This window comes from Euwallacea similis, chromosome 28 (genome assembly GCF_039881205.1).
Source record: "Euwallacea similis isolate ESF13 chromosome 28, ESF131.1, whole genome shotgun sequence".
Lineage (NCBI taxonomy): Eukaryota > Metazoa > Arthropoda > Insecta > Coleoptera > Curculionidae > Euwallacea > Euwallacea similis.
Window position 1 is genome coordinate 2,407,707 of NC_089636.1, and position 127,213 is coordinate 2,534,919.

Here is a 127,213-nt window from a genome sequence, read left to right on the forward strand (position 1 = left end):
GATTATATAACTCATGTACTATTGAGGTACTAGTCAATCTGTTTACTGCGTATTCCAATGCCTTATCACTTCACCCGCAACGTGGGTGAGTGACCCTCATAAGGGCCATAAAAAACAACCATAACAGAAACAAACTTCTCTTCCTCAGTCACGTTCAGTGCGGCGTTGTCACTTACGTTTTTTTTTACCGCTTAAGTTATTAATTAAGTTTTCAATTGCTTTTAGCAATGTCATTGTTGAATCATTTTAAGTTTTCTTGTTACATGTCAAACAAAAATGTGTCAAGTACATTTTTCCACATTTTATTCAAATTTTAAACCTTATCATAGCTTTCTAGTTACCAACTTTGACATTTTTTTTTTTTGAAAAAACTATTAAGTTTTTGACCCCTATTGTAAGGAACTTTACTGTTCAAAATGATGTTCTTAATCACTGGTTAAATTTACGAAAGTTATTTCACCAACACCCGTATACGGACGTCCCTAAACAAATAATACTTTTTGGGGCATATTAAAAGAACATTTCGTTGAGTAGCTAACTGGCCTCTATCACTTGCCTCATGCACCCGCTCTCAGCAGCAATTTTATTTACTCATTAGTGACGGAATTGTAAATACAGATTTTTTCAAGTTCTATAGGCCTTGATCTGAACAGACCAAAGTTCTGATGCCGGCTGAACTTTTTGTGATAAATATTTGTTCGGCATTACAGGCGCAAAAAAACACTATTGAAGTTACAATATTTTTTATTTTTTGCTATGTCTCTATAGGGCCTTAGAGCTAAAAATTACCAATACATGCGTATAATATGTTCTGATTAATATGAAATTATACTTAAATCATAATTAATATTCGTATTTAAACGAAATCATATTGCGAAATAAAATTACTACAATGAACGAATAATATTACCATGATATTTACAATAGTTTAAATTGACAGCTGCTGTTAATATTGATAACTATTGAACTCACAACTGTTTCTTTATGCATACTCACCTGCTGTCCTTAACTATTAGTATTAGTTAATTATAATGAATTTTTGTAAGGTTAAAATTTCCTTTTGATAATCGTTAATCTGCCCTCACCAAAAATAATTGCGAGTTATCAATTGACTAGTACAGAAAATCAAGTTAATGACTGGAAATTATTGTATTTAGGACCTCTTTTATATGAGGTATTTTGAGATGAATTAAAAAATTAAAGCAGCTATGATAACATGCTATTATATGTCAAAAGCAGTGTTTTGAAAGAATTCTAAATTGTTTGTATAGTAGGTAAGCTTTATCATATTGCTTGTCAAACATCTATTACTCACAGGCTATCACAATACTAAAATTACTGAACGAGTTAGTTTTTTTTGTGTCCAGAAAAACATTCTGGGCACACTCATATTTCCAAAATCACTTATACCTACCAAAATACAGAAAACAAGATGAAACATATTGCACTAGAAACTTGTTTTTGTAGAAGATGGCCATTAGTATTCCTCAAAATTTATTATACAGTATTCTCGCGAACAAGCAGTTCGTGAGAAACCCGAACTAACCTGAAGTAGCTCTCTGCATTACAATAAAAATTGAAAACGAGGAAATAACCAAATTCTACCAAAGAAGTGGAGAACAAAAAATATACAGCTTTCGATGACAAAACCCTAGTAGTAAGTTTCTATATCTAAAAATAAACATACAATCTAATTATTATATGTAGTCTTTAGCTTACGACTTAGCACGTGAAAAGAAAACGCCTGCGTGACTCGATTGACTGACAACACTGATGAAGCCACCCGGACAAAACGTTGCTTTTAAGCGCGAATGTAACCCACTAAATAGTTGGGCCGCAATTTGGTTGTACGAACAATACGAGCTGAAATAAAGTTAAATAAAATTAAATAATATTTTGACACATTTTTATGAGTGCAAGAACATAGAGCAGTGAGCATAATATAAAAAAATAGCGTTTGAATCAATTTAGTGCAACAAATAAATATTGTGTGTAATAAACAAGTTGGAAAGAAAATCGTCTTGAGCTTAACTGACCAAAGGAAATCAACTTTCTGCCGTTAACACTGCAATTTTCTTTCATTAAAGCAACAATATAACAGTGATTGTTTCTGTTAAAACTATTTTTTTTCAAAATTGGGTCAGCCAACAATTTTTCAATTAATAAAAGTTTATATTTTTAACTAAATCATCGAAATTGGCGGACAAATTCAATATAATATTAAGAGTATTGCAACTTTGTGAAAATGACAAGAACTTTAGATTCTGAAAGAACACACTCTGCATATAATAAATGTTGATTTCAGATGCATAAGGTTGTTTAAGCGCAGCTATATGAAAGTCGGTTCATCTGAACCCGAACTACTACTTGAACTATGCCATAATAAGGGTCAAGCATAATAGCACTGCTGTAAAATTGTATACACTATAGTATACACTCATATAAAATTTTTCCTAGCGATCCGTTTAGCTCCCTGGAAAGACATCTCCAGTTTAATGGCCAATACTTAAAATTTGACATTTTAAAAATGGCTGGTACCTATAAACCCAAACTTTTCCGCCACTGGCTAATTACTTTTTGCTTCGTACTTTCCCCGACAAATAAAATAAATTACTTTTTAAAAGTGCGCCCAGATAAGCAGAAAAAACCGTTCTCGTTCCGGTCGTTTTGCGAGGGACAGCAAACGAGCAAAAGGTGTAATCCTGGCATTTATTATCGCTGTTTTTTCGGGGTTACATCGAATTTTTAAGGCAGTGTTTTGGACGGCCCAACGGCATTTTTTTTAATATTCTTGGAAGTAGATTGATCTGAATTAAAAGCATTTCAGGTCAAATAAAATTGTTTTAAATAATGTATATTCACAAGACTACGGAACCACTGTCATAATTTAAATATTCAAACCCCTTCATTCGAAATATAGAGAGTATACAACGCAGACCACGAAAATGAACATATTTAAAAGGTTGTGTTGGTCTAGATGATAAAGCATGTTAACTAAATCCGGGAAATTGCATTAAACTCTCTTTAAACATTTAAGCGGAAAGGAAAATGAAAGCACAATTAAAAAGTTCATAAGCCTGCTGAATAATGGAAAAGCTCCTAATGGAAAGCGGCCCAGCACCAGCGCCCTCAAGCCGACTTAATACTGAAAAATACATACTTTTCGTACTCATGTAGAGTCGTTGCTACTCACTGACTGGTTGATCCCAACCGAGACAGGCGACGTTCTGTGGAGAAAATCACATTAAACATATGAAACACTAGGAAACGTACACAAACACTAAAGAAACAAAGAAATGAATTAATTATTACTTATTAGACAGGTCACATAGAATTAAAGAACAAACGATTCAGAACAACATTTAGTTGCTGTTAATAAATTAGATTTTGTCCTGGTATTACCACGCATTAAAGCTTGTACACAGTAGTAAACAGAAAACATGGAAATTCTGGATAAGCCTGATGAAAACACGTCTATTTTTTGTCGATATATAACATATTTGCGCCATTTAACATGTAAACTCATAAAAAAATACCATAAATTGAATTAGACTTCCACATCCGAATATTCTAAATGCAGTAGAAATAAACTACTTTTAAATAGTAACTTTCCATTTTTAACAATATTATACGGTGTGTTTTACAACATCTACGAGCCGTAACAAGAAAATTGAGAAACCAAAATTTTCAAAATTCGGCCTTTTTCGAAAATTCATTTTTTAGCTAGACCCAGTAGACGCCTTATGACGTATTAACACACCCATAAGTGTTAATAATTATTGATTCGTAAATGCATTATTCAATAGATAAATGTATATAGATTAACGCTAATCAGAATTGCAAACTACAGCTCGATTTCGAGTTAATCTTCCGTCTTCTGCAGTTCCAAAGTCGCTACACGGGTTACACAGTTTCAAAGGGAATACAGTAATATATGCAAATCATAATATACGTTCGTAAGTTGCAGAGGGCACGGAAATTAATTTTCTCCATGTAGAAAGACTGAGAAGTTTCTTGTCTGATTTATTATGGAAAGGAATTCAACATTTGAAACACAGCTGAAGAAAAAGTTCAACTCTCAGACCACAAAGAAATATATGACAAATGCAAATTTATATGGTTATCAATAAAATGCTTGCATTTTATATATAAAATGCAAAGAAACTGAAATGTATGCGTGAGGTCACGAATCAGGGCATGAAGAGATGCTTCACATATACATTTCGATGTAAATTAAAACTAAACGTTCCGAATTCCCAATCCCCCATGAAGTGATATTAAAATAATATCAAATCCATTGAAATCCATTTTGAAGGTGGAATTATAAGCATTAGATTATAAGCACATAAGTAAATAAGAGATAATGAGGCAGTTAAATTTAGAAAGAAAGCACTCGAAAAAGAGGGAATTCATCATAACCTCAACTAGAGAGCAGCTTAGAGCCTGGGAGAGAGTAGCTAGAAGCTGAGGATGAATCGCAACCAGGAACAGTAAAGTTTGAAAAAGAAACATTGCAAATCTATATAAAGGAATATATCGTAATTAGCTTATTTACAAAAGAAGTTACGGCTGTTTAAGCTGAAGACGTATAACAACTAAACACAACAAAATTTGAAGAAGGAACAATGGAATAATAAGTAAAAGATCAAACTATAACTACCTCAAAGACATATAAATCTATAGCTGTTGAAGCTCAGGCTGTAGCTCAATTAGAAGCAACATAGTGTAGAGAGAACTTATTACAAATAAAACGAAATGAAAATATCGTATCTAACTCTGCCTATCCTGAGCAGTACAGAAGCGGGACCAATCTCCATTCCAAAAAGATATTATTAAGACTTTCATGAAGATAAACCACAAACTTCTCTTTTATACCCTCAAATAACCATTCTAAATGACAATGTTAATTTAACAAAATTTTTTTTAACCAATTTATTATTAGGTGAATATGTATCTAAAAAAGGGATGCTCCCTTTTGACTAATTTTTTGTCTTAAATTTATTTTGTGGAAATTTTCAAAGAAATGCATCGCCTTAAGTGCATTGAATAAAAATGTTAATTTTGACAGCAAAAATTACGTCTTCTTTCGTTTGCAACACTATTTCTAAACCTACTTGGCCTCGTGACTACCTTATCGGATGCTGAGATATCGAACTCCACGGAAGGATATTTAGCCACTTAACCGAACTTAATTAAAGTACACTCTAAACGAACACGCCCATTTAGACGTGTAGAGTGGCCACTCTCAAACAATGAAACGGTAAACGTTAATTTTTCTTTGGTGTACGAGCACACAACTCATACTGCACCGGCTTGGCTATGTATTTCTGGAATACGTATAAGCTCGTAAAGGCAATAACGTAAAGTTGTCACAGCAAAAAGATCTATTTCAATTTGTTTACAGTTTCATTTCTAAATTCCGGACAAAGGCTCTTTAGTTGGAATTTTCATTATACCCCAACAACAGTAGTAATACCTTGGCAGTATTAGTGTCTACAAATCAAACGACAATGTTAGTAGGCGGACACTTTTATAACACTAGATATGAATTTAGTTTTACCTAAAAGTACATTACACGACATTATAAAAATGTCCCTGAAAGCCAACAGACAAACTATTAAGTTAGAACGGTGCAGCTCTTATTCGTTCGTAGCGACACAAAACTCTAAGATACCTTTTCACTTGATAAGGTGTGTCTTCCTATGGTTAAAGAATCTGAACTGCAGTCGCATTTTTAAGTCTTTCCGTACTATTGGGAAATAAAAATAAAGGGTTACAGTCAAAGACGCAAGAAAATAAAATATAAAAATGCCAGGTTTCCTATTTGTATACTTACCTTTACGCTTTAGGGAACATTGCTAACCTGATATTCCGAGTTAAACATCGTTTCATAACAAAAACATAAACAACGTCAGAAAACAGTCTCAATTTGTAATGTAGATTTCTTGTGTGGCAAGACAGAACAAACGCAATTGTTAAGAAAACAAATTTCCCGGTTTCGGACAAAAATATCTCTAAACTGCGAAAAGCTTCTGTCTAAAGGGAAATAAATTGGAAGCCGTGGAACCCGGGTTAAAAGGATGAATTTTTCAACGATGTGCACAATTTATCCGTTTATGACACACACATATTTTCTTTCAGCGTCTTTACATTATTTTTATTTCTAGTTTTATGAAATATTGCCTTCGACATAAAAGAGGGGAAAGTTGCCTTTCAGCTAAAAAGTCCGTGTTTTTTGCTAAATAAATTATCATTTAATGGCGTTTTATTGATCGCAGGGATAAGGACAGGACCAAGGAAATTGCAAATTTCCAAAAATAATATTTATTTATTTCCTCTTATTTCTGAAACGGTAAAGTTTCCACACACATATACACAGTACTAAGTACAGAAGAATATATACATATATCTACTCACAGACGACGTTGTATTACACAGTCTTTTACACGGAATAAAATAATATAATCCATCAGAAGCAATGTAAAGTGAATAATAGTCTGAAAACAACAAACGAAGCGTTCAAAGAGCAGCCTGACAATACCCCATGCGAATTGGAAAAAAACTGAAAAATTTTTCTAATACAAAACGTGATCGGTATTACAATTTCTATGCCCTGCTTATACCGCGGAATTCGAATGCCCATAATAGAAACTTAAATTCACATTGTTGATTCAAAGCTGAGATTCTACAATTTTTAACAGACAAGCCAAAAATCTATTGCTAGTAATCGGATACAAGTTTCTTAATACGAGTAAGAGCACATGATATATGGATGTAAATTTGTATCTATAACCGTTTTCAAGGTTTCCGTATTTAGACAGAAATATATAGACTCTGTCTAAAAACAATATGTTGCTTTTGTTGTAAAAATTAGCATTTGCCACCAATATCGTTGAACGCTACTTATCGATTGTTTATATGAAGAAAGGCAGGTAACGCGACTTCCGACACTTATCCCACACCCCATATAACTGTCTTTGCTCATTACGAGCTTAAACGAAAACATTAAATGAGATTGATCCTGTAACTCTAAATAGGCAAGTAAGATCTAGATGCAGTTAACATGTACATACGTTGCATATTGTTTTTTCTGTCCTACTAACGAAGTATTTAACATTAACTTTGGTCGTCAATGAAATAAAAATGGTGAAGCTAGTAGAAATAAAGTCTGATCAACTGACAGATCTAACGAAATCCACGATTAACTCTAAAGATAGTAACTGCGCATGCGTCAATATCGAATAGAACTGTCATTTTTTCAAGTAGAACATGGTGCGCAGTAGATAAGTATAAGCACTACAAAACTTTCTAGGGTATCATCTACTGTGAATAGCGTGCTGGAAATCATAGTAAGAAGAACTGCCTAAAAGGTTAAAAGAGAGATAGTACAAGTACAAGGAAAATGTTTCAGGTATTACAAGGTTATAGAGAAATATCTGTAGACGTAATAATTAGGAATTATGGGTAAAGTAACCAAACAACACTAAGTTTTAATTCGCCATAGTAAGGGTGACTGTCGGCTATCAGTTAAATGTAATCAATATTGTAATAAAAAAACACCTGCATGTGGGAACTTGCAATACACAGCGACCTAAAATATGGATCTAGCGGTAAATTGCCTGTTGACTAGGTTAATCCAGAAATATTCTCAAATTTTGAATCTATACGGTTATTAAAAATCCTTGATACAAGTTGTTAATAATATACAAGCCGTTGCCAAATTATTTCGAAAAATATCTTGAAAAATAAATTATGATGGTGATCATAATCAGTATATTTCTGATCCATCGTAGATCAAATGAATAGAGGCGGCAAATTAGATTTTAAACACACAAAATAAAAGATTTTTCCTACATTTTTACTGTTTGATATCAAATGATTGCGTTGACAATTTTTACGTTTTTGGAAGTATTTCAATCAAATTTTTGTTGTCTTTAATTTTTAATCCAATTACTTCAGATTACTTTCAGTAATAGTTTTTCTAGTCACTAACAATTAATACTTCAATTCTGAGAGAAATTCAAGGGAAAAAATGAATATTTGGCAGAGAAAACGTCGAGAACATTTAAAATTTGAGTCAAATTACCAAGAGCTCTCCCTGCATACTAATGGAATGTCACAGGCATTCGAATACGGAATTTTAAAAAGTATTGAATTATTGGAAATATTCGAGTTCAAGATATCTGACTTTTAAAATTAGTGAAGTGTCTTTTCATCAGTTCAAGTCCTGACCAGAACATCCGGACATTGTGTGGGGGCTCAATTTAACATCTGAGAGGTACAAGAGTGCAAGATTTAAAAAATAAATTATTTAATAAATAAAATTTAACATTATATGTAGAGAAAAATAAAATTAAACAATATAGGATAAAACTTAAAAAATCAACAAAAACTGTCCAAATTAGTTCAAATTTTCGTGAAAAACTATACCACATCGTATTTGGAGATATGTAATACAACGTCGTAGTAATATTAAATTATCAGAAATTCCTCACCTCAATTCCTAATAGTAAAAACTGGGGAGTATAATTTTTCAGTGATGCAAATATCGATAGGCTTCAATCGAAATGCTAATTATTATTATATTTTTAAAGAAGGACTTCTAAAATAGAAAAAAATAGTGTTAATAACTTACACACCCTGAATTACCTACACACCTATGAAATACAGGATGTTTCATAAACATACCGACAATCTTTCAGGGGATGTGGAGCTCATAAAAACAAATATTTAGAACGAATAAAGTTAAGTGTGAAATCGCTTCGTTTCAAAATACAGTGTTTAATTTTTTATTTTATTTTAAATTTGTTAAATATTTAAAAAACGGTTTGAAATACGAACATGAAATTCAAGACATAGTATGGAAGGATAAATATGCATGTTCTGAAATAGGCAGAATATTTCCACCTACACCAGTGGCTTTTAATGCAGTCATTCAATTGGATATTTTTAATGAAAAAATGGTACGCTACAGACTTTTTTAATACGAATATTTTTTTCTTAATATTCCATCAATTTCTAATAAAAAAAGACCTCTTAGTGTTTTGTTGCTCAAGTAGCCGTTTTCGAAATTCAAAATAATTTCTCATTGATATGCCTACCAAAAAACCGGTAAAGGTTTCCAAGTACGATTTTTAAAATTTTTTAGGAGAAATTAATTTAATTTTCTTTTAGTAGAAGTAGAGGACAAATATATTTTGCCTAATAAAATATATCCACAAATTAAAAATAAATCGCACTTGGAAACCTATACCGATTTTTTGGTAGGTACAGAAATAAGAAATTATTTTTTATCTTGAAAATGGCTACTTAATCAACAAAACACTGAGAGACCTTTTTTAATAAGAATTTATGGACTATTAAAAAATATATATTCGTATTAAAATTAGTGGCGTACCATTTTTTTAATTAAAAGCATCCCATTGAATGGTCGTACAGACGCCAGTGGTGCAGGACGAAATATTCTGCATACTCCCGGATATGCACATTTATCCCACCATAGCATGTCCCGAATTTTATGTCCGTATCCCAAACCGTTTTTGAAAAATATTTATAAAAATAAGAAATTAAACACCCTGTATCTTGGAAACGAAGCGGTTTCGGACCTAACTGTATTAGTTCTAAATATTTATTTTCATGAGTTCCACATCCCCTGAAGATTTGTCGGTATGTTTATGTAACACCCTGTATATGTAAACAGGGTATTCAGGAAGCTTCAGCATGACGCCAAAAGGTAAAGATATCTCCAGTTATTAATAGTTTACATTCACTATCATTTGAATTTCATATTCTCTCATAGTTTTTGGTTTATATCTATTTAATAATATTGAAAATACCCAAAACTATTGCCTTAAGTAATAAGTTCTTATCAAAACCGAGAAACACGTCAAGACACTAGTTTCAGGTCAAGTGGTTGAATCATAGCTTATGCTTGGTTTATCTAAACCTGACGTTCGTAAGTTTTGACGTTCATAAGAAATACTTCATTGTCACAATAACAGCAATCTGACAGAAACAAATTCCTCATGTGTTTTCATAATATACGAAGATCAGTTTAGCAAAATCGAATTTAAATCATGACTTAACAACTCGGCCTTAATCGTACATTTTCTTGATATTCCCTTGAGTAATTATTGATATAAATGCAAAATTTTGTTGCCATGATACATTTTTCTAAATGGTAAGATACACTAATTGAGAAAACTAAGGAAACTTTCGATCTTGCTGTTTTTTAAATATTTCCGTTGAACAAACGTAGTTTTATAGACACGGTGAATCAACTGTTAGTAGCAAGACTTTAACAATCGATGGAGGACCTTCTTTTAAAGCGAAAAACGCGAGTAAACATATCTTTCAATGGTTTAGGTTTTGAGATACAGGGTGTTAAAGTTTTATTAAAAAGTTATACATTTGCTAATATTTCCTAAACGGTCAATATTTTAAAAATAAAATGTAATACGTTTTAACAGGTTACAATGACGCATTGTTTGATGTAAAAATATCGTTATTCAAGTTTTCCAGTAGCGTGCATACGAGTTCATTCCTCAATTTTTTTAAGAAAAAAATGGTACGGCACTGATTTTTATTTAAATAAAAATTATTTTGGAATTCCCTATTCAATTTAGAAGAAAAAAGGTCTGTTAAGTTTTTTTATCCGATGCACTGTTTTCGAGTGAGAGAATAAAAACCATTTGAACACAGAAATTAAACATCTATTACGTAAATGAAACCAGGCGCTGTGAAATGTTTATAACATTAGAAGGGAATAAGACATTTATTGACAAAATTGCTAAATCAACTTTGAAAATTTGTTGAATAGGTTTTACGTGTCTTACTGTTAGAAGTTTAATTAGTAAAATGCCATTTAATTTTTCTAATCGAGAATAAGCTGAAATACATTTTATTTATGGGTTTGCAAATGGAAACTCCGCGGAAGCAACCACAAAGTATCTGAGAAGATAGTTACTTTGATGACATGTCCATCCATTAGTATTTGTGAAGATTCACACTAGATTTGTAAACCAGAAATTAAAAGATACACATAATGATGAATATAAACAAAATAATAATGGACGAACTAGAAATTACCACTCAATTTTACATGAGTTTGATAGGGATTCGAAGATTAGTATTCGAAGAGTGGTCGTTGTTCTTGAAGTTTCCCAAACTAAAATTGTGCCTGTTTTAAAATGAGAGCAGAGGTAATCTTACCATTTCAGGTCAGTATATGGTTTGTAAGAAGGCGACAAAGAACGAAGAATAACATTTTGTCAGTGGGTTCTTAACGCGATTTAGAATAATAGAAATTTTTGTTCGATTTACTGTGAACCGATGTAACATATTTCACTTGTTAGAACGTTGTAAATTTTTACAATCAACACGTTTGATCATATGAAAACTCGCATACAATTTGTCCAAAAATTTTCGGAATGAATTTAGTGTAAATATTTGGCTTGGTTTTCAATATTCGTTTGTTTGGGCTATTTTTTTACCACTACGTGTAAACGAAGATAATTTCTTAGAGTTTTTGTAAAAAGAGCAAGCCAACGTGTGTGATGAAATTTCTCTTGACTTATGAAACAGAACCTGGTTTCAATTACATCGGTCAATTATTTACTAAAATAGTCACATGTTTTTAATACTAATTTATTTTTACCTAATCCAAAAAGTTTAATTTCATTTGATTAAATTTAATTTAATTAGAAACAAAAAGACATTATTGTTACACCCTGTAACGTGTTTAGATTAATATTAATAATTGAAAGTGAGTTTGAATTAAATTTACAGACATAACCAACCGATATTTCAAAAGAAAATTCAAACTAACGGTTGGAATAAAGTAAAATTTCGTCCAGCATTCAAATGCTTTTTATTTTTTACTCGAAAACAGTGCATCAGACAAAAAAGTTAAGAGACTTATTTCCTTCTAAGTTGAACAAGAAATTAAAAAATAATTTTTATTTAAAGAAAAATAAATGCTGTGCCATTTTTTCCTTAAAAAAGTTGATGTATGTGCCTTTACGCACGTCACTGGAAAACTTGAACAAAAATATTTTTTCAACAAAAAATGCACCATTGTAAACTATTAAAACTTGCAAAAATTTATTTTTAAAATATTAACCATTTAGAAAATATTAGCAAATTTATAATTTTTTAATAAAACTTTAAAATCTTGTATCGCCAAACCAAAGCCGTTTGAAAGATATGTTCACATGACGTTTTCGCCTTAAAATAAGGTCCTCCATCAATTGTTTAAGTCCTGCTACTAAAAGTTGACTCACTCTGTAAAATAATATACATAAACCAAGAAAAGAAGCATACTAATTATATTACATATGTATATTACATATAATTTGTATTACAAAGAAAACAGTAAGTTATTCTATGAAAAAATAGTTGGACTCAACCAAAAAAACTATGGAAAAACTGGCAACAAACAACAGTTGTCATAGAACAAAATTAACCAAATTCATAATGCGTAGCATAGCATTTATTCTTAATAATCTCTGCACACCTTCTGGGCATCGATTCAACAAGATTTATTTTCAATTTATTTTGGACGTATCCGTATTCCTCCACATGTTTTGAATGAATTGCTTTAGATCTTCTTTACTTGTGACATGTTGTTTTCTAATTTGCACTTTTAATTCATTCCATAAATTTTCAGTTGGATTCAAGTCTGAGCTTTGCGCTGGCTAATCCGAAACAACTGTTTTTGATTCCTTGAGCTAATTAGTAACGATTGTTATTTTATGTTTTGCATCGTTGTCATGCAGGAACATAGAATTAACTAGTAGATTGTCGTCTCAAAATAGTTCCATGATATTTTTCAAAGTCTTTAAATACATGAACTTGTCCGGTTTTCCTTCAATTAAATAAATTGGACCCATTTTGTAGGACAAAAAGCCTCCTCATAGAAGAATAGAACCTCGGCATGCTGTATTCTGGTTAAAGTATAGTTGAGGTAATATCGTTTACCAACTGGACGCCTTACCCATGTTATTCCATCGGATCCAAAAAGATTTATTTTGGTCTGGTCACTAAATAAGACTTTTTCCAAAATGTTAAATCACAATGTGAATATTTTAGGGTAAGAGCAAGCCAGGCTTTTCTATTTTTCGGAAAAATCAACGGTGTTTTTGCTGGTCTGCTTACAAGCCTTACCCCATGACAGCGCCTTTGTGCAGTATCATAACTCAAATCTTCATTTCCCAATTCGCGTAGGATACTTCTTGCACACAAATTCGGTTATGCCCCAGCAATAATTTTTATATGTCTATCTAGATGTTTGTACGTTTTTCTTAGCCTGCTATCACAACGTCTGTTATTTACATTTTTTCGTGTCCTGTATCTCTTAAATATTTTGGATACCACAAATTTGTGTAAAGAAAATTTTTTTTTGCAATGTCTTTTTGTCTCGTTCCGTTCTGAAACGGTTTCACAATTTTTTATTGTAAATTTTTCTCGTAATGCTATACACTAAATTCGTATGTACATTGTACACAAAACATGGAGTTAAACTAATAAAAATTGATGCAAACCAAAATTAGGGAAAAAAATATTGATAAAAACACTAAAAAAATTGTACTGTATAGAATGAACGAATACTTCTTTATAAATAAGATATGGTATATGTGAACGTTTCACAGGGTCGAATTCAATTTATTTTTTAAAATTTCAGAATTTTTTTTAAATTTTATCTATTAGTGTATATCATGTAATACTTTGGATGAAAGATCTTTCATGACGACTCAAGACTCGAAGACGCTGAAGATTTCACTGAATTTGATTAAACTCAACACATACGATAATGCATCAAGAATTCTGGATAATCGTATTAACATAAAATTCTTCTGCTTCCTTGTGCGTTAAAATTAAGTAAATTCACAGAAATTCTACAAGCGTATTCAAATTTGAAACACATTTCACTCACGATATCACACAACGATGTGACCTTCCAAAAAATTTATCGTGACGTGACAATTGATATGCGTCATAACCGTCAAGTACCATTAAAGACAAACCTAACGTGTTTCTAGATTTTGCCAAGTATCTATTATTTAAGGAACCATTCGGACATTTTCAGACTCTTTTCACATCCTTAACGGAATGAATCATTGGCACTAACCTGACCTGGCACCAGTGTTTTTGCATATGTCGCAATATAATTTGAATTTAAGGTAAACTGACACCAATAGTTCGTGCCAATGACAATATTTAGGAAAGTTTTGGCATGCCTCAAAACAATCCGCCTTTATATATCATCCACTAAGAACATGAACTTTTTTAACCAATAAATTATGAATGTCTAAATTCTGTTTTAGACCCATAAAGGAGGTTGTGACCTTTATTTTGCATCACGAAAAAAAAACACCCCCTAAATTGGCTTACCCAGTACACACTCACAACATACATTTTAGAGATTTTCTTCATTGTCTTCCTTTGAAACGGGCTGATACGGAGATAACTCCGGAAGCGATGTCCGACCGCAAAACCTAACAGAAATTTCCTCTTTGAAGTTGATGCACTTTAAAACGAGCTGCAAGGTACATCATAAAATGGCTACTCCTTTTAATATTTGCTTATGCATCAAGAAATTAATAATAGTGGTGCTTTTGACAATGGAGTTTTTATGTAGAGTTTAATTAACTAGCTGGAAGTTTGAAAATTCTGTGCCTGCCATGAGACGGGCAAAATAAAAAATTTATTTGAAGTCCATAGTGGAAAGCTGCATATTGTAACTCGGTTAAATCCCAGATTATTTCGTGATTCACGGTATTTACTAATACAATATTACTCATCAAAGAACTTTTAGCAAATAAACACATAAACTAGTCTACTAAACTGGTGGAAAACACCCCATTGTGGCATAAATTTGGCAATTTTCCTCTGGGCCAATTTATGTAGACATACTTGCATGTCGAATCCCCATCCAGTGATATGGTTTATTCGACTCTTGGGACAAAAATGTAAAATGTAAAATCCCCTCGAAACAAAAACAGAAACCAGCTCCCAACTTTAACATCCAATTTATGGTCAGCTTATTGCTGTTTCCATTTTGTGGCTTCAACGTTGCGTTTTTACGTTGAAATGTTTCAAATTGTGTTAACTAAAGACAAACATTTTATTTTTCATTGAGGCCAATCATAAAGGTAGTTTCGCATTATGCTGATTAAAAAATTTAACTTGCTAATAAACCTGAACGTATTCATATTCACCCTCGAAAAAAAATCAGAACACATACATGTAAAACAAGCTTCAGAATCAATATACCGCGGATTTGCTGAGCTCATGCTAATACAAAAAAGGAAAACAACCGAAAGTGGATGGGAAAATTCAAAAGATTCTTTGGTTTCTTATAATAAAAGAGAAAAATAACGGTCTTTTTGTTTGCGGAAAATACGATTTTAAAGTTAAATAAGATTTTCTGGGTGATTTCCGTTTTCTTTCCAGGTTTTCATAATAAAGCCGACGCAGATAATTTTTTATATTTGACGGTTGAATAATGCGTGGCTGCGTGAATGTGACCATACAATTAACTGGAACGAAATGGAATTGAGAAAGAAATTTGGAAACTTTATGATTGCTTACAGTGAGAAATTTGCATGGGTAAATCTACAACGAGATCAAAAAGATTGGAACAAATTGCTTTCAAATTCAGACTTCGAGAAATCGCTCGTACTCGTCAATTTTGATTTTTAGTTACAGATTTGTTCAACTAATTTTTATTTGCACAGGATGATCTAAGGTTAAGATAACTTTTTTTTTTAACGATAACACCTACTTTTTGTTTTAGCTTCAGATTTTATGAAAAATTCTGCTCTAAATTTCATATATCATTCATTTCAAATTATTTCTAAGTTGTGTATAGTTTTCGGAAAAAAAATCTACCATCATCGTAAAAATCACAACTTTCCGGCGTGTTTTCACATCGTAAGTCATTGTTTCAGGTAGGTCGAGGTTTTGCTCATATATACGGCCGGGAATGTCCGTTTCCGCAACCAGCGCAAACAACAGGCATAGAAAATATTCCCGTACACACATTAAAAATTTACATATTTGAAGTTAATCTTGAATTGAAAAAAAAAGAACGTGCACCTCGTAGGAAAATTATATTCTCAGCCTTTGATGCTTTCTAGTCTCAGCAGTGAATTTTACATCATTGACCGCCAATATGTTATTTTTTTGTTACCAGATATATGCTAAAGTATATAGGGTATCCCACGAATATGGGCCTCTATCTTGTATCTTGAAAACTATGACTAGAAAAAAGTTGAAATTTGGGCATGATACGAAAGTAGAGGTGATCTATTGATTAAAATATTTTGATGAAAATAGCACTTTCGATTATACCGGAAATGAATGTCAATTCGCTTAATTTAAATGGAACACCCTGTATGTTATATCAAATTTCGATTCTGCCGAACATTATGAACATTTTTCATATATAATGTTCTGTACTTAAATTTTACGGTTTTTGGAGATATTTAGAATTTTCCAAAAAATGACAGTTGCAACCATGAATGTATTTTCTAATAATTTGAAAATGGATAAGTATTTTGCAATGAAATTTTGGGCTGTTGTACAAAATACTTTGCTGCCCTTGGATCAGTAAGTTAAGTTATGCTTTTTAATACAGGATGTTCAAAAAGATAGCTCAAAATTGTCATCCAAAAATTGTAAAAGACTCTCATTTCTTAAATAGGAACCCCCTATTTTCACAACCAATACATATTGAACACCACCACTGCTTTCCATTCAATTGCCTATACCTAAACCTAGCCGTTTTCATTTCAATTTAAAAAAACACTTTTCAATGATTTGATTGAAAAACTGATTTATTTGAAATGATGTCAAAAATTACTAAGTTGATCCTGCTCTTCAGAATTTATTAAGTATTATTAAGTATGGCAACACCCGTAAATTATACAAACGAAGATTATCTCAATATGCTTATTATTTATGGTGAATGTAACAAAGTATTAACCAGTACATGTCATACATTTGGTATTCGACATCCAGAAAAACCGAAGCTATCACGAAAATTCCTCAAACACATAATAGATCATTTTACAACTAGCGGATCTGTTAAAACACCATACAGAAGGAACAAGCCTATTGTTGATGACGAAATAAGAGTGTAAAAAGCTTAATACTAAATAATTTTAAGTAATAATATTAAAACAGAGTTTAAACTATGAATACTATATAAGTCACTTCAATAAATGTTCAAAATTGTATCCTTGAATTGCTAAACACTTTTCACATTTTAGGATTAATTTAGGAACCCATTATTCATGGGTTGCTCTTCTTATTGATAAGAAATCTAAATTATCAAATACAGTTCTAACTCTTTTCATGCAGTTTTCCATAGTTGTTAAATGGAGTAATATAACCACTATTTTTAATTGTTCCTCAAATGAAATAGTCGAGAACTGAGAGATCGGGTGATTGGGGAGCCACAAATAAGGTCATTTATTTGATATCCATTGGTCATAAAACCAACTAAATAACCATTATGAAGTGGTGCTCCATCATGTTGATAAAATAATCGTCGATGTTCTGCTAATGACAAATTTTCAATGCAGGTTTGTTCAAAATTTTTAAAAATATTTAAATATCTTTCATTTACAAAAAACAACAATAATTGAAATAAAACATACTATTTACCATTTAAGTTTTCTTGATAAAAGTGCAATTTGACTTTTGTATTGTTTCTAACGACACAAAAAACATTGCCAAATTTCATGAAAATTGCGGCAGCGAAACATATTGGGATTGATATCACTCCAATAACGTGAATTATGCTTATTGAAAATGCTATTTTTGCTAAATTGTGCCTTGTCTGTCTACATAATATTGTCCAAAAATGTTGGATCTTCGTTAAAACGTGTTAAAAAAAATTCACAAAAAACTATTCGTTTTGGATAATTGGATAATTTTTTCAAATTTGTACCAAGCTAATTGAATATGGACGAAACTTATGTTCTTTAAGAATTCTTTGAATGGTGTTTTTTGATAAATTTAAAATAAATTAGTTCAGTACTGAACATTGAAAAGTGTTTTTTTTTAATAAAATGAAAACAGTTAGATTTAGGTATAGACAATTATATTGAAAGTAGTGTTTATTTTTTGGTGTTATAATAAATATACAAGGTATCCCATTTAAAGCTGTGATTGAAGATTACTCAAAAACGGTATGTTGTATGAAAAAAGTTTCAAACAAAAGTTGTCCGGTAAAGAGGGGGACATATTATGAAGAGAGATTTTTGGCCAAAATGTCGTTTTAATGTCATTTCAAGGGAAACTTTTTTTTTCAAATGACATCCCCGTATTTTTTTTTACAGATCCTCGTAGACCTTCAAAAAATGTATATCTTTTATTTCATCCATATTTTAATAGATGTTTTGCTGCAGAGTTATCCTTGATTTTTATCCAATTTTTGAGATAGTCGAAATTATTGCATTTTTTTTTCTAGAAAAGTTTTGCAATGCATATTCTGTTTAAAACTCATAACAATCCTTCTATCTAATCAAAAAATATATTTCTATAATTTTTTTAAATTAATAAATTCATTTAAAATCCTGATTTAAGAATCTTATGGAAGTAAATGTTCAAAAGAATGTCCTTCCTGCTCCAAACACGTCTCAACTGTTATTCGAAAAGAATTGTTTACTCTGCGCAACATCTCTCCGTTTATCAATTGACAAGCATTTTCAATTCTCCTTTTCATGTCATCTGCAGTTGTTGGTACTTTTGCATAAATTTTGTCCTTTAAAAAACCCCAGAGAAAAAATCTGGAAAGATCAGATAGACGACTTAAGAGGCCAGTTCACTGAACCGCCCCGTCCAATCCATCGATCTGAATACATTTCATCCAGAACCTCACAAGACATTCTAGAAAAATGGGCTGGACAGCCGTCATGCTGATACCACATCACCCGTCTAATCGCAAGTGGAACGTTTTCTAACAATTCCGGAAGATTATTTTGCAAGAAATTGTGGTACATTTCTCAATTCAAGTTTCCTTCAATGAAGAAAGGTCCAATTAAGTATTCCCCAATAATACCGCACATACATTCACTGATCACGGTCTTTGATGTTCAACTTCTCTTAGCCAATGTGAGTTTACAGCACTTCAAATATGCAGATTATGGCAATTCACTACACCATGGTTTATGAATGTAGATTAATCCGAAAACAAAACGTTGGAGAAAAAATCTGCATTTTGATTTAATTGCTGCCTTGCCCAATTATAAAAATTAACTCGCTTTTTAAAATCAGTTCCATGGAGTTTCTGACGTAAAGAAATGTGGTAAGGATTTACCTTCAAAATTGTTTAGACACTTGTCTTTGATATTCCTGACTCAGCAGCAATTTGTACACAACTTACATGGGGATCGAAGGCAACTGCTGCAAGAACTGCTATTTGATTGTCTTCATGTGTTGCACTTCAGGAGCGATTGCATTTTTTTGTTTCCCATGTTTTTGTTTCTTTGAAATTTTTAATGACACTGTTGAAAGTCGTCCAGCAGGGAACTCTTTCATCTGGATATCTTTCAGCATAAAGTTCTACTTCCCGACTAACATTTCTCCCAACATCTTCATAAATAAAAACCATTTCTAATTTTTCATTCAAAATCTAGCGATCCATTTCAATCATTGAATTTTGAAATGAAAATAATAATTTTTGAATAATTTCATATAAAACAATTATATTGATTTTCGAAAAAAAATATCGATTTCCTGTAAACTTTATTATAAAGTAGACTCCAACAAGAGGAAATTTAAGAAAATATTTTTTTCGTAGAAATATATATATATATATATAATTTTTATTAGATAGAAGGATTGTTATGAGTTTTAAACAGAATATGCATTGTAAAACTTTTTTAATAAAAAATACAATAATTTTGACTATCTGAAAAATAGGATAAAAATCAAAGATAACTCTGCAGCAAAACGTCTAATAAAAAATTGTTGAAATAAAAGATATTCATTTTTTGAAGATCTACAAGAATCTGTAAAAAAATACGGAGTTGTCATTTAAAAAAAAAGTTACCCTTGAAATGACGTTTTGGTTAAAAGTCACTACATTCATAACATGTTTCCCTATTTAACGGACAACTTTTATTTGAAACTTCTTTTCATACAACGTACCGTTTTTGAGTAATCTTTAATTACAGCTTTAAATGGGACACCCTGTATTTTGATTAAAAAAATAGGAGATTCCTATTTAAGAAATGAGAGTTTTACGACTTTTGAATGACAATTTTGAGCCATCTTTTTGGAAGGCCCTATATTAAAAAACAAATCAATGAGTTAACTCATTGATTTAAGAGCAGTAAAGTATTTTGTACAACGACCCAAAATTTCATTGCAAAATACTTGCCTCTTTTCGAATTATTAGAAAACACATTCATGGTTGCAACTGTTATTTTTTGGAAAATTCTAAATATCTTGAAAACCTTAAAATTTAGGTACAGAACATTACACATGAAAAATGTACATAATATTCGGCAAAATCGAAATTTAATATAAAATATAGGGTGTTCCATTTAAATTAAGCAAGTTGACATTCATTTCCGGTATAATCGAAAGTGCTATTAGGTGTACAACTTTGCTTCCGCCGTTTTTTTTCCGAATTTCGCGATTTTATTGTAAAAAACTAATTATACCTTTAGGATCCAAAGTATTGTCCATCGCTGGCCACTACTTTCTCCCATCTTTCGGGCAGCATACGAATCCCGTGTTGAAAAAATTGGACATCTTTTGAAGCGATCCACGATTCTATCCAATTTCTTACTTCTTCATAAGACCGGAAGTGTTGGTCAGCTAGCCCATGTGCCATGGATCGAAACAAGTGATAATCAGAAGGAGCTAGGTCAGGAGAATATGGCGGGTGGGGTAGGACTTCCCATTTCAATGTTTCCAAGTATTTCTTGACCACTTGCGCAACATGGGGTCGAGCATTATCGTGCTGCAAAATCACTTTATCATGTCTCTCGTTGTATTGCAGCCGTTTCTTTTTCAATGCTCGGCTCAAACGCATTAATTGGGTTCGATAAAGAGCACCTGTGATTGTTTCAGTTGGTTGTAACAGCTCATAATATATTACGCCGAGTTGATCCCACCAAATACAGAGCATGATTTTGGAACCATGAATAGACGGTTTGGCCGTCGACGTGGAAGCATGGCCGGGATATCCCCAAGTCTTTTTGCGTTTGGGATTATCGTAATGAACCCATTTCTCGTCCCCAGTCACAATACGATGCAGAAATCCCTTCCGTCTTTGCCTTGCAAGCAACTGTTCACAAGCGAACAGACGCCTGTCAATATCTCTTGGTTTCAACTCGTACGGCACCCAATATCCTTGCTTCTGAATCATTCCCATGTCTTTGAGGCGTTTTGAGATTGTTTGTTGAGTCACTCCCAATGATTGTGCCAATTCTTGTTGACTTTGACACGAGTCTTCGTCAAGTAATGCTTCCAAGTTCGCATCTTGGAAAACCTTCTTTCTTCCACCGCTATGTTGGTCTTCGACGTGAAAATCACCGTTCTTGAAGCGCTGAAACCACTCACGACATGTCCTTTCACTAATAGTGGCTTCCCCATAAGTATCTGAGAGCATTCGATGAGCCTCAGCAGCAGATTTCTTCATATTGAAGCAGAAAAGTAAAACCTCCCGCAAATGACGAGAATTTGGCTCGTACACTGACATTTTCAATTGCGAATAACTTTATGATGAAGACACAAATAGACTAATATTTTTATGAGGTTATGTTAACAGGTGCCCAAGGCTCCTGCATGCCCACATGGGGTTATTTATTTCGATCATTACTTACCGCTACATACATCTATTCAAAAACGGCGGAAGCAAAGTTGTACACCTAATATTTTCATGAAAATATTAGGTCGTGTAGTATGAAATGAGTAGAATTGAATTGAAAGTTTAGTAATTTTTTTTTCATATGAAATGTTTTTATTGTCAATCGAAATATGCACCACCATTATCAATACACTTGTGCCATTTAACGGGAAGTTCATTGATTCCCCTGCTGTAAAAGCCTGCAGGCCGGGAGTCGATAAACTCTTGGAAGGCAGCTTTGACAGCCTCGTCGGAGTTGAATGTTTTCCCTACATGGACCTATCCTTGGTTACACTGAATATTAACGATAATTCGCTTCCACCACGGCTTTCAGATAATCGTTATCCACTTGAGTTTCAGGTCGTCCACATGGTTCATTTGTTAGGTCAAAATTGCCAGAACGAAATTTCATGAACCAACGAGATACTGTTTGCTGTGAAGTGACTTCAGTACCAAACACATCATTAATATTGCGAGCCGTCTAAGCTGTTGTGGTTCCACGGTGGAACTCATATTTCATTAACACACGAATTTCACTATTTTGCATGGCTGCACAAAAATTTTACACTTTTATACTTTTATAAAAATAAAAGTTTTCAATAATTTTTAACACTTTAAACTCTGATCGAAAGAGGAAGAATGTGCCTTTTCCACATAGAAAAGTCAAGTCCAAATATAGATTTAGAGTGAAGTTATTCGCAGTTGAATGTGGCATTTCGAGAATCTACTCATTTCATACTACACGACCTAATATTTTAATCAATAGATCACCTCCACTTTCGTATCATACCCAAATTTCAACAATTTTCTAGTTATGGTTTTAAAGATACAGATAGAGGCCCATATTCGTGAGACACCCTGTATTGATGTTACTAGATACAGAATATACCTCTATTAAATAATTTTATGTTTCAACATACACTAAGCACCCAGTAAAGTGAGACAGTCAGAAAATTGCATAATCCAGTCTTAGCTTCGAAATTTCTTTACTTACGTTGTCATTGGCGACTGGTAATTTTTTGCAATTCCTTGTCATTGTACAAAATATGAATTTAGAGGTGAGAAATATTTAGTGTTTGATCCAATAATGTCTTTCGATGTTAAGTGAGTACAGCTATACATCGAAACTTTGAAATGCTGTTCAAGATGTTTATTATGCATTGCGTACCAATGGGAATATCCCTACATGATGAACTTCCGTTTTTCCTTTTAAAATATGCCATTTTTTAACAAGTAAACAGTAAAAGACATCATTTGCATTATTACATTTTTTGTTTAGACGACGCTGAAAATGTCACCCTAAAAACAAAATTTTGATTTGCATTTTAAGTTAACACAAATATTAATTGTTATTGTCCAAATTCCACGGCTTATCGGTGCAGATTTAATTAATTTCTAAATAACTATGCAGAAATAAAGCTTTTACAATTTCATTGTATTTTAAGTTGAAACTTCTGCTTACCGACTCTATCAGAAAGAGCTCACATGTTCAGCAATTAAAACCTCGTCAAGGAGATCCACTATTAACAAGTCGTTACTAAGCGAACAAAGAATAACGCTTAATAAAGTTAGTAAAAATGTTTTCATATGTTGGGATGGCAACGACATATCGATGTATCGAAAATATCGACTTTACCATATATGTATATCAATATAATTACACAGAATTTTTATTGTGATATATCAATAAATACAGGTATCGAAGCGATTTGTCGATATCAACTTAATTTAAAGATCTATTGTGGTCGAAATTGGCCAAGCATTTATTGGGATCTTAGAAACCGTAAGAGATATAAATATGGTAAAAACGAGTTAGAAAATCTTATCAGAAAATCATATATTTTTTTCACCTACAGAAATGACCCCGCACCAAACCGAAAACATGCTATAAAAGTAAATGGAACACCTACTACGACGACAAAAATATATTGACTTAGAGGATGAATACGTAGAGAAATCGATTTTTTTTAATACAATACTGCAGGTTAAATAAAAAATTACAAAAATTCTGAATTATATTGGAACATTCCTCGTATCACTTGATATAATATGAATTGATGCATTTTTAAATTTTTGCCATACTCTCGTCGTACTTTTGCTTGTTTCAGCGTAAGGATATACGATACAATATGATTTTTTGAAGTATCAACACTTTACCTTTCGATAAGTACTGGATATTATGAATTGACATATTCAGAGTAATACACTCAGCGTATGGATACAATTTGTTTTCTATCGATGCTTTCTTGTTCGGTAAAGTAAAAATTGCGATTTATTTATTTATCTAGAAATTACCAGCGAATGAAAAAATTTGATAAATACAGAAATAATTTCGCCTTCCGGGAAAAAAGTTAAACGAGTAAAGATGGACGTCTATGTAATCACATTGATTTTAGTTTTAGCGTATTTCTATGATCTGTTGTGAAATGTTAACCATTAAATGTAAACAATTTAGAGACGTTAATATGTATCAATATACAGCGTGTCCTACAGGGAACCGTCAGTAAACGTTTTGGAAAAATGATGAATAGCAAAGTTACGAAAATATAGTGGTTTGGTAAGAGTCTTGGGACGACCTCATTTATAATATTTTCAATGACACCACACTTCCGGTTGTAGCGCAAGTCGAAACTTGCTTGCTTATTTGATATGGAACACCCTATATATTATTACCTTTTTTGATTCTACGTTCAATTTTAATATAACTTTATTAATACATTGACTTTTTTAGAATTAATAGTTTTCAAGATATATGTAATTGAATGTTGAAAGTGACAGATGCAGATGTCTGCAGAATTGCAAATTATTAACAAATGGGAAGGTATTTTGTAACTCTTTTCTATATTTTATTTTATTATGTTGCAAAGCATTACCTAATGTTTTCTATAGAGTATCTATAAAAATAGAGTCAACTTGGACATCAAAAAATGATCAAAACGTAAAAATTTTAAACGAAATCCTATTATTTTTTCAATACATTATGAAACTACATCGAAAAAGAACCTATGTTTACATTTAATTACCTATAATAAAGTTGCACAGTTTTTGTGTAATTTCGTTTTATAGGTTGATATAGGTATAGTGCATCCCTAATACTAAGCTATATGTATATAGCCATACTTGTATTGATATACTTTCGTATAGGGTCTCTAGTCTCTATAGAATCGGATCAAAAAGGTATCAAATCCAAAAACGACTTTGGGTGCATTGATCTCACGACAAACAATTTTTCCTGAATATATTTTGGAAAACAGTTCAAATTGAATTTATCAACAACTGGCTTAAATCAATCGGTATAAACCTGTATAAATGAAAATCAGTTTAAAATTGGGCGACTAAATATAAAAAATGACTGCTCCAAGTTTTTCCAAAGTAATAATGTCTGAATATTCAATGAATTTATTCAAACCCCTTATCTCACTGTATAAATTGATTCGCCTCTTTGTACCAAACAGGTTTAGATTCAAAGAAAATGTATCTACCTACTTTTCTAAGTCATACTGGACCCAATTAACCGAAAAACTTCAAGTGAAAGAAAAAAACTAACTAAAAAACGGCTGTCTAATATTAAACTTCTTTTTAACCCAACCTATAAATATAATGATGTTTTAGAAGATAAATACTGGAAAAAAAATTGACTTGTGCGGGCAGTTTTCCCAATATCTACTGAGAGGGTTATAAATAAGAGTACAAATATTGTATTTTGCTGCCCTGTATAATTTAGAAAAATATGTGGTGAAAACTTAAATATTTAAATAAACTAGGGATATGACAACCTAAAACAAAGAGCATATTTGTCCCATTAAAACAATTATTTGCAATCTAACGTAAAAACTAACAAAAAGGGCAATATTATTTGCTCAAGAAGCGTTATACGGAACGTTTAAAAATGTCGATTATTAAAGTTAATAGGCAGCTACACCAAAACGTCTACTACTAAAGGTTATACACAAAACATTTAAATTACGTTATAATATTTAATATGCAGAAAGCTTGTATTGATCATGTAAAAAGAAAATGCTTTAATAATAAAAACTAGTAATTTTTCAAAAATACATACATACAAGTTCGAGGATATTTTCAAAATTTGGTTCATTCCAAATGAAAAGAAGCTAATGATGAGTATGTTGTGTATAGCAGTACGGCAGCAAAACAAAAAAGAAATCGATCAAACTACTCACAATGAGGATCAGACGACGGAGGACGAACGAATTATTTTTAAAAGAAGAAGACGACTATTCCGTTCTAATGATTTTTGCTTTTCCTTTCGCAGCCAAGTGGATTTGATATTTTGCTTTAATCTTTTGTCGCTCTATAATTGCAAATATCAAAGCATTATTATTAAGAACTCTTTAAATGGAAATATTTCAATATTATAATCATTGAAAAAGCTACGCTTTTTTATCAATTTAAATATCATACAATTTTTATTGTAATTTGATAGGAAAAAATAATTCTAAAAATAATATGCTTAACAAACCTATTATTTTTTCTGATAAAATGAGAAATAGGCAGAATAGGAATCAATTACATAAGTAAGAAAATTAGAGATTAATAACATAGGCAAAATAAAAATATGCATTTAAGCGTCAAACTTGGGAGGTTCAAATCATGAAATACATACAAAATTTAGTCACATAAATAATAATCCAAACTAGCGAAGGCTCAGATTGGTAAAATCAGCCTACACGTGCTTCATTCCCTGTAAATTCATCATAATTTTCCAATTTACCGATCGAAAAGATTAAACTACGCGATATACTGAACAAAAAAAAACAAAAGGTTTTATAATATTTCCTCTGTCTGTTCTGCCTTGTCCACACTATAATAATGGCAAACTAAACCTGGCATTTTTACTCAACCATAATATATAAAAGTTAGAAGAGACCAATATAAAAAATTAATAAAAAATTGTTAAAAAATTATAAATATAGAGAAAAAAATCAAGGACATCACAAACTTGCACATGATCAAACTGACATAACTTTACCTTGATGTCAGACCGAAATAAAATAAAATCCTGCATGTTGGAACTAAAAACGTTGTGAATAAATACGAGAAAAAGTTAAAAATAATAACAAAAAATTATGAAAAAATAGAAAAACAAAAGTAGTCGGTTACTTACTTGTGTCAATATTCCTTTGCAAATGTGTAGCGATTCGATGTCTCGCATCATTATATTCTAAATGCAGTCCCAACCTCAATATCGTCGGGTTCTTCTCGATCAGCTGCGTTATTTCCATTTCTATTTTGTTGCCCAATATTTGCGTCCTCTAAAAAATAAATATGCAATCAGTACAAATATGAATAATGGATAGCGTCGATTTATTAAAAGACGATAGCGGGTAATACAAAGAGAGCACTCCTGTGAAGATATTAAACTGACAGATAATATGAAAATACATAGGTGTAAGTCTCGTGTCAACAAATTTAAATATGATTGCAAGATAAGGATGAGTAAAACCAATTATAGATAGTTTATGCCGCGAAATGTACAGTGTTTCAAAAAATTTCGCTTAACGTTTTTTTAAACATGTCTGGAACTTAGGGTTTCCCCCCAGAGAGTTAAGTTTAAAGCCAATATTCATCCCCCTTGAAAATATTGTCCTGTCAATATTACTGATGTGACTATATTACATTTTACAAATCATTTCAGTTATTACTTCTACTTCCCTGAATCAAACTTACTAACCTGGTTAGTCCCTCGGAACTCCTCGACGCTCTTCTGCTTCAACAGGGACTTTATCAACCTGACAATGCCCAGCGGCGTTATATTGTTGCTCTCCACATTGACAACCCTCAAGTGACTGTTGTTTTCTAAAGCTTGAGCCAGTTTTTCCGCACATCGGTCCGTCAACCCCGTGTTTGTTAACGACAGTGTTTCGAGATGTGTGTTTTGTTCCAGACCCGCGAAGAGTGTGTTGAATTTCTCATCTGATATATTCTGTAAAAAAGTCATTTTATTTACCACTTCATTACTTTGTAATCAAGAAATGATAAACGATGTTTCATTGATACAGTGCCAGCAAAGACAAAATTTATTAAATTGCACACTATTTACCACCATTCTTAATAATAGAAAAATATGTGATATATAGCCACTTCTTTGAAGTAATATAGTTAAAATTTACTAATTACGCTAGACTATTGTCTATATATTGTGAATCACCACATAAGGCTGAAACTTACCTTAATATTATTCCAGTTGAGATCAATATATTTAGGATCGTCGTTCTGTACTCGTCGTATTGAATCGTCGACGTCTGTATTATTTGGTGGATCCATTGGAAATATTTTAGGTTTGGAGGCTTTCGTAATACCATCCCATCCAAGACCAACAGGCTGACCTTTGTTCAACAAAGAAGCATGGTACTGGTCCTGGTTCATCATTGAATGGAAACCCAAAATGGCTGAAAAAAAATTTTAAAATATGTAATATTATTAAACCACAATTTGCAACATTTTTTCTATAGATATTTGGTTCTATCAATTTTGATCACAACAATATCGGTAATAGGATTGACAAAAATATTTGATTAGCAAAAATACGTCCCATTCATTAGGAAACGACACATAATTATAACAGGAAGCACTGAAGCGATAGCTCATCAGCAAAGTTCTACATACATACAGCAAGGGATAGTCAAGAGAAATAACTATTCATTTAACACTATACAAAATAGAAAATAGTGAGGACGGTTAAATTAGAAAAAAGTTCCGCATTTTCATTCACTATGAGAATTCACCTTAAAAATTGATTTTTCATCTCTCATAGACTCTGACATATCCTGAAAAAAGTGAAAATATGACAATTTAAAAAATTGTTAATTATACCGCAAAAATTATCAATTCGATTTTTAGAAATCATGAGATATAAATCTGCTTTCAATATAAATTCTCAATGAGCAGTAAATTGCAGCTCAATGAGCAGTAAATCATTTTTTCCTAATTTAACCAGCATAGTAACTGTCATCCTTTCAGAGATTCCAATGGTGGTCAATTTTAATGATACATATAAGTGGATGTTTAATTGTTTTGAGTAACAATGTACAAAATTTCCACTTTTGTACGACATTTTCATGGAAAAACTTCAGAAAGGAAAATGCGAATTTTAAATCTTTTCAGTTATCAATTTCTATGAATCAAATTATTATGTATTTAATGATTCAAAAAGTTGTAAACATCAAAATACCTGTAGACTTATATAACTCGTTTAGCTAGCTACTAAATTGTGTTCGGATATGAAACCTCATAGTAGGCTCTCCCAGCATCCAATAAAAATATTAATTAAAAAATAAATTTAAAAATAAGAACTTATGTACTCGACAGAAATACGATTAGATCATTTCTATTAATATTCGAGTAGAACAAAACAAGACATTTCTCAAGCAAGTTTATCTTGGTACGATAGTGTGTGCGAAATCTACCCAAGAAATTACAATAATGAATAAGTTTTTCAATTTTGTAATAAACAATTAAGTACTTAATTAGAACAAAAATGGTGCAAGCGAAACATTAAGTAGTGGAAAGACATTCGACTACTTTCACGAAAATAGAAGAACGTGCAATATTAAAAATAATGTACTTATATAGAACACTTAAATTATAATAAAACACAATGCATTCAAGCCATGAAAACAACAACGTGCATTTAATTACCTTTTACTTTTCAATTAAACAATTTTACTATTACTAAGAATAACGGAAGACTGGTCATACTCCGTTATATTCACGAATGATTACTCCTTATCGAATTTTTCCACGATTGAAGGATTGTGCAAAACCACTGATCTTTAAATAGGTTCCAATAAGAATAAAAGTACGAATTTGAGCATTAAGGAGTTTCAAATTAGAGAAAATGGCACAGAAACATAAGAAATGATTATAACCGATGTGATCAATTGTGATAAACCACCAATATCATTTAGAAAAAAAATGAATTCATGCATAAATCAGTACTAATCGTAGATTAAATTGCAAACCTTACCTGCCAAGTCAATGATCTCATCTTGTGACGCATTTGTCAACGCGTGCTCATACTCATCTCCTAAATCTATTTGAATCTTTTCTTCTGCATCGATTTCCTTTTGAGGCGGAGGAGGTGGAGTCCACTAAAAAAAAAACATTTAAACACAGTTCCCCAGACATAATCAATAACTACATAATATTACGTCATTAATATACTATTTCGATAATAATATATGATCCTATCGGTGCAAAGGAATGTAACGAGTTATGAAAAATAGTAATAAATCTCTTAGCGCTATTTTTTCAGAAATGCAAAATTCGCAGATCTGCCCTCAATTATAACCAGAATAAAAGAAATAAGGGAAATTCTGCAATGCAATAACAAAGACAATTAATCCAGAATGCACGGAAATTGTAATTGAATATTTCGAAGAGTTGAATTGTAAATGTGTTTTTGCACAAATGGACGATCTATGCATTCTGGTTGCGTGCAAATTCACAAGGCTTCAAATTGCAACGAATTGTTTGAATTAAAAATAAAAGGAATGATTCCACAATAAAAACCAAAAGTGTGATCATTTTTTATCAATCTTGATGTGCAAAAGGTGCTCCATAAACCAACCGCAAATTTGGGTCGCATTTTATTGCCAATTATCCAAAAAATCACTGAAATACTGTAATTTTTTTTTAAGAACATCGCAGGAGCCAGTTTTGAGATATTAAAAAAAAAAGTATTACAGTAGATTCCGTCTATAACGTACATGGGATGTAACGTACTTCCGGTTATTAAGTACGTATTTTATTGGTCCCACCAAAATACTCTTGATTTTTTGCCGGTTATAACGTATCATGTATAATATTAACTCCGTTTATAGCGTCCTTTATTTTTTCTTTATTTCGTTGCTAACTCCGGGTGTAAAGTACATCTGTACGTTATAGCCGGATGGTGGTCCGGTGGTTTCCCTAAGGCGGCGGAGATTTTGCAATACTCGATCGTACGGAACAGATATGGGTAAAAGCGGTAGTTTTAGTCTGATGCTTTTATATTAGTGAATGCTTGGTCTTTTTTTGCTCAAAATGGCAGACAAACGTAAGTCTATAACTGTTAAAGAGAAGTTAGACATTATTAAAAGTATTGAGAGTGGCATTCGGAAATCAGAAATCGCCAAACGAAAAAGTCTGGCAAAAACAACGGTTTCTACAATTTGGAGCAATCGACAAAAAATTAAACTAGCCAGCGAAAATAAATCCCAGAAGATAAAAAAAATTAGAAATCCTGTACGTCAAGATGTAGATCAAGCTCTTCTACGATGGTTTGAAATTCGAAGATCCGAAAATACTGCAATAAGCGGTCCAGTTATGAAAGCAAAAGCCGAAGATTTGTCCAGGGGATTACAAGGTGACGATTTTAAGTGTTCTACAGGGTGGCTTGAACGTTTTAAAACTCGACACAACATAAATTTTGGTAAAGTTTCTGGTGAAGCAGGAGATGTAAATAGACAAGTTGTCCTAAAGTGGTTAGATGATAAGTGACCTGGAATATCGAAAAATTACAGCAGTGAAAATATTTTCAATGAGGACGAAACTGGGTTATTTTACAGGATGACTCCAGATCGTAGCCTTAATTTTAGGAGAGAAAAATGTGTGGGAGGTAAGCAATCAAAATTGAGGTACACTGTTTGGGTTTGCGCAAACATGACGGGTAGTGAAAAATGCAAACTTCTTGTTGTTGGTAAATATGAACGGCCAAGATGCATGAAAAATGTAAAAAGTCTGCCAGTAATTTATAAATCAAACACTCGAGCATGGATGACTTCAGTGATTTTTTAAAACTATTTAAAAGATTGGGATGAAAATTTGCGACGACAAAATAGAGAAATATTGCTGCTGGTTGACTATTGTGCAGCTCACCGAAAAACTCTACATCTAACAAATTTCAGATTAGAGTTTTTGCCACCAAATTGCACCTCCGTAGTACAACCAATGGATCAAGGCATAATGAAATGTCTTAAAGCATATTATCGTAGATCCTTTATGTGCCGTCTGATCAAATCATTAGATAATAAAGAGCCCTTCAACATAACCATCCTGGACTCGATAAAGTTGATCGCCCAATCTTGGAATGAAGTTACGCCAACAACTATTGCAAACTGCTTTCGATATGCAGGTCTCGTAAAATCGACTGAGGAGTTTGATTCAGACGATGAGTTGCCCCTGGCTCAGTGGTTTGAAAAGTACAAAAATTCTGATATGGACTGTAATGACTAGGATGTTCCCTTTAGTGACTGGCTGCGTCTTAACTATCAAGATCTAACAAATGCTGAAACATATGTTGCTGAGTATGACAGTCTTTCGGCAGTTGATGATAATGTAATAGCAACGGAAACCTTAACGGATGAAGATATTACTGCTGAAGTTTTAGGAACATTAAATGATCATCAAAATTCTGATGATGAAAACGACGATGCTCAACAGGATGAAGAAAAACTACCGAGTCATTCTGAGGCACTTTGTGCTATTAAAAGTGTTATACATTTTTTAGAAACTACTAATAATGTATCTGATGATATTCTTCAAGCGGCCCGGTAAAAGTTGAAAGGCATATCGAGAATACAAAATTGTTGAAAAGTAGTCGGCAAACAAAAATAACAAGTTTTTTAACAGAACAGAATAAATACAGTACTGTTTTTAGTTATTATTATGTTATGTTATGTTGTTATGTATGTATATGTTATGTTGTTACAATGTTTTTGTTAAAATTCATCATCCATTTTTTTAATACATACATACGTACATAGTATATACATATATACTATACACATGCGTAGATATGTACTATGTACATATGCATCAGCATTTTTTTGTATTCATGTACGTATGTATTACATTCAAAATTTATGTGTACCTAAGTTACTATGTGTTATTAGATTTGTTCGGACTTTTAGATAAATAAAGGCGTATGTGCGTAACATACGTAATATGTAAAATATATGAATTTTTTTTAATGCATTTTTTATAGCGTACCTCCGGTTATAGAGTATCCTATTTTTGTTCCCTAGAGAATACTTTATAAACGGAACCTACTGTATACTGTAGATAACGTAAGATGATACATGTGCCTTCTTGTACTAAGGAACTTTGTCCGCACACATAAATATGTATGACAAGTCTTTCGCATTTATCCTCATTAGAATAAGTAGCTTTTATACCTACACAACGTGACAGTTAACTCTGCATATTACGCTGAATACTCAATTCTAAATCGATGATGTGTTAAATTCAAATAAACGTAGGAAAATTTTAATTAGAAATAAAGAATGCGATGTGGTAACGCGAATCACAAGTGGAATAAATACCTACTTAGCTATTTTAATTAAAAAAAAACTATTATCACACAAAAATTACAAAACTTCCTACCAACGAGTTGGTCTTACAATGACTCAGTAAGTCATTATATGGCTTACTTAGTCATTTATATACATTTGTTATAATGTTAATTTAAAAACTTCCTGTGTTATTCCAACAAAATTGTAAATCATTTTACGGGCAAATATGTCAATGAAAGCGATTTACATTAGAAGGAAGTATGAGCGTCATTTTTCTTTGATCCAAAGAAGAAAAAAGACGAAACTGAAATATCTGCAAAGTGTACGTAAAACAAATTTACCTTCTGAAATTTACCTACATGAAAGAACTTATTATGTAGTCCTAATTTTATATTTATATTAAAATATGAAATGACTTATTGTTAAAAAAACATACTTATATTTGGATCTCCTATCCTATAATATCAATCATCAAGTAATTAAAAATTGGAGTATGATCCAAACCAAATACCGCACTTTTTACCGGCCTAATTTCCAAGTATATCCCGTATTCAATACACTTCATACTATCAAAGATGTCAAGGCTAATAATAGCTAATTATTTGAAGCCACAATAAAGCTATGAGATAAAAGTGAAGGTGTAAAAAAAACATTACTTACTTTTTTACCCCTCACAACACCCGCTACATAAGGTTGTGCTTCAGGCTTATCTGGCGTTTCTATCGCTTGCCTATTAATATGTTCAATTAATTGTTTCCTATTTAGAGGTCCTGTTGGTCTTTTATCACAATCATAACTATTCCTTTGGGAAGGGGGCAAAAATGAATCCTGAAAAAAAAATCTTAGTAACAACTAGAAAAAATAAAAGAATAGATAAATATAAGTGCAATGAATTCCTTACACGCTTGTAGAGAAACCTACTACTGACCCTTGAGTCGAAATACAATGATTCTATATAACTCGGCTTAGTCTAAAAATTTACGATTTGCCAAATACCGGACATGAAATTTAATTTTTTTAGATATTTTTTATATTAGGTGTACAACTTTGCTTCCGCCGTTTTTGAATAGATGTATGTAGCGGTAAGTAATGATCGAAATAAATAACCCCATGTGGGCATGCAGGAGCCTTGGGCACCTGTTAACATAACCTCATAAAAATATTAGTCTATTTGTGTCTTCATTATAAAGTTATTCGCAATTGAAAATGTCAGTGTACGAGCCAAATTCTCGTCATTTGCGGGAGGTTTTACTTTTCTGCTTCAATATGAAGAAATCTGCTGCTGAGGCTCATCGAATGCTCTCAGATACTTATGGGGAAGCCACTATTAGTGAAAGGACATGTCGTGAGTGGTTTCAGCGCTTCAAGAACGGTGATTTTCACGTCGAAGACCAACATAGCGGTGGAAGAAAGAAGGTTTTCCAAGATGCGAACTTGGAAGCATTACTTGACGAAGACTCGTGTCAAAGTCAACAAGAATTGGCACAATCATTGGGAGTGACTCAACAAACAATCTCAAAACGCCTCAAAGACATGGGAATGATTCAGAAGCAAGGATATTGGGTGCCGTACGAGTTGAAACCAAGAGATATTGACAGGCGTCTGTTCGCTTGTGAACAGTTGCTTGCAAGGCAAAGACGGAAGGGATTTCTGCATCGTATTGTGACTGGGGACGAGAAATGGGTTCATTACGATAATCCCAAACGCAAAAAGACTTGGGAATATCCCGGCCATGCTTCCACGTCGACGGCCAAACCGTCTATTCATGGTTCCAAAATCATGCTCTGTATTTGGTGGGATCAACTCGGCGTAATATATTATGAGCTGTTACAACCAACTGAAACAATCACAGGTGCTCTTTATCGAACCCAATTAATGCGTTTGAGCCGAGCATTGAAAAAGAAACGGCTGCAATACAACGAGAGACATGATAAAGTGATTTTGCAGCACGATAATGCTCGACCCCATGTTGCGCAAGTGGTCAAGAAATACTTGGAAACATTGAAATGGGAAGTCCTACCCCACCCGCCATATTCTCCTGACCTAGCTCCTTCTGATTATCACTTGTTTCGATCCATGGCACATGGGCTAGCTGACCAACACTTCCGGTCTTATGAAGAAGTAAGAAATTGGATAGAATCGTGGATCGCTTCAAAAGATGTCCAATTTTTTCAACACGGGATTCGTATGCTGCCCGAAAGATGGGAGAAAGTAGTGGCCAGCGATGGACAATACTTTGGATCCTAAAGGTATAATTAGTTTTTTACAATAAAATCGCGAAATTCGGAAAAAAAACGGCGGAAGCAAAGTTGTACACCTAATATTATTTCGTTTTTAACTACTGTAGTGTAATAAAACCTTGTATTGAGAGATTTTTTTGGGGCGGCAAATTGAATTCCGTTTCAATGTTTGATGTCCATTGTAAAAAGGGAAGTTAGCACTATATCAGATCTCTTTAAGTCACGCTCATATTATTTAAATTAAAAAAATATCGGAAAATGTTACAATGGGGGTACTATGTGCAATATTGAGCCTGATAAGTGTATTGGAGACATTTCTCCTGCATGTGGGTTGTGAGGGTGCTTGATGGTCGTTAGTGAATCAACGCCCCGACAACTCCAAAAGATAGTGGCGTTATTGCCGAAGACGGTAAATTTACCTGGAATAGATAGCGAAAAAATACCACTGATATCAGTCAAAAAGAGTAAAGGACCCAAAACGCTAAGAGACACCAGAGGGTACGAATAGTTCAACAAAGCCCTCGGTATCGACAAACTTCCTCTGCTGACCACCAGACAGAAAAGCTCAGAACCAAACCGGTGGAGGTTCCCGAGATCCGTAACCCCCCGTTTCCCCACTCGTTTCCAAAGCACAATCTGGTGGTCAATGCAGCCAAAAGCCTTCGACAGATCAAAAAATACCATCGCAGAAATTTCACCGAATTCGATAACAGAAGTTTTTCAGGAAGAAAAGTAGCATCTGTTGTGACCTTTTTCAGTGGAAAGCCAAACTGCATTAGATTGAAAAGTCATGATAATCCAAAAAGGACCCATCAGCCGCTGAACCAACTTTTCTAAATTAGCTAAGCTTCGTATAAACCTGAACATTCCGCTAAACAACAAGCAACACAACGAACCAATCGATAAATAGAATCGCAAGCAACCTGAACCTACTTCTTTATTTCAACGAACCTAACGAAAAACAAAACATTTGTGGAGTACTAATAGGGATTAAAGTATTTAATGCTTAAATTTCGTGGTGATTTTTGGTTCAAAATGACTGCCATTGTCGTTACTATATATAATGTTTATCAAATATGTGGCGAGGGATTCATCATACAACGCAATATTATCAGCAAAATAGTGCCAATCTCAGTAAATCATTTTGCAATTCTCAGAAATTCACCATAATCCGTAGAAATCCTTCGTATTCTATGTAAATCGTTTCCCAAATCCATGAAAAGCATTACGCATTCCATATGGACGCCACATATGGGTAAATTGGGTAAAAAACACGTACAGATAGGTGAAAAAGAGCTAAAAGCTAAGGCATTGGCAATATTAACAATTAACTATGTAAATTATTAGAAATATTTACATAAATTTACACAAAATAAACAACACCGCGGCTCGCGCAGGTGCTGCTAATACATGAACTCGATCTCATTTTAAAATGCTCTGGGAGTAAGAATGTATTTCATTTTCGTTTTAAAGCTAAAGAGGCCTGTCCCTTACTCTGGAAGTCTCATGTCGTGTAATGAACAGATGACCCCTCGAAAAAGAATTCAAATTTCAGGAGCTTAGCAGCTAGTGACGCGCCACAAAAAAGTTTGGAGTAACAAAAGGGATCTAGGCCCAAAAAACGGATCAATCTGTAGATTTTAACAATCCAGGAATGGAAAAGAACATTTATATCTAAGAAACCAAGCGTTTAGAGACTTATGTGTTATGGAATTTTCTTCACAAAATGGCCCAAATAATAAAGCTCTGAAATTTCGCAAAGGAATTTTTAGAAACCCTGTATAATGATATATTTCAGGAAAATTTCAATTCAACATTTTTTATACATTGTGAGTGTAATATGATTTTGAAACTTATTAACAGTTTTTAATAAAAGAAATCTATTATGGCAAAAAACTAAAATAAGGGCTAATCAAGTGAAAAAATGAGGAGATATTTACTTGCAACTATCAAAAACCCGAAAGGCAAAGTACTACAGAAGTTTGATGTAGAAACAATTGTAAATTGCAGGGAAAACTGGAAGTTTTAAAAAAATATAGAAATAAAAATTCAGAGCATAGATAAAATACAAATAAAGTCAGAAAAATCCAACGGAAATTTAAGAAAATATGGAGTTAGATACAGTTAAATAGTAATTGAAGGAAATATTCATTAAATTAGTGGTCAAAAGATGTAGTGGCAATATAATCATTAATCTATTTATGATTTTCTGTGCTCAGATTGATTTATACAAATGAAGCTCTTATTCCTTGCCCTTAGTTTAGAGTAAGGCAACACAACTCTACTAATTAACTAAAGCTAGAAGGTTTTCGCATGCATTTAAAACTTTCTTTTGTTCTGCAGGCTCCTCAAATTTGGCCACACATTTTCTAATTAACACACTAATAGCAAAATAAATAAATATATTAGTTGTTGACAATACAATTACCATGGTAACAGTCTTTAAGAAGAAGTCAAACAACTTTTATCATCATGCTGGTAGTTTATGCAGCACATAATGCAAAATAATTGAATAGAAAGTTAAGACAAGGAACTTTCTATGTCGTATGTTATGTATAAGATTGCAGTTTTTTTAGGTGCAATATAGCATTTCACAAATTAAAATTTTAGCCCCATGTTAGCCATTAAACTTTGTGCAAGTTGTTGACCTAATGTACTTATTGTCCTAAATTTAGTAGTGCCAAATTAACATTGGCTAATCTTATTAGCTTTAAATCTAGCAGAACATAGCTTAATATTGGTTGTCCACATCAACCACAAAACCAACTTTCTATCTTATTCATTATCTATAATATTATTACTATTTCTAAGAAATCATCAATTACTTACATCAGGATCCACTTCTTTAGCTAAAATATTTATTTCTTCTGCCGTTAACTTATCTAAGAGGGTGTCTACATCCACATCATCGTACACACTTGGATCTTTTCCATACAACTTGGCTGGGGTTGTCATTGTCGTCGTGGTAGTTGTTGAAGAGGTCTGAAAAATACAAACAATTTATTTAAGATTACGAATTTTAAAGTCAAATCATAAAGAGGCTCTTGACTGGACTCTTATCAAAGAATAAAAATCACATCTCCTATGATACCTTCAAGTAGGTTACAGCCTGGATCTCAATGGAAAATAATTTAAAACTTTGATTTGAAACTGAAAAAGGAAAAAATTTAATAAATTTTATTGTTGTTGTATTAAATATCGTGTTTGTCGTACTCAACGTTAGCCCGAGACTGGGGAAAACAGTTTTATTCGAACACTTGTAGGGCGTTGCTCCACATTAACCTATAGACAACACAATAGAACAATCGCCCATTATGTTTCTATTAGAATAAAAGAACATCCGCGGTTATTGTTTTGGAATGTTAGACGAACGAGATGTAATTTTCCATACCCAAAAATTTCAATTTAAACTCTAAATACGACTTACATGTTAACAAAACTGCTGAACACCAAACACAACTGTTTACAAATTTACAATTTTGTTCAAGAAAATTCTTAAAAAAAGTATTTGTCACTGTCACAACTGACAAGGTGACGCAATTATTGAAAATAAACATCTGCTTGCCTTGTCTAATTAAGGCGAACGCTTCATAAGTGCAAGAGAGATCGGAAATTCCGACCAAACAAGAATGTAAAATAATCAATAACTACAAGTGTTTTTCTTTTCTTATGCACATGATTTACATGAGTGAAAGAAGGACAGATATGGTTAGTGTTACCCAAACGCCCGTTTCACATTTGCACCTAGGAAATATCTTGTATCATCGATATGCTAAACTATAGACATTGGATAATCTACTTCTTCAACCTCCAATAGATTATAATTATTTTTAATGGTTTTTAAAACTCGTCGTAATGTTGTCAGCAAGATAATTTCTATATAAATGACGAAATTATAGCAGAGCAATGGTAAATTTTTCTATTTTCATAAGAACGGGGAAATCACAGCAAGGAGTTAGTCAATTTCTTGATTTCACTGGAAATTATCTTGCTGGCAAAATTACCAAAAGTTTGAAAAACAGAGCCTAAGGCCAACAAATCAAAATAGATGCTCATAGCTACTTTATCTAGAAGATAATTTCCATGCACACCATGAAACTGACTAATTATCTGCCTTTATTTCAATGTTACCATGGATATTATGTTCTTGGTAAATCTGCATGGATATTGATGTGTTGGTCTTTAAGCCAGTTTTTTAAACTCCCAGTAACTTCGCCAGAAAATATGATTTCTTTGGAAATAAATCAATTCATCAATGTTGTGCTCTGATTTTGTCGTTTCTATTATCTTACTGACAAAGAGTCCAGGGGTTTGAAGGACTGAGCCTTACGGAAATGATAGAAATTGAGTTTTTCACGATAATCTAAATGATGCAGATTTATTATTACAATAGCAGATATGAAGGTAACTCAGTTTTACTTGCATTGTGACGGGAAGTTTCGAAAAACTTCAGGTGAGAGAAAGAATGACTCGTTTCTTTGTTAGACTAAACAAGGCTCTGTTCGGCAACTCCAAATTTAAACTGGAAAATAAAAGGCCTAAGTGCGTTATTACTTTGTTTAGGATGCAAAGAAAACCAAAACAAACACTTGTCTGTTTTCCCGAAAAGTCTTATTTTTAGACTCAAGGTCAACACAAAAACGAAGGAGATTGGCGCGCTATCCAGAAAAATCACAATATATGTATGTATATCTGATTCTGTTGCCAAATTACCAAAAATGTTCAATTATTTTGATGAAAATTCTTGGTCGGCCTGTTTACAGCTACCAATTAAAACAATGTTATAACACATATATTTCGTTATTCAGACAGAATACCTATACTTAGCACCCGACAACTTGGTGGAAACCCGGAAAGCTATAAATACATATGTGAGAACCAAAGAGCCTTTCACTAATTAATGTAATTAAGTTTAGAGGAAAAACGTTTCCAAAAAAAAAAACCAATCCTCGTTTCTTCTTGTCAGATCTGGCAACCCTGATCTGATCAGAGTCTGGCTCACCTCCAACGCGCTATACTTGGACATTCTCTGGATGTACCGAATTATTTATAGAGCGGTGGGTCCGCTGGCCAATGGCCTTCCCACCATTTCTGCGATAAAATGGCGAGTGGCGCTGTAGTCTGGATGCGGCCCTGACCTAGGTTAGATACCTGGATCGGCGGCTCCATATGTTTTCCCACGATTGTGGAATGTCGTTAATTCTTTCATTCCGTTCTTATTTCCAGAAAATTGGAAACCTGTTGTTGATGACGTGATGTTTAATGGCCTCCTCTGACATTGAGGATTAAAATAATGCTCGATTCTCTCAGGGTTGAAAGTGTATTTTTAGCTCAAAGGAATATATCTTTTCAAGCTGTACAGGGTGTCCATTTCTGTTATTCAAAAACAATGAGGACCTTAGTAACCGTAAGAGATATGATACGATTTTCTCATTGGCGTCATATCGAATTAAAATTTTTTTTAATGTTGTTAATAACATAAACACACCCACACATCTCATGTCTCGATTTTTGCTAAATATCCTAAATCGATTAGTTTGAAACACTGATTCGTATATTAGAAATTAGAGCGACTTTTAAAATTAATTAAAAGATAACGTATACCTTTTTACGCAAAAAAAGATTTAAAAGATGATCTTATCGCCATATTTTCCCAAAAATAAGTTTTGTATAAGGGGAATACCGAAGGTGGCTTTGAAACACCATGATAGTTAAAAACAATTGAGTATTCGTTTGCGCGTTTACGCCATATCGAATATCTTACGCTGAACATGATAATTGAGTTACAATTTCCGAATTGACCGTGAAAAGTACAGTGACTCGAATCCAGATGAGTGGAGCAGGTGACGAACTAAGTTTTATGACGATATTGTAAAACACACTGAATTCTTTGCATAAAGAAAGTATTAAAATTCTTCCAGTGGACAAAGATAACGCTAAAGTCATATTGGACAGTGATATCTATTCAAACATGTAAATTAAGATATTGATTCATATTTAGGGTCATCTGGACCCGGTTTGCTATAAAACTAGGGCCGCTTAATTAGTGGAGAACATAGAGAACATTTTATTTTTCTGATTTTCGTGAAAAGTGCGGTTAAAACTTTCAACTAACCTGAACTAACCTCAAATTCCTTAGTCTCGATAAATTTTCTGGAATACACTTTCTAAGGAATTACTTCAATGGTGACTCAATCGATACTTTGTTGCGCATCCCCGTTTGATCCATTTTTTTGTTTGTCTTCACTTTAATATTTGTCTCGATGGTGTTGAATGGTCCACTAACATGCCCGTCTCTAGAGCTACTTTGCACTAGAGCTACTTTGACTTGAGAAATGAAGTTAACTAAATTTGTTCTTTCTGTAATGGCTAAATTTCCATGAAGTAATAGAAGATATTTTGGAACTAGTTTTTTCGGGATACTGTAGTAGATAGTTTCCGAAGTAATTACACATTTCGATGCAACTTATTTATCTTCATTTAAGGAAGGTATTATGTGAATAAATTTATACTGACTTTGTAACTGTAGGTGATATTGAGGAAAATTCAGTCTAACTGTCAAAAATGTTTCTATTAACCAAAAATGTGAATATTATTTCCAAGGCACTCTATGCAAAAACATCATTTTTGGTATGTCCACCAAAATACAAGACTGAACTTTAACATGTGACACATCATCCTAATAAAAAAAACAAAGCTGACTTCAAAAATTTGAAAATCCAAGATGAAGAATATCGCTACACTATAGAAGAGAAAAAATTGCAATGATAGTATAAATATTTATACTATCATTGCATATTATACTAGAATAATTTCAAATTACCTCGTTAAATAAAATAAGGGAAAAATGAAAACAATTTTTTCTAAAATTTCAGTTTTTTTCGAATACTTCCAAAAGTTATGGGATTTTTTAAATGTTTTGAAATGCAATTTCTTGAACTCCAAATTGCGCAACTTTTCCCCAATTTAACCGGCCTCACATCTTTTATGGTTACCGAAATCCCCACAGTTGACGTTAAGAAATTTACCCTCTATAACAGATTTAAGGAAGAGGAAATAATTATCCACACATAAAAGCTTTGCTTTTGAGTTGAATAGAGTTCATGAAGTAATATTTAAAAATGTATTTCAAGGATCCATAAAGAATAACTTCACATCGGTCGTTCACCTTCCATATAATAACTTTAATGGAAATATAAAAATAGACTGTAGTATAAGCAACATGACATAACTTCTGGGCTAAATGGATGCTTTAGCAATAGTTTTAGTGAAAAATCGATATTTTAGTTCGGTTTGGACTGATTTAAATTTGATCTAAACTAATCTTGAAAACAAACATTTTTCTTCTTGGATGTGGAGGGTGATCATGAACGTGTATCATATTGGTTCTTCTTTCATATATTTTAAGGTTTTTTCGAAAAATAATTTACTCTCTTGTACCCTGAATTTCGCCCATCATCATTAACGTCTAGACATATAGGTAAATTAGATTAAATTCTAATGATTTTATATAAAAGAATCTGTGATTCAGTTGTATATTGTTAATTAGCATGGGACACCTTGTATGCATATTAAATCACAACACAGAAGAATTTAGACTTATTCAAATCTATTCTTTTGTGAAATAGCGTTACACGTGTTTTCCCACAGCATTTCCGCCATAAATTTTAATGGGTGACATTGAAATTATCGCGACTCAGATTCCGTGGAAAGATCACCTGAAACTATGAAACTTTGCCAAAATTTATATTTGGGTATATTTAATTAAAATCATAATGATAGAAATGTGTAATATTTTAAGATTTCTGGATGTCCTGAGTTTTAATTAGATGGATATTTTAAGATTGACTAGGACTGATTCATCAAGTGACTAGATCAGGAGGTTTGTCATTTAAGTAACTTAAAATTTACGTTGTATCTTTTTAAGAATGTTGCTTAAAATGGTTTAACTTTTGTGGGCTTGATGGGTCTCCAACAGCTCATGGAAGTATTTCCGAATTCTAGAAGGTTGCAAAATAAATTTCATAAATGACATTTTACCTTTGCGCAGCCGTTGGCAATTTTCTAATATCTATTTAGTGCTATTTAAGCATTTTCAACACGTAATGGAAATATTCGAGAGTTCCAGTGCATTTCCAGGGAAAATTAAAATAATCCAGCTTCATACAATCTCCCTATACATGTGGGATTACATTTATTACTGATGAATCTTGTATCTACACTGAGTTTCTACTAACTCATACAATGTGATATATATATATATATATATATACATACTTTCTCACTTTTTCTTAACACAGAATCCTAATAAACACAATCCAATCCAAGATTTCTTGAATTGGGCCGCGGTTTATTGCCATATACAGGGATAGTCAAAAAAACTAGAACGATCATATATCTATCAAACTAATTAACTTAAAAAAATAAATATGCAGGGAGATTCGTGAGACGACTACTTATACTTGATCAAGTGTATAAATATAAAAATTTCTGAATCATATGATGATAACATTAGTAAATTCAAATTTTAAATAAGTCGTGCCATGAAACCCCCGACAAAAAATATCCCTTTTTTCGTTAATTCTTTTGACAGATACTTGACCATTTCAATTATTTGGAGAATTATGTTCATATATAATACACTCATATGCATAGACATAAATATAGAGAATAACGCTCATGGGACTACCTATTTTTACCTAATGAATTTTATTTATAGCTGGTTAGTTTTAGATTCAATTTATTTGAGAGTTTTCTTAATGCTCTATGACTACTTTTAATGTCTAGAAAAATTGAGCGTAAATATAACTCCATCCATGATGAGTGAAGTTATATCTGTTGATGCATCATCCTCATCCAGTTGACTATAAATTTTAAACGTCTTCAGTTTAAACTAAAAGTCATCAAATCATTCAAATTCTTTCTTGTTGTCTTTCTACTTCATGTTATTATTATGCATGCGAAATTATTCATGATAGTGTATGTATATCAGTGGCTCGTTATTAATAGGTTCTACATTTGAAACAAGATCTCTTCTTTGATCAATGTGTCTCACGCATATGGAAAGTATTACTATTTGACTTGATCAGATGACAAATCTATTTTTGAAGCAGTTGATACATCAACGTGTCGAAATAGAAAATAAAAGAAAATAACAAAGATTTGGAACCTATTTTAAAAGCTCTCAAACGATTTAAAAACTATTATCTTCGATGTCACTTCTGAAAATATCGTCTTTATTTCCAACAACAGATTCAGCCATTAAAGCTATAAAAAAAATTCACATGGATGTTATGGGATGACTGACTGCATCTTTAACTTTTATTAGGTGCTTTTTCGATTATTATATTGAAAAATACAATAAAAAGTTTAGATTAAGTCGCTTCATTTGCCCAAATTAGAAAAAAATCTTGCTAAATTTCGGAATCTTGTGTAATCGATCCATTTTACCTCACAGAACAGTTAGTTAAACTTGTGCTTCACACTTACCAGGATATCAGCAAAAGCCAAAGATATATAAATATATTTATGAACATGCCTCGTTGTTGAAAGTCAAATTTCATTCAAAATCCACAGGAAATCTCAAGCACTCTTCATGTTCTCCTAATCAAAAGGAACGATAGAAAACATGCCAATCATTGCAACAATTTAAAGCAGCATATTTCATTCACTACATTCCAGCCTCTTCTGGTTTCCGTATAAATTGTATGAATATATTAATGAACAGAGACTTAAAATTCTTTAAAAAATAATTTTAATTTCTTTGAAGAACTACAACCGTCTGGCATCAAAAATCTTCCGGTATCTCTCTACACCATTTAGTCTCTGCATTTTTGTTAAATCAGTGTACATTTAATTCTTTATAGTTCTTCTAATTCGTTCTTGCCTCTCTTTAGTCTTTTTGGTGACAGATATACGTATTCTCCCTATGTCTTCAGCACTCTGTAAGGTGCCTTTCAGACTATGAAAGACAGGCACAAGGAAACTCTATCTTTCGAAACACGTTTATAACTGTTTAAATTTGGCTGCTGATCCTTAATGATGATGATGAATATTCCCAATTTCTTTTGATTATAGAAAAAAATCGTTTCCCATTGGATGTAATTATTTTATGGAAAGCATTTTCATGGTAATATTTTAAGACACAATGGAAATATTTGTCGAGGCTTCGGACAAAGCAAACTGGTGGCATGACATAAAAACACCCCAAAATAACAAATATAAAAACATTTCCAACTCAATGCCAGCTGTCCGATGTGATTTAAATCAAATGATTCATTTGTAGAGAAAATAGATAACTTGAAATCCACAACCAGATGCCAGTTAATTATTTACTGTCCGTTTTGGCGGTAGAACTTTGTACGAAAATGTTGCTATAAATCCCGGACTTGGTAAACTTGAGATTTTTCTGAATGCACCTTGAATTTCAGCTGGATTTCGGGATTTTCAAAACAAGTTTCTGCAAAAAGCTATTGTGCAATAATAAACACCGGATTTTGCGCCAAGCAGCTATTTCGGTGATTTAGACGTAATAACTGTGACGCTTAACATTCCACGTATTTATTTATAAATCAAATATTTATCCTCTGGAAGATAGAGGTAAAGGTGAAACTCGTATAAATAGATCTCGAATATTGGATTGGATTCATCAAAGTAAGCTCACTTTGCACAGGACGGCAAAGTAGGCATTTATCGTGTTTGAAGCTAAAACACAATGTTCACTATTTATTTTCTCACACCTCTGGGTGCTGCTTTTATGCCAAAAGTTCTAATAATCATTTTTCGAGTGTCGACATTTTTAGAACTACAATGTATGTGTATTTGTTGTAACAGAAAAAGTAGATAAATTGGATGTTTTTTCTTTCAATGATTGATCATTTTGGTGATTTTGACAAATCACTTGCTAATCATTTAACAAACTTCTGCGGGCCAGCGTGGGTTTTATTTGTGGTGTTTAAACAATTTGAGGGGTTTCTGCCTTCACTCATTGTAAATCACTATTAATCACTACTTTCATACACGATTGTAAGTGGAGTTGAACTGGTACTCCTGATAGTAGGTATGTCGTGGACAGTTAGACTGATGATCTTAGGTTCTTTTATTCAGTTTTATATGAATTTGTAAATTTCAGTGAAATCCGTAGAAAAGGTATTCTTGCGTTCTATAGCACAAATAAAGCAAACGAAGCTAGCCTAAACAGATTTTTTAGGTCAGACTTTGTTTGCTTTACTGAACTCCTTGCATAGCCTTGATAATCAAACGAACATTGATATAACTTGGGGAAATCGGAGAATAAATGGAAATATTGTTACCGAATATATACAATGTGAGCAAGCTGATGACAGGTGTATTGGGATGGTTGCGATGGTATTATATTATTTTGCAAATTATAATTAATACATTAATAATATTTATAGTAAATGTTTAAAATAACTACCACCTTCCGCAAAACATGCATCAATTCGCCTTAATATTGATTGGTCAACTTTTTTTAATATATTTGAAGTATTTTTGAAAATTTGAAGTATGTTTTATAATCACACACGATTCATATATTTTGTTCCTTAGATCTTTTTTATTTTGGAATGCCGTTTTACACACTAGCGACTTCAAATGACCTCACAAAAAATTATCTAGAGGGCTTACATCGAGTGATCTGGGAGGCCATACATGCGATCTTGCTTTTTCGATCGAACGGTTAAGATAGTTCTTTACCTGAAATTGTTGACGCGCAATTGAACTAAAGTGTAGTGATGATGCACTATCATGCATTAACGTTGGCTGATCCTTAAATTAATACATTTTAAATATTTAGGATTAATGTAAGTTTCAAGAAATCTAAATGCAGCGTTTTTTAATGTTTCCTTACATTCATTGTTCTCTTATACAATGCTGCATATATTTTATTAATTTGATAATAGAAATTCAAGCTTCAAACTCATTTTTCTTACAAAATGACTGCTTTTAACAAGAAATGCCAAGAGTACCTTTTTTAAGTAAAAATAAGTGGTAAATAGACTTTTTTTATTCAAAAATAGCATACATGGAGTTACAAAAAAGTTATGGATATTTAAGAAGTTTTATTCACTACCCAACAATTGATTTAGTAGGATTTTATAGTTCCAAAACTCCAATACATACATCACTAATTTGGAACACAATATAAATATGCAACTGATAATATTTGATATTTAAGTTTTGTAAGCCCTAGAAGAAGTATACTTGCTTTTTGAATGTGAAACGTACGAGTTAGTAAGGAAAGATAGGAAATACGCAAAGGAAGTAGTATTGAATGTAAAGTTCTAAGATTAGAAACGAGTCAAAGAAGAAATTTACAGTGGCTAAGATCACTAATGAGAAACTGCAATACTTTTTAGGCTAATGTTCGGATGATTACAGAGAAGGTTAAATTAGTAAAGAAGAGTGATTTAGAGGATTCTATTGATTTAGAGGATTTAGAGGATTTAGAGTGATTTAGAGGATTCTATTGGAGGATATTCCTCCAATAGAAACGTCGGGATGAAGTTAGTTGAATCTGCCAGCAAAATTTTAATTTGCCACGACCTAGTCGTTTTGAATTGTGGTTGATCTGAGAATTATTTCGTCTGGTCAACTAATTGTTACGACAGAGACATACACGTTTTAGGATTATATTGATTCGCTATAAATAGCAGATTTGCTAGATGGTTCCTTCGTATTAAGGCATCATATCCCGAGACCTGGAACGCTTCATTGTTAGAGAATTCATGTCAGAACTAATAGTATAAAAAAGTATGAGACGAGGCTATTAGCAGCCTCAAATGTTATGTAAATCATATTGCAAATAATACAATCAGCTACAAAATTATAAGACACTATATTACTAGACAAGAATATAACTAGATTCTATTTTCCCCGGTAAACTTCCCGCAGTTCAGCTCATCACCTATTACTGTTGCCAATATTTTTTGAAAGAACGGTTTTTTATCATGTATTACAACATGAAAGAAAAAATGTGCCCATGATTCAAATGCGGAATTATCATCAGGCTTAACTTACAAACAAGCATGTTCTGTGCCTAGCAATGATTCACTATAGTGATTAATTGAAACAGTTCCCACACGAATTCAAAATGGAAAACATATTTCTCATTTCAGTGTTCAGAAATTTGGGGACATTTTTTTGGAACGTAAATATAAATAGACTTTTCTGATTGAAAGTTTATTGTGAATCACTGCCCCGAAAATTAGTCAGTTTTCCAAGTAAGAAGGTGTAGTGTGTGTGAATGGATACGTAATTACACCAATATGGATTTATATTTCTCATTTCCATATACATAAATGTTGAGATTCGAGACTAAGAATAGGTAAAGCGAACTGGAAATGTAGGGTCCATGAAATCAGTTACCGTTGTACGTGAGAGTACAAAAGAGAATATTAATATATTTTTTTGTAAATAGCTTTTAGTGGGTGCGATCCAAACATTACACCTGTCATTACCTGAAAATATAAACATCATTAAGCTACTGGTGCCAATATGCTTGTATAAAACAGGAACTGTGTGAGAAACGGTTTCGATAGACCGAGGGAACATATTTTCAGTTTCATTGTTGTCTGTCTGAGATCCCTGCAAAATTATCAGAAAACGAAATAAGCTGAAAGCGTATATTTAGTCTTAGGTTTGCTGAGCAATGAGCCGAGCGACTGAGGACACCAAATCCATGTTATGACGTTGAAAACAAATTAAACCATCCCTTGGGCTTTTAGAACTAACTTTCAGAAGTGGGTGATACTACTTGATAAAAACACCGACCTTTCTGACTTTCCTCGTTCTCTTGGTGGTAGTTTCGGTGGTTGTCTCCGTATCCTCCCATTCTTGGAAGTACTCCATTTTCCATATCACTCCGTAAAAGAACCGCACTAAACACACGCGCGAAAGTCCGCACAGAAAGTCAATCAAGTTTAGTTCAGTCGCAACCACCTTTATCACGAAGTCAAAGAAAACCCCTTTTAGGGGGTGAGTTTCTGCTCTTAATCGGGCACAAACCGTTAGTTACCGAACCATACCGCCCACGAAAACCGCGAATTAAATTCGAACGCTCGCGTCGCGACGACTCGACTAAAGTAGCATCGCTCTCCTTATTTCGGGAAACAGGGTACTTTTCGGATACTCACTGCAGCGAACGAGTCACGGGAGACTGAATCATTTTTGCAATTTTTGATTTGAGTGAGAATCGAAGGTTATTATGTGAGGAGTCTGGACATCTGATCACACTGAATAAGCACTTTGTAAGCACCATGAAGATGGATTACGGATAAATAATTGCTGTCTGGGGGCTGGAATTGGGCAATTCAAACTGGATAGGAGATTGAAGATTGTCATTTGAAAACAGCATGCCACTTGGAATAAGTTAACGAAACAACTAAACTCGTTTTTTTCTTCTATACTGTTTGGGAATAACACAAGGACCAGATAAACACTGGGAGCAGGAATTCTTAGGAGTTCATGAAGACTGATTCCTGAACTAGCTTCAAGCAAGAAGTCCAAGTAACTGATATCTAACATGATGTACTTCGTCTTTCCAGGAAAAGATTCCAGTTAAATCTCCAAGGAAAGACAATTATAACGACACCGTAGCGTTCAGATTGACGACTATGAGCTAGAAAAAATTACGTCCTAAACGAAGACTTTAGGTCAAAAGAGAGGTCGCAGTGAAAATACATTCCCTGGACATAAAGAGATATGCATAAGGATACCCACTAATCTCTAAGTTTTACTGATCAAGACGAACGTTGATGGTGAAGAAAGGTGTAATGGTGTTCGCAACATTCATGCAAGCAAAGAGTGTCATTGCAGCAAAGGTGAATATTAGCATCATTCAATCACCAGCTATTACGACAGGAGATCATAGTTACGGGTTGAATAGTCTAAAAAATAAAGAAGACTGCGTGTGTGGACCGCGCTATCAGCAGAATTGAGACGTTGTAGATAGAGAATATGCAAATTAAATGAATGCTAAGTAGAATGATTTCGTAAATTTCTAAGTCAGAAATTTTTAAAAAATGGTCCTGGGGCTTACACAAGACATGCATTCCTTTCTCCTTAGGGTAGATATCTTGAAGTCTCATATGTAAGTACATATAACCATGAGAACTAATGAAATACTCATTGTATACTATACTATATTATATTATACTATTGTATATACAGGGTGTAACATAAGTAGGGGTTTTCCTTTTAACACGGCATAGACCTCAAAAAACTAAGCAATATTTTTATATAACATTTTTTCGAAATCTCAAAAACAACCGAAATGTATCTATGAAAGTTTTAATAAGTACCATACTTTAGCTACTACTCACTACGGGATTGACTACAAAAGGTGTTCGAAATTGTCTCCATTGATTTCACTTGCATAAATTGTCGCTCGCCCTATCCACGACACTATGCATGCTGTTAGAGATGATTTTCCTCTAATATTAACAACATATCTATCAATTCGTGAATCGACTAATTATGGACCATTGTTAATTTAATAGAATCAATAGTGATAGTTTATCAAAATAACACCTGGAGCTAAACTTTACAACTGATTTTTACGCGGCATGGGTAAATTGCATAAAAACAGTAAACATTAAATGTTTTTTGCGTTTTTACAATAGCTGATCATTTTTTGTGGGAAGTTTTATTTCCTTTATATTGAATTTACTATTTTATGCAGGAATGAATTTAGATTTTATACAAAAATTTATTTAAACTCATATGCGCATATTTCGTTTCTTTTTTAGATTTCGAAAAAATGTTATATAAAAATTTTGCTTCATTTTTTGAGGTCTATGTCGTGTTAAAAGGAAAACCCCTACTTACGTTACATCCTGTATAATATATATTATGGGAGATACCCTAATTTCGTGGTTAATTTTATAATTCGTTTATACTGGTTTAATGGCAAATATACATGAGAACAAATATTTTGAGGCTTGAGACGAATGGACAAATTATTCATGCACGGAGGTACATATTCAAAACTTTCTGGAGAAACAATCTGAAATGTCATAACCAGACTCAATTATTACTCAACGTCACCCTTGAATAATTTATTGTTCTATTCTCGGAATGCTCAACCTAGTAATAAAGTTCAAAATGTTCTATTTGCATGATTTATTTGATTGTAAATCCCTATAAACTCCTTGAAACCTACTCGCTCCGCAGTTTCTGCATTCCGCAACTAAAATAGTGTGGAAAAGAGAAATTTCATACTTGAAGGCGCACGATACAAAAGATTAATTGAGACGGTAAGTAAACTTCATATTTATGGTCTTTGTGGATTATCCCTGTTGGTGCTTCGAAATGGATGATTCTTTCTTCTTAACTACACTTTTAAAATAGTCTTGGGGCATTGACATTATACAAACAGAACGTGTGTAGACTCCTTTATCGTAAAAAGCATCCAGAATTCTATTTCTGGACAAAACTTATTTCATCTTCCAGCATTCAATGTCGACTTTGAAGAGTATTTTTAGACCTTAAGCATATATGTTAAGAATAAGTGTGTGTACCTTTATCTCTTTCAGTTATCGCAGTTTTCTGAGTGGGTATTGTAACTAAACAATGGAAGGGAGAGTAGCATAAGTTCCATCTGAAGTTTTAGAACGATCGTAGCTAAAAGATAACTGAACATATGCTGAATTTTAATGACGAAACGCATAATAATGTCTCACCGGTTCTGTAAGCAATTATCAATCATAAAATGTAATTTAAAGTGGTTTTCGGCAAACGTCCTGGGTGAGCTATAAAACTTTAAACGTATTTTTAAAGGGAACCATTGCCAAAAATAGTTTTCTAAATTAGATTTTATCTTTTGCTGTGGGCTTGGCGAAATAAAATCATTAATTTCGGAAACACGTGGTAAAAGTGAAAAAATACGACAGAAGACACATTTATTACGTGAAAATTCTAAATTATTTGAGAAAAGCAATTGCTAAGTTATTTGGAAAAAGCAATGTTTTTGGTTACTGGTTGTCTGTTTAATATTTATTTAATTGAAACTTAAATAAGATTCAAAAACCAATTTTTCTTAATATTTTTTGTAATATTAGCCAAATAAAATTATAATTTACAGAAAAATAAGTTTGTGGAAAATTATCAAGCACGGTCGAATCTCAAAAAAACAAATTTTGAATTGAGATTTTTTTACATTTTACACGAGTCGTTTCACCTATCTGGAAAAATACTGAATGTTCAGTGATAGGACAACAATCAGTGGTGTATCGGGATATCCGCAGAGATTCAATTCTAAACCTACCATGTGGCTGGAAGTTTGATTAAATGATAACCTGGAAAGGTAGTATGTTCAAGAATATGAGAATGACCAGGTAAATCTGGCCCAAACGGTTCAGATTGGTTAGTTCAGGTTAGGTGAGGAGTAGCGAGAACATAGTTTGGGGAAGGTGTAGAGGGTGGTAGGGCATCAGTAAATAACGTTAGTGATTAATGAAGCCGGGTAACTGAGGGATAGAATATCACAAGACGAGAAAAAATATCCTCCTCATTAGTGGTTTCATGTATGTGATTTAAGACCATAATATGTATATAAAGGGACAATGTATGTGTATGCAAGTAGTAGGGGAGAAATTCTACATTCGGATAATGCTTGAAGTCCCAACGTTTCCTTGCTCCATGGAAAAAAAGTTCGAAGGTGAGGACAAGTGGAGTTGGAAGCACAGTTGAGGTCGAAACGATGGGGCTTATTTTGATCGTGAGTAACATAGGAGGAAGGAGATTTAAGGGTAGGATAAGAATTGTCTGTAATAATGAGGCGATGATATGAATCAGGGGGTTAAGTCGGCATGCAATAAGCTTTAGAATAGCAAGGAAATAATGTTAAAATAAGAGAAAAATTATGAAGTGATAGACAGACTGGGGTGGAGGTTAATGGGTAGGGGAGTATATGCGATTTGTAGGAGTATTGAACGCATTAGGATCTAGCTGAACTTTTAGGTAGGGCAATTGCTTTTGGAGCATGAATGGTTAGGCTAAGTTGTTTGGGAAACTGCGTGTAGGTGTTTGTTTGTATCTTTGCAGTTTTACATCGGTTATTTTTATTATATGTTTCGTACGTGCATTTTATTATCATATTTATTTCAGACTAGAGTTAATGTTGCATCACTTTGTGAATTTGTAAATAAGTTTGTTGGATTTGGAGGGATTGGCAGAAAAAGAATGGCATTAGAGAAGGAGATTGAAGGAGCTCGACTCGAAGAAGTTGAGGACTTGCTAATGTCTTCTGATAGAAAACAAGAAAATCTGTGTTTTTTATGTTCAACTCTTTTCGTTCACGTTATTTTGGATTCTCGATACTTATAATATTTATTTTATTAAAAACAAATTTTAGGAAGCACTATAAAAATTTTATAATTGTGCTTAAACCAAATATTTTCAAAATTCAATTAGATCGTTACCCACGTCTATCTCCATACAGTATTCTTTCTATACCAATGAAGATGGTCAGTGCCAAATTAAACAGAATTCATTTTCAAAAGAATGCTAATAATTGTTTTTTGCAAAAAAGAGTGAATGCCAAAAAATTTAACCGTACAGCTTTATTCACACTTACGATTTATTTTTATGAAACGATCAAGTTTATTTTTAATAAGAAATGGCGCCAGTATTTTAAATAGGAAGTACTTAGTGTTATTATTTTAATGGTTATTTACATAAAGTGGTCTCAAGTTTGCCCCATTGCACAAGACGTTTGGTCTTTTGAAACATAGATTATTCTAATGCACATAGTCTGAAACAGCAATATATTTGTATGTAGTGAATGAAAATGGGTCAATTGGTTTTAATTTGATCCGTCTAAATCTAAAATCAAAATGTAGTCACACATGCATTTTGAAAGTATTTTGGAGCAAAATTAGAGCTAATTAGGGCAAACTTTCCATTAAAAACACTAGAGCAAGAGCCAAACTGTTTATATAAAATCTCATTAGTTCCGGTCTAAAATTTCAACAAGCCCGTAATTTTCGTATCTTAGTGGTGTGTTCCAGCGACGGCCCATGGAAAACGCCGCCATTCCGTTTTAATTATTCACGGTGCGTAATTATAACGCGATTAAAATTTACTACACCATTATTACTCCGGTAAATCCTTTGTATCGTTAAATCTGGAATTGGTAAGATCCAGGCTTGGGATGACTATAAAATTTAATTGTAAAGCCATCTCCTGATATTTATTTTAGTTAAGTTTAACATTACCCAGAGAGCTAATTCTGGAAACATTTTAGTCCTTCTCAAGAGACTTCTACCCGAGGATATCCAGCACACTATAGGACATTGAATTTTGGCAGAACTTCACAGACAGTGTTTAATAATAATAGCTGGACTTTCAACACCTTTTTTCGAAAGTGAATTATGTCATAGGTTCAGATACAAAAAGCTCATTAAGGTTTTCACTTAATGTTTCTGACAACAGTCCAACTTTTATCATTGATTATGACCGAACGAAGCATAATGTTGATAACAGTGGATAGTTGCCTTAGTTTCTGGATTAACAAAAAAGCCTTTTCTAGGTTGACCATCTCATTATTGATACTTCAATTAATGGCTAAAAAGCAAATTGAAACTACAACTCGTCTATTTATGACCTTTCACAAAAGACGAATATTTAGACGAAATATGGATATGTACACATACGAGGTTTTTGTTTATTGGAAAGCCGCCAAAGAACAATAACCGAGACCGCATAGAGTGTACAAAATTGCACTGACTTATTGATTACAACCGATGTGTATAAATAGATTCAATAAAAAATCGTATTGTGGTGTTATTTATAACCTCTAAAACGATCAAAATAGAAATTTTCCAGTCTAGCATAATTTCCTTGGAAATACTATGTGATATTACCGGATTTATGCTTTTGTTATAGGCGCAATATCTGATGTTTAGTGACGGTTGATATTATTTTTGCGCGTAAACACATCTCTACAATAGACATTTTTGCTCACTTGCATTCATGTGAGTAGCGTTTAGGTTTTGGACTTTTATCCAGGGACCAGATCCAGACGCACTCTCGACATCTATCGGTTAACGTGCTAAATTTAGGAAGCAACATTGCAGAAAGCGATTTGGGAAAGTTTTATTTGTGAATATGTATTTAAGATTTGGCAGAGGAGCTACGTATTTAATATGTGAATGCAAGCTCATGCTTGAATGGTAAATAGGAAGTATTGAAATTTGCTCGTAGGAAATGAAGTATCGGGAGAAGGCAGTCTTGACCGACTTGTTAAATGAGAGAGGTGAGAATTTTTGCATTCTACCACCCAGGACCGAAAATCCAAGATTATTTATCGTTTATATATATTAATCGATGAAAATAAAGTAGGTGATTAGGTGTCCTTCACTTTCAATCATCATTGTATTCAAGAACTGCATTCACATCAATAATCGAACTTTTCAAAGTTTCCTGCCAGTGGCCATTAAAAAATTTCGGAGATCTTAGAATAGTGGGAAATAAGCACAGGAGGCAATCATTTTGATTTCACTGATTTTGATCAAAAACCCACAGTTTTAACTTGGGGCAGTAGAGCATGATAGAACACTCGAGTGGAAGATTCAACTGCAACAATGAAACTGCGATCTGCGTAAAGTTTAAGACTTTTAAGATCTGTGCACAACATTTCAGAATCAAATATCTTCATGCCATAAATTCCACGACTCTATTAGATTTAGTCAAGGTAAATTACATTGTAAGCCAAAACCCTTGTCAAGTAGATTCATAATTCCGATACAAAGACCACCGTCATATTTTGGTAATAGCCGGAGATCAAAGAGGACCCATTAACTACCGATCTAGCTCCGGTTGTCGCCGAAGATATATTTTTTTGATAATAAGGAATATCAAATATAGTTTCCAAAAACAAATAGTTCTTGTTATTGAATTTATGTTGAGTCACCCCTGTTTCTAAAGATAAGAGACATAAATACTTAATTATTTCAGAAAGTTTGCCAGTAATTATTATTGATGTAAACACCTTAAAAGAAAAACATATGTAAGGAAATCCTCTATAATTTTTAATATCCTTTTCTGATCCAAACTTAAAGATTGGTCTAAGCCAAGACCGTTTCCAGGTAAAATAAGGAAAATAACCGCGCTTGAACAAAAACTGGAAAATTTGACCCAGTGGACGAGTCTTCACAATTCTTAGGAAATGCCGAAGACAATCTATCAGGGCCCTTGTTCTTATTAAAAGTTGGAATTTCTTTATTATTTTAAGAATCTTATGAGTCTGAAAATCAACAACTTTCGGCTCAGGCATTTCTTCACAATGTTCACTGGAATTATTCCATTCATAGTAATTATATTATAACAATTATACGAATGCCGAAGACATTCTAGTAGAGCGCTTTGCGACCGTATAAAATCTTTATTTTAATATAAATAAATAAATATTAAAATGAATCCTGAACAAAAATTACAAATTTACGAACTAGTTGAGTACGAAAAGTGTTCTATAACAGAAATAGGATGTAAGCATAACACTTCCAGAGCGAATGTGTTATGAATTTATAAACAAATTAAAACGATATAAATATATGATGAATAATTATGGACTAAAAGATCCTGTAACTAAATTGAAAGAGGAACTTGAAAACGTTACTACTCAAATGCAACAAATGCGTACTAGTACTAGTACTGAAGCGCAAACACAGTGTGATTATAAAGATACTGTAATTAACAGTAACAAAGAGATAATAAAAAGTGAACAAAGTGAGCAATTGAGGCAATTAAAACAACCAAATAATGAGGTTACGAATGCGAATAATCATCAATCAGAAAATGAACAGGCACCTGACAAATTTATATACAATTTAAATGATAAATATAAATATGGTAATTTAACCAGAAAACAAGTTGAGGAAATAATTAAAAATTTAAAAACCAAACCACAAATGTGTTTGTATATAACTAAACATCAAATATGCACAGTAAAAGGGATATAAAAAATTTTTAAATGTTTTATTTATAGTTAATTTACCTATAAAGAAGTTATTTTAAAAATACATAGTTGGATCTATTTAAACTAAAAATAATATTAAATCTATACAAATTTAAATAGTGAGCGCCATCTATGAAAGAAGTTATCAAGGTGCTCTGTTGGGGAGAAAACTACCCACTATACACATTTTTGACATTTAAAGTGTATGTAGTGCATTATACACTCAAGAGTAGTTCACACCGAGAACCTGCACCGACAAGTGACACTCACAGGAGTGACAGTTGACTAGTAACAGGGGCGGAAATAGCGAAAGGGTTGGTTAGTTATAAAAACCCAAAAAGACCCTTAAAATCCCTTTTACACGCTTAGTCTCTCATACTCTTAAGCTCTTATACCCAAAAGCTCTTAAGCTCTTGAACTCTTATACTCTTATTCTTAGCTCTCTCGAGGTAACGTACCACGATTATCACCCTCAGTATAGCACATACAGACTGTGATAATAAATGTAACAATAGTTTTTGTGTAAATAAAGATAGTCGAGTAATATCAGCGCGTATTTTGTATCTATGACTAATATCTTCGCCGGGTTAGAATACTGGTCCCTTCAGCGTGTTCAACTTGTAACGGAAGAATAGATCACCCCGTTAGCACCAACAACACGCCGCGTTACTCCGAATTCTATCGGTAAACGCAAACACCTATAAACCCGACATGTACATATTGTTATGTTATTTTTATTCATTCAAGGTTATGTTATTCTACTCGTATTTTTCTTATCTTAAAAATTTATAAAATGAATAAAAAAATTTACCTTAGAAATAATTTTACACGAATCATGGCACGACAATATCGTGTTCTTGTAAATTACATGCAAAGAGGCGCATGTGAAGCAAATTTGAAAGTAATAGAAGATAATGAAAGTGGTGTTTTCCTAATCCTTTCGCCAGGGCCAGCGGTCTATCCAATGTGTATTGGAATTACAGACATTGATAACGTAATAAACTTAAGTACAACAACTATAAGACTGGAACTGGAGTTCTTAGGACAGGGACACCACATCGACATTGAATTTGGAACGGAATTGACCAAAAATGCGTTCCGGAGACTCATCAGAGCTGATAGGTAAAATATGAACTATAATTATAACAGTTGTTAACAAAACATCAACTTTAATCCTATAAAACAAAAACTAACATTCTATAAGTCCTTATAAAAAAATTATTTTTGATGAAGATGCAGAATGTCATATCTATAGCTTATGTCACTTTTTTTTTGTTCCAGTCTTCTATAAGATATAGATCAAGATGAACTCTTATTGTTTCTGAGCTAAACTGTATTTTTTTTTAATATTCTTGCAGTGATGACGATTCAGGAAGGTCCTCAGGTACACCAAGCCCAAATTCACCAGTTTAATTGAATATGTATACAGGGTATTTCAAATTCGACCTTCACCATTGGGATCTCGGAAACTAGAGGAAATACGAAGAAGTTTAATTGGGGGCAAAGTTGCGTAATCTAATGCTTGATCGAATACCATTTTCAAAATATTAATTTTTCGAGTACTTCCAAAGATATCCCAGAAAAACTAAAAATTGGAGAATCCATTTTTATTTTTTTTAGCGTTATTTGACAAGAAAGGTTAAATCCGTAAGCACATTTTCATTGCCACTTTTTCTCAGCTACACGATGACATATTCAGATTTACCATCCGACGTTTCGTCTTTCGGCTATCATTATCAACTTTATTTTTTCTTATGGGCGCCATATTGGATTTTTCGACAGAAAAATATTGCGTTTCATTCTGGTATCATTGATATAGAACTTCTTATAATTTACTTTTTTAAAAGCCGAAATATTTAAATAAAAAGAAATATTACATAGTTGGCCTTGACACCATCGAAAGACTTTCTTTTGTTCGCGCTATATGACAGAACTCTTCAGACGAGATTAAAGCGTGCGCAGATTTCTAATGAAAATGAGCTTCAGAAATGAAGAGAAACAAGATATGTTAAAACTTTATTACAAATTTGATAAGAACAGTACGAAAACAGCTCAAATGTATTTTAAGTTATATCTGGAAAGACAACAGCCGCATAAAACATTTAAAACTTTGGATCAACATTTAGCTGAGTTTGGTACCTTTGAAAATCTTTTTTCATTCTGCTTCCATACTTCATTTTAGGTTTTTGGTCAGTTTAGTGAGTTTGGTGCTTTTGAAATGTTCATCCAAAGTTTTAAGTAATGTTCTATGCGGCTGTTGTCTTTCCAGATATAACTCAAAATACATTTGAGCCGTTTTCGTACTGTTCTTATCAAGTTTGTAATAAAGTCTTAACATATCTTGTTTCTCTTCATTTCTGAAGCTCATTTTCATTAGAAATCTGCGCACGCTCTAATCTCGTCTGAGGAGTTCTGGCATATAGCGCGAACAAAAGAAAGTTTTTCGATGGTGTCAAGGCCAACTATGTAATATTTCTTTTTATTTAAATATTTCGGCTTTTAAAAAAGTCAATTATAAGAAGTTTTATATAAATGAAATCAGAATGAAACGCAATATTTTTCTGTCGAAAAATCCAATATGGCGCCCATAAGAAAAAATAAAGTTGATAATGATAGCCGAAAGACGAAACGTCGGATGGTAAATCTGAATATGTCATTGTGTAGCTGAGAAAAAGTAGCAATGAAAATGTGCTTACTGATTTAACCTTCCTTGTCAAATAACGCTAAAAAAATAAAAATGGATTCTCCAATTTTTAGTTTTTCTCGGATATTTTTGGAAGTATTCGGAAAATTAAAATTTTGAAAATGGTATTCGATCAAGTGCTAGATTATGCAACTTTGCCCCTAATTAAACTTCTTCGTATCTCCTCTAGTTTCCGAGATCCCAATGGTGAGGGTCGAATTTAAAATACCCTGTATACTACAGGGCCTGGCACAAATCAGTTAACGATCTCTGAAAACTACGCTTGCGCTCGGTGTCATATCTGTATTCAGGAAGATGTGATGCAGTTTGAACATAAAATGTAACATTTAAGCAGTCATTACTTTTTGTATCTAAATAAATTAACAAATCAATAAACAGTGTTTCTGTATGCTCTTCTATTCTTTTTCCTCTGTATACAAATCGGTTAAATGACTTTTGCCAGGGGCTATGAACTAAAAGTATTTATGACACAATAAAAAATGTGTTAAATAAATCAAATATTTTTTAAAAAGGAAAGATGCACCTAAACGTCTTTCTCCCACTCGTCATATGTTGTGCAAACTAACTTTTTTGGGGAAATAAAAAAAAAAAGAGAATAAATTTCTTTAATTTTCCCCAGGTAGGTACCTAGGCGTTTGAGAAGGTTTTTGATGCCTTTGCTTAAAAGTTTTTCCAATGATTTAGGTGGGGCAAAAAGATTAGTGCGGTGGGTTTTTGGCGGTGATTGGGGGCTAGGTAGGTACCTGGAGATTTAGAAAATATGAGGTGGTAATTGGTGCCAAATGTGGTATTTTGGGGTGTGGGATATAACAGCCCACCTAGTAGTTATTTAGGTACAAGAATGAGAAATTGTTTTTTATCTCGAAAACGGCTACTTGAGTAACAAAACACATTAAAAGGTCTTTTTTATTAAGAATTGATGGAATATTACAAAAATACATTCGTATTTAGAAAAGTCAGTGGGGTATCATTTTTAAAAATTAAAAACATTCCATTGAATGGCTGCACGAACGCCACTAGTGGAAATTTTCTTCTTTCGGAGATCTTAGGATAGTGGGAAATAAACACAGGAAGCAATCATTTTGATTTCACTGATTTTGATCAAAAACCCACAGTTTTAACTTGGGGCAGTAGAGCATGATAGAACACTCGAGTGGAAGATTCAACTGCAACAATGAAACTGCGATCTGCGTAAAGTTTAAGACTTTTAAGATCTGTGCACAACATTTCAGAATCAAATATCTTCATGCCATAAATTCCACGACTCTATTAGATTTAGTCAAGGTAAATTACATTGTAAGCCAAAACCCTTGTCAAGTAGATTCATAATTCCGATACAAAGACCACCGTCATATTTTGGTAATAGCCGGAGATCAAAGAGGACCCATTAACTACCGATCTAGCTCCGGTTGTCGCCGAAGATATATTTTTTTGATAATAAGGAATATCAAATATAGTTTCCAAAAACAAATAGTTCTTGTTATTGAATTTATGTTGAGTCACCCCTGTTTCTAAAGATAAGAGACATAAATACTTAATTATTTCAGAAAGTTTGCCAGTAATTATTATTGATGTAAACACCTTAAAAGAAAAACATATGTAAGGAAATCCTCTATAATTTTTAATATCCTTTTCTGATCCAAACTTAAAGATTGGTCTAAGCCAAGACCGTTTCCAGGTAAAATAAGGAAAATAACCGCGCTTGAACAAAAACTGGAAAATTTGACCCAGTGGACGAGTCTTCACAATTCTTAGGAAATGCCGAAGACAATCTATCAGGGCCCTTGTTCTTATTAAAAGTTGGAATTTCTTTATTATTTTAAGAATCTTATGAGTCTGAAAATCAACAACTTTCGGCTCAGGCATTTCTTCACAATGTTCACTGGAATAATTACTACAACAGCTCTCAACATTGCTAGTTAAGATTTAACCATAATCAATGTAGCTCCGCTGTAGAGTCGTCCTTACTGGTTAAGATAAGAGATGCAAATTCTGGACAATTTTAGAAAATTTGCTAAAATCGGAAGCAATGGAGCTCCCCAAAAATTTTGAATGCTCTTTTTCGACCCGTGGATCACTACCCATGTTCAATCCATTCAATTCACTTATCTTGTTCTCAAATTCCAACTTCTTGCCATTTCGTGGGAAAATGTAATGTTAGGTACAATTTTTTATTTTCGGGAATTTTCAGGTTTCAGAAAATTAATTGTCAAGTTTCTTTTGTAAATTCTCTCTCAGGTTTGTAGTTGCAGTTGCAACGGAGATAGCATTAGAGGTCATAATATATCAATCACTTTACGTTGTGTTTAAGATTACGGAAAACGGTATTCTCCATTTCTTTCATAATCGATGGATAAACCTTAAAAAATTCTGCAGCCTCTGGAAAAACATTTTTCGATCAAAGATGCGACGTTGTCGGTTATATAAAAAAGTAGTAACAACTCTGATATACAGTGTGACCCATAAAGTTCGTATCATATGGGAAATTTTTTTGCTTATGAATTTAGGTACATTTTGACTTTGCTTTCGGGGTGTGCTTTAGAAATTATGAGAAATGACAGCCAAATGGAAAAACAAATGACTGTCTATTACTGTCATATTGTATTTTTTTTCAAAAATATTCAAAGTCTACCATTATTTCTCAAAATTTTGAAAAATTACAAAGTAAAAAGTTTCTCAGCTTCTTATTTTCTACCCATATGCCAATTTTCAACTTCCTTATACGACTTTCATTAATTTTTTTTTGTATTCCTGTATTTCCGAAGTATTAAAAATGGGTCAGCAACCTTGTAAGAATAATTATAGTAAATAAAAAATTAATTGTCTGAATGAGTATCCATTAGTTAAAGTTGTAATAACTTCATCTTTTTAAAGAAAATGTAAAATTCATTAAAAACGCTACGTATGCCTTGATGCAAAATTGATCTAGTTTATAAAGAAAATGTTCAGGTTACCTTATTCCGGTATTTTTATAAAGTTTATTGACACAGAATTAGATATAAACAAATATCAGCTGACCGATTTTAATACTTGGGAAATGTAGGAATACAAAATTTTTTTTTTAATGAAAATCGTCCGAGAAAATTTAAAATTGACATATGGGTAGAAAATAAGAAACCGAGAAACTTATTCTTTTGTAATTTTTCAAAATTTTAAGAAATATTGGTAGATTTTGAAGGTTTTTGAAAAAAAATTGCAATTTGACAGTTATAGATAGTCATTTATTTTTCGATTTGTATATCGTTTCTCATCATTTCTGAAGCACAACCCGAAAGCAGAGTCAAAATTTAGCCATAATCATAAGTAAAAGAATTTCCTATGTGGTGCGGAATTTATGGGTCACACTGTATGCTGAATGGGACACCCTGTAGATGGTTCAATATTTAAGTTCATTATTTCTTTTTGATAATTTGGTTTTAATAGTCCCTATGCCTATCTTTAGCAATTTTCGAAAATGTGCTTAATTCTTATTCGAAATAAGGCCCTAATAAAATCTTAATATTATATCACGTGACTAAACTAAAAACAATATTTTTCGGTTAAAAATAAAGGATAAATATTTGGCAAAGTTTCGACAAATTCAACCATTGACTCGTTATAATTTCCAATATTGTGATAGCAGAGCCAATAAGAAAGCTAAAATTTTGAAAAACCCAAAAGTTAGCGACGTAGTCAGAGGCCAGGGGCGTCTCACAAACAACATTAACCCGAATATTTTTAAAATGATGCTGCAAGCAAAGATTGGCAAAAGTGCAAACAATGACATGGAAATAATGGAGCCCGTTAACGGAACAAAGTATCAAACCAGCTCTTTTTGATTTTAGCAAGGAAGACGAGTTTTTGAAGTAAACATGCATCCGCTCCAAAAAACTAGTTTCTATTTCAAGCAGATCGAAACCACCTTAGCTGACCCGCCATGTTCATTAGTCGCTCCGGCACTTCCCGACATCCTGTAATAAATGTCCTGTTTATGTTGCGGTCCTGTTGCATAAGTTCTGTTTACGCCACGCATATAAATGCGAATATATTTCATTAACTGTAATCCACGTATAAATCGAACGTAAATTACCCAACTGCAGAAGCAATGAGTAAGTGATGAAGGAAAATCGTAAATGCTACGAGAATGAAACACATAAAGATAAAGCTGCAGGTGTGATTATCTGGATAACGTACAACTGACCAGTGCATGCTAAAATATAGATGTGATTAAGTGTGTACAAGAGATTACAGCCAGAAGACCAATATATTCCTGCCGGCAGTAACTTTGCAGTTAAATTTATATGGGGACATTTCTTTCGCTATAAGAGCAGTGGAGAAAATTATATGCCTACAGGGTGGCATAGGAATTTTTAATTATGAATTATAGCAAACATTTAGCGAACACTAATCCAGAGTGTTCTTCCACATGATATATTTAGCTGCTATGGAGCCATCAAACGGGCATTTTAAGCTCATTGATGCCAAGCGCCAGTCAGAAATTAAAAAAGATAAGTCCCAAATTATACGCAAGATATAGTGGATGGACGACTTATTTTGACAAAAGATAAATGTTGCCGGAACGCTCTGACATTCCAGGAAATACTTGAAATAATGATGGTGATGATAATACATCTAACCACCTGTCACTTGACTATTTCCATTAGCTGGACGTATTAATAATGAAGTTTTGCTGACCAAACGTAATTGGCTTTCCCAACGGATCAGGAAACGATCCCAGAAAGGTTTGAGAACGCTTTTGGACAATGCACGTTGCAAGATTGGGCTCGAAATGAATCAGAAGGATTCTTGAATCTCTATTCGAGAAAGTTTCCAGATCATGTTTTAGCTCTGGTCCGATCCCCTATAGAAGTCCCTACACAAAATCGTAATAAATCCTTAACCCAGAAACATTATTAATAAATGTTCCAAGTAGGTCTCCGGGTATAAATTTATAGATTTTCCACATCGTAATAATTGAAAATAAACAGGCGGAAAATGATCTTGATCGAAAATAGACACTCAATTACTGGAGTATTATTGTGGTGTACACATATACATATACTCAACAGCAGCGTTAACTGATGAATATTTGTTATATTTTGAGGATTTATGTTTAACATGAGTTTTAATTTAGCAAAGTTAAGTAAATCTAGCATTGCCCCACTCTATCCTGTATCACATTATAGTCTGGAAAAATGTAATTAATAAAAAGAAGCATGGATAGAGCGAGGTTCTATTAAATATTCAGTTTTGCGCTTAAATTCATGGATATTAATTTCTTAAGTGCTACCTTCCGCATATGAGTGTTTTTTTTCTTGGATGGTTTTTCTTTTTTAAAACTCAACTGGTATGGCGATTTCCAGGCCTGCCAAATGGAAATTTAAGTGCAAAAACTGGCAAAGATTTTTGTCCTTAAATTTCGCAGCTCTGAAACGGCTTATTGAGCAGCTTTACACTGATTACACAAAATTATTCGAAGGTTTTTAAAAATTGTGTTTCGTTTAGTGCACAATGTAGAGGTGTTTACGTTTTGGATGCAGAATGCTTGGCTGACCTTCGCATTGTCTCCTTTGCTGGAAGGGCTAATTATCGTTGTTTTCTGTCTGGGAATTTTCAATGGTTTTTAGGATCTTTTTAATTTTTAGCTTTGATTCTTTTGATACATGTTGATTGTATTATCTCCTCATTTATCAATTAGAGCCACGCTTAGACTCCGTCATCAATAGAGACCATGCTGCGTAAAGTGTAACACGCGGTTTTTTACCACAGACCTTCTTAACTAAAGAAGGTATAAAACGTTTTCCGCTATCGTTTTCATACACAAAGAAGGGACTTTAGACTTGTAATTGTTTTTCCCATAAAAGTAATGCCTTTACTTGGGGACTAACGTTTTCTCATCATATTCACCCCCAGGCTCGGTATTTCAATCTACAGGAGGTTCGCTTACGATTTTCGCATCATTCAAGTCACTATAACTTCCCGGAATTTTATCATCTAGAAGCCCTTCACAATCAGTAATATCCTAAAACCTGGTATATCGAAATATCTCGAATACTAGCATCCTATAAAGAAATGTTTAGTATCAAAATTTTAACACTCTTAACAAGAAATGTATTAACGTTAAAGTTTATTTCCCTTCACCCCTCGTGTAGGTGAGGTGGTGGTTAACTTTTTAATTTCAAATAGCAACCCCCATCTTGTCTACAGATTCAAATACTACAGCTAAAAATTTTTAAAAATTGTCCAAAACATTTTTTTTTCGATTCATACTAAAAAACACTATAATTAACGAAATTTAATTTCTCTTATAATAATATATAATAATAATAATAATAATAATACTAAATAATAATAATAATAATACTAAATAATAATAATAATAATACTAAATAATAATAATAATAATAAGAAGAATCTTAATATACAGGGTGTTCCAGATCAAAGCGTAAATATTAAAAAAAACGTATTTTTCCTTTTTACCCAAAAATTTATCATTTAAACTCTAGGACTCTTTGAATATAGGGCCCCATTTAGATAAAATCATTTATTTTGAAAGAACCCTTCAACGGATTATTATGAAATTTAGTGTACCAACATTTTTTGATCGTAACAATTAAAAAATAAAGAAATAAAAAATACAGTTTTGCCATAAGATAGATATAAAGGCCGGACTATAAGTATAAAGGCCCCTATTTACTTAACCGTTAAAAATTTTAATCAAGCAGTTACATTACCTGATTCTACCTTTCGTTGAGATACTTTTTTGTCTCTTGATGATTTTTGGTAGAATGCACCGTTTTCTCGTAGAAGCAATTCCAAATTTTACAACTTTTTATTACAGAAATTTGTTATTATTGACTAAGCCATAGCTTAAATGGCCATATCTATCTTTCTTTAAAAATATAGTTCCTATTATCGTTTTCTGGCATATTGTATTCAACTAGCAATAGGTATTAGCCGTTGTTGATGTTATTGCTGTACTTCTAAAATCGTATTTAAGTGTGTTATTTGTTTTATGATAGCGCTTCCTTTTACTAATGCTGAATATGTTGACATTTACGGTGGATATTTATGGTAAGTGCACACAATTACCTCTACTACAAGAAAATTAAATTAATTTCAACTAAAGAATTTTTTTTTAATCGCACTTGAAAACTTACGCTTGTTTCTTGATATTTAACTACTAGGTGGGCTGTTATACCCCACACTCCAAAATACCATATTTGACACCTATTACCAACTCAAATTTTCTAAATCCCCAGGTACCTACCTAACCCCCAATCACTGCCAAAAACCAACCCGCCGCACTAATCTTTTCGTCTCACTCAAACCATTGAAAAAACTTTTAAGCAAAGGCATCAAAAACCTTCTCAAACCCCCCGGTACCTATCTAGGAAAAATTAAAGAAATGTATTCCGATTTTTTTTTTAATTTCAAAAAAACTACCTTGCACATCATATGATGAATAGGAGGAAAACGTTTAGATCCATCTTTTGTTAGAAAATTTTTTTCTAATGTAGGTAATTGAATGTAACGGTTCACGCCATGTGTAAACTTAGTTGAGCATAGCTCAACGATTTCTTCAAAATCCTGCGAAAACACACGAAAAAAAACGTTCCGGTTTTATTCTGCGATTCGCAATTGAAATCGAAAAGTTAAAAACTAATTTCATTTTGCAAACTCGATTCGACCTTGAGTGCTGGGGTAGTGTTGATTCGTGTACCATCGTTTACGTGCTTTTTAAATTGGTGCCACAAAATACTGTCCACCGACGTGAACTTTGATCACCACTTGCACAATGTATTTTAAATGGTAGGGACAGAAAAAGTTTCCCCTTTAGCTGTCTTGGCTTTGTTCGGTCTTTTATTTTTATATACGACTTGGTTTGGTTGCATTAAAAGTATTACTTTATTATCGTTTTTGCGTTTGTAAACAACACAACAAAATGAGTAATAGCAGTGAACGCGTGTCTCTATTTTTAGACTCTATACAGACGCAAAGCGCCCTAATAGGACTCTTCGAGTCCGTATATCTAATGAAAGTGAAAACACTTCAATTTATTTAAAAATTGCACAATTGCGAATAAAACAACAGAAAATTAATGAAAATGTTATAAAAACTAAACTTCGAATTAAAGAGCAAATGAAAAAGTTACATGTATTAGAACAAGAATTAGATAATGTAAGTTTAAATATTAGTAATTTGGAAAATATGCGAAATATGAAATCAAGTAACTAAATTTACAAATATTTTTTAATTATATGACAGGTATACGGACTCGAAGAGCTCTATTAGGGCGCTTTGTGCCCGTATATTAAATACCTTTTAATGCAACCAATGCTAGTCTTAAATCTAGAAAAATGCAGAGTGGAAGATATTATAATTAATACAATAGAGTGAAACGCTAACTCACACAAGTTAAAGGTTATTAATAATCAAATAATTATTTATTAGCTTAATATCGTTTTTCACGGCCAATTTTATTGTTAAATGGTTTTTAGAAATTAAAATAATATCAGGGTCTTTAAGATTTTTTAAAGTAAGAAAACACTTTAAAAAATAACGAAAACATTATACCTATGGGTTCGAAGAACATTATTAGGACGCTTCGCGCCCATGTAGAATGACGAAGGCTGTATTATTTATTCCTTACGCCGCAACATACTTAATTTACTTTGTTTACTTTCTATGCGTTTATTTTGAAGTTGTCTATGTATTGTATCCAAATTTAATAAAGGTAAAACTCATTTATCTTTTTTGTCAATAAACAATTCAATGAGCATAAGCATCTTACCCGTTCTGCCCTGTTTAATCATAATATTCGTAGTTATATCAGATAACGGAAAACATAATCGCTGATCAGTTCGGTATTTTTTGTTTCTACTAACTATTATTGTTGGTGATACTTGTTCGTCATCTTCATATTCATGTATCGAATTTGTGCGGAGGAAACAATTTAGGACTTTGTTCACGAAATGTCTTATATCGAATTGCCCATTGCCTGTTTGTTCAAACAATTAAAATTTAATACCCCAATTTTATCGATTCTAATAGTTTCATTATATGGTATCATATCATAGCTTAAATATTCTCTAGCAAATTCTTCTTCCGCCATATTGTTGTATAGTATTACACCCATTAACGAACCTAAACTAGGCGATATGGATGCTTTGCATCCTAGGGCGCTTTGCCCCCGTATTCGAAAACGACCACACTTTGCGTTTAACTTTTTACAGTGCATTATTAATTATATTGTTTGTTTTATTTATTTTTACAAAATATTTTTTATATTCAATTTAACTCAACAATAACCCCAAAATAAAGTATCTATTATTCAATCTTCGTTATTCAATATCATTCTTTTGTCATATTCAAATTTAAATTCTTTTGTTACGTTTTTATTAACCAATGTTTTATTTTTGACATTTCTAGTTATTGTATTATAGTTTAGTTTTATTTTGTCAATTTCTTTATCAAAAATTTGTTCCATGGTTTTATAATTTAATTTTTGAGAATTTTCATGATTTAAAGTAAATCCTTTAATTTTCGTCACTCCCTTTTTCAATTTTGTATCATAGGCATAACTTTTTGGTCCTGTGCTTACCCAATCATTGCCATAATCATCTTTGCTAAACTCGTCAGTCCATTCACCAAGCATACAACCTGTTTTAACAGTATTAGTGCCATCATCAATATAAATTATGGTATCGGTATCATAATATACCACTGCTTCATCTAATTGAGCTAACATATCATACAACCTAAGTCTGACATTAGATGTTGTAAATGCTCCTATAAAAACATTAGTTGTTAAGCTGTTTTCAACAAACATATTTTTATAGTTGTAAATTACTTGAATCATGTCTTCATTTATGAAGTTAGTATTGCTTACTTCAAGCTTATCATCCAATAAAATTTCATACCAACGTTTAGCGTCAGTAATATATTCGCTTTTAGATGAATTTTGCCTTTGTGCAAATTTTCCCCAAAGAGAATTTAAACAAATTTTTGCAACAGCTCTTTTTCCTGGATTTGGGATAATATTTTCTTTATCTAAATCTAAGTCTAAATGTTTCTTTGCAGCTGATATATAATCTTCTACTAATTTATAATCATCTTTCCAAGAGCTCGTTTCCAGTTTAATTTTTATTAAATCTTTAACGAATCCTTTAAAACGATTATTACTTTTCTTTTTAAATTGCCAAACTTCATATATTTTCAGAATTGTATAATCCTTTTCTATTGCCTTGTTTACTTCATCTGTTGTCCATGTACCAATAAGAGAACGTCCATCTTCACTATGGCAACATTTTTCACACTTCTCCTTGAAACTTTACGAACACAAGGTAAATATTAATGTTTCCTCTTTTATTGGCAACACTGGAGGATATAGTTTTCTTGGGGGTAAAATTTGGCATTTAATAAGGCCGTACCAACATTTTTCGAATGATTTTGGATTGAATATTTTTATAGAATGACCTACAGGATAATAATCAAAGTATTGAACGAAAGGATACAGACTGCAAACATCTATGTACTTTAACATTGTTACTTCAACTTTTAATTTACAAGCATTAGTTCTTCCTCCATAAAATGCATCGCGTGGGTTTAAAGGTTCTACCAAGCGAAGTGTTTTATTTAAACCATTGTTATACTATTTTGACTATAGCTATTTACATTCCTATATTTGTACAAATTTATAACCTGCGTCTGTGATTTGCTTTTTTGTTTCTTTCGTTTTTTCCAACAAATCACCCCTGGTTTCTTTATTCATTGTATTGAAAGTATCTTCTTGATAACATTTTGTGCAGCCATGCCAAAAGCACCCGTGATACTGATAAACAGTATTTGTGGTCTTATTAAACCCATCGACTTTTGCTCCACAAATAATAACTTCACCTCCATTTAATGCGTGTTGTACGTTTTTAAAAGTATCAAGCCAAGTAATGGATCCCTTACTGAAAGCTTCTTTTTTGGCATCTTTAATAGCAGATATCGTATTTTCTTGTAGATATTTAGACCTACAGATTGCCGTACATACTGCTGCTATCGTGATATACTGAAATGGATCGATGTTTGTTATTTCTAAAAATTGTGTTCTCAATTCTAAACAACCTCTCCGTAAAATATCTACATCAGAATTACAATACTCTACTAACTCTTTTTGAAAGTCAAACACATAATTTTCTTTCATTCGATCAGTATGCCATTCTAGAAATTTTTTCCTAGCTTCTTTTTTCATTATATTAGGACCATAATATTTGGCATCAGGAATTGAACCAATGTAGTTTTAATTTTTTTTAACGTTGGACAAATGAGGAAAATATCCTTTTCTTCGATTTAGCAAGAGCAAAAGTTTTCGGAAAATCAGAAAGGGCAGAAGTAACAAAATTATGACTGTCAATAATTTTAATTTTTAGACCTACTTCGAGCATCATTATTTTAGTTCCATTATAAATTGTATAAGGCTTTAAAGAATTTTCGACGCAAAATTGTAATATGAATTGTGAATCATAAGTTTTAGTGTTGTGTGCAATAGCTGTATAACCTGCATGCTTTTTAGAAATGAGCCAAGTACAAAATTCTTTATTTGTTTTAAAAGTGTGCCTAGGGCCATTTAAATAATGTGCAATTACGCAATTGGCTTCATGAATGTCCGTTTCTTGTTGAGCTTCGTAGTCAAACCATATGTATTATGACAAAAAAAACTTACTTTTTTTGTCAGCTTCTCCGTTACAAATACAAAGTTGTTTACAAATACCACCCTTTTGCATTTCTTGCTGTATGTAGCATGCGTGCACTGCAATGTTGTCATACATTTTATTACAGTTGAAGCACTTTCCTAAACCACAATTATGGTATTTTTCCCTGATACGAATTTTATTACATTCCAAACATTTGTAAACTTTCGAACAAATACTTTTGTGATTTTCAAGACATTGCTCGTTATAACAATATCTGTTGCATTCCTTGCAGTATATTTTATTTTTGTCTGATTTATCGTGTTGAATTTTTTACACATTATACAAACGTTGTTTTTCTTATTTTTTACACATTATACAAACGTTGTTTTTCTTATTTTTCTCACAATTGTATTCCTTATTTTGGTAAGGTGTATCGCACTTTTTGCAATAGTATGAAGCAGCATAGAAACCTGACATACTATTAATTACATCAAAGTTCCTCCATTCCTATAGAGATCAATTTTAGTCTCTTTCTCTTCTCCCGAATATATTACAGTATTAAAATTTTCAGCACAAATAATTTTGATTTGAATATCTAACAACTCCTACGTGTTTTTAATATCTTCTAGTGTAAAACTATCTTCGTTATAATCCTTTAGTTTTTGGCATAATGTTTTTGTTAAATCAGACTGTAATTTCCTTCCATCTCTTATACTTCTTACGTCACGATTGATTAATTCTCTTCCTAAAATATTGGTTGTGTGATAGGTAAGAGCTGTTATTATAGCCCATGGACAACATAAATTGTCGTTGTTTTTAATTTGCGTAATACTTCTTTTTGCTCTTTTATCTTCCGCTAAATTTATAATTTTTGAAGATCCATTTATTTTCTTCAGTCCCTGGCCTCTGGGAATATTACCAATTTGAATATGAAAAGTAGTTTTGTTTATATCGACACTTTGATTGGACGATAAAATGTTTTCTATAAAGTCCAATAACATTCCAGCATTAGGTTTCTTCTGGTAGCCTGTTGATATAGGCGCTAAAAAGCCATCATTTAAAACTATTATATTCATTACATCACCTTTTGGAAGTTAGTTTTTTGCTTTACAACTTTTATGATGTTATTAATCATTTTTCTTAAAATGGCCATCATTTTAAATATGGCTTCGTCCAAACAATTATTTTCGTCGTCAAAATCGAACGGCACATTTGCATTTCTTCTTCTCAAGTCTTTTATTTTATCAAACTTTATTTTGTAATACATAAACCAAGTTGACAATTTCTTATTATATTTGTATTTATTTTCTATTATTGTATACACTTCTTTTTCTATAATCTATAAAAATTAAATAAAAATTTAATAATCATCTCTGAAAGGAAAAACGTCTTTTAATTGTACTTCTTTTTCGGTTGTTTTGGTTTTGGGAGATTTCTCTTTAAATAAAGTGTTACTAAAATTGAAAACGCGATGTAGTTTTCTATATTTTGGTTCCTTAAGTGTATTTTGATTTAAAGTTGAAGAACGGTTGTGTTTTAAAGATTTGAGATGACGTGCAAAATTGGAAATGCTGTAGTCATGATTACAGTTATCGCAATGTCTATCTTTTGGGGCTTTTCCTTTCAGGTGTGGTTTAGATTTAATATGTCGTGCCCAATTCGATTTGATAATGCCAGTATTATATTTAGTGCATTGCACAATATTATTATAGTTATCGGTATGTTTCGTTTTTAACTGACGTGCCCAGTTTGAATTTCTTATTTCAAGATTACATTGTTCACAATGGTTAACTTTTTTATTTATATTATTTGCAGTGGCTTCAAGGCTGTGTTTATGATGCTTCATCTCGTTACTTATCATATTTATTATATAAAAAAATTTAAAAAAAATTTTTTTTTTTATATCTTAATATTTTAAGAGATTTACAATGTCTCTTAAAATATAGAACGGTGAGGTAACTTAAGAACGAAGCTGTTCTTTAAAACTTTCGAGTAGATAATCACTTCCTGAAATTTTGAAATATACAACTAATTCTTTTTTAAAGGAATCATCAAGTACGATTTTTTTTATCTAGAACCCAATACCAATCTATTTTGTGTTTAAATTTTCTAAGTAAAGAAGTAGGTAATGTTTATTATAGTGAGACTTTTTCCCAGTTTAACTTATCTTGAAAGCCATTTGTAGCAAGCATTGTAGCATTGAAAGCAATTTGCCAATTGTAGAGAAAGTTTTTGATACTGAGATATACTATTCCAATCTAGTTGTGTGCCCATTTCCTCATAAAATTTTCAGAAAGATCCTTTGTAGTACATATTTAATTCCAATGAACTAAGTCTGAAAATTCTTCAATAAACGGTTCTGAGAGATTTTGTTGTATGGATACCCACTGCCGATCAACCCTGTCTTTGAATTTTCGTATAAATGTTGCTCTTAATTTTTGGTACATCGAAATTCGTTTCCAATTAACTTTATGTTGAAAATCCTCTATAAAAGTTTCAGATAGCTTCATTTCACTAATTAAATTTCATGTGTGGTTGTCTAAAGAGCATAATCTATGTTGGGCTAATTTGAGTATATACACTGCGTGACATAGAAAAGAGAACACCCCGTAAAAATGATTTGATTTAAATAATTTTTGGTATGCATGTTGTTTACGCCAAAACAAATACTTCATTAAAAAGTTGAACAAATTTAATTGTTAAAAACTAAAAAAAATTTAATAATTTGTCGGTCCTCCGCGGTGTCTTATACATTCCTGTACACGTCTAGGCATGGATCTAATGAGGTGATTGATGTCCTCTTGGGGGATCACATTCCAGGCTAACTGGACAGCATGACACAGCATCGCTAGGGTTTGCGGGGGATGGGGTAAATTATGCAACCTTCTACCTATAATATCCCATACATGTTCGATCGGTGAGAGGTCTAGAGATCGAGGTGGCCAAGGTAGCAAATTGACTGCATTTTGTTGGAAGAAGTCCATAGTCACTCTAGCCACATGTGGTCGTGCATTGTCTTGTTGGAAAACTGGATCAACAAGAGTTTCCAGATAAGGCACAAGATGAGGTTCCAGGACTTCTTGGATGTATCGCTGGGCTGTCATACTGCCTCTGACGAAAACTAAAGGTGACCTGCTACCATATGCAATGGCACCCCAAACCATTACCCCAACAGTCTGATGGACATGCCTCTGTATTGCAAACTGAGGATCCCATCTTTCACCCCGTCTCCTTCGTATTCTTGCCCGACCATCATGCATACCGAAACAGAATCTGGATTCGTCACTAAACACGATATTATCCCATTCCAGAGTCCAATGTATCCGTTCTTGGCACCACTGTAGTCGATTTTGACGATGATTTAAGGTGAGGGGTAACACGAGATAGGGACGGTAGGAAATCAATCCAAAACTTCTTATGCGGCGATAAATGGTTCGTATCCCAATGGGCCTTCCATACTCAGCGAACCACTGATCCGCCAGCGTCCTCGACGAGACGAACCTATCTCTTAGGGCCATAATTCGGAGTCGGCGATCTTGGCGTTCTGTAGTTCTTCGAGGTCGTCCAGTACCTGTTCTTCTGCCTGTTTGCCCTTCTTCGAACCATCCCTGAGAGCATCTCACTATAGTGTTTACACTACGGTTCAATCTAGTGGCGATTTCCCTAAATGACAGACCAGCCTCTTGTAGACCCACTATTCGACCCCTCTCAAACTCGCTCAATTGATGAAAATTTCGCTCTATTCTGGTTCTAGGCATATCTCTACGCAGTTTCTAAGCACACTACACTCCAATAAATGTTATTTTCCAGTTGTATTGTTGATATTTTATTGCAATTTTTATATTTAAAAAAAACCTAAAATTCCGAATAACTCGTAAATACGTAGATAAATATGTGTGAAATTTTGATCGTTTCTGCTATACATATAAACAAACATGCATACCAAAAATTATTTAAATTAAACCATTTTTACGGGGTGTTCTCTTTTCTATGTCACGCAGTATATTTGGTATCAGTGTAGAATTTTATTAAAGATTGTATACTTTTTCCTTGAATTCGATTATAATCATAAGCAGAAACAAATATAAATGGTACCGAAGGAAGTAAAAAACATAATGTTGAAATGAAATACGTGATTTTATAATCCATGTTGCAATTTATTTAAAATAAATATTTTATTTTTGCAAAAATTTAAGACATCACTAGTAAATAGTTTTCCTTTAGACAAGTAGTACAAAACAAGTAAACATAAATGACCACAAATTGGCGGATCAGTGTAGTTTTGAATTCTATCGGAATTATAATATAAATTATCTTTGCCTAAATATTTAATCAGTTGGAGGGGTGGCTTCGCATCACCGCAGGATTCAAAATAATATTTACAACTTTTAGTTTTAAAATAAGTGACCCAATGGGTATCGTTTTCATAACTACATATTTATTATCAATAAAGTCCAGCATACTAATCCTACCACATATAAAATTAAAGACTTAAATAATGAAGAAATTATTGGTTCGTTTTATAATTACGAGTTACAACCAACAAAATTTTAAGAAAAAAATATTTTATTAAATAAAATATCATGAATGAAAATCAATTAAATGACATTACAGCTTCGGCACCATCCGAAAAAAATATTTTGTATTGTGAACCATTTCATCAAAATCTCTACCCAAAAATTCCATTTCTGGAATTCAACTCTACCAATTACAAAATTAATCGAATAATGAATCAATACCAGTATCTTGATGGCGAAAGAGAGGATAGAAATCGTATATGAAAAAAAAAAATCGTAAAATATCGATAGGAACTTTTGGTATAGAATGTGTAATTACACTTTAAAAACTTAGAGTTATGATTGCATCTTTTGCAGTTCCAATTCTAATTCCATTCAGTGTACCAATTTCTGTTGGATTAACAACATTTATGGCAGTTCTGCGAAGTTCTAGTGGAATAATAATGAAAAAAAATTAATAAGCACGCTGCAATTGGGTTGTTGGCAAAAAATAAACTTGATTCAATAGAAGAAAAATTCTATAAGGCAATTAGAGACGGAAAAATCACCGAAGAAGAGTTCAATGACATTGAACAAGAAATAAAAAATTATGGAAAAATGAAGACATTAATCTTAAACGAATACAATAAGAATAAAAAGGAACCAGCAGAAATTAGTAAAGATATTAAAATGGCATTAATTGAGAAAGAGAAGACAATCGGAAAAGCAGAAACATTGGAAAGTTTGAGGAAAGAATTAATTAAATAGGTTCAAAGACGCTTCGCCATTTTTTAAGAGACCTAAATATCTCTTAAAAAATAATATTTAAAATATCTTTACATAAATAAATAACAATATGAGTAAACAAATGTTTTCCAAATATTCTCAAGATGTGATTAGAGTTGAATATAATGCTAAATATAAATAGCGTAAACAAGAAAACTTTATTTCAAATCAATACTGGTGATAATTTCTGTACTTCTGATTTCCAGTACTGTATCACTGGAGTGTATAAACATCAGAACGATACTAAAAAATACTCTAAAAGAGGAAATTTAATCTGTTATATAACTGTTACACTTACGTTATACGATCATATGGTTAATGTTTCGGTAATATTATACGGATGCCGAACACATTCTAGTAGGACGCTTTGCGCCCGTATAAAATTTCTATTTTAATATTAATAAATAAATATTAAAACAAATCCTGAACAAAAATTACAAATTTACGAACAAGTTGAGTACGAAAAGTGTTCTATAACAGAAATAGGACGTAAGTATAACACTTCTAGAGCGAATATGTTACGAATTTATAAACAAATTAAACCGCTATATGAATATATGATGAATAATCATGGACTAAAAGATCCTGTAACTAAATTGAAAGAGGAACTTGAAAACGTTACTACTCAAATGCAACAAATGCGTACTAGTACTAGTACTGAAGCGCAAACACAGTGTGATTATAAAGATACTGTAATTAACAGTAACAAAGAGATAATGAAAAGTGAACAAAGTGAGCAATTGAGGCAATTAAAACAACCAAATAATGAGGTTACGAATGCGAATAATCATCAATCAGAAAATGAACAGGCACCTGACAAATTTATATACAATTTAAATGATAAATATAAAAATGGTAATTTAACTAAAAAACAAGTTGAGGAAATAATTAAAAATTTAAAAACCAAACCACAAATGTGTTTGTATGTAACTAAACATCAAATATGCACAGTAAAAGGGAGATCAAAATTTTTTAAATGTTTTATTCATAGTTAATTTACCTATAAAAAAGTTATTTTAAAAATATATAGTTGGATCATTTTAAAATAAAAATAATATTAACCCTAGAACCACAAGATGGAGTTATTGGAACGTTAAGCACAATGTGGCGTTGTATATGACACCTACATAAAATGGCCACATTTTCTAATATATATAGACTTTTTTCATTTTGTGTACCTATATATGTATAAACAAGAAAAATATTATTTATATATTTTATAAATATTTATTGCACATGAAACACAAATAATACCGTGAAACAAATTAAAACTCATAAAAAATAGTTTTGAAACAGAACTATCAGAATCACCAATGCAACAAATTTATTAACTAATAAGTACTAGTTTACTAAAGAGTTAAAGTATTTAGGTTAACGCAAGACACAAAAATACTCTATTTACAGTCAATACAAATGCTGAGCCGATGCTCGCGACATACTCCTTTATGACAGTGTTCACATTTATATCGAGCTTTTCTGTTTTTGCTTCGAGGGCAATATTCACATCGGCCTAGCCACTGGTGGCTTTTCTGGAGTATTTTCTTGTTCTTCACAGTTCAAAATCCTACAAATATTACTTTTTATTTCTCTAGAAAGGCGGCCATTCTTTATTCTAGTCTTCAAATGTTTTTCAACTAGAGAGAATGAAAGATTTTTCAAAAAGTCGAATCTCTTCAGTGTTTTGAAATTGTTTGTATTATTGCACTTGTAACTTACACAAGAACTTATTCCTGCTGTATCTAACATGGCATATAGAATTGGAAGTGGCCATTTTCTGGTTTTTCTTGCGACGGTGGTTAAATGGCAGAGCTGATCAAACGTATCAACCCCTCCTTTTGTGCTATTGTAGAATATTACTTCGGGTTTTTTGATCTCGTCGTCAATATCAGGTTGATCATGCATGGTGGATGATAATAATACAGCCTTGTTCTTCTTTGGCACGAATGAAACCAAGGTACTGTTATCAAATACAAATATTGACGTGTTAACAAATTTTCCTTTAGTTTCCACCAGTTCTTTGGGTATGTGAGATTTATTCTTCCTCATTGTTCCAACCATTGTTAGTTTTTTTCCTATCAATTTTTCTGCAACCTCATACAAACTAAACCAATTATCCATCGTGCAGTTTTTGTTTGTTCCATGTATCTCTTTTATGAGCTCTAGAACATATTGAATGGGAATGGAATATAGTTTTTGTCTATTTTCTTTTCCCACATAGGGTTTTGCAGAACACATATGTATATGATGTTTTAGTATCACACATGGTAACCAATTTTAAACCATATTTATTAGGTTTATTGGGTATGTACTACATTTTAAAGGGGCAACGGCCCCTAAATCCTAAAAGTGTCTCATCAATAGTCACATATTCCGATGAAGTGTAATTCTTTCTGCAACTTATTTCGAGCATTTCCCAAATTTCTCGTACGGCAGCAAATTTATCATTCATTTTTCTTTCTTCCCTTGTCGCCTTGTCATCAAACCTCAAACAGTTAATCAAAAATTTAAAACGATTTTTGCTCATGCTAATCCTAAAAAGTACAGGTCCAAAAACTGGTGACCATAAATCGTCTAAGCTGAGATGTGCGTCCTTCAAAACTCCGCTCAGATACAAGAGTCCAAATAACGCCTTGATTTCAACATGGTTTGTTGTGCCAATATACCACTGCTCAGTTTTGTAACGGATTTTTTTTCTTTCAATTTCATTGTTAGTACTCCTAACAATTATATCTAGAAATCTATCGGAAAAAAATAAATCCCATATTTTTCTTGGATCTGCAATATTTCTGGTTTCGCCTTTCGGTTCTGGCAAATGAATAACAATATTTTTCTGAGAAGTTCTGTTCTTTTTAGAATGACAACTAGTTAGGTGCCATTTATGTCAATTTTTAAAGTAGATCGCACATTTTGTTGATACAGCAGTGTCGGGTGGAATGTCATTACCTAGATTTTCAGCATCAAATTCATCATTTTTCATATCGTCATTTTTAATAAAATTCTCATTTTCACTCTCTTTGCTCTCCAATATGCCTTCGTCAGTTGTATCTTCGTATCTAATTTTTTTCTAATTCGGAATCGATTAACGGGCGGTTCCTTTCATAAGAACTAGAACTAGTCCCAGCATCATCTAATCTACACTTTTTTGAATCCATTTTAGGGTAATAATACTCTAAATAAAAATAGAAAAGTTGTAAATGCTAAAAAGCAAATTATTTTCCAATAATGTACCTTAGGAAATTTTTTAACATTAACCACAAGCTGGCGTCATACGCGATCCGAATCGAATAACTCAAAATTCTTAAAGCACTTCTTTACACTATCAAAAGGATATTAAAAATACGGAAGATAGCTGGACGCTCAGTCGCAAAGTGTGAATCCCCTCAAATAAAACGGGAATTTTAGAATTTGCCGGTCGTTGGCGACGCCACCTTATGGTTTTAGGGTTAAACCTATACAAATTTAAATAGCGAGCGCCATCTATGAAAGAAGTTATCAACGTGCTCTGTTGGGGAGAAAACTACCCACTATACATATTTTTGACATTTAAAGTGTAAATATTGTTATGTTATTTTTATTCATTCAAGGTTATGTTATTCTACTCGTACTTTTCTTATCTTAAAAATTTATAAAATGAATAAAAAAATTTACCTTAGAAATAATTTTACACGAATCATGGCACGACAATATCGTGTTCTTGTAAATTACATGCAAAGAGGCGCATATGAAGCGGATTTGAAAGTAATGGAAGATAATGAAAGTGGTATTTTCCTCCAAATTTCGCCAGGGCCAAATGTGTCTTTTTCAATGTCTGTTCCCATTGCAGACATTGATAATGTAATAAACTTAAATAGAACAACCATAAGACTGGAACTGGAGCTCATAGGACAGGGACACCATATCGACATCGAATTTGGAACGGAATTGACCAAAAATGCGTTCCGGAGACTCATCAGAGCTGATAGGTAAAATATGAACTATAATTATAACAGTTGTTAACAAAACATCAACTTTAATCCTATAAAACAAAAACTAACATTCTGTAAGTCCTTATAAAAAAATTATTTTTGATGAAGATGCAGAATGTCATATCTATAGCTTGTCACTTTTTTTTTGTTCCAGTCTTCTATAAGATATAGATCAAGATGAACTCTTACTGTTTCTGAGCTAAACTGTATTTTTTTTTAATATTCTTGCAGTGATGACGATTCAGGAAGGTCCTCAGGTACACCAAGCCCAAATTCACCAGTTTAATTGAATATGTATACAGGGTATTTCAAATTCGACCTTCACCATTGGGATCTCGGAAATTAGAGGAAATACGAAGAAGTTTAATTGGGGGCAAAGTTGCGTAATCTAATGCTTGATCGAATACCATTTTCAAAATTTTAATTTTTCGAGTACTTCCAAAGATATCCGAGAAAAACTAAAAATTGGAGAATCCATTTTTATTTTTTTTAGCGTTATTTGACAAGAAAGGTTAAATCCGTAAGCACATTTTCATTGCCACTTTTTCTCAGCTACACGATGACATATTCAGATTTACCATCCGACGTTTCGTCTTTCGGCTATCATTATCAACTTTATTTTTTATTATGGGCGCCATATTGGATTTTTCGACAGAAAAATAGTGCGTTTCATTCTGGTATCATTGATATAGAACTTCTTATAATTTACTTTTTTAAAAGCCGAAATATTTAAATAAAAAGAAATATTACATAGTTGGCCTTGACACCATCGAAAGACTTTCTTTTGTTCGCGCTATATGACAGAACTCTTCAGACGAGATTAAAGCGTGCGCAGATTTCTAATGAAAATGAGCTTCAGAAATGAAGAGAAACAAGATATGTTAAAACTTTATTACAAATTTGATAAGAACAGTACGAAAACAGCTCAAATGTATTTTAAGTTATATCTGGAAAGACAACAGCCGCATAAAACATTTAAAACTTTGGATCAACATTTAGCTGAGTTTGGTACCTTTGAAAATCTTTTTTCATTCTGCTTCCATACTTCATTTTAGGTTTTTGGTCAGTTTAGTGAGTTTGGTGCTTTTGAAATGTTCATCCAAAGTTTTAAGTAATGTTCTATGCGGCTGTTGTCTTTCCAGATATAACTCAAAATACATTTGAGCTATTTTCGTACTGTTCTTATCAAGTTTGTAATAAAGTCTTAACATATCTTGTTTCTCTTCATTTCTGAAGCTCATTTTCATTGGAAATCTGCGCACGCTCTAATCTCGTCTGAGGAGTTCTGGCATATAGCGCGAACAAAAGAAAGTTTTTCGATGGTGTCAAGGCCAACTATGTAATATTTCTTTTTATTTAAATATTTCGGCTTTTAAAAAAGTCAATTATAAGAAGTTTTATATAAATGAAATCAGAATGAAACGCAATATTTTTCTGTCGAAAAATCCAATATGGCGCCCATAAGAAAAAATAAAGTTGATAATGATAGCCGAAAGACGAAACGTCGGATGGTAAATCTGAATATGTCATTGTGTAGCTGAGAAAAAGTAGCAATGAAAATGTGCTTACGGATTTAACCTTCCTTGTCAAATAACGCTAAAAAAAATAAAAATGGATTCTCCAATTTTTAGTTTTTCTCGGATATCTTTGGAAGTACTCGAAAAATTAAAATTTTGAAAATAGTATTCGATCAAGCGCTAGATTATGCAACTTTGCCCCTAATTAAACTTCTTCGTATCTCCTCTAGTTTCCGAGATCCCAATGGTGAGGGTCGAATTTGAAATACCCTGTATACTACAGGGCCTGACACAAGTCAGTTAACGATCTCTGAAAACTACGCTTGCGCTCGGTGTCATATCTGTATTCAGGAAGATGTGATGCAGTTTGAACATAAAATGTAACATTTAAGCAGTCATTACTTTTTGTATCTAAATAAATTAACAAATCAATAAACAGTGTTTCTGTATGCTCTTCTATTCTTTTTCCTCTGTATACAAATCGGTTAAATGACTTTTGCCAGGGGCTATGAACTAAAAGTATTTATGACACAATAAAAAATGTGTTAAATAAATCAAATATTTTTTAAAAAGGAAAGATGCACCTAAACGTCTTCCTCCCACTCGTCATATGTTGTGCAAACTAACTTTTTTGGGGAAATAAAAAAAAATGGAGAATAAATTTCTTTAATTTTCCCCAGGTAGGTACCTAGGCGTTTGAGAAGGTTTTTGATGCCTTTGCTTAAAAGTTTTTCCAATGATTTAGGTGGGGCAAAAAGATTAGTGCGGTGGGTTTTTGGCGGTGATTGGGGGCTAGGTAGGTACCTGGAGATTTAGAAAATATGAGGTGGTAATTGGTGCCAAATGTGGTATTTTGGGGTGTGGGATATAACAGCCCACCTAGTAGTTATTTAGGTACAAGAATGAGAAATTGTTTTTTATCTTGAAAACAGCTACTTGAGTAACAAAACACATTAAAAGGTCTTTTTTATTAAGAATTGATGGAATATTACAAAAATATATTCGTATTTAGAAAAGTCAGTGGGGTATCATTTTTTAAAATTAAAAACATTTCATTGAATGGCCGCACGAACGCCACTAGTGGAAATGGAAATATTTCATCTACTCCAGAACATGCACATTTATCCTGCCATGGCGGATCCCCAGTTTCATATCCGCATCCCAAACCGTTTTTAAAATATTTTTAAAAAAAGTGATTAAACACTATATATTTTTGAAACGAACCGATTTTGAACTTAACTTTATTCGATCTAAATATTTGTTTTTATGAGCTCTACATATCCTGAACGTTTTTCAGTATGTTTTTGAAACACTCTGTATACCTATAAATAACCTTTATTTTCTCGGAAAAAGGCTATTGATCAAATTTGTCTTTCTGCCCATGGTACATATTCTTAATTTAGACTAAACATCATTACAAACCAAACGTATGATCTAGATCGGGAAATGTTGCAACAGGGTGGTAGACGCAAAGAGGAAGCAGGATAGATTGTCTTGTCAGTCTTGTTAAGTAAAGTGGTTTCAGTATAGTCCAGTTGTCGGAATTGTCGTTCCATTTTTTCTGCAGTTGTAATAGTTTTTCGGTTATTTTTGTCATGTGTATGCGTTCGTATAATAATTAGTTGGGTGGATTGTGTAACGGGTTTTCGGGGTGCCTTATTTTTGCAATTAGTCTTAGTGCAACCTGTTCTGTTATTTAAATATATAGTTTAGTTTTTTCTGTTAGATTTGCTCTTAGTATGTGTCTATAGTCTAACAGTGGTCGGCAAATAGATTTGTATATTTTTGTTGCAGTTTTACTGCTGATCCCTTTGTCCTTGTATCTTAATGTTCGGAAATGTTTTGTTATTTTGGTGATTTATAGTCTGATGTTTGGCACATGTTTTGTAAATTTTAATTTCCTATTGGTTGTTATTCCCAGGTACTTTACGTCATTCTTTGGTTCCGTTGTATGTATCATAAATATTTTGTCATATTTTGTAAAACTTTCAATTTGGAACCTTTGCAAAATGATGGCATTTTCGAGAAGTGGACCTTATTAATTATGTCAGCGTAACTTGTATTGTTAAGTCACACATTACCCAAAACATGCATTACTTTCGTGTTGCCTTGTTCTCCATTATTTTAATGATCTTAAGCATAAATAATTATGATGTTGAACTCGCTGTTTTTTTACAAAATATCTTGTTTTACTTTTCACTATACAGCATATAATTATTACATTAAGATTGAATGCACAGAGTTGCCAAGTAGCAATTAATAAAGCACCAATGTCGGACACCAAAGCTGAATATCGTGTATCTCACTAATGTATAAATAGTTTAACAGGATAAATCCCATGATGAAAAACTGATTATTTACCATTTATAATGTGCAATGTACTGGGCAAGGCAACACTAAACAAAACTATTTCGGACGCAAAGTGTGGATTACTTCAAGCTTTACTAAAGCGGAGCATAAACAACAGAGTTATAGACGCAATAATCGTATTACTCTGCTAATACTATAAATAATAATATGGAGATTTTCTGACAAAATGGCGACACAATTATTATATTATGGAGGACCCTATTTCAGTCAAGACCGTTTTTTGCGTGGTGTGAAAGGTTAATAAATCGTGACAGTTTCATTGAAGAACTGGCCTTTGCTTTAATTAAATATTGCAATTTTAATGGCCTCTAAAATGTTTATATAACAGTAGGCTAAAAATAATGGCATTTGCCACAATCGCGGTGCCGTATCAAACAAAAGCGCAAAATATCAGTTACTAAGATGAGAGATATTTGACTTGTAGCTTACAGTCACGGATCACCACGGTTAAGGCACTTTTCCTTTGCTAAGGGTGGATTCTTCCTCAGTAACAAAATAAGTTATTATGGAACAATATTACATCATATCCTTCTATTACCGAAGGTCGCCACTTCAAAGATATAACGGAACAAATTCGAAATAAATATCAGTTTATTTTTAAACGGCAGCACGTTCTGTTTTCTCTTGGACAGTTGAAAACAAATTAATGAGGTTTCTCGCTTTTGATTTCCCAGAGTACTACAGAATTTATTAGCACTACTACAAAACACCTAAAGCATATTCCTGCTAATTTGCTTCGGCCATTAATGCGCTGTTTGTGACCAAGGAGATTGGATATTTATGGCCCAGTGATCGGATTAATTATAATTTTCTAGTTGCGTGTGTATTTTCTACACTGATATTGATCATGTAGTGAAAAAGGGTGCCTTTCCCTGTATGTTCAGAATGTATTTTGACCCTGAATTGATTTTTCACAACTCCGTATATATGGTGATTGAAAATAGCAGAAACCAACAGAGTAAGTATTCACTGATCAATAGTTTATATTAATATACAGGATGTCTCAAATTAGAACCTATGAGTGACAGGATGATAACTATTTATGGTTGGTGTGCAGTCAGTTTTGTTTCGTGTCTATCGCGAGTAAGTCTGTGAGTCAAAATTTATTCAATTAATGTTCAAAATAAAACGATTACTTTTTCAGTTATTACTAAAAAACCTTGAAAATGGTAAACTTGGTAGCCTGGTTGGATAACTTTTGGAGGGCCTCCGCCTGATCATAACATGAATTGATACTCCAGGGTATCCATTACAAAATATAGCACGTAGCAACCGACCCTATCTATTATACTTCTACGTAAGCGCGAAACATTTCAAACTTCTCCTTTCTTATTTTACTTTCTTTCTCTTACTTTCCTGTTTCTCCTTCTTTCATATTCCTCTTTCTCCTTTCCTATTTCTTGCAGAAAAAAAACTTTTCTTAGTTACTACGATCGTTACTACTACGTTTAATTATTAAAAACAACAGATTATTAATCTACACCTAAATCTTCTCTAAGGCTAAGATATACATAATTAATATGAAAACTGTGCGCTTTGTTTTCCAACTCTCCCACTGCATGGTAATTAACACCTTATCGCTAATCCCGCGCATTTACAAAATTAGCACTTTTCACTATGTTCTCTCTACTATAATGCAACTTCAATGAATCGTAGCCTTCTCTAAGTTCACTATCAGCTTTTGGTGATTAGTATAGAAGTCGTTGTTCGGTGTTGCGAGAAAAATTCCAACTTTTGAACTGTACTCCATGTAATTACTTCTGGTTCTATTTCTGGCTCAGCTCGTCACTCCTAAATACCTTTATACATTAGTGACGTAGAACGTCAGAGCTGCTTCTATACTCCTAGCTATAAACACTGCAAATAAACACCGACAGAATGTAAAAATTCGAATGGCTTTGATTGATTTATGTGACTATAGAATTGATCTCATTCATGCGAGGGATTGTGTAACGAGGCACATTTTGTTCATTAAATCCGGGCCGAAAAGGAATATACAGGGGGTGTTCTCAAAGTTCCAACAGATTTTATAAAGGCCTGAAAGCTCCTTGACAAACATAGATTAATCAAGAAATAAGCTGCTTACTTAAGAGTTAAACTACTCGTGGACTTCCGTGGTGGAATGGCAAGCTGGAGCACTTTATCCACTTCAGCTATCAAACCACCAAAGGGAGCACACATGGTGGATAGGATAGCTAAAGTGACGCACTTAAAATATCTTAGAGGGTACTAAGTCGCAGTAAAAGGGCTGACTGGACGAAGTTTTACAGGGAGATGGATTCTCATCTAGAATCCGCCATGTTTGTCGAATTGCTGAGCTAAGAAAAAGAAGACGGAATATGGATTGCCGATTGGGGAGCAGTTCTTGCAGACACTTACTTCCCTGGAGAAACTGGCGAGATCGCCCCTTGCTAATTTTAATCTAGTGAATAAGACCGGGCGCTAGGTCGCTCATCACATGCGTTAGATGGCCATACGAAGCCATCAAATAGGCGGTGAATGAATTCAGTCCATATAAGACATGATAGTATAATCTCAGCAATTCTTCAAAGAGAACTAGACACAGTGCTCTTATCGTGATACCGAGTGATCACGATGAGGTTTGTCTCTCTAGTATGGAGATTGCGACTTTCATTCCAAAAGAGGGAAGAATCGCCTACAGCAAAGATCAACGTTCATTAGTGGAGTTGCCGGAGCTTCTGATTTAGACCAAGAGGGAGACTATGGTTTTCTATGGGAAGCAAACAAAGCCCAAAGCCGTTTGTTCGATGACTGCCAAACTCGTTTGACGAGATATTCCAATCGTACTGTTGGAGGACAATAGTCGAAATCGCTGACCGAAGCTGAACAGTCGTTTGGAATGAACATTCCAAAGAGAGAGGAATTTACAATGGAGTTTCTTCAGCAGCCATCGGGCAACGATAAGATTTAGTATAGTGATGGATCACAAATGACTATGGGAGCCGAAAAGTACAGGGCTAGTCGTGGCAGGGGCGAATAGTTTCCCTTGGAAATGGAGATGGTGTTCAAATCATTGAAAACAAAACAACTTTGGCACATATCGTCATCATTATCGCGCTTGGGAAATTTTTAGCACAAAAATAATTGGGCTAAAATTCGATTTTTACATAAAATGAGTCAGTGGCTCTGAAGGTCGAAGGATCATTGGGAATGAGTCCAAATGACAATCCAAAAACAATAATTATTATTTCTTTCATCTTCTTGGTTATAAACGCAAGTTATTGCAAAGTTAATAGTAACGCTGGTCAGTAAATGCTGGAGTAAATTATCGCCTCTGCAATTCAGTGCTCGTATATTGTTTCCTTTACATTCACAAACCAAATTATACTTCAATTTTTCAGACATCATTTCATCAGACGTATCCTTTTTCAAAAAACACGGTAATTACTTGTAGTTTTCCTTAATTTCATTCAACAATTTTCCACTCCAGAATCAATAATTGATATACACATAAGGAGAAGAAGTGTTTTACTAATGGCTAAAAAATAGTCAGGAAGAATAAAAGTGTAGTAATGAATTATTATTGAAGAGTAAAATTTAAAGTAAACAAATAATATAGGTTTTTATAGCCAATGGAATAGTGCCAAAAAGCAAACGAAAAGAGAAAGACATGGATTGAAAACTAAACTGTTGGGACTGGAATTGAAATGAGGCGTAAAGTCGCAATAGACTTGAATCGTCTCAGAGTTTTCCTACCATTATTCATCTTCACTAATCTATTCAAGGAAAAGGTCGATATAGCAAATTTTTGTTACTTTTTAGGGCCAGTACCTTAGAACTACCTTAATAGAAATTAATCAAGTAAAGAGAGCTTGAAAAGGCGTTTCTTCTAGAACCAGGATCGGATATTGTTCTTGAGTGAAATTTATATTTTCAAGAATACACCATCAGGACTTGAGAGCTGGTCCTCACCAATAGTGGAAACAATGTTATAACCTGGATGTGAGATTAAATTTGTCAGAATTATGTATCGTTGCGGAAATCTAAAATAGAATTGTGATCAATTTTGTTTGAGTTTGAACAATATATTTACCAAAAGGCCTAAACAAATGGAAACTTTTTTTTAATTATATTTTACCGAATTTGCAGCTCCTGCCGCTGTGAAAATGCCGATAGTGGCGAATTGCATTTGGGACGCCCTGACGGCACCAATAGATACCCACATATCGTTCCAATCTCCTTTCACATTAACATGTAGTAATGAACGATTGCCACTTAAATAAAACACCAGATTTACATGGGATTCCACCTATTATAAAATGCTTCAACGCGAAATTTAGCTATAATTGCCGAGTAATTATTGCGCTCTAGTGAAAATTACTAATTCATTATTTCCTCATTGTAGGTAAGTGTAGTACGGTACAACGATATATCTGATTTATGTAAATAACGGACCCCATCTTGAGTAATAAGTATAAAGTAACTGTAGATAATTTATAATTGTACTAATTATCACATATGTTACATTCGTTTCTTCGCATTGGAATAAGATAAGCATTTTTTTATACAAACTCCAAAAAAGGATAATTTTCTTTGCACTTATTGTATGTTAATTGTATCAAATTAATTCTAGAACTTATGTTTGCATTACATACAAATTTACAGCGCACTGTGGATAGTGTGTGACTCTGTATTATTTTAGAGCAGGAAACCGGCGTAGATTTTGTGCCAGGAAGTTTTGGCAAAGTGACTCCCATTTTCTACAAGTTAGTGTCGATGTAGCCCTAAGCAAAAACAAGTTGAAAAGTAGGGTCTGCTATATACGTTAGAAGAGTCAAATAAAAAGTAACTACGCATCATATCGAACATTGTGTTAAAAACTGCGATCTAGACTACGATAAAAACCACGAAGAACTAAATGACAAATATAAACCGGGTATCTCTGAAAAGTGGTCCACCCTTATAACTTTATTACGTCGACTGAAAGGAAGTTTTCAAGTATAGGACTGCAGATTAGAAGAGATTTCGGCTGACGAATGGTGTGCGTTTAGTATCCCAGAAAGGTATTACTTATCTTTATTTAATCTTAGAGATGGATCGAGGGCAGAATATTTTAATATCAGGTACCAACGCCTACCAATCACTGGCGGAAATCACCTTAAATTAATTTAAGGACGTTAGGTTGTCTGAAATAAATATTATTCAATTTTATCGTACTTTCGGTTAAACCGGAAATTTAAACTTTAAATAAGGCACCGTGTATATTTTTCGATATTTAGGCATTTCTGTCATTCCGAACGCAACCATACCTACTTTCTTTAACAAATTTGCCCGAATATTTAGCAAACTAAATGAATTGCATTTTTCGTTACTTTCTGCAAGCTCAAAAATCAGGGATATATTAAAATCAAAACCCAAAATGTCTTAAAACATATTTTATTCTCATAACTCTAATGATAATATTGACAAAATTTGAGTTGTTTACATCAGATATTATTCTACTAAGAGAATAATTTGGATTACGATCAACTACTCTATGAATTGTGAATCTTTAATAGAAACAAAGAAATTAATCCGAACTACACTTTATTATATTTGCTTTAATAAGAGCATTTTCTATTGGTAAATTTAGTGGAAAACGCTATAAGACCGAGTTATTACCCGTTAAAGACGTTCCTCACAAATTGCATAATGTTAGATTAGAAATTTTAATTAAAAATTTAACTTAATTGTTTCTCATAAATTGCATAAAACCCGCTTCTTTGTAGAATTCCTCCGACATTATGAACTCTGAGCTTTAAAGGAAGTACCGATAGACATGGGCAGACTATTGAAAACAATACTGAATCATTTTACTTTATTAATGAACAATATCGAATAACTTAATCTTAAAACTGAATATGAAAATTGTCATATAACTGAATATTAAATATGTATGAGGTATGCTCAGAAAAAAACGTGAATTTTAAATTTTTAGAAAGAATTTTATTTATTCGACTACGTCAATTTCATCCCCTTCAAAATAGTCCCCGTTGATTAACATACACTTATGCCAACGCTTTTTCCAATACCCGAAACACTTCTGAAACTCAAACTTTGGAATACTCTGGTTTAGCTCTTTCAGCGACGCGCATTTAATCTCGTCTATGCTTGCAAAACGACAACCTTTTAAAGTTCTCTTTATTTTCGAGAACAAAAAGAAGTCACAGGGAGCCATATCCGGCGAATATGGAACTTGCGGTATCATTAAAAGAATATTTTTGGCCAAAAATTTACGAACAAACAATGAAGTGTGAGCAGACGTATTATCACGGTGCAAAAGCCATGAATTGTTTCGCCACAAATTCTGGGTTTTTTTTCGAATTACTTCACGCAAACGATGTTGAACTTGTATGTAATATTCTTTGTTGATTTGCCTTGTGGCGAAAACTTATAGTGTACTAAACCATTAAAATCGAAGAACGCTGTGAGAATTACCTTCACATTCGATCGCACTTATCAAACTTTTTTTGGTCTTGGCTATCCATAATGCTTCCACTGAGACCACCCTACGCTGATGCATAACGCATCTTACTTGTTAACTACAGAAAAAATGTTAAGCTAATTTTCAACTGAAAATATATTTTTGACGGTACCATTCTTTAATACTCATTAAATAAAGTCTTTTTCATTATGAGACATTTTCTTCTGCGACCTGCGGTTCTGACGTTATAAGCGTCCGAACATGGCGTGCACACTTTTATATACACAGTTATAACCTTTGTTAGAAACATGGTATCGATCTCTGCTTTGCACTATTCTATTGAGAAATATTTTCTCTACATAATGGTAAAAAGTTGGACGAGACCACTGGATGCATGTAAAAATTGGGCCAAAAGAGTGAAATTTTCGAAAAAAAAAATTAACAGTGATATTTTTTCCGGACCTTGACAGATCGGTGGCGAATTGAAAAAGGAACATTTATTTTTTTCTGTTGTTCTAATATTATCTGGATCAAAAATTATCGTCAAAAAACGAAAAATTGCCGAAATTTTGGGATAGTAGTCACCTCTTAAATCTTGAAGATGGCACACAAAACATACATCACTATTCTTAAATAGGTCTAATCTACTTCTCTGAAAAATTTAATAAAAATTGGGGCGGTACACACTTGGATCCCTTCCCTTGTTAGTCTCAACCATAAACCCATATTTCAATAGTTTCAATACTTCTGGATCTTTATGAATTACATTTACGACTCTTGGACAACTTCCATTCGCTGCAGTTTTTATTCAAAATTCAACAATTTTGGAACAAACTTTACAGTCACCCATTTCATTTCCAAAACATGCGAAACAATTTCATGGCATGACCCAACTGATATGTCAACATCTTCAGTGAACTCCCTAATTGTAATTCGACGATCTTTCATAATAATTTCTTCCACCAGTTCTACATCTTCATACGTTTTTGATGTCTTGGGTCGTCCAGTGCGTTCGTTATATTCGACGTATTCATAGTCTTCTTGAAAACGCTTTTACCACTTGTAAAACTTTATTTTACTTATAGTGGACTCACCAAACGCTACATTTAAAATTTTTAAAACCTAGCTGCACTTCACTCTATTGTAATAATTTACTCTAAACTAACAAGATTTAATGCAAATTCTTTGATCTATTTTTCAAAGATCGCCGCTTGTGTCGAACACAATGTAACCTTTTTGAAAGTTGTCAACAAACTAAACTTCCACTATGTCTATCAATGTACACATTGTTTAAGGACATGTTTACCAGTACAACTAGCGAAAAATCGCAAAAATAAAATTAATAGAACCCATAAAATTACAAAATTCTAGTTATTTTTTGAACATACCTCGTACATCAAATAAGTTAATCTTCACTATTTGAAACTTAGTTTCTTATCTTCGCTTTATTTGTTATTTAATTAACTTAAATTCTAAGGCAGCATAATTATTGAATTTCTTTCTCCAAACCATTGGAATTCCACGCTTTGAAACCTACATTCTCCTTTAAAGTTGGTAAAGTGTAGAAAGGAGATAGGAGGCATCTGATGTTTATCATCTACTGTGTGACATACAGCGCTTGTAAAAAGTATTATAGTATTATAATTTGAAAACGAAATACCCAGTATAAATTAGATAAATTTGTTCGAACACGTCTGGGGACTGGGAAACTGTAGATAGAAGACTGCAACATTTACCACGTTCCTCGCAAACTTTAACCGCTCCTTGTAATGCTCTTTGAGAAATCTTCTTCACCTCCGTGAATAGAAATCAAATTGAACTAGAGAAATTTTTATTTGATCAAAGACGGCCAGACATTTCAAAGGTATTTTACGTTTAATCAAATTTATTAGAATCAAAAACAAATCCGACCTAAACATTACTTTTGTAATTCCCCTGTTACAGCAAATATATTTTTATTACACATGAATCAGAATGAATGTTTTGCTGTTGCGTGCGTAAAACAGTCTTTATGATGCATGTATAATTTCTGGGGAAACAACAGTTCAATTTCGGCATGTCTAAACACTTTAGTAAATTCGTAACACTTTTTGACGACTAAAAGTGTCAATAAATTGTAGTATTGTTGCACTTTCATATCAATTTAAATATTTAATTATAAATAAAAACTTTAAATTTAATTGCAAAAAATTCTTATATTAAACTTACAATCCTGCACACTGATATGTAGCTGCCTAAATTGGGCATGTATGTACATATGTATGTATATGGTATCTTGGAAACTATAAGAGTTTTCTAAACATTACATCCCTCCCTCCCTTGTGCAAAGAGCCGCCTTGCCAATCTTACCCTCTTTTAGGGATATATCTCTGATTTATCAGGCAAAAGTACTCCCGAGGGCTCTACGGGGAAAGGCAAAAGTGTAAAAACCTTTTTTACACTTTTACCTTGGTTTAGGAAAAATCTTGTTCCATTTCATAATAAATACCTTACAATGGCAAGAATTCCGTAGCAAATATTTGTTATTTGATGCATCTTGCTATTATAAGGGAGAGTTTATGCATTCTTGTAAAGAGCACCATTATTACAAGTAGAAGTCTCTTGGTACACCCGATTGTTTTTAAATATTGATAAATATTTTCTGAATAAGTAACTTTTTTCACTAATCCAGCGATAAAACCTTGTTTATTTCGTAGAATTACGAATTCGTCAGTGTCGTACGAACACCCTGAAATAAAATCCCTCAGGAGGAAATCCATTATCTCATTAGGCATATGTCCAGGAGTCTAGATGAAACCGTAAAGAGCCGACCAATTTTTTAAAGGTTTTATTTAATTTATTAATGATATATTTATCTTACTATAAGAGAGAGAGTTGTACCAAAAATTAATAAAATAATTACTGGACTTTCTGTTTTTCATATCACACGATATATCATTTTCTGTTTTTCATGTCACGCAATATATTATGACCTTTTTGTTAGTGATAATATATTGCAGATAATCACCTCAATTCGTAAAACCCTGTAGATTCACTAAATACCGACTTTTTCAAGTATTGATAGTCGGTATATTTGAGCGCAAGCGGCGATTCAAAGTTCATAAGTAGGTTCGTATCCGTTGAAAATTTTGATTGATAGATCTTTCGAAAGCGGCTGTAAAATGATGCAGCAAACACGCACTGGTGTATCTTTGATACCTGCATTATTTTGAATTTTGAAAAATATTTAATCAAAGATCTCCAATTGGCGAATAATCCAAATATAAAATATAGTCAGTTTTGTACAGTTGCATAACTCTGTATCGTCAAAATTCTCTCCTGTGGTCTGATTCATAAATAAGTCATTTTTAATTAAAGCAAACTCAGGAGCTCCCCGAAACATTCGATTTTATGCAGGATGTTCATTTCAAACAAAAATACTAAACAGTTCAATTAGTATTGTACGAATTGTACCACCGGCCGTCTTATGTAGCGGCTATTTTTGAAGCTATATATTTTTATATAGATCACGGCGTCATGTAATTTTCGTAAACGATCAATATGTTCATCCCAGATCAAACACAGCTCAAGCAAGCAAAATGGGTCATTAAAGATCACAGAGACATCACTGGCATTACAAAGACGTTAAGAAAAGGTCTTCAACATAAAGTGTGTCGAGTTTTTGTCTCTATGCCCGTAAGATTTAACTGTATATAAATTTAAGGATATTTACGATATTTTTGCGCAGCTCATACTTAACACTTTATCGCCGGTCAAAAATCAAAAACGCTGTTCACATTATCAAGTATTGACCACCATAAGGATCTCGCATTAATGCAGAGCAAATGGCCATCATCCAGGCACAACCGCGCATAACTCAGAGTGGGCAGCACGTGTTAAGAGTCCTGACGACTGCACCATCAATACATAGAACTGGCGCTACATACTACATAGAAATAAACAATTCTGGACTTACTTCTTGGATTTTCATCTTGGTCTTGACGACCTTGCGGCGAACCTCGGTCTCGTAGGTCTCCTCGACCGTCTCCACCAGGCTCTCCTCTCCATTCTCGGACATTTCGCCTTCGTTTGGGTAGGCCACACGCGTTTAATTTGGACACAACTCCGTCACTGGTTATTTCGATCTGAACGCAGCGCTCACTTGCCAAAGACTACCGAGCATGATTCTATATTTAATTTTCTTTTGCCGCAACGACGAACGGAAGTTTGTTGTAGTCTAGAAACTTTATTGTTTTGTTACTTGTTTTTCCATTTTTTTCAGAGCTTTTTGAATACTGCTAATTAAAGATGAATGTCCGTTTCTTTTTAGTCGTATCAGCTCATAAAATCTGTTCACACTTTCTCGAGTGTGACTGACTCGTATTGCGGTATTACACCTGAATACATTACAAGCACCTGGTAAATGTCTATATGGTTTCTATGCATGCAAGTTCCTTTGTTTTATGTTTGATGCAAATCAATAGTTCATTAGAAGAAATATGCTTATTAGGTAAATTTAAATGAAACATTTTATAACGGGCAATCATTTAAAAAACACTTGCAGTGGGTAGTGAATTGTAAACGTAAGGCATTGATTAGGCCATTTTCTAAATTTATTTACCATCAAACATATCGCTAATAACACATAATAAGTACATTTATCCAAGGCATTCCTCTAATATTTCAATGCCTGCTTAAATTTTTCTAGATGTTACCCTTTATATTGTTCGTCTAGTCTAGAACAGTGTGGAAGATATTAACGATTAAAATACCTTTTTTGCACTTTTGCAAGACCGCAGCTCCGAAACGATTTAAGATAGGTACAAAAAATTGCTTTTAAATTTATATCTAAACTTTTCAAAACCTACCTGATTAACTGCTCATCCTTATTCAAGTTATTCAAGCTAACTAGTAGATTAGGTACCTAAGTATTTGGGAAAAATCAAGAACCCAAGCTTCAGCCACGTCATTGAAAATTGATAGCGATTTTTGACGATTCGTTTCATGAATCATGTGGTTTTTTAGTTACGTCACAAACCCTGTATTTAGGAAAAATATAACTTTTTGAAAATACTCTATAATTTTGGTATGTCCAAATAACGAAAATTCGCCAAGCGCTTCCAGAGATATCGAGTAAAGACACTGAATAACACTACATCGATAATTCCGAGATAATTGTCGTTAACAAATACAGCGTTTTAAAATTAACAATTTTGTGTGGCATTTTCTTTACTTTGTAAGACAGTGAGAAAACTTTTTCAAGACCCATGTCCATCAGTGATTCCAAAATAAATAGATTTTCAAAACCTTTTTTGTTTAACAAATTCAACCAAGAAATATTTGAAATACGAAACAATTAAAATAACAAAAAAAAACAATTAAAATAAAATAAAAATAAAAATAACCGAAATAAGTGCCGTTTCGACCATTATTGTGAGCAGTCCGAACAGACTATGGCTAGTCTATAGTTTTAGATAAAGCAAAAAATCCGTATTTACCTCGGACTAAAAATTCAGTCCATTCAAAAGACGGGAAGAGTTGAATGAACAACCCATTCTCAAGAGAGCTTTTTATTTTCATAACTTGCTCAAAACGTTCATTTGTATAAATATTCTAACTCGGTCTTATAAAAAAGAATCAAATATAGATCCTGACGTGTAGTAAAACCATCCAAAAATAGGCAATATATTTCACATTAAAAATCAAAAATGAAGACCACTGAAAATTATAAGGCTTCATTCACTAAAGCATTTTTTAGTTCATCCGGTTTGTACACTCCTCTTTCCGTTATAATGCCCGCGATCAAAGCAGCAGGCGTTACATCAAAAGCAGGATTCCAGCACTGGATTCCTAAAACATTTATCAAAAAATCATTTATATCCAATAGTATGTAACAGTGTAACAAAATATGCGTGAACAAAATTAATTGCTTTGTCGCTATTGCGAACTCAATGAAAAAGACACAAACATTATAAGTTACATCACGATAAAAAAATATTGATTTCTTTAATTTGGTACCTTTGGCAGCTATCCTATGTTCGCCCACGTGAGTCATTTCCCTATCGGGTCTCTCTTCGATGACTATATGCTCACCAGTTGAAACTTTGGCATCTATTGAAGTAAAAGGGGCGGCTACGTAAAATGGCACTCCGTGGTATTTCGCTACGACAGCTATTTGGTATGTTCCAATCTTGTTTGCGGTGTCGCCGTTTGCAGCTACCTACAAGTTATTTATTGTTAGATAATATAATGGAAGGCTTAGGGAAGTATTCTACATTTGACGTTTATACAATTATGTTTCACGTTGACGATTTGATTTTGGTTTAAGATATGTTCTATTTTATGTATCCAATAAAAAGTGAATTTAATATGCATATTTTTAAATAGTTATATAATAGTTAGATAAACTTATGGTAATTTTATTACATCTAGTAATAGAAAATTCGTATACAGAGTTATTCAAATTCACTGTCTATTGTTGGCACTTCGAAATCCGTAAGAGACATGAAGTATATGATATTGAGTCAAAATTTGCGCACTTTAACCTATTTGAAATTCAATTTTTTAGATCACCTAAACATTTTTTCAAAATAAAATTATAGCTGAAACAACTCTCACTCTATCGGCCCCCACAACCACTGCTGAAATATTCCTACTCTTCATTAATGCTGCTACCATACTATCACAAATGAGAGTGGCGGGAATTTTTTCATGAATCAACTCGAACGCAGTCAACCGTGCTCCTTGATTATAAGGCCTAGTTTCTGTACAATACACGTGCTCTGGAAATTCAAAACACAAATAAATAATCTAGAGTATAAAATAAAATACAATGAACACTTAAAATATACAAAAGTGTTTAGAATGTTGAATAAAACAATAAAGGATTTGGAAAAATCATTGCATAATCTTTCATCCAGATCATTGGTCAAAAACTAAATAAAGAGTACAAGGTGATTTTTAAGTTAATTTTTACTTTTAACAGAAGATAAAGGTAAAAAAATAAGCGTATTTTTTTTATTTACCACTTTTCCCAAATATCAAAACAAACGGGGGTACAGGCTGTTAAAGTTTATAATTAAAAACTAAAATTGTTTAACAATGAAACTAAACTTTATGTTACTTAAATAATATGTTGAAAATGGTTACCATTCACTTCTACAAAACATTCAACGCAACGTAACCACCACTGTTCAGTCGTCGCGCAACGTATTATAATTCGTTTGCCTCTAATTTCTATTGCAACCTCTCCTATGTGCACAACCAATTCCTCCCTTGTATTTGCCGGAGTCTTAAAAACTAAAGATTTCATGTAAAGGCTATTGCTTGACAACAGAGATAAACAAATCACAAATTGCCCAGTGGCTTTTGCGTTAGTTTTTTATGATATATAATAAAAAAAAGGAAAATAATCAGCCTGTATCTCCATTAGTTTTGATATTTGGGAAAATGGGTAAATAAAAAAAAGCTTATTTTTTTATCTTTATCTTCTGTTAAAAGGAAAAAATCAACCTATATAAAGAAATAAAAAGACTGAAGAAAACTAGGTTAAAATCAAACATTAAGTAATTCTTCCTTTATAATAAAAAGGTTTTTAAGCTTTTAAATTGTTATAAACACACATTCTTGTATTACCCAGCCTTCTCATGGCGTGTAAACTTCTAATAACCCCTAAGGCCGTCCCATAACCAGCAGTGGCGAGAGATCCAGTGTTGCAATGCGTTATTACCCTTGCTTGACTATCTCCCGAGATTCGAGAGAGTATTTCTTTGGCCCCGTTATCACCAATAGCTTTGTTATCGGCAATGTCTTTTTCCAACATTTGTTGAATTGTTGATAGGAACCTGGAAATGAAAATAAAATTAATTTAATCGCAATCCCATTTTAATTCGATAAAGCACATTTTAGTTACTTGATCAAATAAAACAAATAACGAAATTCCATAAAGGTAAAATAAAACGTTCAAGAAGGTTGAGAGTGCGCGATATCAGAAAAAACGCAGTCTGAGTTTTCATCAATCTATTAAGTAATACATTGGGTCTACAAATTAAAAAACACTTATTTGAATATCTTTCAAAAACACTTTGATATCGGCAGTGAATCACTTTTAATCAACATTAAAAAATGTGCGATGAGATTTGTTCATTAGTAGTGATATCTGTTCAGTTTCTCTTAGTCACCACTAATATAAAACTCTCCGGAAATAAACATTTAAAATTATATTTTAGTTCACAATAATCTATAGAGTTAAAATTCGTTATTAATTCATCTCTAAAACGGCCAACTAAGACTCTCAACCAGCAATTAAATAATTAATATTTTAAACAGTCACTTGAAATTACTTTTAATTTTAGGTACCTTCATTTACCTAATCAATAGTTCTTTATTCATGAAATTTTAAACAAAAATACACTTTTATACCTTTTAGTGACTTGATAGAGAGACCTATTTAGATTAATGTTCAAAATATATAGGTCGTAGATAACGAGGGATTAGGTCTGTAAAGCGAAACATTGTTAACTGAAAATTAGATATTTTCTGATTTAAGTTAGAATTTCTGAAATATTTCATTGCAATAGAAATTGCGACATTATGCTTAATAAAATTAATTAAATAACAAACTGCTTAATCACTAAAATTAATGATATACATAAAATATTTACTTGCCTAATTCACGTGTGTAGTTCAAGTAACTCAAATTATTTCAATACATCGTTATCACATTTATACAAAATGCATGATAAAACCGTAAAAGATAACAACATCATTACGCGAAACGTGATCACGTTTTGAAAACACATCAAAATCATGGGCCCAGTATTAAAAAAATATTCGTATAGATTTAGTTCAACTTACTGTGATTTCATGTCTTCTAAACTCACTGATTCATCTTTGCTTAACTGATTTGCCAAGTCTATTAGCTCCTCAGCAGCAGCTTTCATATTCACAGCCGTAGGACGGGAAGACACCAAGTAATTTAGCTTTCCTTCGACCTCTTGTCGAAATTGTTTTTTTGATTCAAATTTGTCATTTTGCATTTCCACTGCCAAGCTCAGGCAGCCCACTATAGCTATAGCAGGAGCTCCTCTAACCTAAAATTGAATAATTACATAAATTTGTTAATTTCCTACACTTCCAAATTTACATATATGTATACAGTGGATTCCGTCTATAACGTACATGGGATATAACGTACTTCCGGTTATTAAGTACGTATTTGATTGGTTCCGCCAAAATATTCTTGAATTTTTGCTGGTTATAACGTATAATATATAATATTAACTCCCTTTATAGCGTCTTTTATTTTCTCTTTATTTCGTTGCCAATTCCGGGTGTAAAGTACATTTGTACATTATAGCCGGATGGTGGTCCGGTGGCTCCCCTAAGACGCTGAAGATTTACAATGCTCCATGTGAATTCTGTGTACAAATGGCAGGTGGACATGTAGAACATCTTCTTTAAGTAAGGGAAACAAATTAAAACTGCTTTTGATCGTGTTTTTTTGAGAAATTTTTTTTTGACATCCTGTATCTCGAAAACGATGTGTTTGCGGCCCCACGTTAATTGAAATGTTTTTTTTTAGAAAGAGCCAAGGAATCACTCCCTTCATTTTTGAATACCTTTTTTAAAACATCCTGTATACATATGTACATGATACGTATTATGTACATACATATCCCTTAGCATTTTTTGTATTCATTTATGTACATACATATGTATTACATTCAAAAGTTTATAATATGTACCTAAATCAGTATGTGTCATTAGATTTGTTCGGATTTTTAGATAAATAAAAGCATATGTGCGTAACTTACGTAACATGTAAAAAATATGATTTTTTTTATTGTATTTTTTTATAATGTACCTTCAGTTATAGAGTACCCTATTTTTGCTCCCTAGAGAGTACTTTATAAACGGAATCCACTGTATATATATTGGTATTTTTTGTTGCTAAAAGCTGTGAAGTTTAAACAAGAATACTCTTACAGCTTAACTCACTAAGTTTTAGGATAATTTTTTTTAACTCAAAGAAATAGTTTGCATTTAGAATTTACAACCACCACAAAACCACAATAAATATTGTTTTTGTAGTCTTCTATTGGGTATCTATGCCCGAAGTAAGTATGGAAAGTGATGAGGTTTACAGATTGTGGCCTGAAAAACCTAATAACACTTTTTCTGCATGGTTTGTTAAAAAATGTACATTAAATCCTAAGAATTTAAGGTTTGTTCTTACTGGTCAGGAAATCATCTAATAACGGTTTGAAAATCTTTCAGAACAACTAACATTGCTGATTTAAACTTGATATATACAATATGCTTGAGCACAAGGGTTCTTGAACAGTTCATCCATCAACTTTTTTGCTTAAAAAATAATGTAAATCCAGTAGGAATAATATATCAGGAACAGAAATACACAATGCAACAGATTTTTGATAAACACTCTTACCCCTACTAAAATACCCAATTCTGACTTTTTTCAATTGACAGTAGACCCAGAGATATCTTATAATAGAACTTATAATATTGTGTCTGGCAAATAGAAAAGTTTGGAGTATGACTGCACACAGAAACATCATTAAATAGAAATCTGTGAAGACAAGCTGGCACTACTCCCTGCCATGCCACTAAAGCATTTTTGAGTGTGCTATTTGTCTTCTTGTAACTATCTGTTCTTTCACTTTATTAAGGATTGTCATTATTTGAGTGCATTTTAGTGACTACCTCTGAAGAATTGATGAATATTGTTCAGACTTGTAATAATACATTTGAGCTCTTATTTTGATTTTTATTTTAGTAAAATTCAGTCTTCATAATCTGTAATAGAACACACACTCTCTATAAATTTTTGCTTGTGGTTGTATTACAATGTGTATGATATTAATCATAATATTTGCCAATTCTCTGCCTATTTGCTAAATTCTAATTTTGTTAGTTCAATACCAAATTGGTAAATGATTACTTTACTCTCCTAGCTATGTTTTAAATTTCTACACCAATATTAGCAAAATAGAATTTGATCCAACATGTTGCTCTCAGACAGTGCTCACGACGCTTTAGTGTGTGCCTCAATAAGTACTTACTTGCATTTTATTGATAACTTTCCATCCATCCTCAACTCCTTTAACTTTAACATATTTGGTAATGCCTGGTAACATCAACTGGTCCAAGATTTCCAAATTATTACTCTCTTGGTCATAGATAATGGACTTGAGTGACATTTTCACCACGTTTTCCCTCTTGGACACCTGTAGGAGTGTCTGAATGCAGAGTGAATAGGCGTACTTTACAGTACAGAAGGAATCACCACAATAGCCTTATCATTTTAACAAAAGAACGGTGGAAATGGAAAAACAAACTTTTATCCGGCTTATTATCAGGTCCACCGGCTACAATAAACAAGATAATGTGGGATATCTTCAAACCGCGTGGCACCCTCAACTATCACTCCAAAGCAGAAATGATAACGAATTAAAGATGAAAAAAACTATAAAATATACGAAAGAAAAACTGAAACCTAAAAATTGAAAAATTGGAAAATGTGGAAATGAAAATGATGTCACAACTGTCATTATGTGACTTCTAGTAACGTTGACGCAATACGCAATGGCATTGACCTAGGGAAGATGTTTTCGTTTTAAATTAATTACTCCGATTGCTCTCATTCCTTTTAAAATCGAATTCGTCATTTTGTTTTTACAACTCATATTGCATATAGAAAGAGAACGCTAAATTCTAAATGCTGATTGAAGGACAGAGATAAAACAATTGTTATCCCGTACTCGGATTAGACAGACAAAATGACACATATAAAAAGTTTTCTGCCGATTTCGAAAATACTTAGCAATTACATCTTGCTTTTGTCAAAATTTGAGTTAAAATTGATTGTTTGAGATTTGAGGTTATAATCTGAGTTTAAATTTTAAAATTATTGTTAAATTGATTGGAGCGTAAAAGATTAAAATGATAATTATTGTTAATTAAATCAATTTGTTGGTTGCAAGCAATGTTTGTGCTAAATAAGAGAAATATTTTCTTATTTAGAAATGGTGATTATCAGTTGTTAATTTGGATTTAGAAGACTTCTGGGCTATTTTTACCTATACAAATTTGTTATGCAACATTGTACATATTAGATATATTTTAAGCATTTACTTGAAGTAGGTTGGTTTGCATCTAGAGAATTCAAAATCCCAAAATCAAAATGGTAAATGAAACATATTAACCCTTTCCCTGCACAATTCAATTTTAGTGTATTGTCCCTTAGTGCAGAATTATTTCACGCTTACAAAAATAAACATCCAAAGCATTCGAAGGCGGAAGTATGTGGATATATCCACTGTACTTTTAAATATCTGTCTGGAACATACACAGGGTGTTTTAAAATTATATTGCACAATTTTAACAGCATGATCAAAAATAAGGTAGAGTTCATATAAAGTCAGGCATGTAAATACTTCATATCCGACCTACAGAATATCAAAATTTAAATTTTTATTTAATTTTTTCTTTACAGCTCCTAAAATTTATGAGCTCTCTCAAATTTTGAATATAGCCAACTTTTTTGACTAAAAATAGTGGTTTTGAGCAAGGAAAAGGGTTAAATAAACGCCTTTTTTTTAAATCCTCATAATCCATTAAACAACCAAACAAATGAATTCTTCCAGGCCTTATTAGGAGCCCAATTGGTAATTACACTAATAATGATTAGCATTATTCAAAAATTGGGCCCACATTTTTCATTTGCCAAGTGGCTGCTGTGTTCCACTGGCCTAGTCAGGTATCTTTATCCAACGAATGATGAGCTCCGGCAACTTGCTAATATCAAATACAAAGGCAAAAAGAATGCCAATAAAGGGGTCTCAAACGGAAGTGCTAATGCAGTTAAATTTCACATAGACAAGTCATTGGATGTGCAATTAGAAACTGCTAAAGTAACATATCTGGATGTAGTCCATTTAAGATACTACAGTGAATACCAATGGTTAGTCGACTTCTCTGTTTATGCCGTCATTGTATATGTTATTTCTGAGGTAATAAAACGATTTTATGTGAGGTGGTATTAGTTAATTTTTTATTTATGATATGGAATATTATATAATATTTTGGAGAGAAAATCTATAAATGCTTGGACAGAATTAACACTACTAAAAATATGCCACAATTTTGATGCTAAATAGCTTCTATATTTTTTCTAGATTTTAATGATTTTTAAATTAAACACACACTCACTTTAATAATCGCATTCCGTACTTACACTTTTAACAAAAATCTTTTTTTAAATATTTAAAATGGGAATTTTATTATTTTTTTTTAATTAAAGAACTCCAAAATTTAGTATGTTTGGTTCACACATTATACAATGATAATGAGCTTTCTTTAAAAATGGAAGGGTATGACGTGATTTGTAAAAAATGGACCTACAATTTGGTAAAAAAATCAATGAAATCAAATAATAAGTTTAGAAGTTGTTTAACATCACATTTGTGGTATATTTTTAGTGGCGTTATAATTTCGTCTAGGAGTGTGTTTCATTTGAAGATTAACTTTTAAAGGAACAGTCTTTACACAGAATAATCTACTTATGGTTTACACAAATTTTTAGGTATATCAAATTTGGTTTCCCCTGAAAGATGAAGTTAACTTGAGTATAGTCTGGTGTTTTCTAGTGGTCCTTTTTGCAGTGTATCCTTTTTTATACTAAAAAAATCTTAAATATTGTAAGACATTAGCTATTTCTTAACAATAATCACAGCAAGTTGCTATTAAGCCTGACAGTACAGTACTTCAGGGGTGAAGAATCTGTAGGAGAGAGGTCCATGTGCATTGTTATGGCTTTCATCTATTTATTAATGGCAATGATGGTGTTAATTGTGGACGAAAATACATTAGAAGTAGGATTGGAGAGTGCTTACACCACTTTCAATGAAACTGCTTCAGTATTTTTGAACAGGCAGGGACTCAGTTCAACGTAAGTATATGTAAGGCTAAAGTGATCTTTCAGACACTGCAAGATTTTGTGAAAAAAATTGAAAATATAAAATGTAATTTTGAATTTGAACTCATGATTCATCTTCACTTTAAATTTTTTTATCCAACTATAATTTTGCAGAGGACCTGCATCCAAAATTGTAGTTAAATTTTTCATAGCCATTTGGTGTTCAATACTGGGAGCTATTTTGACTTTCCCTGGCATAAGAGTGGCGAAAATGCATTGGGATCTTTTAAAGTAAGTGTTTAACTTGATTGAAGCTTGAATAATTAAGAAATAAATAAAAAAGTTATGTTTTTGTTGAATGGGTCAATTCCTTTATCAACTACTAAGGTTGCTACCTGGGGTACCTTATGTTTCTTTTTGGTTTAACTTCCAAATAATTATCTTTATAATTCAAATAAATTGTAATTTGTTTCAAGTCATAAAATTATTAATTTTGTCTTACTTATCTGTGTCTATAGATAATTAGCAACATTTTAAATTCTTAATTTTACTTTAATTACCTTCTAGATATTTTCGTGAGAATAAAGTAAAGCAACTGTTGCTTAATCTGGCTTTTGCATTGCCATTTTTATTGGTAATCTTATGGATAAAGCCTGTTAGTAAAGATTACTTGACTGTGCGAATTTTTTCTGGAAGGACAGAACCTATGTAAGTATCCAGACTTTCGTTTTTCTGTCAATTTTGCTGTCTGTTATAAATCACATTGATTTTCAATTATTTTTTGTAAAGCAATGTATTTAAAATTGAAATTGGTTAACCAGCAATGTACATTTTTCAGAATGTCTGAAAAGTGCTTTGAAATGGCTAGATTTATAGTCATTATTTTAACCATGGCTACAAAACTATATCTCATGCCATGGTACTTACAAGCATATTTGGATATGGCTTACCACAGAACTGAAGAACAAAAAAAGGAAGCAGGAAGAATAACTAATATCGAATTTCAGAAAAAGGTAAGCTCAAAACTTGCATTTGTATGATTATTGAACTTGGGACTGGCTAGTTAAAACATGTTTCGATTATAGGTATCTTTCATCTTTTACAAATAATTTTATCTATTAAAGTCCTAACAACTTTACCAAAAAGATATTTTCTAAGGAAATGATGGAATCAAAGCAGGGCATTGGCCAATTTTTCTGCTCTCATGGGAAATATCTCTGTGTAAAGTTACCAGGACTTTAATATATTGACCCTGAAAATCATTTTTACAGATTGCAGCAGTATTTTACTACTTGTGTGTAGTAACCCTACAGTATCTGGCGCCAATTATTATGTGCCTATTCCTTAGTTTCATGTATAAAACTTTAGGAGAGTTTCAGTGGAGCTGGCTACTTATTGGCACATCAGAGCAGTGTTCTTCGAATGATGCACCTATTTCTGGAATTCAACTTTCAAGTGATGTCATCACTGAAACGGGGGCTGAACCAGTTGAAGAACTTTTTTTGACTTTGCATAGTTTAAAAGCAGTAAGTTTTGTTAAATCTATTGGTGATATTTTCAAAAGAGTTGGATGAGTGTTGGTGCTAATGTACATGACCATTTCATACTGTGGACACCATGTAGAAAATTGTGTATATAATATTGTAATACTATATAAGTTAAATAGATCTATAATTATTTATTTTTATATTTACAGGTGTTTTCAGCCAATGTCTTTCGAGGTGTTTTTGGATTTGCAACTTGGTGGTGGTGTTTTACCTATTTTGCAACCACCTCAGTAGGTCTAATATATCAGTCATATTTCTCCTCAGTTTAAGTCCAACACATCAATGTTAATTTAATTTATTTGACCTAAAGACTGATTTCACCAAGAATATTGTGTTTGTACAAGTTGATTTTCCTTATATAATTAGTAAAAAGTAATAATATACTCTCTATTTGGTTTTCTCCATGAGTTGTTTTATTAAATTTAATATTTAGCTTGACCATGAAGCACATACAATAGCGGCTAAAAGTTTGGAAACTTACTTAATTCTGAATTATTTTAGTATTCCTAATGAAAAATAAATTTTCTTTAGTATAGTGATAAACATATAGCCATGTTCTTAAAATCAATAACAAAAAATGTTTGTTTGTGATTCCAAAGAATATTATTATTATTAATTTTCATTTTGTCGATGGGCAAAAGTTTGGAAACTGATCTCAAAGACAGATCATTATTCGTTTATAGCGGATAAACGTCGCAAATCGGTAAAGTAATATGCCTAAAATTAAATGTTTTTCGAATGAATTGAAGAATAAAATGGTGGAATTACATTTAAGCGGTCAGGGTGTAATCGACATTTCAAGAAACTTGCGAATGCCATAAGATAGTGTTTCCAAAATTTTGAAGAAGTGTCGCGAAGACCATACTACTAATATTAAGAATAAATATAGCAGACTTAAAAAGCTCTCAGCAAAAGCAAAAAGGATCATTAAAAAGTTATCAAGTGGAAATCCGAGATTAACAGTTGTTGATATTATGAAAAAATTGTCCATAATCTATGACATTAAGGTGTCAATATGAACTATAAAGAGGATATTACAGACTTTACAGATGAATGCCTGTTAAGAAACCCCTAATTTCTTAAAAGAATCGCAAAGCCTGTTTGCAATTTGTAAAATATTATCTGAACTGACCAGCGACAAAAGGGAATACCGTTTTATTCAGCGATGAAAGTAAATTTCAACTATTCGGAAGCGATGGAATACAGTACATACGACGTTCCGTAGGAAGTAGATTTCAACCAAAGTATCAAATTCCTACTGTGAAGCACGGTGGCGGTAATGTCATGGTTTAGGATTACTTTTCCTCATATGGAGTAGACCCCCTAATGGTTATTGATACTATTATGGATCGTTTTAAATAAGAGATACTGGAGAATGATTCGCTTTCATTTGCAGAATGGGAAATGCCCCTTCAATGGATCTTTCAACATGATAACGATCCAAAGCACACCTCGCGTTTGGTAAAAAACTGGATGGAAACAAATAATGTTCTTATTTTAAAGTGGCCCTCTCAATCATCTGACCTTAATCCTATAGAGCATCTTTAGCATGAACTAAGGAAGAGAATCCGTACTTCTGATGTTTCTAACAGTACACAATTACTTGCAGTTCTTCAACGGGAATAGAAGACAATCCCTGTTAGTGTATGTCGAAATTTTGCGGATTCAATGTATAAACGGTGTTCAGCTGTGATTAAAGCTAAGGGATGTGCCACAAAATATTGCATTTTTTTAAATCAAATGTTTATTTTTAGTAATTTTATTTTTGAAAATTAGTTTCCAAACTTTTGTCATTCAAGAATAACATTATTCCCTGTATTTATTTTTAGACTAGAACATTTATTTATTTTTGCATAAATACTCAATCCTTATTTGAAAAGTTTTATTAATAAAATATTAGAAAAAAAAACGGTGCCGTTTCTAATAAATATTTAAGTTCAGAAAAAGTTTCCAAACTTTTGACTGCTACTGTATGTATTATGAGATGTTATAAAAATTGAAAAATTAAGGAAAACATTTGTCTAAAGGCAAGTACCAATGTACCTAAAAGCTCATGTTTAAGAATCCTTTCATAATCATTAGGTTTAAAATTTGTTTCAAAAAATGGCAGAAGAAAATCTGGTTTCACTGATGTCAGAGACTTGGATCAAATCATGTAATTTGATCCAAGTCTCAAGCATCTTTTTGGATTTGGCTAGAAAATCCTCTTTAAAAAAATCATGGTATATGATGCCTGGGGCACTAATTTTGATTTTTGCGATGTTAGTAGAGTAATTAGAAATTGTACATCTCTTTCTAGGCATTTCAGGTCTTCAAGACTTTTTTTTTAATCTAAAATAGGTACCAAAGTAATTTATATCGATTCTATAGTAGAGTCTAGCTTCCTTACAAACAAGATTTTTAACTTTTTAACCATTTAACCTGATAATTAAATCGAAACGATATCATGTGTGTCTGAGGTCCCAGGGCCCCAAACTGTAAATATGGCCAAATTCGTTGTTGCTTACTGATTTTCAGGCTCACGCATCAACCACCATAATAAAGTGGGTCCGAGACAAATCTATTCCCTGGTGTATTTTTCAAATACTTACATTATTTTATCTTTCGAAACGAAATTAAAGCGAATTGAGATTAAATGGACGAAAATTAATGACATGCGAGATAACACCGATATTTCTCAGTGGAAGCGCAGCAATCAAAAGTGATTTTTAGTTTCCTACGTTCTCATCAATCCCGTTGTTGTTTGGGCGGCTTAAGTTATCATAGAAATGAATATCCAATGAAATGTTTTCGTTGATTTGAATAAGAGATACGTCTTTTTATGTTTGGGATCTAATTTATGCCTAATTCAGGTAACTATTGCATTATACAATATATTTAAAACTAATAGTGGAAAAATCATGGGTACACCGCGGTTGTGAAATTCGTATGGCTCTTACATGCTAGATTCCATAGCGCCAAGCGCTTCGAAAAAGAGCTTGATATTTTGGTTATTATAATGTATTGCTATATAATATACCATTACACCGTGATGTTAAGTACTGTTTTTTTTGTAATAAAGAGGGAAAAAATTACAGATTCTGAAATTACCTTTTTCCCGCCGAAATTTGAGATATAATGAGAGTACAAAATGACTCATTGAGAATGTTTTTTCTTCGTGATGACAGCAAGGCGCCGCCATTTTAGTGGTAGCACGTGTATATACAGAATCTGATTATGAATTTTAGTTTCAAGACAGGACTCAGCCATCAGAAGAGCAACAAAAGATACAGTCCTGCACAAGGTCTTGACAGCGATGATTATATCCAGTATGGAGGAGATTTTGTTCTTAATCGTCATTATGCATAGAATCGTTGGAATTTTAACTCGAAGGAATTTGTTTAAAACAAATCAGGATAATATCAAGTCTCAGGCGCGATTAATTTTCCAATCCTCTCATCACAAAAGATGATTCTGGTTAAATTCCCCCGCGAGGGCAGCACTTGGCTTATTCATATTTCAAGAAAATCGATTTCAATGAACTTTGCTGATTAATGATGATTTTGCGGAAACAGTGTCCACGTATAAACGGACGTAAATGTCAACCAAAAATCCTGCATTTTATCAATAAAATTTTAATATCGGTAAGTTAGTGCCCAAATGATTATATAGAATAGTAATTTCAAGAAAGTACATCATTTGATCTCCGATATTATACCGGCACTGTGTGACGTCGGTGCACATACGCTCTCTGATTGGTTGACGGTAAGAATTTTCTGGAAGGCCGCAAGGTTTCGTATATATTCCGCCATTTGCAATATCTTGTTCGATTCGTTCATTGCAGTTGCTGGAGGTTATACACGAGATTTAATATTTTTGTAAAATTCGCTTTAGGAAACCTTTTTGTGAACAAATTCAGGTGAGAAATCATAATTATTAATGTTTATTGAACCTCCATTAGAAATTTAGTCTTGAAGGCACCAAATTTCCGGCAAAATATGAAATTAGATGTTTGTGTAATACACGTGTCAAATCGCTTTGAAAAATCAATTTTTAAACTTTTGGTAGCAAAGATATCCATTGAGAGGTCTTTAATTTTTCGAGTATAATAAACGCATGGTTTTCAGTATTTTATTTAGAAAATGTATAGTTCTTTAGCGCTGGGCGTTGTTTCTGCAAATAAACTTCAAGGTTAAATTAGCACAAACCTGCACTGCCTTCTTATGGCTGTCGCGTCCTTAAAACGATATAATTTTTCATCAAGCTGAATTGGATATATTTATATATAAACAAGCAAAATTATCTTAACATCGTTGTGCATCATTCCTTTTCTAGGAGGCATTTATTCCTTGCAATGATGTTTCTCCTTTGTCCTTTGTTTAATCCTTATACCTAAAAGTCTTAAAAATTACATTAATCATGTCATGTTCCTGTGAATCCATTGCAGGCATGTGTCTCTACCACATCCTTATAATTTTTGTAATATATATGGTGTTTCTTAAAACTAAATCCCCAAATCCCATAGGCTGTTCCTGATATTTTTATTTTCAACTTCTTGAGTCTTTCTAATTGAAACGTCCAATGGGGCACGTGGATTTTGGACAATGTGTTCGCGGATGTGAAGCCTTGTTACCCATTATTTATTATGTAGTCATAACTAAACTGAATTAACTTTATTTGAACAGTGGCGTGGATTAGAATATACAGGGTGAATCAGTTTATACTAGGACTCTAGCATTTGATAGAGTATCTTATTTTAAGTTCACTAAGTCACATAAACATGTGTCGGCAAACGCTTCGTTTTTGAGATATAGGGTGTCAAAGTTTTGGGTTTTTTTTTGTATTTTCTACATAGATCTTACAGTTTTTGAGATATTTTGTTCAAATTTTTGTTATTTGTTACCTATGATGTTCCACAAATTTTGACATGTTTAGACGATTAAAAAATTTACAGGGTGATGTTTTTTAGCAGTTAGACTCCCTTTTACCATTCAGAACTTTTTTATGATACATCACTAATTGTTGAATCTCAAAAATTTGGTTTCCTCATTCAATTTAGAAACTTTTGTTTTTGTAATTTTGTCATATCTGTTGTAACCATTTTTGAGTAATTTGAGAAAATCTCTGAAAGAATGTATTATTCTGTTTCGGTTCTGATTATATATTCAATAATGGATTGCTTTTTGAATATTTAATTTGAAAATAAAATAGTTAAGGGTTACTTGTAAAGTAATAATGCTCTGGCTTATTATTACTGCATGTTTTCATGCAAACATTTTTGGCAGTTTTAATGCACTTATGCTTTTACCCCCCAAAAACATTTTTTCCAATAAAATGTTCTTTCAGAGACTTTCAAATTACTTTAAAAACGATTACATATATGATAAAACTGCAAAAGATAAAAAAATTTATAAACTGAATGGGGAATCCAAATTTTTGAAATTAAGCAGCCAGTGGTACACCACAAAAAAGTTCTGCACAGTAAAATGGGGCCTGACCGCCGAAAAATATTATCCTGTAGGTTTTTAAATCATCTAGAAACGTCAAAACTTGTCGACCATCATAGGTAAGAAATGGTAAACATTTGAATAAATTATCTCAAACTGTAAGAGCTGTGTAGAAAATACAAAAAAAATACAAAACTTTGATACTCTGTATTTTAAAAAAAGAAGCGTTTACCGACGTATATTTATATGACTTACCGAGCTCAAAATAAGGTACTATATAGAATGCCAGAGTCCTGCTAGTGTAAACTGACTCACCCTGTATATTATATGACAGAAAAAAACACTGTAAAAACGGCATGATTTAAATAATTTTTGGTATGTTTCTTTGTTTATATTAATACTATAAATAAACTGTTTCAATTATATCCTTACATTTGTTTTTAAGTTATTAGGAATTTTAAGTATTTTTTCAATTAAAAAGTGCAACAAAAAATCAACCTTATGAGTCCAGGATGTCATTTATTGGCATACAGTGCTTCTCTATACACTGTTGGCATACAGTACTTTTGATTTGTCCAATATGCCTACAAATAGAAGGGAATGAAATTTTTCATTAACTTAGGGAATTTAAAACAGGTTAAATAGTGGGTTTATAAGAGGCTGGTTTGTCATTTAGAGAAATTTTAGTATTACTGTTAAAATAGACTAAAGTTATGCAATATAATTTTTAATGAGCATATTTTCAAAATGGCAACATTGCCAAAATTTTCTTTATATCCGTGGAAAAATGAAATTTTGTATTTTCATTTTTTGTTTATAAATTTAAAATGATTTATTATAAGATCAAACCCCAAAATATGTCTTTATTAAATACAGAGAGAAAAATGGCCAAAGCACCAGCAGTCGGTATTGATCTTGGCACCACCTACTCCTGTGTTGGAGTATTCCAGCATGGAAAGGTGGAAATAATCGCCAATGACCAGGGTAACAGGACCACACCTTCCTATGTTGCTTTTACCGATACGGAACGTCTCATTGGTGACGCCGCTAAGAACCAGGTCGCCATGAACCCAAACAACACTATTTTTGGTGAGTAGGATTCAAGAAAAAATTGAGATTTTAAATAATTTTTGCATTATATAGATGCCAAACGGCTTATTGGGAGACGTTTCGACGACGCTACAGTACAAGCAGATATGAAACATTGGCCATTTGAAGTGATAAATGATAACACAAAACCAAAGATTAAAGTTGAGTACAAGGGGGAATCTAAGACCTTCTTCCCTGAAGAAATCAGTTCTATGGTGTTAACCAAAATGAAGGAAACCGCAGAAGCCTATTTGGGGAAGGCAGTTACCAACGCGGTAATCACCGTTCCGGCCTACTTCAACGATTCCCAAAGGCAGGCCACTAAAGACGCTGGAACTATTTCTGGTCTTCAAGTGCTTAGAATTATTAATGAACCTACAGCTGCTGCCATCGCGTATGGTCTTGACAAGAAGGGTAGGTTACTTTCTTTATATAGCAAAAATAGACAATTACTCTAACAAAAATTAAATAATTTAGTACTAAACTAAGAAGAATCGATAATTTGACGCATTCTTACCATACAACAAATAGTTTGTAACTTTGGGTTGATGTGTATTAGAAAAAAAAAGTATTTTATGTTACATTGCCTCAAAATTTCAATTTTACATCCCTATATCCTGAATTTTTCAATGATGATACTAAAATGTCATGCCAGACTGGAGTTTATGAATTATCCGTGATTTTTTTTAGCACTGATGTATTCAGAATTTTGTTATTTTCCCAAAAGTTTTGGAAAACCATTGAAGGTAAAAATCGTATTTCGTTTTAGGACACGGAGAACGTAACGTATTGATTTTCGATTTGGGCGGTGGTACTTTTGATGTATCCATTTTGACCATTGAAGATGGTATCTTTGAAGTAAAATCTACCGCCGGAGACACTCACTTGGGCGGTGAAGATTTTGACAACAGGATGGTGAACCACTTCGTCCAAGAATTCAAACGTAAATACAAGAAGGACTTGGCTACCAACAAGAGAGCATTGAGGAGGTTAAGGACCGCCTGCGAAAGGGCGAAGAGAACCCTCTCCTCATCGACCCAAGCTAGTATCGAAATAGATTCTCTCTTCGAGGGTATCGACTTCTACACGTCCATTACCCGTGCTCGTTTTGAGGAATTGAACGCCGACTTGTTCCGTTCCACTATGGAACCAGTTGAGAAGGCCATCCGCGATGCTAAGATGGACAAAGCCTTGATCCACGACATTGTTTTAGTCGGTGGATCTACCCGTATCCCCAAAGTTCAAAAATTGCTGCAAGATTTCTTTAATGGCAAGGAATTGAACAAGTCCATCAATCCTGATGAGGCTGTTGCCTATGGTGCCGCCGTTCAGGCTGCCATCTTGCACGGGGATAAATCTGAAGAGGTAAATTTTATTTAAACTCGGTTGTTTCATTTTCCATGTAAAAATAAACTTAGTTTCTTCCTCGCAATTTGTGCATGACTAATAATAATGCTAATAGTAATATAAATTTGCTATTTTTCACTTTCCGAAGCACTTTATCCATATCATATGATCTCTTTAATCTAAGTTCTCATTTGCAATATTATTTTTTAGGTACAAGATCTGCTTCTTCTTGACGTCACTCCATTGTCTTTGGGTATCGAAACTGCTGGGGGTGTGATGACCGCTCTTATCAAGAGAAACACCACTATTCCCACAAAACAAACTCAGACCTTCACCACATACTCCGACAACCAACCAGGAGTACTCATCCAAGTAAGTACTTACAATAAGGCCAAGCAAAACCAGAATTTCACTACTTTTTTTACACAAGAAAAACAAAATTAAAGTATTTCATTATACATTTTTAGAAGAGAGGTTTTGAAAACTTGGGTGATGCAGGGTCACTTCAATGGATGCGAAATTGTACTTTATGAGACAAATTTAAAATGATAAAAAATTTCCTGTACCATCTTAATTATGATGATACTCAAATGTCATGCCAGACTAGAGTTTATGATCTATTATGATTATTTTTTTATCTGATAGTTATTATAGTCAACATTTAACGTAGTTTGGAAATTCTAGTGTTTCTAATCGCACGTGGTGTTTCTCTAGGTATACGAAGGTGAACGTGCCATGACCCGCGATAACAACTTGTTGGGCAAATTTGAACTAACTGGTATTCCACCAGCACCCCGTGGCGTCCCTCAAATCGAGGTCACTTTTGATATCGACGCCAACGGTATTTTGAATGTATCAGCCATTGAAAAGTCCACCAACAAGGAGAACAAAATTACTATCACCAATGACAAAGGTCGGCTTAGCAAAGAAGACATTGAAAGGATGGTTAACGAGGCTGAGAAATATAAGAACGAAGACGAGAAGCAGAAAAATACCATCTCTGCCAAAAATGCCTTGGAATCGTATTGCTTCAACATCAAGAGCACTGTAGAAGACGATAAAATCAAAGAAAAGATTAGTGAAAGTGAGAAACAAACCATCTTGGAGAAATGTAACGAAGTAATCGCCTGGTTAGATGCCAATCAATTAGCCGATAAGGAAGAATATGAGCACAAGCAGAAGGAATTGGAAGGCATTTGCAATCCAATTATCACCAAACTGTACCAAGGCGGTGCCCCAGGTGGAATGCCTGGTGGATTCCCAGGTGGCACTGGTGCCGCTCCGGGTGCTGGTGGCGCTGCTGGAGCTGCTGGACCAACCATTGAGGAAGTAGATTAAATGATTATGTTATATGGAGCTGAAAAGTTCATTAAAACCTGAATTGCTTGTGCAGCATTTCTAATTTTAAATTAATTGTAAACACTTTTAATTTTTTAACGATCAAGATGATGATATACATTATAAGGTTATGTCATCAGTTTCCTCTACAGGTACTATATTAACCCACTTTCCTATTATTGACCGGCTTAATAATGATACCTTTCAAAATTGTTGCCGATGCCGAGTGAGTAGTGGCTTTAACTGCCACATTTTTAAAGCTCTACAATTGATTTTTCGAACTCTTAACCGCTGTTTTTTGTCCATTTTAATTTTTTCTTCTATTTGCCTTTTCCTCTTCAATTTTCTTTGATTCATTTGGGCTGTCTTGCGTCATTACAAAGACCTGAACAGCAGCATTCACTTTACTGATTGACTGTTTCTAAAATTTTCTTCTAGTGTTACTTGCTTTTCTTTTGCTTTGAATGAGAACTTCGTTTTTTTTTCGCTGTTCTCATTCTTTTATTATCTGAAAATAAAAATAAAAAGAGGTGCATAATTTGATGCACGTTGTTGGAATTTCAAAATTTTACACAAACGGTACCGAGCAAAAGTTTCACTTTTTTCAAACATTTCACTTTTTGTAATATTTAACAGAATGTTAAAAATTTATACATAATATATTTATTTATACAACTAATAGGTAAATACGACTCGAAAATAAAATAAAGCTAATTGTCTTGTTCACATTAAAGTTATACTAATTATTATAATTAGTATGACTTTAATGTAATATTATAATTATACTAAGTGCTATTTAAAGAAACGACGAACAAAAGTAGGGAAATATAAAGCAATTTGAGCATAACAAGCACTTCATATTTAGTTGCGTAACACTTAATTTTTGATTACCGCTAAATTTTTCTTTCTTATAGAACCAATTAGGTTATCGATGGTTTCTGTGGGAATCGCATTCCAAAAACCTTAGTGGCTTTTAAACAATTCAGTGACGTTTGTAAATTTTGTCGGTTTGGACCGAATTTTTTTTATCAATGATATCTTAGATTTTCTAAGACCGACATCAGGACTCTGAGCAAGGCCACTTAAAAACAGTATGTTTTCATTTTCAAAAAGTTTTAATTATTTTCGTTGTGTGTTTAGGATCGTTGTCGTGCTGAAAACACTAACGTAGAGGTATATTTTCTTCTGTATACAGCAACATAGTATCATTTAAAGTCTGAGTAATTGAATCTGTCCATAATTCCATTAAAAAGTTCCATTTTAAGACCAAAGAAGCAATTCTATATTACATTTCCTTCACCATGTTTAATTGTATCCAAAGTGTAGTTAGGATCTCAGCGTTTGTTGTTAGGGTGCCTAATCCTCAAAATATCTAAGGAAAATAAGTGTTAGGGAGGTTTTTATTCAATTAAACGCACGCACGTGTCCTCAACAAATTTATTTCGTCCTTTTCGGAAATCGAATGGGGGAATTAAAGTTAAATTTACTCCCCCGATTGATATTTTGAACTAATCAATTTTTTCGTTTCCAAAGGTAAATATACTCTAAGCATTCTTCATAAGAATATGCGTTTTACGATGTACACAAAGTTATTGATTTTCGTTTAGCCAACAAAATAAAGTTTAAAAATGTTTCTCTACTTTTGTTCCTCCAAAAAATAAAAATAATTCCTCGTTATCAGTTATAAACAAAAATAAACATTCTTTTTTTGTGGATTCGTGTTAAACACACTTTCGTTTTTGGGTGAAAGCAGATTTAGTCAATGTTTTATTTCAAATATATTTTGTTTCTTCTCTTTTGCTTCATACTTTACATTTTATAAAAATAAAAGAAACGTTTATTGGTAAGTTGTTGCTGCTAATGCTATCTGAAATGAAACTTCCTCCGATTTTTTATCTTCATTTTCTCTGTTGAGTCCGCGCTTCATCAGCAGTCAGTTTGCCATCTTTATTTCTTATTTCAGAAACTACTTTCGGACTTTGCGGATTATTTAAAACAGAATCATTCTTAGAAGCTTAGGATTGAACATTAATACGTTTTTGAGGTGGATGATTGGACCAATGGTGGGAGTATTTAAGTCTCTAAAATTATCCTCTGCATCTTTATTACATCGAAACTGACCATTATTCCTGTTTGCGCCTCTTGGTATTTAGACAATTACCTTTTTTGGGGAGGAAACATTGGCATTCTCTTGAATGTCTATTATGTTATAAATGAATTATGAAATACCGAGTAATTATTGGTTGTTATTATTTATTTTTTTTCGTATCATTACTTCATTCGGAAATTTTGGTATATCTAAACGAAATTTAAATTAAATTAAAATAAAATAATTTTTAAAAAATGGAAAAACTCAACACTATTTTAAACATGAAGGGTTCAAGGGAAAAATAATGAATGTTACAAAATCATTGAAAACGAGTTAACAGCTCCATCTACGAGCCCTAACAGCTATATGTTCGGACACTAAGATTTTTTCTTTAACGGCATAAATTCGGACCAAATTATTATTGATTTTTCTTGTGAATGAAAATGAATTGACTGCCTAATGTAAAACTTATTTATTACAAATTATAACAAAAAACATAACTCGGTACTTAACCATAATAAATAAATTTTTCAAAATCGCTTGACAAATAATAGGTCGAACAGTTCGTCATTTTGTCTAATTTCCGAAGGTGGCGATGGAATTTTTGTTTCTCGTTATGTTTCCGTTAATGTTGATATCAATTGTCAAAGTCATAAAATCTAAACGATGGTTTGAGGGGCTCCAACTGTTAAAAATTCGAGAATTTGTTCAAAAATATAAAGGCAATTCAATGCAAAAAATAGTCGAAACTCTTAGTTTAGCTAAATCTACAGTGACTTACATTATTAAAAGTTTTGGGAATTGCTAATTTTAGTGTCAAAGGGAAAAATACCGGTCGTCCAAAACGAGTCACTGTTAGAGACCAAAGGCAATTGGTAAAAATATGTAAAAATTCATGAAGGGCAACTTTGCGCGAGGTAACGTCACTGGAATGCCGAAACGAACCTAAATATTTCACGAGAATGTTGCAGAAAGTACATCCATAAGTCGGGACTTCATTTTTATAAGGTACACCTTTTTAGTTACTATTTCTAGTTTGGTAATTCATTTCAAAATACTAAGCTAAGGAGAAGCCGCTGTTAACAAACCTTCAAAAGAAGAAACGTTTGTCGTGGGCAAAAGAAAAGATACAATGGACACTGGATGAATGGATAAAGTGGTTTTTAGCGATGAATCAAAATTTGATGTATGTGTTGGGGATATGATAAAAAAAGTAATACGGTCTAAAAAAGAAGCTTTCCATAAAAAATGTTTGAAACGCGTCGTAAAATTTCCTCACGGACAAATGGTGTTGGGCTGTATGTCAGCAAATGGCTTAGAAAGGCTGTCATTCCTAAAGGGCATTGTTAATGCTCACAAATATCAAGAGATATTGGAAACAAGCTTACTGCCAAGTATATATGACTTACATCCTAATGAAGATTGTAGTATATTTTACCAGGACGGGGTTTCATGCCATACAGGTAAAAGTACACAAAAATGGTCAGATCGTCATCACATTAACTGGCCGATGAATAGTCCAGATCTAAATGTCATTGAAAATGTATGGCATGAAATGAAAAAGAAGCTACACAATGATGCTGCTCGAACACTGCCAGATTCGTAGCAAAAAACTAGAAATTTGGGATAATATTACACCCATATTCTGCAGGAAATTTGTCTACAATGCCAGCAAGAATTGAGGCTGTAATTAAAGCCAAAGGAGATGTAACTTCTTATTAAGATAATACCGTCCGAACTATTAGTTGTCAAGCGATTTTGACAGTAAAAGAGTTAATTTATTATGGTTCAGTACCGAGTTGAGTTTTTTTGTTATAATTTATAATAAATAAGTTTTACATTAGGCAGTTAATTTATTTTTATTCACAAAAAATATTAATAATAATTTGGTCCGGATTTATGCCCTCATTTGAAGAAAAAACCTTAGTGTCCGAACAAATAGTTGTTAGGGCTGGTAGTGGTACGTTAACTGTACCATCGACCACGCTATTTATACAGGGTAAAAACGCTTACGGGAAAATATTCCTTCAAACTGATCAAAAACGATGATTGTCCCCATGCATTCATAGCAAAACCGATGAGAGTCCATTGCAATCTAATAGTATTTTTTTTATAATTTCAAGTATTTTTCGTGCGTGATAAGATTAACAGTTGTGTTTGTGGTAAAAGTTAGTATTCCAATCAATTTATATTTATAACACTAAACTATACAGGGGAATTAATTTTTTTAAAGATAAGCAATGGGACCAGTAGATGATGAAAATATATTTTAAGGCCCAAGTTTCAAGAACAGGTCTAAATTGGAACGCGATTGTGAAACTAAGGGAAAGTCTTTACTATCGACGCACGAAACAGGTCCGGACTGTAATTGCTCTCGTTTTAAATGTTTTATAAAAGTAACTATCAATGAGCAAATTTAAATTATTAGATTTTTTAACAACAGTTCAAGCTATGATGAACAAAACATTTACTTGTCAGGACTTATTACTACGCGAAGCGTTGCTCATAGGAGATCACGCAAAAATCTAGATGATGCTGATTTACACAATAATTTTTACCAATACAAAATACGTATTTCCCGAGAAAATAATGTTATAGAAATTCCAAAATGTTACAAGGCATTTTTCTCATTTCATGGGATAACAGGGAGAAGAGTCCAGACAATCCAAAGATCTTTACGAAACACAGACTACGTTCAAAAAGACGGAAGGGGCAAACAGCAATCGATCGAATAAGATTTCAGAAAATACTTCATTCAAAATACATGAACATATTCAATCCCTAAGATGTCGGGGCGCACATTATAGTTTACATGACAGTAAACGGCTTTACTTACCAGAGGAATTGACCATTAAGAAACTACATGATGTGCGTTTAGAATTGAACCCTGCAAATTCGGTTTCCTACAAAACAAATAGAACCACTTTTAATACAAAGTATAATATTTCTTTTGGGTACCCACGCATCGATACGCGCAGTTCCTATGACAAATTTAAAGCAAAATTAAATTCCCTACAACTAGAATTAGCACATGCAGTGGATGATGATCAGCGAAAAATCATTTTAGGCACAATAAGACAAGTTACAACGGAAAATAAAGTTCACAGAAGAAAAGCTGACACATTTTTTAGAAAAAAATGTAACGCGCATAAGGAAAGTCACAAAACTTTTGCTCACGAAAATATTTGCATGGATTTCCAAAAAAATCAGAAGCTACCAAACATAAGCACAAATGATGTATATTATAAGAGGCAACTCTCTTATTATCTCTTCAACATTCATGTCCTCACTAACTCAAATTCCACATTTTACGTGTATGATAAGACAATAGCTAAAAAGGGATCTAATGAAGTTAATTCTATGCTGTATGATTTTATTATGTTTTTCTTTTATCTAGCACCGTCAGATATCTCACAATATTTTGTGATTCCTGCGGCGATCAAAATAAAAACTATAATGTATTCCGATTTTTATATTATATAGTGCACCAAAGAAAGCGACTAGACACAGTAACCGTTATTTTTCCAGTTCGAGGTCACTCCTATGTGGAGTGTGACCGAAATATGGCTCTGGTGAACCAACATTATATGGCTCAAATGCCAAAAGATTGGACTGAATACATTAGAATTGTATGACATAGGCCTTGGCCTTTTGTGGTAGAGGAATGTGATCAAACAATGTTTAGAAACTGGTCTGAGTTTTTTCAGCCAAAGTTTAAACCTAAATGTCATTTTGCCAGTCAACCAATAAAAGAACATAAAATTGGACAAGTTCAACCCCAACTTATTTTTTATAGAAGTTCCTACTATGGGGTATGGACATTCTGTGTGGTTACACTTCCCCGACCAAACATAAACAGACAACTTTACTATCAGGTGAATTCAAGTTTCCCCATAGGCTATAGCAAGATTTTCTTCTATTACCTATTTTGAAATATAACGATTTGCAACTTCTAAAACGGTTCTGTGAATCTTCAGAGGCACAAAAGAATTATAAACAACTTCCCTGCCGTCGCAGTCAATAAATTTGGTTTTATTTCATACTCGTTTTGTGGACAATCATCGTTTTCTGCCAGTTTTTTCGGTAATTAATAAAGGTTTTTTGTAATTCCTTTCAAAAGAAATGTTAATGTTCTAAAATTGTTTTTTTTAAATGTATATTTTAAGTTTCTCAAATTGGTTGAAGCGAGTTTGTAAAGTTACTTTATTTGATTTTAAAACAAAACATTTCAATCTTAAAATGTAAAATAACTTTATTTTACAATTTCGTGATATTCGTCATTTTTCTACTGTACCCTTCATATGTGAGGAAAATAATTTAAAATTTAATTTAGATAAATGTTATTTTTTGAAAACTGAAATTAATGTTCTAAGGTACAAAATTAGTAAAAATCAGGTAAACTCCGATTCCAAGAAAGGAAAAGTTATTCAAAATTTTAAAACTCCGTCCAATGTACACATGAAGTACGCCAATTTTTAGGCCTAGGTTCATGCTTCAAAAAGTTTATTAAAAATCATGCCGAATTAGTGTCGTTATTAACGAAATTATAAGAAAAGATCTAAATTGGGAAGAAACAAAATGAAACCGTTTCGAAAATAAAATCCACATTAGTAAATGAACCTGTTTTGACAATTTACAATACGAAATCTAAAAAAAAAACTGCACATAGATGCTGGTTCAAAAGGTATCGTGGGAGTTCAAGAAAGAAACGATGGAATAAAGCCAATTATTTATTACAGTCGGACAACAACCGTTGATAATTTTTTTGCCATTCACATGAATTGGAAACGTTAGCTGTAGTTGAATCTATAAAACGTTTTCTAATTTATCTTCATGGTACTTGTTTTAAAAATCGTTGCGGACTGTAATGCCTTGCGAAGTGCCTTTCCAAAGAATTAGTGGTGAGAATAGCTCGTTGATGATTACAGTGGATCAGAAAAATATTCGGACACTTATGTATAAGCATAGCCTATATGTGTCTATATTGTATTAAGAAATAATAGATAATGGATTTTTTTATAATAGTCTTTGTAAAGATTGTCATATACCTCCTTATGTCCTTAGGTTACGCCTATGGATTTATTCCCTTATATTTGATTATATCTTATGAAAACCTAATGATAATGTTACCACGCGATTAAGGTACTAGTTTACTTAAGAAGCATCATCCCTTTGTCTGATATGACAAAGCTATCAAAATGTAGTTAACTTGGACCAAGGGTCTAAGTTATGTTTAAACTGCTAATTACCCTTAATGATGCTGCTGTAGTATAAATAGGCAAAACCCTTCCATTAAGAGAATCATTCGTAATTCAACATTCGTTCTTCGACATTCTTATTTAGTCTATAAAATCATTAATTATTGTTATTAAAATTCCTATGACCTAAATTTGTATTATCATATTTCCATTGGAAATATTAGTGACATAAAAAGTCGTTAGTGAGTTAGTGAGTCGTTTAACTCACTGACAAATCCATAACGTGGTGCCGCCCACATATAAAATACCAACTGGTGTCACAACACAAATTATACATTGAATTTATTCAGTATGGTCTTCATTCGCTTTGACGACCTGCTCCAGTCTGGTTCGGAACCGAGAGCATACTCGTTTAACTTCTATTTTGTCCATATTCATCATAACATCCACAATAGATATCTTTACAGCGTCCTTTGTATTGAGATTTCGTGTTTACCTTTCTTTCAACTACCCCCCAATATGTAATAGTCAAGAGGATTAGAGTCTGGGCTATAAGGTGGCCGCAAATCTGATGACCAGTGGCAATGAAAGTTGCTGTAAAGCCAAGACTGAGTTCTCCTGAACGTACAGCCAGTGCAAAGTCTTGTTGAAACACCTGTTCTCTTCCAGTAGCTACTTTATCTATCTAGGGCTTCAAAACTGTTTCCAGAATCTCGATATCTCCTAGTGCGTTTACTTTGAGACCTTGTTTAAAAAAGTGAGGTGGCATGACATTCCCATCACTGCTGATTACACTCAACACCATGACCGAAGCAGGAAATTTTGTGTGCATGACGATAGGTACTTCAGCGAGCTCTTGGCAGATCCAACGATCATTTTGACGATTGATTTTTCGATCCTGAATAAAATTTTTCTCAAGTGAAAAGAACTTGAAGTATTTGGCGCTTTTGTGCTTAATGTCGTTGAACAATGCTTAAGATTTTATTTTTCGATCTTCCTTGTTCTTCTCAGTCAGTAAGTGACGATTTCGTAGAACAAAAGATTTATAGCCAAGGTCTTGATGAACTTTGATGAACAACACTAATTGTTGACCGTGCTACATTTATATCTTTTGCAAATTAATTCATGCTGCATCCGGGATCTGCGTCTGTTTTTTCTTTCAATTGATGAATAAATTCGGCACTTCTTTTCCGATCAGATCGCTTACTGTGGATTGCTTGTCTTGCAGTAATTTCTTGTTTATTATCAGTATTCTGGAAGTGTTTGAGGATCCGGACACGATTTGAGCAAAGTGTTGCTCAAATCGTAAACTTGACTTTTTTGTAGCCAAACCATTCGATAATTTCCTTGGCAGTTTTTTCGCATGGCGCGGAGCGACTTAAGTATCGTTGCTCTAAAGCCTGTTCTCGACTTATCGTCGTGCAGGTTTAAACGATTGTACTTTGTAATAAAACACCAATAGATAATCTTAAAATATAACGCAATATTTGCAAATCCGCTCATACCTACTGTTAAGACTGTAACTAGTCACATCGGACTATTTCCTCAATTAAGATACCCGATGCTACGCCCCTGTATTTGTAATTTCGTTTCAGTTCCCGAATCCTACTAGGTTTTTTTCTGTAAGTTATTTTAGTAATAGTCACGTGCATTCAAGGAATTCTCAGCGTTAGCATCCATCATCCCCAGATGGTGGTTGTTTTATGATTGGGATTTCCAGCAATGTTCTTTGTCGGAGCCATAATGTCCGTCTAATTTAAACACCGCTCCACCGGCCTGGCCAACGAAGGCCCAGTCGGCTATTCATCTGGACGTTGCGCGTTAACACGATGAGTAGCCGGGAAGCCGACAATTGCTTCTAAGTTAGGGGTACGTCTATGAGTACCGGCCCTTAGCTCTATTATTTAAGACCCAAAAAATGTAGAAATCGCTCTCTCATCTATCATCTCTCAGTGCAACAACATCACGACCAAGAGACTGTGAGATCCTCAGCTACCTTGCGCACCCCTTTCCGACTTGTAACAACCACTCCGGGCGTGAATTATTAAGTTAGTTAAGTACATTACTTCGTGTATTGTTCAATAGTGCAATAAATGAATTGTAAAGTACTCCCGAGTTCATTGTCCGCGAGTTACCAGATCCTGTAAAATATTCACGAGGGTGGTACTCGCGCCAATCGAGGAACGAACCCCTTAACCCGAACAACTACAGCTCTATAGCTCCAGTTAAAAATATTTCGGATATACCTCGACGGCCCTATATGTATGTAGATTTGATGTAATGAAGAAGTATCACGACAAAATTGATCACATTGGCTTAAAACAATACGAACCTTTAATAAAACGCAAATTCTATTGTACTGATTGTGTATATAAGAAAAGTCAATGCAGAAAAAAAGAATTGTCAGAATTTTTGGGAATTCATAATTTCAGCAAAAAGTTAGGCCTGAAGGCCGATCATAAACCGGGGCGACCATTCCAGAATGGTTTACAACCTGGAGTTCCCAAGAGGTTTTTTATCTTTATTGTTGGCCGGAATTGGGATTTAGTTTAAAACTCATCTGGTGTTTGCAAGATGTTGGAAGTCGGATAGCAAAATGAAAGACCGACAAAGGTCAGTTCCCAGATTGTGTGAAGCTAATAAACTCATTAGACGCACTTCATTGCATCCACAATGCGACAAGGAAGAGATTGGATTGACCGTCAATTGGTGTATTGTCCTTTCATCCTCCTTTGTCGGCTGAGACGGTTACCCCCACCCCATTGGGATGAAGCCGAACCAATGGGAGTGAAGGAACCATGAGAAATTTCCATCAGGATCTCAACAAGACAGTCTCCATCAATATATCATCAAGAACAGACACACAAGAACTTTCCACACCATTTCGCGCTGTGTTCTAGTCTTGCAAACATTATATATTCTAGTTATCAAGGAAATATATTTTAATTAAACAAATCAAAAGTGCATCAATTTAGTTCCTCTCGGTCTGATAAAAACGAGAGTGGTCCTTCGGTGATACACAAAACCTAGAACCAACCGCAAAACCAGATACCACTAAGTTGCATCAGTGTCTTGGAGAGGTTGAGTAGCAACCATCCCCAACAAGAATGTATCTCCACTCGATATCTAAGTTGAAGGAACCTCTTCATACATGGTACATTGATCATTTAGGACCTTTTTATAAGATAAGCAAACATTTTATCTATATGTATATTGATTCGTTTTCGAAATAATTATTTGCAAAGCTAACTATTATAAACGACAAATTGAAAAGAAGTCATTTATTGTTTAAAAGATTTATTTAGTATGTTTGGTACACTAAAATGTATTATCGCAGATCGCGGAAAAGCTTTTAAATGTAAAAAGTTAAAAGAATTCTGCGACGAAATTAAAATTAAATTAATCTCAATGCAGTAGTTTCACCACGATCCAATGGTTAAGTTGAAAGCTATCACCATACTCTTTTGGGCGGTATAAATATGAGTATACAGAACGAAAATGAATGGTATGAAAAACTTCCAACTATTGTCTGAAGTGCGAATAACACTATCAGCAAAAGCACAGATTATGGATCTCATATACACTCACTTTCACATGAAATGTACCACCCAGTAATAATAATAATTAAGTCTTGTAATTTTGGCACAATAATGCTTCATAATAGAGTATCAAATGATCAGACTTTCAGTTAAAAGATACAACATTTGCTAATGAAAAAATTAATAATAAGTGCCATCGCCTCGTACGGCAATGCAAGCACGTACTCTTCGCGGTATGCTTTGCAACAAATGATCAATATCTTCCTGGGGTATTTCATTCCATGCTACCTCAAGATGATGTCGTAGGTCATCCACATTGTTTGGAGGCCTCGGTAAATTTCGAAGACGGCGACTCATCATATCCCAAAGATGTTCGATGGGCGATGGTCCGGTGACCGTGCAGACCAAGGCAGTATTTC

At 32.8% G+C, this 127,213-nt stretch overlaps 6 protein-coding genes across 14 annotated transcripts; 4 read left to right on the forward strand and 2 right to left on the reverse strand.

Moving 5' to 3' along the window:
• Window positions 1-726: 726 nt before the first annotated feature.
• On the reverse strand, window positions 727-95,604 carry tmod (tropomodulin). Of its 8 annotated transcripts, XR_010752811.1 has the most exons (10): window positions 95,259-95,597; window positions 38,232-38,384; window positions 33,823-33,990; window positions 29,856-29,979; window positions 28,058-28,278; window positions 27,561-27,812; window positions 26,994-27,141; window positions 5,675-5,749; window positions 3,161-3,227; window positions 1,792-1,863 (listed from the first exon to the last, which is right to left on the reverse strand). XR_010752811.1 is itself a non-coding variant. In XM_066403138.1 (9 exons), exons 1-8 carry the CDS (start codon window positions 95,358-95,360, stop codon window positions 3,190-3,192), a joined length of 1,206 nt encoding a protein of 401 aa, XP_066259235.1. In that variant the 5' UTR covers window positions 95,361-95,596; the 3' UTR covers window positions 727-1,863; window positions 3,161-3,189. The 8 variants fall into 8 exon arrangements, 3 of the variants coding, with proteins under 3 accessions (XP_066259235.1, XP_066259234.1, XP_066259233.1); XM_066403138.1 differs by lacking the exon at window positions 5,675-5,749 and having other exon boundaries at window positions 727-1,863; window positions 95,259-95,596; XR_010752812.1 differs by lacking the exons at window positions 1,792-1,863; window positions 3,161-3,227; window positions 5,675-5,749; window positions 95,259-95,597 and adding exons at window positions 14,351-14,495; window positions 26,050-26,180; window positions 49,194-49,378.
• LOC136417424 (uncharacterized) lies at window positions 58,151-60,453 on the forward strand. Its single transcript, XM_066403101.1, has 2 exons — window positions 58,151-58,500; window positions 58,737-60,453. The coding sequence occupies exons 1-2, from the start codon at window positions 58,172-58,174 to the stop codon at window positions 58,789-58,791; spliced, it is 384 nt and encodes a 127-aa protein (XP_066259198.1). The 5' UTR covers window positions 58,151-58,171; the 3' UTR covers window positions 58,792-60,453.
• Window positions 80,624-82,928, forward strand: LOC136417428 (uncharacterized). 2 transcript variants are annotated; one of them, XM_066403106.1, is made up of 3 exons: window positions 80,624-80,787; window positions 80,851-80,989; window positions 81,224-82,928. In XM_066403106.1, the coding sequence occupies exons 1-3, from the start codon at window positions 80,658-80,660 to the stop codon at window positions 81,276-81,278; spliced, it is 324 nt and encodes a 107-aa protein (XP_066259203.1). In that variant the 5' UTR covers window positions 80,624-80,657; the 3' UTR covers window positions 81,279-82,928. The 2 variants fall into 2 exon arrangements, with proteins under 2 accessions (XP_066259203.1, XP_066259202.1); XM_066403105.1 differs by having other exon boundaries at window positions 80,624-80,989.
• Window positions 95,605-96,836: 1,232 nt separating the features above from the next.
• On the reverse strand, window positions 96,837-102,786 carry LOC136417455 (methylthioribose-1-phosphate isomerase). The gene is made up of 6 exons (XM_066403153.1): window positions 102,367-102,786; window positions 100,139-100,374; window positions 98,918-99,126; window positions 97,901-98,064; window positions 97,301-97,502; window positions 96,837-97,132 (listed from the first exon to the last, which is right to left on the reverse strand). Exons 1-6 carry the CDS (start codon window positions 102,502-102,504, stop codon window positions 97,008-97,010), a joined length of 1,074 nt encoding a protein of 357 aa, XP_066259250.1. The 5' UTR covers window positions 102,505-102,786; the 3' UTR covers window positions 96,837-97,007.
• A 429-nt stretch (window positions 102,787-103,215) lies between these two features.
• On the forward strand, window positions 103,216-107,170 carry emei (transmembrane protein 161-like emei). The gene is made up of 9 exons (XM_066403132.1): window positions 103,216-103,490; window positions 103,951-104,316; window positions 104,889-104,968; window positions 105,039-105,254; window positions 105,396-105,512; window positions 105,789-105,929; window positions 106,060-106,234; window positions 106,493-106,747; window positions 106,918-107,170. The coding sequence occupies exons 1-9, from the start codon at window positions 103,488-103,490 to the stop codon at window positions 107,035-107,037; spliced, it is 1,473 nt and encodes a 490-aa protein (XP_066259229.1). The 5' UTR covers window positions 103,216-103,487; the 3' UTR covers window positions 107,038-107,170.
• Window positions 107,171-110,519: 3,349 nt separating this feature from the next.
• Window positions 110,520-116,019, forward strand: Hsc70-4 (Heat shock protein 70 cognate 4). Its single transcript, XM_066403311.1, has 6 exons — window positions 110,520-110,666; window positions 113,071-113,283; window positions 113,338-113,697; window positions 114,053-114,648; window positions 114,841-115,002; window positions 115,345-116,019. The coding sequence occupies exons 2-6, from the start codon at window positions 113,079-113,081 to the stop codon at window positions 115,966-115,968; spliced, it is 1,947 nt and encodes a 648-aa protein (XP_066259408.1). The 5' UTR covers window positions 110,520-110,666; window positions 113,071-113,078; the 3' UTR covers window positions 115,969-116,019.
• The last annotated feature ends 11,194 nt before the right edge of the window (window positions 116,020-127,213 follow it).

What these genes read in the sequence shown, in the direction of transcription:
- LOC136417424 (XM_066403101.1), top strand. Translation starts at nt 58,172, where the DNA reads ATGAATAAAAAAATTTACCTTAGAAATAATTTTACACGAATCATGGCA. An exon ending in AGACTCATCAGAGCTGATAG is followed by an intron (nt 58,501 to 58,736) that starts GTAAAATATGAA and finishes ATATTCTTGCAG; the next exon opens with TGATGACGATTCAGGAAGGT.
- tmod (XM_066403136.1), bottom strand. Translation starts at nt 95,360, where the DNA reads ATGTCCGAGAATGGAGAGGAGAGCCTGGTGGAGACGGTCGAGGAGACC. An exon ending in TGAGATCATTGACTTGGCAG is followed by an intron (nt 28,279 to 29,855) that starts GTAAGGTTTGCA and finishes ATTTTTTTTCAG; the next exon opens with CCATTTTGGGTTTCCATTCA. An exon ending in TCAACTGGAATAATATTAAG is followed by an intron (nt 27,813 to 28,057) that starts GTAAGTTTCAGC and finishes ACTTTTTTACAG; the next exon opens with AATATATCAGATGAGAAATT.
- LOC136417428 (XM_066403105.1), top strand. Translation starts at nt 80,658, where the DNA reads ATGAATAAAAAAATTTACCTTAGAAATAATTTTACACGAATCATGGCA. An exon ending in AGACTCATCAGAGCTGATAG is followed by an intron (nt 80,990 to 81,223) that starts GTAAAATATGAA and finishes ATATTCTTGCAG; the next exon opens with TGATGACGATTCAGGAAGGT.
- Hsc70-4 (XM_066403311.1), top strand. Translation starts at nt 113,079, where the DNA reads ATGGCCAAAGCACCAGCAGTCGGTATTGATCTTGGCACCACCTACTCC. An exon ending in ACGGGGATAAATCTGAAGAG is followed by an intron (nt 114,649 to 114,840) that starts GTAAATTTTATT and finishes ATTATTTTTTAG; the next exon opens with GTACAAGATCTGCTTCTTCT. An exon ending in AACCAGGAGTACTCATCCAA is followed by an intron (nt 115,003 to 115,344) that starts GTAAGTACTTAC and finishes GTGTTTCTCTAG; the next exon opens with GTATACGAAGGTGAACGTGC.
- LOC136417455 (XM_066403153.1), bottom strand. Translation starts at nt 102,504, where the DNA reads ATGTCACTCAAGTCCATTATCTATGACCAAGAGAGTAATAATTTGGAA. An exon ending in ACACGCCATGAGAAGGCTGG is followed by an intron (nt 98,065 to 98,917) that starts GTAATACAAGAA and finishes TTGAATTTCCAG; the next exon opens with AGCACGTGTATTGTACAGAA. An exon ending in ACATAGGATAGCTGCCAAAG is followed by an intron (nt 97,133 to 97,300) that starts GTACCAAATTAA and finishes TAAATGTTTTAG; the next exon opens with GAATCCAGTGCTGGAATCCT.
- emei (XM_066403132.1), top strand. An exon ending in TTGTATATGTTATTTCTGAG is followed by an intron (nt 104,317 to 104,888) that starts GTAATAAAACGA and finishes ACAAATTTTTAG; the next exon opens with GTATATCAAATTTGGTTTCC. An exon ending in ATGCATTGGGATCTTTTAAA is followed by an intron (nt 105,513 to 105,788) that starts GTAAGTGTTTAA and finishes ATTACCTTCTAG; the next exon opens with ATATTTTCGTGAGAATAAAG.